This window comes from Pteronotus mesoamericanus, unplaced genomic scaffold, assembly GCF_021234165.1.
Source record: "Pteronotus mesoamericanus isolate MK-2021 breed Mesoamerican mustached bat unplaced genomic scaffold, CSHL_Meso_final scaffold_1186, whole genome shotgun sequence".
Lineage (NCBI taxonomy): Eukaryota > Metazoa > Chordata > Mammalia > Chiroptera > Mormoopidae > Pteronotus > Pteronotus mesoamericanus.
In genome coordinates this window covers 16,173,793-16,295,688 of record NW_026555302.1, presented here as the reverse complement: position 1 = coordinate 16,295,688, position 121,896 = coordinate 16,173,793, and the positions used below count along the sequence as shown (strand labels likewise).

Here is a 121,896-nt window from a genome sequence, read left to right as displayed (position 1 = left end):
GGGTCTGGACTCGTGCGTCTCCGCACAGGCGAGGCTGCACGTGAGGACAGGAAGGAACGGGTCTCGGGCGGCCGACGGCGCCGTCTGACCCCGCGGGGCGGGGCGGGGAGCAGACCGACAGGTGCTGGGGAAGAGTCAGGCCCAGGTGTCGGTGCCGCGTGCGCATCAAAACGAGAAACGTACACTGGAGGCGTTTGAGCCAGCGGCGACACCCTGGAAAATTCTAGTTGTCAGTTGAGGGGGTCGGGGCGGAGACCCCAACTCAACACCACATCAACGTGTAACCCCGACACCTCCCGGCTGGAGCGGCTCGCGACCTTTTGTAGCGGTCCGCGCGGTCACAGGACCGAGGCCCCGCCCACCGCCAGGGCGGCCCGATGTGACGTCACTTCCGTTCAGGCCGGAACCCAAGATGGCTGCGCTGTTGTTGAGGTGACTTTCGTGTGGGGCAGGGAGTAGGTGCCGGCGGCCCCCAGGAGACCTGCCGCGGCCGCCGGCGTCTCGCGGACGGCCGTTCACCCCGTGCCCCGGGACGGGAGGGGCCCGCGGCCGTGGAGCCCGCGCAAGGCCCAGCCACCCCTCCCGGCTCCCGCCGCTCCGCGCGGCGTAGGGGCACCGGCCCGCTAGGTCTCCTCTCGTGGGCGCGGAGGGCGTGGGCTCCCGCCCGACCTGCCGCCCCCGCCGCCCTCACCGCCGAATGTGTCCCCAGGCCCCTCTGCGGTGCACCGGGAGCCAGGCTCCGAGGAAATAAATGCGGGTTTACGTCGGAGATGTGGCGTGTTCTGTTCACACCGCGCAGTAAAGCGAGACTTGGGGGTCGCAGTAAAGCCAGCAGTAGCCTTTTTGCTGGGGGGTTGGGGGGGGGGTCTCTGCTTAAATTTCTTAAAAGCAGGCAAACAAAAAACACCACCTGTGAGGCGCATGTGCCTGTGGCTCCAAGAGGTCAGCGAACTGTGGGTTCTGCCATATCGATATCTTAGGACTCGGGCCTGGCGGGGGCAGGGCTCGATGTACTTTGCCTTTGCTTCTGCTTCCGTTGCCTGCAAACGCAGCTGCTGCAGGGAGCGGGCCTCCTCCCGGCCGCACGAGCGCCCAGTGGGTTCAGTTTTAGGCTCTCTTCTTATTGGGGGGGGCGGGAGGGAAGTCCCAGTTTTTCCTCTACAATGTGAACTCCTGTCCAGAGAAGCACCCTCCGCTTTCTCTCCGCCGAACTGCCCACTCCGCAGGCCTCGTTCCCTGCGCGGAGCCTTTCGGCCGCAGCGCTTGTAGTGACTTCCACTCCTGGTACGAGTCCCAGAGTAGGTTTGTGCCAGCCCTATTTCTGGAAGCTATTTGTTGTGGAAAGTTAGCTTTGATGCTGTTGAGATTTAATTCCTGATTTACCCAAATGTCTCCTTGTTTCTCTTTCCACTTAAGTCACCCAGTATAAAAATAGCGGGAGTTTATTTAGTTTGTTGACAACATGATTCCTTTGGGAGTTGAGATCAGGAATGGGTCATCTTATGTTTTTCTCCTTGCCGCTCGCTTCCAAATGAATCTCTTTTTTCTAACATGTGCTTTTCCCAGTCTTGCCAGAACTGCCTCCCTTATTCTAGTTTGACCACGGTCAAATGCTTTTGGATTCTTTGATAATGTCATATTTTGGTAGTGGCCAAAGGCTTCTGGTGGAGGTAATGTCTAGCTTGGAATGATCGTATTGGTTGTGAACCGCTCATTTTAGGAGTTTCGGGATGAAGTTTAGAGCCTGGGGATCGTTCTGCTGGTGAATTGTGTGGGGACAGTGTCTGCTCGGTGCTGTGGGGCTGTCACCGGCGGCATCCAGTGCCAGGACGCAGACGTTTCCGCCAGCGGCCGTCTGAGGCTCTGGTCTTTCCTCGTGAGGGGTTCTGTAGGAGGGCTTTTTAGATTAAAAAGTCCTGATGAAGTTTCAGTTCTCACTTCACTAGAGGGATTTGGGACTGTTTGTATTGTGCTGGTTGAACCTCAAAGGAAAATACCTTCTAAGAAATTGGGAGCTGGTTTCTGATTCCATTTATTTTGAACAAGTCAAGGTCATTGATTCCACGATTGTGGATTCCTCATTTGTAAATGAAAATATGAATAACTTGGTCTCCCTTAAGAGAAATATTAGCCGGACATTTTTAATACTTGGGTAAGTAGTAGTAGTTGCCAGAACGCCGTGTGTCGTGGCGTTTGTCTGTTCCCTGAACGGTTCGTGGATTAGCAGAGCCAGGCCCAGCCCACTGCGCTCAGTCAAGGGAGGACCTGCGAGGGAGAGGCCGGGGCCGAGGCCGGGGCCGGGGCCGGGGCTGGCGGGGCTTCTGCCTGACTGTTCGTACCGGCTAAGCACCAACCACCAAGAGCCATGAGCCTTCTGGGCATTGCTTGTCATATTAAATTCTGCATGTGAAACATATCCAAACATACGTTTTAACTCTGCATTTGTAAGACTGCTTTTTAACATAAGCATCCTCATCCACAGACCATTTTCTGGAGCCTCTTCTATGTGTCAGACATTATTGCAGGTGCTATACATGCAGAGTATTCCTGACCTGTCCTTGAGGACCTCAAAGTCTAGCAGAGCAGATAAATAAACAGATTCAGTATTAAGCAACGTGATAGATGTTGCTATAGAGATATGAACAGTGGGGCGGTGGCATTGCCATGCGGGGGGCTGGTGTTGAAGGATGAGAGTATCAGGCTGTGAGCGACGCTCCAGTCAGAGAAGGGTGTGAGCAAAGGCCTGTGCGCTACGAGGGCTTGGCTGTGTGGGCGTGGTGTGGCGTGCAGGGTGGCAGGGTGGTGTGGCGTGCAGGGTGGTGTGGCGTGCAGGGTGGTGTGGCGCGTGCAGGGTGGTGTCGCGTGCAGGGTGGTGTGGCGTGCAGGGTGGTGTCGCGTGCAGGGTGGTGTCGCATGCAGGGTGGTGTCGCGTGCAGGGTGGTGGAAGTGTAGCGGCTGAAGGGAATTTGTTGAAGAATAGGTCCAGAGTTGGACTGGGCCGTATGGAGAAGGGCCTTGTTTGTTTCCAGTAGGAACCTAACACTATACGCAATGGGAAATGGTTAGACTTCTAGGCAGAAGAGCAGTGGAATCAGCTTTATTTTTAAAGTGAGCTCTGCTCATAGGAACAGCAGGGAGGAGATCGGTGCTCGGGAGGTCGTTCAGGAGCTCGGCGATGGTGCTCCTGGCGAGCCATGAGGAGCACGCCGACGGAAGCAGTGAGCTGAAGTCCCCAGGTCGCGTGGGTGGGCGTGGGTGAGGCCTTGCACATGCGTGTGTGGGGGGCGCTCAGTGAGAGGAAGGAAGAGATGATTTTCGTTGCAGCTCAGGAGTTAGTTGCGGGCTAATAACCATTGATCAGAACTTTTGTACATAAATGATTACTCTTCCCCGTGTCTTTTAAGGCTGTACATCTCTTTAGTGTTGCTGTTGTCAGACATTGATGAAGCTTTTTGGCGTGCCGTCATATTAAGCTTAGAGGTCATAAGAGAAACTCATTGTATTATAGTCACATTTTATTTTGGACCAAAAATGGTTTTATTCCATTTGATCACATAGCTCCAAACTCTTCTTGATCCAAAATTCAAATTCATTTTCAGCAGATGAGTATTTTTATCACCACTAAGGGTTTTAAATGGAATGTGACGCGAATTCTAAAAACCTTGGGGAGACCAATGGATTAGCAATATCTGTCATAGGTGGTACATTGTAGTTCAGAGAATGCTTTCCTGTGTGTTTTCTTACGTAACCTCAGCAAAAGTAAGGCAGGTAGTAACAATTCCATTTTATGAATGGAGGACCGAAGCTCAGTGACTCACTGAAGGTCTACAACTTAGGCAGGTCTGGAGCTCGAGTCCGGCTTTTTACTTTGGTGGTGTTTCTACGCCACTGTTCTTGCCGGGTCCAGAGAACAGTTCCCAGTGACAGCCTGAGCAACGATCCCATTTTGGGGAAACGTATGTAATGCATTTAGAAGGGAGCAGCATAACAAGAAATTGTAAGTCCTGGGCTTGTTAATTTCAAATAAAACAAAGTAATGTTACTTTCTAGCAATATGGTCCTGGGAGGGAAGAGAGATCTCGGCAGAGCTCCTGGTTTCCCATGGTGACGAAGGTAGGTGAATGCTTCTGTCACCTCAAGGCCAGGTTCTGCCGTTTGTGCAGCCAGGTTCTGTTAGGGCCTTGGGAAAGTGGACGCTGGTATTCGTCTGGGAAACAATAGCACTAGACAGACAGGCTGTAGATTCCAGCCCACGTGTGCAAGCGCTCACTGGGAGCCACGGGGCTGGGGCTCGCGGGGCGCAAGGAATGTGAGCCCCCAGCGTCCGAGCCACAATCCCTCCCATTGATGTGAAGAGGTCTGTTCCCACTGCTTGCCCTCGGACACACAATGTCCGCATTCACCTCATGCCTCCAAAGCTGGAAAGGGAAGAGCTGAAGGAAGTGCTGGTTGGATTACTGGCCCTTCAAGCGTGGGCCCTTCTAGTGTCCTGGTGTAGAGCACGAGGCTCCCGAGATGCTGAAGCATCTGCTGTCCGTGGGGGGAGGAGCGGGGGGATGGGGGACAGGCCACTGCCAGGGTCCCAGAGAGACCTGTGTCCCTGAGGGCTGGGCTGGGCCAGACTGGAGCGCCGGGAACAACTACTGTCGAGTGGGAATGGGGGCGCAGCAGCAAGGCTGTCCCAGCCCGAGCTCGGGACCCGTGTGGCGCTCTGCCGAAGGGGCGCCTGCGCGCATTCCAGTGTCAGACCTGGGAAGCAGCGGCTTCCCAGTTGAAAGTGCGTGTCCTCAAGGGCTGCTCCCTGGGCGCAGCAAAGAAGCCTTTGTGTTCCCGTGTTTTTTGCATTGTTGCGTGAGACACTTTTGACTTGGAGTTCTCCCAGGTTGTCTGAAACTTGATGGAGTTCCTCACACGAGAGCTTAGTATTTGTGGCCGTCTGTCCGCGGGCCCCTGTTCCCCCACCTGCAGGAGGCGGCTGTGTGCTTGGACCTGCCCGCGGCTCACCCTGGTCTTTTATTTAACGTGTGCCTCTTAACCATCGCCTCCTCGAGACCCGACTTAGAAGGTCACTTCTGTATCTCCCTGGTACACATTCCCACCTCTGATCATGTTTTACCCTGCACTGTGTTCGGCCAAAACCCTGTTCTCCATTTCTGGGTAAGACTTGCGATTATCCCCAAGTTATTTAAAGTTGCAACTTTCCTGCTGGAAAATACTCTCAAGGACCCTGATGCTGTCACTCTTCCCCCCGCAAGTCTGATGCAGGACCGAGGTCTCCCGAAGTCTCCCAAGGCCGACCCCTGCGTGCGCATTGACTCGGGTTCTCTTGTCTTGCAGACATGTTGGCCGCCACTGCCTCCGAGCCCAGCTCAGTCCTCGGCTCTGTGTCAGAAAGTAAGTTTCTGAATCTGTGAGTATTGTTGCTTAGTTGTTGTCCCCCTTTGGGGAAAAGCCGTAGATGGGGGGTGGGGAGGCCTGAAAATACAGAGATGGTGGTCGCTCTTACCCATCATGCAGTACAAGGAAGGACAAGAATATTTCTTTGGTCTTTTGTTGACTTTCCTCACTTCTAGCTTTTCTGCTGTGTTTAACTTCATTGATTTAATCCAATTATTGATTCCTTCTTTGATATCTAATTTTCTTTCCTTTCTCTTTAGTCTTTCTTCCTTTAATGCTTTATTTCCTTGTAACCTTTAATTTTGGGCAGGAATTAGTCCTTAAATATACTTTCCTGCTACATTCATTTCTAGTCTGTTGATTTCAACAGTTGACTCTTTGTAATTTTTTTTAACTTTTAATTTTGGAAATAGACATTCAGAGAAGTTGGAAAAATAATGCAGTGAAGTTCTGTATACCGTTCACCTAGATTCGTCGGTTGTTAAAATTTTGCTATGTTTACTTACCACTACATATTTTAGTTTGTGCCATACGAAATTGGTATTTTCGTAAATCTAAACTGGCCTAATATTGACCGTTTAATGTAGTTCATTATATATTTAATTGTTATTATTTTCTCTGGATTCTTTGCAGTTGCACTGCAGGAATCATGACGTTTTACTTTGTTTCTCTGAGGAGGGCGGAATCTGGTTAGTGTAGGCATGGAATAGATCAAATTGTCGGACATAGCGGTTTAATAATTGGCTTCAGTCTGGCCCCGTGACAAGGGAAGCTAAGGGGGCATCCCGAGAAGCTGAGCCGAGTGCTGCTCTTGATTTTCACGAGCCCGAGAGGGGGAATTGAGGAGCCAGGCGGGAGCAGGCGGGAGTGCGTGAGGTGGCACAGGAGGCTGGGAAAGGGTAACCCACTTACGGAAGTGGTTTTGAAATGCTGCATCCGCCTTAATGCACAGCCGGCACGCGCTCCTCTCGGTGGCGCCAGCACTGGGGGGAACGGAGGGGGCCTGATAGGACCGTACTGGGCAGTGGCGGTCAAAAACCGAGTCAGACTTGGCAGAACGGTGAGGGGGGTGGACGAACCTGTTTTCCTCATGCAGTGGTTCATCCAGCCTAGCGTACCTTTTTTATTTTAACTTTTTGTTACATAAAACATTTAAACCAACTCTACTTGTAATCATGTGAAAACCTTCTGGTTTCATTTTAGTGCTGTTCCTTTGGGAACCACAGCCAAGGAAGAGATGGAGAGGTTCTGGAATAAGAACCTGGGATCAAACCGTCCTCTGTCCCCTCACATCACGATCTACAGGTAAGGGCCCTGTGCCTAGGAGAGCCCGCAGGAGTGGGCGAGGGTCCTGGCCCGGCCAGAGCCCCCGCTTACTGCCCTCAGGCCTGTTGTAAGAAAACAACTGAATTCTGTCTTCTGGCCTTAGAAGGGTAAACTGTGTACAAAGCTGCCTTTTGGAAAAGCCTGGTGAGTCAAAATGCTGTCAGTTTAAAATGTTACTTTGAAACAGTTTTGGATCGTGTGACTGTTGCAGAAACAGCGGGCCCAGCCCAGGCCGCGGGGATGTCAGCCCCGCGCCCGGGTCAGGTTCCTGTCGCGTCTCCATCGAGTCAGCCCAGCCTCTGTGGCTCAAAGCAGCGCCGTGGGTGCCCCAGCAGTTGGGGGTCAGAGGTCGACAGCGCCTCCCCGGGCAGAGCCAGGCTGCGGGCGAGGCTGGTCCCTTCCCGAGGCTCCGGGGAGGACTGGCCTCCTGGTCTTCCGGCTCCCGAAGGCTGCTCTGAACTCCGTGGCTCGTGGCCCCTTTCTGCATCTTCAGAACCGTCAGCGAGGGGTCAAGGTCACCTCCGGTCATCACTTGACCAGCTTCCGTTGTCACATTTCTTCTCCGACTGTCCTCTTCTGCCAGCCTCTTCCACGTTCACGGACCCTGTGATTGTGTGGGGCCCACCCAGGCCCGCCAGGGCGGTCTCCTTGTCTTAAGGTGGGCTTTTGAGTGGCCTTCCCTTCCTCTGCGGTCTCACGCGCTCACAGGCTCCGCGGCCAGCATGTCGGGGGAGGCCGTTGCTCTGGCTGCCGCGGCCCCTTGGTGCTTTGGCGCGCGCTCCCTGAGCTCACGGGCTCTCCGCGGTCCAGCCACCCCACTCGGGGGACGAGCGCTGGCCCAGGTCGTGTCTGACCCGCGGCCCCTCGCCGCGTTTGCCGCCTGTCCCAGTGGTGTCCTTTCTGGGCCTGGCGTCCCGCGGAGGCCCAATGGCGGTAACTCTTTCAGTGGCCTCTTGGACCTCCTTTAGGGTGGGACAGCTCTTTAGTCTTTCGTTACCTTCTATGGCCTGGTGCTCGGCGTGGGCCTTGCGCCTTTGGGCAGGAGCCCCAGAGGCGCTGCGCTCGGGTGCCTGTGTCTGAGGAGGCGCCCACTGGCCCGTGGCCCCGTTCCAGGCGATGGCCGGGGTGTGTCTGCTAGGTTTCTGCTACTAATTAGTGCCGATTTTGTGTGGACACACCCTGCCACCGAGCGCTCTGTTTCTCGTCGGACTTTTACCCGCCTGAATCAGTCGCCGCTGTGACAGGTTCCAGATGGCGATGTCCCTAATTCCATCACACCTTTTTGATTTACTTATTACCAGGGTAAAGCCCGCGTTCTTTACTGGTACAGACGGAAGGATCCCTAAAAGGAGAAGCATTCCTTTTCCCTCTACTCTCATGAAACCAACTGAAGGAGAAACACCAGATTCTTCTCTGCTCAGCATTCCTGCCGCCAAACGTGTGGGGGCTGTTCCCACACCAACCTGTTTGCCAACCGCAGGCACCAGTGGGCACCCTAGACGTGGCCATGGCGCGGACTCCCTGGAGTTCACGTGGGCCCCACAGGAGAGGCGCACACGCGGTCCCAGGGCCTGGGTCGTGACCTGTGCCTCACTGGCCAGCTGTCAGCGGGGCCTTCCCGACCCCTCCGTGGGGTCGGTGGTTTGGGCTCACAGAACTTGGCGGCATTCACTGACGTGACCTAGTTTAGCATAAAGACATTACAGATGAACAGCCAGTGCCCTGGTGGGCACTTCTTGGGAAGGGTCCTGATCCCAGGAGCTCTGTCCGCGGGGAGTTGGGGTGCCCCGCCCTCCTGAAAACTCTGAACCCCGTACATTTGGGGTTTTTATGGCGGCTTCAGCACATGGAGGCGATCAGTCATTAACTCGGCCTCGGGCCCTGCTCCCCTTCCTGGATGGAAGGGGGGTTGGGTTGGGGCCGAACGGCCCAGGCTTCCAGTCCTGGTCTGGTCTTTCTGGTGACCAGCCCACCCACATTCAGAGTCACCACATTTGAACAAAGGACGCTCTCCCCACCCAGGAAATGCCAGGGGATTGGGGAACTGTGTCAGGAACCAGGGTCAGAGACTGAAGACTGGAACGGAAGGTGCTCCGAGCGCCCCCTTACTCGGGCAGCGCAAGGGTTTCAGGAGCCAGAAGCAGAAAGGCGGACGGGGCTAGACTGCCCGCTGTTCCGGCCACAGGGCTCCACTGTTCGTCTCGTCCATTTTGATGTTCGGGCCGCCCCGGGCTCGGCCTGCGCTGCTCCTGTGCAGTCACGACCTGGTGACTGCGTGTGCTGTGGCCCCGGGGGTCAGGGGGTCCAGGCCCGTTCGGCGAGGAGAGCGGAGGCCCTGTGTGCACACGTCCGTGTGTGTCTGTTGGGTCCTGTCCTCAGAAGTGGCACGGGCGGCCGTCGCGCCAGCGCCCTCCCCGAGAGCTGCCTTGCAGCTAACCCAGCATCGCGTTCTGGCCGCCTCCTCAAATACCACAGCGTCAGACGGTTTCCAAGCCGGATTCCAGAAATACTTCTGATGGCAGAAATTGGACGAATGTCCAGTTTCTGAACAGAAGGGCACTGACGAGTGATCTCAGTCCTCGCTACTTGATGGTGAAGCTCTTTTTAGGATAAAAGGTTTGGGGAGGACTCTAAGGGCGACGGCCTCTCCGATTATTCGGAATGTGAGTTTCAAGCCCTGGCCTCTTGTCACAGGCCACGTCACACGTCGTAGCAGGCAGGCCGGCGCGGCCGTCCGGGTTGGAGACCTTAGACACAGGTGTGGGAAAGGAAACAGCAGGGGACGTGGGGCTGCTTCCAAGGTGACGTGTCCAGGAAAGGTTCTGCGATACTGGGAATCACACGCCCTGTCATTAAGGGGGTGTTTGCAGCAGGCGTGGACGTGAAAGGCTGGGCTGGTTTCTGAAGTGCTCCTCTCCTCCCAACGTATTGAGTCAGGTTACTAAAGCAGAAGTGTATACAGGGATTAAGTTATCAGGAGAAAGTGAGTCCTTCAAAAGGATGTTAGGAAAAGCTTTTTAACACTTACGTTGGACAGGTTCTCAAGGTTTAAACAGACCATCAGCCTTGTTGCTGTAGGGTGCCCCTGGGCTTTGGGCCCCCACTGAGCCTGGGTCACCCAAGCAACTTGACACTACATGTATTATCTGTTTATGTATTGGGCTTTTGCATTTGAAGAAAGGGTGCTGCTTAAAAAAAAAAAAAAAGTTTAAAAGCCACCATTGTACCTAACGAGTGGATACGCCCTGCAGTATTTGCACACCTGGTTGCCTGCCTGTGCTTGCACACCTGCAGTGACAAGGAGCTCACTATCCGTACCTCAACAGCCTCTCTCCAGTGGCCCTACTTCTCCCGGGAACTGTACGGAACAGATCCGAGCCTGTTCTTTCCCTGACCACCCTTTGTGGATGTTGCACATCTTTGCTGTGCTTATTGGCCATTTGCATATCTTTGGAGACATACATGTACAAGGGCTATGCTTCTTTTTAAATTGGGTTGTCTTTTTAGTTTCTAAAAAAGTTTTATTTGCTCAGTTACACAGGAAGAGCCTGTAGGGTTCTTGCTGGGGGACACACAGACGCGCCGCGAGGGAGACCAGGTTTGCAGCTGACCCCATATCCCTCCTCGGACGGTTCTGAGGGGACGGCACCATCGCCCCGACCCGGAGGGCTCCCGGCCGGGCGGCTGCCCTGGATGCGGCCTTTCTGTGGCCGAGGCTGCGGGAGGGGCTGTGCTGTGGTGGCGACGTAGACGCCGCATGAAACCGAGTGTCAGCCGCCTGTGTGCGTGCGGGCAGAGCCGTCCGGCTCGCGCGCAGCGGTGCGTCCCCGTCACCGCCGCTTGTCTCCAAGCCGGAACTCGCCCCGAGGACGGCGCCTCCCAGGCCCTCCGCCCTGGCCGCCGGCAGGCCCCGGTCAGCTGGCCGTCTCGCGCGTCGGGCCGCCCTGGGCCCCCCGAAGGGGAACGGCGCCGTGTCCGTCCCTCGTGGCCGGCTTGTGTCACTCAGCTTCACGTCTCCAGGGCTCGTCCACGTGGTTACGGTGTCAGACTCTCCTCCTCTTTAAAGCTGAGCGGTGTTCCGTCCGTGCTGCCTGTAGACCGCATTTTGCATGATTCATCCGTCCACGGACGTTGGGGCTGTTCTGCCTTGTGGCCACTGTGCTGTGGGTGTGCACGTCTCTGCTCTCTGCTCTCGTTTCTCTCGGGTGTGTCTCAGAGCAGAATTGCTGGGTCGCACGGTTAATTCTAGGGTTAGTGTTTGTGGGACCGGCACAGGTCCTGGGCGGTTTTGTGTTCCCACCAGCCGTGTGCGAAGGCTCAGCTTCTCCGCAGCACCCCCAGACTTGCTGTTTTGTTAACAGCCATCCTCAGGGGCCTGGGGAGGTGCCTCGCTGCGGTTCTGACTTGCATCGCCCTCGTGACCAGGGGTGGTGAGCAGCTTTTCATGCACACATCAGGCATGTGCGTGTCTCCTCTGGAGAAAAGCTTCTTACTTTCTTGACAGGATTGATTGTAGCACAGTTGTTAGATCCGTTGCCGAAATTCACATAGCCTGTCTTTAGTTTTTTGTCTCCTCTTTTAAAGAGATTTTTATTTATTCATTTTTAGAGAGAGGGAAAGGGAAGGAGAAAGAGAAACATTGATGTGAGAAAGAAACAATTGGTTGCCTCTCATAACGCCCCAGTCTGGGCCTGAACTCTCACCCCAGGCATATGCCTTGACCTGGAATTGAACCAGTGACCCTTCGCTTTGCAGGGTGATACCCACCCCGCTGAGCTGCACTGGTCAGGGCTCTGGTTTTCTTTGATTAACATTTTACTTACAATGAAAGAAGGAAATAAAATGAATACACTGCGAATCAGTAGATATGTGTTGATTGGTCATAGTGAACACTATTTGCTGTTGGGAGTTGGAAATGGAAGGATGAGTAAGATATAATCTGTGTTCAAAAGGATGTCACTATTTCCTGAAAAAATTTTCATCAGGAAAATCATACAGGCTGCTAGTGATCATCTTTTGTGCAAGTGAATTGAAACAGCCCTGGTTTTGTGCGCTAGGCTTCCGAGCTGAACAGGAAAGAGCGGGGACGGCTTCGCTCCGTGGCACCTGAGGCCTCAGCTGGAGCCCACAGAGGCCAGACGAATACGGAGCCCCGCTCCCTCACTTGTCTTGGGTGGTTGATTCTGGCTGTTGGGTGGCCCTCAGTTTGGGTCCACATGATGCCCTTCCCAAGCTGCGTGGGCTTCTCCGTGGACGGAGGACGGGCGGACGGGCGGGCGGTGATTTGGGGCGCAGGCGGTGTCGCTTCTGCCGCGTTCCGTTCCCCGAGGCTGAACCGGGCCTGCCGTCCTGTGTGCCTGAGGGGCAGCGCCAGGCCCGGATCCAGCACCCCTGTGGGGCTGGAGGAGTGTCGGGCTCGCGTGGAAAACAGACTCTTCTTACCTGCTCCTGGCCGGCCGGCCAGACTGCGGCTAATCACGCCTCTAGAGCGGACGGCCAGGGCGGCCGCATGCCTCCCCCGCCTGGCCGGGAGCCCCTGTGCGCTGCGGGTGCCACGCTGTGTCTCACATTCCCCACCTCTTGTGCCTTCGCCAGTTCTCTGCAGTCGGTGTGTGTTCGGTCTCTTCCTGTCTGGCAGTCCTGCTCTTTGACGGGAGAGTTGAGCGGTCTGCGCGGCCCCTCCCTGTCAGGAGCCTTTCTGTCCTGGAGGGCGGCTTTCAAAGCCCCGTTGTGTTGTCCCTGACGGTTTTGCAAGCCTCAGCTCATTCTGGGTTTTAGCCTGATTTTTCTGACCGAAGTATGCCGTTGTTCTCTGTTGTCCTTTGTTTGGGGGCTCTTCTCCGGCCTTTTGTGTTTGTCCCCTGAAGTCTGCGGAGCACTGCCTGGCCGGCTTTCGTGTGTCCTTGGGCATCGCTCCTTTCTTGCTGTGATCACTTTCGTTACGAATTCATACTCTCTTTCGAGATCTTTTTGACCTGCTGCGTGGTGGCGGGGCGGCCGGGTGTGCCCCGCCTTCTCCCTGAGCTGAGCCTGCAGGACGGAGGCGCCGCCCCGCCCCCCCCACCTGGGCCCAAAGGCCGGTCCCGGGCGGCAGGGTGGTCGTCCTTCTGCGGACACGCCGGGTGCGCTGGCAGCTCAGGACGCGACTTAAAGGGCGGTTCAGTGTCGGAGCAGCTTTGAAGCTGCTGTGGGTGGGGAAGCGTGCTGAGTCCAGCACAGCTGGGTTCAAACGTTCGGCAGAGGTGGTTTATTAAGGAGCAGATGGGATGCTCAGTGGGGGCGCTGTGGGGTGCGTGTTTTCATAGATACAGAGAACAAAACGGTGGTTGCCAGGTGCAGGGGTTTTGCAGGGCTGGTTGGAAAAGGTGCAGCGATGAAGGAATACGAATCGCTAGTTACAAAGCGCCGTGGGGACGAACAGTCGGTGGTATGGTGAGGACTGTGTGCGGTGCCAGGGTTCCAGACTTACCAGGGTCACCTCGTGAGTTACGTAAACGTCCACTCGTGACGCTGCTCACCTCCAACTAGTACAACGTTGTGTGCCACCGGTAACTGAAAAATAAATGAAGGAAACAAGGGTTCAAGGATGAGGGGATATTATATGAGACAGTGGACAAATAAAACTCGCCTAGGTTTGCTTCTGCCTCAGTCTTATGACTGGAGAAACGGAAGGACCCTGTCTTCTAGTGACTGTCTTACGGCTACAGGCAACTTGAGCAGGTGTCTCTGACCCAGGCGGTCTCTGTCGGGAAAGGAGGAGCCTGAGTTGTCACTGATTTTTCCTTTGAGCTCCGTCAGTGGCACGGTCTGGTCAAGGGGGAGGATGCTGCTTCAGGAAAGCAGTTTTCGCATTTTCAGACCCGAAAGTGGGCACACAGGACTCTGAAAGCTGTCCGTTTGTTGTGCTTCCATACTGGCTCTTTCTCCAGGGGTCGGTATTCTCTCTGCCGGGGTGGGCTCTCTGGTATGGCGTCCCCTTCCCCTTTCTCAGGTGCCTTTGTGTGTTTCTTTGCAGGTGGTCTCTTCCCATGGCGATGTCCATTTGCCACCGCGGCACCGGCATAGCCCTGAGTGCAGGTATGTATGCGTCTGCACGCGCTCACGCACGCCCTTCTGTCGCGTCTTCCCACAGGACAGGAGGGTCGGCTCTGTTCTGAGCTTTTCTCTGGCTCATACAGAGACACGCGCGCCCTGGTTTTCGTAGTAGCCTCCAGGCCCTTGCTGGGCTCTGGCATCTGCTTTCCCGAAGTGGCCGCCTGCACGGCCGGAGGCTCAGCTGCAGCGCCCGTGGGAGGGAGCGCACGGGGACCGCGGCAGGAGTTACCGAAAGCGAATCCTCTGCTGTTCGCAGTCGGGGCAGTTTTGCTGGTGACCAAGTGAGGGCAGGGACTCCCCGCTAGGGTTGGCGGCACTTCCCTTTGGCTGATCAAGGGCCGGTGGGACCCCGCTGTAGGGTGATTGGTGTGGCCTGGGAGTCCGTGAACGGCTTCTGGGTTTTAACCTGCTTGCACTGCCAGAGCAGGGTGCGTTCCGAGGTGCGGCCGTTGGGACCGCGCGTTCATAGCTGAGTCTGCTCTGCCTGCTGCCTCCAGCCGTGGCCAGGCTGGCACCCGCGGCTCGGCGGGTGGCGCTGGTGAGCGGGCGAGACGCGGGTCCGTGTGAGGCTGGGTTCCCACTGTTGCCAAGCGCAGGCGTCACCCGACGGACGATAGTCTAGCCAGGGGTGCCCCGACACAAAAGTATCTGCTAAACGCGGCTAAAATGGAATGGGCTTTTTTTGGATTTTAATTTTTTGTTTTTATAATGTTTTATTTTTTAAATTGTATCGATTATGCTATGACAGTTGTCCTGCTTTTCCCCCTTGGCCCCCTCCACCCAGCACCCCCACTCCCTCAGGCCGTCCCCCCACCATGGCTCATGCCCATGGGTCACGGGTGTAAATTTCTTGGCTGCTCCCTTTCCTATACTGTACTTCACATCCCCATGGCTATTCTGTAACTACCTATTTGTACTTATTTTTTATAAGATTTTATTTATTTATTTGATGGGAAGGGAGGGAGAAAGAGAAGGAGAGAAGCATCCCCCTAACTGGGGCCTGGCCTGCAGCCCAGGCCTGTGTCCTGACTGGGAATCAAACTGGCGACCCTTCAGCTTTCAGGCCGGCGCTCAGCCCACTGAGCACACCTGCCAGGGCCCTGTTTATACTTCTTAATCCCCTCACCTCCTCGCCCATCCACTGCCTCCCACGCCCCTCCCATCTGACACCCATCAAAGCGCCCTCCATGCCCACGGTTCTGGCTCTGGTCTTGTTTGCTTAGTTTGTTAGATGCAGTCGATAGGCATGTGTAGGTTGCCATTTTATTGTTCATAGTTTTGATCTTTTTCTTAAATAAGTCCCTTTAACATCTCATACAGTCATGGTTTGGTGGCGATGAGCTCCTTTAACTTCACCTTGTCTGGGAAGCTCTCTATCTGCCCTTCCAGTCGGCATGACAGCTTTGCTGGGTGGAGCCATCTTGGCTGTAGGTTCCTGCTTTTTATGGCTTTGAGTATTTCTTGCCGGTCCCTTCTTGGCTGCAAAGTTCCTTTTGAGAGATGAGCTGACAGTCTTACGGGAACTCCTCCGTAGGTAACTGACTCCTCTTCTGCTGCTGCTTTAAGAGCCTCTTTGTCTGTAACCTGTCGGCATTTTCATTGTGGCGTGTCTTGGCCTGGGCTTCTTTGCATCCATCGTGTTTGGGACTCTCTGAGCTTCTTGGAATTGCATGTCTATTTCCTTCACCAAATTCGGGAAGTTTTCTTTCATTACTTTTTCAAATGGATTTCCAACATCTTGCCCTTGCTCCCGTCCTTCCGGCACCCCGATGATGCAAGTGTTGGAACGCGTGAAGTCTCAGAGGCTGCATATACTCGCCTCATTTTTGGGGATTCTTTTTTCATCTTCTTGTTCTGACTGGTTGTTTTTTGCTTCCTTATGTTCCAAGTCATTGATTTGATTCTCAGCTTCATCCACTCAACTGTTGTTTCCCTGTAAGTTGTTCTTTATTTCAATTAGTGTATCTTTTGTTTCTTACTGGATCTTTTTTAGGCCGTAGAAGTATTACTAAGTTCCTTGAGCATTCTTATCACCAGTGTTTTGAACTCAACGTCTGATACGGTGCTTATCTCCTTTTCATTTAGCTCTTTTTGGGGAGTTTTGAGCTGTTCTCTCAGTTGGGCCATGTTTCTTTCGCTCCTCATTTTGGCAGCCTCCCCGCGTTTGTTTCTATGTGTTGGGTAGAGCTGCTGTGACTCCCTGTCTTGGTCGTGTGGCCTACGGTAGTAGGTGTCCTGTCGGGTCCAGCGGCACAGCCTCCCCATCACCCACGCTGCGCACTCGAGGTGCGTCCTTCGTGTGGGCTGAGTACACCCTCCTCTTGGAGTGGAGCCTTGGTGGCAGTTGGCAGGTCAATGGGAGGGATTTACCCAGGCCGGTCCAAATACGTTTTTATCACAACCGTAGTTAATAATTATTTGTGGTTCTGTTGTTTTTATCCCTTTGAATGGCTGTGTATTTGTCCACATAGGTCCTGGTCTTCCCAAACCTCCGGCTGGCTCTGTGGCCCCTGTACCCCTCCAGTCTGACTTAGGGAAATGGGGCGAGCAGTACAATAAGTAGGGGCAACAGCAACGGTCTCGGAGCGGCGGCGTGCCGGGCCAGACAGCGACCGGCGTCCCATCTTTAGGCCCGGAACGAGCCAGTGGAGCAGCTGTGATCTGTGCGTCCTGGGCGCACACAACAGCCAGAAAGATGGGAAATCTTCTGAATACGTCGAATCGTGTCACGCTTAGAATCTTCCTGTTCCCGTTATATATTACTCTTACTTGCCTTTCTTCTTAGATTGCAATTCAGGTTTCCCCCACGGCCTAAAATGCCCGGCCTGGCCAGGCCCTCGGCTGACTCCTCGCTGCCGTCCTCCCTCTGCCCTCTGCCCCCCGGCCCCTTGGGTCCGGGCACAGAGCTGGTGTGCGCTGTCTTCCCTGATCTGAGTGAACACCCCTTCCCTTGCCCTGCGTGGTTGTTCCCTGACAGAGTTGTCAGTTCAGAAGTCAACCCAACTTCTGTTTCTAATTCTTATTACACTTACGTTTCTTTTATAGTTTCTATTTCATAATTTGTAATTGTTTTGTTTGCTTAATTTTTATAAACTGGTCTATCTTTACCATGCATACCCTCCAGCACTCAATAGGTGCTTAGGAAATCTTTATTCACCAATCAGATATGCCCACGGGGATGTCCCGGGGGCGGGGGGGCTGGGAGTGAGGCTTCGGAAGCCGTGTGGTGGCGTTTTAGCAGAGATGAGGTCCCCGGTGAGACCAGCCGAAGGGGCTGGGGGCTTGGGGAAGGGTGGTTGGGAGTCCAAGAGGAGCAGGGGAGGAGGGCGCTGCGGTGGGGGGAAGCCGCGGCGCTGGGGCACAGGCGTGGGCGCCCGGTCGGCCACGAGGGGCCCAGTGCGGGGCGTGGGGGCGGGGACAGACGGCCACGCCGAGGAGCAGAACGTGACCCCGTCAACCGCGGGCATGACCAACGTGCGTGTCCTTGTCTGTTCCAGCAACAGGACCGTGGGCCGAGACCAGCCCGTGGTGAGACCAACTGAGACATAGATATTTGGCGGCGAGCATAGAAATTCTGAAAAGCATGTTGAACTTAAAACACGATGGTGCTAGTTTGACTTTAGAATAGAATTTGTTCAAAAAGAACTTTACAGACAATCCTTTGAAAGATGGAGAGATGGCTGGTAACACCCTTCCCTTGCTTAGGTCCTGTAGGGGTTAAATACTCAGCTTTTTCATAGTAATGGGCGGCATAGAAATCTGGGGGGCCAGGTAAGTTCCTTGAGAACGTGGGTGAGAACTGAGCAGGAATGGGACCGGGTGAATCAGTAAGATGGACAGACAGCAATACAAAGAACGGTTAGAAAAAGCTCCCTTGGGGGTGCGTTAGAGGAAAGTAACTAGGAACGAGTTGTGCTTGGCTCGAATGGCCCTGCGTGTTCTGGGTTGTCGTGGAGCGAGCCGTGAGCCACAGCGGTTGGAGCTGGCGGGCGGCTGCGATGGGCCAACTCGGCTGTCTCCTCAGGGGTCTGTCTGTTTGGCCTGTCGGCCCTGGTGCTGCCTGGGAACTTCGAGTCTCACCTGGAACTGGTGAAGTCGCTGGGTCTGGGGCCTGCGCTGACCCACACAGCCAAGTTTGCTCTCGCCTTCCCTCTCGCCTACCACACCTGGAACGGGGTCCGGCACCTGGTGAGTTCGCGGAGGTGGGCATGTTTCCCGGGTGAAGGGACTGGCGGGGCTGCGAGGACCCTCTCTTCGCTGTCTGGGTTCAGCGCTGCCCTGAAAGTCGCTGCGGCGGGGCCTGCGGGGAAGCCGGCCGGGCCCCGTGGTCCTGGGCGGCCCTGCTGGGCTGGCGCTGAGCGCGGCTGGGCCTGGCAGATGCGCTTCCCGTTTTAAGAAGGTTGTTAAGAAAGAGGCCCCTGAAGCCAGGGCCTGCGTGTTGTGGCACAGACGGCACGTGGGCCCCCCACACACTTGGCACCTGCTGTGCCGGGTGCTGGGATGCGGCTCTGAGCAGGTAAAAAGGACTGAGCTGCTTCAGTCCACCATTCCTGTCGCCGGGGAGCTCGGAGGGCTCGCAGCTTTTGGGCTTTGTTTTGAGCTGTTGCAGAAGGTGGAGCCAACTTTCACAGACACTGGGACTGGGTGCCTAGGACCCCAGAGTGTACCATTGGGCTTGGTATCTTTTGGTGGCCAGAGGACTGCCCTCTGTGACCTTGGGGCCTGTTCAGACAGGCATCTCCTCTCAGGAAGGAGATCTCTAGCCCCGGCCCGGCTGTACGCCCTCCCCCGCCCCCCCCCTCCAGATCCTGTGCTCTGCCTGCCCTTGGTCTTGTTTCCTTCCCCAGGGAGACACACCCATCCGTTCTTCCTGGTTTTCCATTGCTTCTCCACCCGAGCCCTCTGCCTTACGGAGGCTTTTGCCTTCATTCGACCTTTTACAGCCCCCACCTTAGAGCCTAGAGACAAGCACTCTCTGGATTTCAATCTGGTCCCACAGCGAGTGCAGTGAAATAGGAAAGTGAGTCACGAACGGCCTGGTCCATTCAGCGAGCCTGTCAGCTGGTCCCTGGGGCCCGTTCAGTGGGTCCAGGATGACTTGGCTTCCCTGAAGGGGAGGGTCCAGAGGAAGGGGATTTCCTGCCTGGACTGCTTGTTCCCTGCTGAGATCGGTGACCCACTTCCTCGGTCCCGTCTTGGCCCTGGCAGGGGCCGGGGAGGGATGGGAACGGGGCTTTGCAGGCTCTCGGAGGCAAGGTGAGGCTTTTCTTAGGCCCAGTCCCTGCTCTCCCTGTTTCTCCTGCGTGTGGAGCGGAGCGGGGCTCTGCCTGTTGTCTGGCATGGTCCGCAGTCCCGCGAGCTTGGCGGCCGCCTTGCAGAAGAGTGACCGGGTCGCTGGCATTCCAGAGGCCCACCCCGCCCTGTCTGCCCTGTCCCCGTGCCCTGGGGGCACTCTGTTGAGAAGGCTTGCAGTCAGGTGTTTGCCCGATGGATGTGCGTGACCGCAGAGCTTTCCCCCATGTGACCTGTTCGGCATTCTGAGGACCCGGGGTCAGAGGGACACACTTGGGGAAACACGGGTTTTGTCGTCGTGGGGAAAGCTTTACGGGTTCCATCTGGAAGCTTTGTGCACGCGCTGAGGGCGCCTCTCTGTCCTTGGGGCGCACGGTGGTGGAACCAGGCTGTGGGTGCGGGGGAGGTGACCGCGGGCAGGCGTGGGGAGGAGGCCTTTCTCCGGACTCCAGCCGAGAGAGAGGGGACCTTCCCTCTGAGAAAGGAGCCGTGTCAGTGACCGGGGTCCCGATTGCCGACACTTTGTTTTTCTTCCTGCAGATGTGGGACCTTGGGAAAGGCCTGAAGACCCCGCAGCTGTACCAGTCGGGCGTGGTGGTCCTGGCTCTCACGGTGCTGTCCGCCCTGGGGCTGGCGGCCCTGTGAGCAGCCGCGTCCCCGCTCCGCCCTCCCACAGACGATTAGTGGGCCTGATTTGCTTTGGTCGCCCTCCCTGCAGCCCAGGCAGCGTCTCCCGCCGTGTCCGACCCCTTTGTGCTTGCAGTTGCCCTTGGAGCTCGGCCGCAGAGTCCCCTAGAGAAGCGCAGCCGTGGAGCGGGGCCCAGTGTCCCTTGTTTCTAAAGATGGAATCTCACAGAGACTCCCTTCTGCCGCCCCCGCGGACAGCCCGCCCGGGGCCCGGGGACCCTCATTCCCTCTGCCCTGGGCCGTGGTTTGTGCTGAGGGTCAGCTCTTGGCTCCTTCCTCCTGAGACAGTGGCAACAAAGCCAGCTCTGTGGCCCTGTCTGGGGGGCTGGGGGTGGGGCTCCGGGTGCCGCTGCCTGTGGGCTGCTGGCGCGCAGGACAGTTCTGCCCACGGCCGAGCCCAGGGTCCCCCGCACTCATGCGGTGCGGGCTGAGGGGTGACCTGTCGCGGCTGGAGGGGGGGAAGGAGGGTGAGTTGGCTCTTGGAGGAGGTGCTTTGGGGAGAAGATGCATAGTTTTTGATGCAAGAGAAAGATCCAGAAAATTATTTTGAACCTTTTAAGGATTATTTTTTTTCCTCGCAATTTCAGAAAAACAAGCCTCTTATTGTCATGTTTTCTAATCCGAATTCATGTGATAATCTTTTTCTGAAATTATTAAAATACTCATTTCATCTGTGACTCTCCCTGAAGTTGAGAGAACCCAGGGAGTGGCGGCTGAGGAGGAGCCAGGCCCCTCCCGCAGGTCACGGGCTTTCTCAGGGGCTCAGGTGCCTCGGGGAGGGGACAGAAGGAGCGGGGGGGGGGGGGGGGGGGGGGGGAGGGAAGTCGCGGACGTGGAGAGCCGGGCTGCGCCAGCTCCAGCCCCGCGCTGAGCAGGGTTGGCGCTGCGCGGGGAGCGCGCGGGGGCGGGGAGCGGAAGCCGAAGCCGAGGGGCGCTGAGCCACGGTGCCGGTGCCGACCTGCCCGACCTGCGGGGGAGCAGGAGTTGTCGCCCCCTCGTGGGGAACCAGCCGCTTTCAGGGTCCAGAGGCCAGGTTTTGGGTCCCACCTCCGGGGCAGGGTGCTGCGCTGGCGCTGTTGGCCCCGCGGTGAGCGCAGTGGGGGGGAGGGGACGGGTGGGGCCTGACGGTGTCACCGGAGAGGAAGGCCTTGCTCGGGTATGGTGGTGGGCACTGCCGTCCCCGAAGTGGCCTTGGCTCTATGTGGTGATCCGTCTGCCTTCCCGCGAGGCTGGCCCTGGGGGTTGCTGTTGGCCCCCCCACCTCCAGTCCTCGGTCCTCAGTGCCTGTCCTGCGCGTGAGGGTCGGCGTTCCTGGGCGGTCACTTGGCAGTGGAGGGGGAGGCCTGGCAAGGGCCTGGATTGAGCAGTGGTGGCAGGAAGAGGAGCCCGGGGCAGCTCCAGGCAAGTTGGAGGCTGCGAGGTGGGCAGGGGAGACGGGGGCTGGGCCTCAAGGGCGGCCGTCGTGTTGGCATTCTGTCCTCGGCTTTCTTCCCCGTCTCCTGACCACTGAACGTCTTTGGTTTTCAGGCCACGTTTGTGCTTGTGCTGCAGTTTGGCGTTTGTAACTCAGTTGGCCTTCGGAGCTCCACCGCCTGCCGTGGAGTCTCGGACAAGGCTCCCCCGTGGCCTGGCATACCTGTCCCACCTTGTCCAAACGCAGGCATACGCTGCTGCGGGGTGGTCCCGCTGACCCCGGCGTTGACCCCGGGCCCGCGGGAGGACAGACCAGGGTGGGTGGGGTGCTGTGACTCAGACCAGCTTCCCCTTGGCCGCTCCTGGAATGTGGCCGACTGGATCCGAGCACAGAGGGTCCCCCCAGGCCTCGGCGCATGCCCCCCCCCACCCCGCCCTCCTCCCCGGGGATGAGAGGCAGCCGGAGTGGGAGGAAAAGTCCAAATCCCTGAGTCAAATGATGTTTATTTTCCAAATTTGCCTTTATCCCCGTGTTCTCCCTGGCTGGGGTCTCGCGCATGACTTCACTCTGTAGAAAGGTTTCCTCAGTGGGTCCCCCCAGGGGTCCCAGGTGGGCACCTCTGGGCCCCCGCTGGATAGCACCTGCCCAGGTCCGAGGCACAGGGGCTCCCAGCGGGGCTCCCAGGAGAGGGGGCTGGGCTTCCGGGACCCGGAGTGTGACCTGCAGAGGGGTGTGGGCTCTGGGGCGCGTCCGGGCAGCAAGGACTCGTGGCTGGACTTGCTGCTTGTTGTCCGGGGTTCCGGGGCGCGCCGTCCGGGTCCCGGGGCTGCCGGCGGTGAGAGGGAGGGCAGCCTGGTCAGGCCTCGCTCGTGCCCAGCCCGCTCAGACTCCTACGTCCCTCTCCCCTCGAGAGGTAGACGAGCTGGCGCCTCTGCCTCCCCTGGAGCTCAGGTCAGCATCGCTTTGTGCTGTGGGGCAGGAGGTCCCCCTGCCGGGAGGCGGGGGCGCAACGGGCGGGGGCGAAGTCGGAGTGGAGACGGAGCGGTTGGAGGGGCGGCGTGGGGAACGGGCACCTTGCCGAGGATTTCCGGACGCAGCCCGTCCGAGGCCTTGAGGAAGTCGGGGTTTTTCCGCATCCACGCGGTGAGGGAGGCAGCGCCGGCAGCCGTTCGGGACGTGAGCGTCACGCGCGCGGGGGGGATCTTGAGCGGCATCTGCCAGGTGCCCAGGAAGGAGCCCCAGGGGCTCGCCTGGAAGGGGGACGGCAGCGCCCCTCAGCGGCGCTCCTCGCTCTCAGAGGCCGACCCGAGGGCGGGGCCCGAGTCTGCCTTCTTTCCTGCCTTTACCCTGGGGCGGGAGGGAAGGAAACCAGGCCGAAGGCACCGCCCACCACCCCTCGGGTTACCCTGGTGCTGCGCCCTCGGCCGGCAGCAGGGAGGGCGCTCTGGTCGCCTGCTCCACCAGCCCTGCCGGGGGCGGCCGGAGGCGGCCGGAGGTCCGGGGCACTCGTGTCCCAGCGTGGGTTACGTGGAGCTCCGGCGGCAGGAGATTGCACGCTCCCCGTCATGCCCCAGTCGGTGCGGATGGAGCAGCGTCTTACCTTGGAACGCGGCACGGAAGGCAGCAGGTGACCGCGGTCGTTAGCGATAATCTGAGTGTAGCCTTCGTGGGACGGGATGCTCTGGGCGGAGAGGGGGGAGAGGTGCTGGGGAGCCGGGAGAGGGGCGGGGGGCGGGGCGGGCCACCCAGGGTCCGAGGAGGGGGCGGGGCCGGGGCGGAGGGGTGGGGTGGGGTGGGGTGGGGGAGGGGCGGGGCAAACAAGAGCACCCACGGAGCTTGCGGGGAGAGGAGAGCGGAGCCGGCCGGGGCGGGGCCGGCAGGTACCTGCTTCGTGGGCCTGGGGGGAGCCCAGTTCCGCAGGTGCTTCGGGGAGAAGGCCTCTTCGTACTGCAGGGAGAGGGGCGGGCACCCCGTGAGGCCGCCAGACCCCAAGCCCGGGAGCCCATGCGGCCCGCTCTTCAGATCAGAGGACACAGGCCTGAACGGCCGTGCGGGCTTCAGCGAGCACGCAGCCTGTCGGGTCTAAGTGCGCGTCGCGCCGCGGAGGCCTGCGCCGCAGGCGGCCGCTGTCGAGCATGGGAAGCGCTACACCCGCAGCGAGGCGCTTTGTCCACATCAGACACATGGGATTTTAAAGACAGTACGCAGAAGGGAACGTAAAACATCCGATTACAACTTTTAAAAGGTCGATTAAGTATTGACGTATTTTAGATTTATTGGGCTAAATGAAATACTTAACTCATTAGAGAACTTTATGTCGCTACCAGAAAATTAGAGATGCGCTTGTCGCTTGCAACGCGTTTGATGAAAGGGGACGCTCACTTTGTATCTCAGTTAAGCAAAGTGTTTCTTCCGAAGGAATTTAAATCTTTGCGTTAGTGCTGCGTAAGAATCGCTCTCAGTGGTTACATTTTGGGAATGTTGGGTTTTCTGCCATTAACCCAAGAGCCTGCACGACAACTCTGATGTTGTCGCTTGGCCAAGAAAACCTCCAAGGGTTGGTCCCGGGCCCCGGCCGCCGGCTGAGACCCTGCAGGCCGGCCCCGCCGGGGGGCTGAGAAGTGCAGGCTCCCCGCTGTCGGCCGCCCGCCCTCTGCCCGCCACCGGATCCTGGGGGCGCCGGCCCCGAGGCCAGGCCGACCCCAGGGGGCAAGACCGCGCCTGCGAGGGACGCGGGCAGAGCGCTCACCTGGTTCGCGCTGTAGTTGGTGGCCATGGTCCGCGAGTCTGCTGTTTACCCTGGTTGCCTGGCAACCGCGGAGGCCCGGTCCGGCTCCTCCCCCGCTTCCTCGCCGGTACCGCCCCCACCATTTCCCGGAAGCTGGGAGGAAGCCCTCGAGGAAATCCGCTGAACTGCGGCCCTGTCTTCTTTTCCAGCGTAACTGGCCTGCTCGGAACAGCTCGCAGGGAGCTTTGGATGAGGTCCCTGCCACGGTGACAGGTGACAAGCCGTGGTTCCAGGGCTGCCGGCCAGCGAGTAGAGAGAGACCTGTTCTAGGGTACCCTGCTGCCCCTTCCCCTCACGGCAACAAGAGGAAATGTTTCCAAAGCTTTCGACTCAAGAGCTGGGCCCGTAAGAAGAGCATGTCTTGTCCCTGGACCTTGTCCTCATCCTTCCCTGGAGTCGCAGGTGCGTTGTTGGCTGGACGAGGCAGGTGGGCAGCTGCGCTCCGGGCACCGTGAGCATGGGGTTTTCCTCACACCAAGCGACCCTGTGACACCGTTTAGCTCAACCCTGACACCCGGAGGGAGCATCAGGTCAGGGGCTCAGTCCTGCAACCTCAGATGCCATTGAAGTCCCGCTGTCACTTGTGCCTCTGACCAGTTCCCATGACCCCCTCCCCGGGTCCAACTGATTTGCTAGGGCAGCTCACAGAACTCAAGAAAACATTAATGTAACCGGCACAGGTGACCATCCAACTGGGAGACATGCGGAGGGCGGGGCCTCCCCAATCCCCACACCTGCACGTGTTCAGCCCCCTGGAAGCTCTCAGAATCCTATGCTCTCAGCTTCCTCGCATAGGCGTAGGGTCCTTAACTCCATTTCCAGCTTCTGTGCCCACTCTGGAGAATGCAGGCGGGGCTGAAAAATTCGAAGCTTCTAATCATGGCCTGGCCTTTCAGGTGACCAGCCCCCATGTGGGAGCCATCCAGAGTCACCTCATTGGAACAAAGACTCATCTATCCCTGGGAAATTGCAACAGTTTTAGGAGCTCTCTGCCAAAAAGCATTGGGGCAGAGACCGATATGTATTCACGTTTATTCTATTGTCACATACGCTCACGTAGACGATAGCGCAAAAGAGAGGACGTATGTATTGTATAAAAGTATTCGCATAAAGGTAACCATTAGAACGAAATACACACTCTTCCTAAATCCAGGAAGTATGTTTAAAAGGGGGAAGTGGGGATGAAGAAGCAAATGAAATGGGTCACTGGTGAAACCCCCTGCATAGATGAATAGGTCGCAGAACGGGCAGATCTGAGGCCGCACGTACGGGCCACATCAATGCATTTATAAGTGGGCTCGCACCACCTGTTAAAATTATTTTTACATCGACGAACAAAACAAAATCCAACGCTCTGCTGCATAAAAGAAACACACATGAAATAAAGAGATGCAGGAAAGCTAAAAATAAGCAACTAAAAAAATGTAGCAGATTTTCTTTTTTTTTTAAGTCAAGGAGGGGTTGTAATTGTAATTATTCAAGAATCCTAAGAAGTTTTAAAAGAGATCAAGAAATTTTTTTTTTTACCACAATTAGAAAGACAAAGAATCACATTTACTATGGGAGAGGGACGCACCAGCAACCCCAGGTGGAGGAAGATAGTGAGGAAGAAACTAGGAAGGGTACAAAAGACCTAAACATAGTAAATAAGGTGAATTTAATACATATTAAACTCTGAACCTTCATAACAACTTACTTTTTAAAAAATTCATATAAGATGAAAACAATCACAAAAATGTGGCATAATCACATCTTAGGCCATGAAGAAAATCTCAGTAAAGTCCAAAGGGAAGAAATAATATAAATAGTGTTTTTTGGCCACAAAGTAATATAATTAGATATTAACAATCACTAACCAGAAAAGGCTCTCATGAGGAGAAATTTAAAAACATGCTTTTACTTTTGGGTGAAAGGGAAAATTCAAACAATTTTTTGAAAATAGTAATAATGAAAACCAGAATTTATGGGAAATAGTTTAAATCACTGTTATATAAGGATTTATAATATTAAATACCTACATGAATGAAAGTAAAAATATGTGAATAAACATACTAAAAAAACTAAGGGCATAAAAGTAAACCCAATAACAGAAGAAAAAAGAAATTCGCAGAAAGAATAACAGAGATTAGTGGGGTTTGAAAACAACAACAAAAATAGCACTAATAGTTTCTTTGAAAAAAATTGATAACAACTAAATTACTCAGGGAAAGGGCGGCCGCACAATACATGAAATTAGAAATAAAGAGACACAATAGTAAAAATATTCTATGCAGATATATTTGAAAATCTACATTAAACGGATAATTTTGGAGAAAGACAATTTAACAAAATTGACCCCTGGGGTGAAAGAAAGTCTAAACAGACCACTTCACATAAAAGAACTGAGGTTCTCCCATAAAACAAGACAGGCCCAGAGAGTTACACTAGAGGATTCTATCAAACTTAAAAAAGAAAAATTTAACTTATTAAAGTATTCTAGATCAGACAAAAAGAAAACTCCCAAATTCATGTTATGAAAAGTGTAATATTGAGTCCCAAATCTGCATTTTGGAACCCTGACAAAGACTGTAACAAAAAGGAACACTGTAGATTAATTTCATTTATTAATGCTGATGCAAAAATGTATAAAACATTTGGAAGTAGAACGAAACAGCATGTTTAAAAAAATTATGGGAACACCCTTCTATCGCTCAGTGGGATGCTGCCCAGTTCACGAATTGCTTAATACAGGCAATTAGATCTTCGAGTTAAAAAAAAAAAAAAAAAAAAAATTCCTGACCGAGTGATGAATGCAAGGCCGGGCAGTCAAGTTAGGGCGTCCATGAGCGTAACCCATCGTATGAATGGGCCGAAGGTGAAAGAAATACGATGATATCCACAAAAGCAGATTAATGAGTTTTAATACGAAAAAAGCAAAAAGGCAACTGAGAAAAAAAATTCTGTTGCAAAGTGTTGATATCTCTGGTTTTTAAAAAGCTTTTAAAAATACAGAAGAAAGAGACTAATAACCCTACAGAAAACTGGGCTAGATATATAACCGGGCATATCAGAGAGCAAGACAAACTGCTGGTCACCTACGAAAAGATGTTCACCATTGATTGCCCGTAACTTTTTAAAAGTGCAAACGGAAACCCACGCGACTGGCGCGGCTGCCAGGCCTCCCTGGGGAGACAGGAAACGTGGGGGAAGCCACAGGACGCGAACGCGGCAGTGGCGGTGGCCGTTCGTGAAGCGGCCCCACTTGCAGAAAATGGTCCCCAAGACGGTCTGGCAACGCAGCGTTACCGTAACAGCTGCGGACGGGAAAGGGCCCGCAGGCCAGTGACGACCACGGAGCCCCGCCCCCGCCCGGCGGAGCGTAAGGCAACTTGAGGAACAATGGGTCCTACGCTGCGCTGGGGCCCTGCTCAGGGCGCACTTTCATGTGAATGAAGCGAGGCGTAGGGCGCACGCACAGTGTGCTATTGCTCATCAGAGAGGGAGGTGGAAGGGTCTGTATTTCTGATACAAAGCTGATGGAAAATTAAATGGCGTAATTCAACAGCGATCACCTTCAGGGGGGAAAAAGGGATAAGAGGGGAAGGGCGCGTAGAAGATAAACTTCTTCGAATGTGCCCCGTTTTGCAGAGTCGATTTTGGAACCATGTAAATAATTTACATAATTATAAAATGAAAGCAAAGCCTCACATTAACAAATGAATTCTCTTTTTCACAACTGTTTTGGAAGAGGCAGTCGGCTGCACTACGCGAGCCACGTAAACAGGCCACCGGCGCACGTTCCCGGTGCTTTCCTCCTCGGGACCAGCCTCCTGCTCGCGGGGGACGAGCCCCAGCCCCGCCGCGCAGGCGGATCCGAGCCCGCGGCCCGCCGCGGCCACAGCCTGCGGTCCCTCGGGGTCGGCGTCGGGCGTGGGGACGCCGAGCGGAGCCGGCGCCGGCCAAGGGTCAGAGGGCAGCGGGGAAAAGAGGCGCGCGCGGCCCCGGGAGCCGAGAGGGTCTGGGTGACTCAGCTTGGCGTCGGGAAGAAACCTCAGCTTCCGCTCGGCGGGCGGTTCCCACGACCTGCGGCCGGAAGGAGGCGCGAGCGCGCCGTCCGGCGCGCGGGGAGGGGCCCCCGCGGCGTCGGCGCGGGGCGGGGCCCGGGGGAGGTGTCGTGCCGGGCGGGGAGGGTCTGGCGCCCCCAGCGCCGTGGGGCCCGTGGAGGGGCGAGCCCGGCCTCCTCCGTAACCGCTGACGTGAGGCGGCGGCGAGCGCAGGTGCCGGCGGCAGCGGCCAGAGCGCGGCCCTCGTCCCAGGCGGCCTCCGGGGCGCGAGGGGAGAGGCCGTGTGCCGGGCCACCCTCGGCCCGTCCGGCCTCCGCGGTGGACAGCGCCCTCTGTGGGGAACGGACCGCCCTGCAGAGGCCGAGGGAGAGTTGCCACCTCTGCCTGCGTCTCCGACCTTCCTCACAGTTTGCAACGGGAATACAAAAAGCAGCGGTCGCGGAACACAGTCTAGTTTCCTAAGTTCATGCTCTGATCCTATGGAATCTAACTTCTTATGCAGTGGGATCGGGTGGTGTTTGTCTTTCTCTGACTTCTTTTCACTTAGCGCAGTGCCCTCAAGGCCCACGCGTGTGTGCAGAAGTGGCAAGACTGTGTCCTTGTCATGGCTGGATCGTCGTCCACTGAGTGTGCGCCGCCTCCTGCCTCCATCCGTCTGTCGATGGACGCTCAGGTGGTTTCTGCGTCTTGGCTCTGGGAAAGAACGCTTCGACGAACACGGGGTGCATCTCTCTTTTTGAATCGGTGCTTTTCTTTGGATGACTACCCAAATGTAGGATTTGCTGGGCCATATGGTAGTCCTACTTCCCATTTTTTGAGGAGCCTCCACATTGTTTTCTACAGAGGCCGCCCCAATTCACGTTCCCACGAACAGCACCCTTTCTCCACATCCTCCCCAATTCTTATTATTTCCTGCCTCTTCGGCAGTAGCCATTCTGACACCTGTGAGGTGGTCTCTCACGGGGGTTCCGATTTTCATTCCCCTGATGATTAATGATGCTGAGCATCTTTTCACGTTGGCCACCTACAGATGTCTCCTTTGGAAAAATGTCTACTCAGATCCCTGGTTCATTTTTTAATCAATTAGTAGTAGTAGTATTAGCAGCAGCAGTAGCAGTTTTGAGTTGTTTGAGCTTTTTATATGAGTATTTTGGATGGTAACCGTTTATCAGATACATGACTTGCAAACGTTTTCTCCCATTCACTAGGCTGCCTTTTCATTTTGCTGACGGTTTGCTGCGCACGGAGCTTTTTAGGGCTGACGCGGTCTCTATTTTTGCTCTAGTCTGTCTTCCTTTGGAACTAGGTGGGAATTACACGTGTGCAGGACCCGTCTCCTCTCCATCCCACGCCCCCCACGCCCAGCGCGGCTGCCTCGGACCGAGGAAGTTCTCGCCTCCCAGCCACGGAGCGTCCTCTGTCCACTCCCTCGGGGCGGGCGGCTCGGCTCCCTCCGCGCACGGCCCCGCTCGGGGGTCCACTGCAGGATCCGAGGGCGTCCTGCAGGGGGCGCCAGGAAGGCCGCCGTGTACGCGTGAGGGCGACTCGCCGCGGGCGCTGCCCCCGCCCAGCTGCCCCGGGGCGTCGCCCTTCCCGACTCTCTGCCCAGGCGGGCGGGGCTCGCGCCCCCGCACTAGCCTCGCCTTTCGCAGCTGCTGCTCCCGGGCGCCGAGGCTACGTGCGTTCTGCGCGGCGCTGGGCTCGCGCTGCGCTGCGATGGGAAGGGGCTGCGGACCGTCAGGTCGGCCGGGGAGTGGGTCAGGCCGCGTCCCCGCCCGGTGGCCTCGGGCTCGTGCGCGGTCGGCCGGGCGTTCGTGACGTCTGCGCCCTGGGTACCCGCGGGGTCGCCGAAGTGACGCAACGACAGAGCGCCAGGCCCGATGCCGAGCGACCGGGCGGCACCTGCCGGGAAGCGCGCGTCACCCGGCGAACCGGCGTCCCCAGGGGCGCCCCAGGCCTCCGCGGGGCCGAAGCCTTTCACGCCAACGGGCCGGAGACGAGGGGGGCAGACTCGCGGGATCTGGCAGCCACGGGCCCCGGCGGGGGCTGTGGGCGTGGCCTGAGGTCCGCGGGCGGGGCCGGGTGTGGCCGGGCGGGGCCGGTGGGCGGGGCCGAGGCTGGGCCGCGGGTGCGGCTTCGGCGGAAGCGCGGTCGCCCCAGCGCCGCGGGGGAGGTGAAGGGGAAATCCTCGTGACGAAGGACTTGGGGAAAATGCGCACTGCCGTGCCCATAGTTTGTCTTTGTAATCAAAGTTTACTCGAATTTACGTAAGCGGACTGCCCTTCTCCCGGTACCTCTTGGTTTTTACCAGTGTGTGTGCTGCACTGAGTCAGGTCACGTACGCCTCCTTTTCCATGTGCTCTTAAGGGTTGTTTTATTAATCATAAAAACTTTTGATACTTTTTGGAAGGGCACTATCGCGACGTAGTAAAAACACCCACACGCTAGGAAAGGACGTGCGTGGAAAAGGAGCGCCTTCCGGGCCGCCCCACCGGCCCCCACCCGCGGTGCCGGAAGCTGCCGCCGCGGATTCTCGGGGGCTCCGGGCCCCTCCGCGCCGCCGCTGCGCGGTCCTGCGTCGCAGGAGAACGCGCTCCCCAGGCTCCCACCCCGCGCACAGGGCAGGCCGGGTCCCGCCCGTGTGCTGCAAGGCCCTCCGCGTCCCGGGCTCGTTCTCGTCCACATCGGCGCGGCTGTTTTGCTGCCCCCGGGACCCAGCGGCTACCTCCTGCCGCGAACCCGCGGGCGCGCTGCCCCTCATCCAGGGCGCGCACCCGCGAGGTCGCTCCACGGCCGAGGCCCTGCTCCCTCCTTCCAGCTTTTAGCTCAGAAGTTAACGTGCGACCTCCGCTTTCCCCTCCTTGGCCGTCCGCTCCCCCAGACATTTCCTGTCCTTCCGCCTTCGCTCTCCCCTTCGGTCCTTAACATCCTTGGAAAAAGCGCAGTATGTCTTTTATCTTGTTATTCTCTGCTGCAGGCCCTAGAATGGAAAGTCCAGACAGGGTTTTATTTTTACTCTCCTGTAGCTACGGAACCACTAGAGGCTAGAACAGTACCTGGCACACAGCAGGCATTTCGTAAATATTTGTTTAATAGGGAGTAGGCGGTGGCATTGCCTGTCATAGAAGGGAGCGGCTGACAAGCTGGCATCCATCTTGGGGCAAAGCAAAGTAAAATGGGAGGGCGCGCTGTGGAATTAGTTACAATGGAGACGACGGACTAAAGGCGCGCCGTGCAAGACCACGAGGCAGACCGCAGAGTCCCCGCGCGGCGTGGAGGGGGACAGGCAGGTGAAGGAACAGTCGCACACAGTCACTGCACGTTTTACAAAGATCCATGCAGACTCGAGGTACAGCTCAAACCCCTTAGAGAGGGGGTGGGAGCAGAGGACAGGGATGAAGTAAAAACATCAACTGAGACCAAGTTGAAGCAAGAGAAGAGCCTCGTACCCTCCATGCAGGTAGAGAGCAGAGAATTGAGATTAACACTGTACCTGAGGTTCACCCCAAAATCATTACAGTGAGTATATATTTGTTATTTAAGAAACTTAAAGTTATGTATGTATATGGGTATCCAGAACAGGCTTCACAGAGGGTTAATTTTTTTCCTGAGAAATACTAAGTTTTCCAAAGCTATCGTGAGGCATCACTGGCAGGTGGTAAGTTGGACATATTTAAAATATGCAAGCACTGGCTTGTGGCTCGGTGCATCCCAGGGCACCGAGGTCGGGGGTTCCACCTGGTCAGGGCGCGTGCAGGAGTCTGCTGCCGAGCGCAGCAGTGAGGGGAACGGCAAACTGACGCCTCTCCCTAAAATCAATCCATAAAAATGGTTCAAGAATAAGACGGACACGTTGCTCAGTTTTGATACATGGCGAGACCTGTGGAGCCATCCCCACAATCGAGGGCTGAGCGTCAACTCCTGTGAAATGTTTGAGTTTGTTTTAAATTCGCAGTGCTTTAATTTTTTAAAAATTCTTTTACATTCAAAGAAAATAGTAACAGTTCATATCAAAGAAGACATTTCTACGTATTCATATTTACACCGAGGCAGCTGTCAGCGATTTTGTCTGGGCTCGACTCCTCCGGCTGGGCCTCTTCCACTCCGTACCCGCGCTCTGGGAGGCGCGCGCATCGCCACTTTGTTTCTTCCTTCCCGGTGCAGGTTCCGCGGGCGGACCGGCCGCGTCGGTCTCCGCCTGTTGGCTCGTGCTTGGCTGGTTTCCAGCTTTGGGGGTTGGAAACGGAGCCGCTCAGCACGCACAGGGCGCGGCACGGCCGGCGCCTTCCCGCCCGCGGGAGCTCACCCGGGAGGAGCGGAGCCGCCCGCGAGGCTGCCGCGCGCGCGGGCACGGAAACCTCCGTTTCTGATGTGCCTTCCCCGAGGACCCCCGGCGCCCAGCGTCTCTCCGACGGACCGTCTGCTGTCCCTCTGTCGTCTTTGCTGAGGCATCTGTTCACAGTGTTGCGGGGATGGGTTGGGTTGCGAGAAAAACTTTTTGACTGAAAGAAAGTACCACCCGGTGAGGACTGGAGGCTTCGGGATTCCCTGCGGGGCGGGCCGCGAGGGCGGAGGGAAGCCCGAGTGGCGGGTCCCAGCGGAGGGGCGTGACGCCGAAGCTACCCGCCTTCCAGGACGCGGACCCGACCCAGACCTTGGCCCTGAGGGGCCCGGCAGAACCGCGGACCGTTCACTAGTGGCCGACCGGCCGAGGGCGCTTTCCATTCCCGGGTCGGGAAAGGGCCCCAGGCGCCCGCCAAAAAAAATAAATAAATAAATAAATAAATCGAAAAGACCAATTGACTGTTTCCGCCCGGTTTCGAACCGGGGACCTTTCGCGTGTGAGGCGAACGTGATAACCACTACACTACGGAAACCGCCGGCTGGAGTGGCCGCGGAGGGCGCCCTAGCCGCATACGGCGGCGCGTCCCCGCGCACGGCACCCGCCAGGCCGGCCCCTGCACCCTCGTCTGCGGCGCCCCCGCCCAGGGCGGAGGAGCGGAAGACCCGCGCGAAGCAGCATCAGGCCTGGGGGATCGGCAGACGCAGGACCGCCGGGTCCCATTTGAAAGAACAGCAACACGCCTCACGCCAACAGGCGCGTAATTTAGGAGACGCGCGTGGAGGAAAACCTCGCTTTCCTCCCTCCTGTGTCTTTCTCTCCGGGCGTCTCCCCGGAGGCACTAACCCCCGTCCCACGCCCTCCGCCAACCGCGGGACACCCAGCGCGGCCGCGGAGCCGCCGGGGGAGCGGACGGCGCCCGCTCGCGGCGACCCGGTGACGCGCAGGGCGGAGGCGCGCGCGGGGCGGGGCAGGGCTTCTCGGTGCGCGGGCCGAGCAGAGCCCGGCTGCTCTTCCCCGCGCCTCCGCCGTCTCCCTCGCTTCGTTACTTTTCCTAACACCGCAGGGGGGGAGTGTTAAAGGTGGTTTAAAATGTGTAAAGACAAAAACATACTACTACTACTACTACTACATGTGTAAAGACGAAGAGACTGAGCCGAGCACCGCTGACTTAAACGTGACCGCCGGTTCGCGGCAGGTTCCCGGTCTTGGTGGTGCCGCGCCGTCCGAGGAAACGGGGGGGACGGGCGCTCCCGACCGCGGAGGCCGCAGCGCGGGCGGGCAAGCGCCGAGGGAGCTGTGCCACACCTCGGCGGGTGGCGTGCTGGACCCCAACCCCTCGTGGGAAAGGACAGCCGAGGCCGTGACCCCGGTTCCTCAATGCCGCGGCGTGAGGTTTTCGGGCGGCAGGCAGTGGAGCCAGTCTGGGGACGGGGCAGGTGAGAAAGGCACAGGCGGGATGAGGGTGTCGCCGCAACAAGCTGCGGGACTCGAACGGCGTCGGGGGCTGGCAGGGGCCGGAGGAGAGTGTGGGTGCGGGGTGAGCGAGCCCCGGAGAGGGAGTGGGGTCACCGGCGAGGGCGCCAGGGTCGAGGTGACACGAGCCGAGCCCGCAGAGGACTCGGGAGACATCAGAGATGCCCGTGGACTTTCTCAGCCGCTCTAATAGAAGGTCCGCAAGTTGGCTTAATAACAAGGGGAAACGTGGGGTAACCACATTCCTAGGTAAACGCGGGATCCAGGCAAGCTTTGATACAGACCCCCCAAATAGTCTCCTTTCTCCGGGTCTTTCCCCCCTGCGGACTCCATTTCCGAGCAGGCGGCCCACTCGTGTTTTCGAAATGCCAGCAGCGAATCGGGCTGCGGGCTCGCCGGTTCCTCTCCTGCAGGGAGACGTGCTTCTTTCTCCCCGAGCTCGTCACCGAACGGGCACGGGAGGCAGGGTGTGCGGTTCAGTGCTCCGGGTCAGGGTCAGCCCTGAGGTCCGCGGAGGGGGTCACTACCGCTCCAAACCTAAGGCCCACAAGTTCAGGGCGTCCCTGAGAAGAAGGAAGAAGGTGGTAATGCCGGGCGGGTGCCCCCCTAACGCTCTGCACAGAAGGGAAGACCCACGTAGGACAGAACGGTAAAGCGGCCGCTCCTCCGTAGTGCGCGGCTTGCGCGGCAGGAGGGCGCTGTCGATTCAGAAGCCCACCGGCGCACGGCCCGGGCTGCGGGTCGGCAGCCCCGGTTCGAAGAGGCTCCGAGGTGGCACGGGGCTGCGGCGGACGTGGGTGGGCCAGACACGCGGTTTTGCGGGTGGAGACAAAAAAATGGAGGCGCTGTCAGGAGTGGGATTCGAACCCACGCCTCCAGGGGAGACTGCGACCCGAACGCAGCGCCTTGGACCGCTCCGCCATCAGGACACGGGAAGCACCCGTGATGCCGCTCGCCTGGCTCTCGCCAACCTCGCCGCCGCCGGACGGCTGACCACGACCAGGCGCGCGCGGCGGGGGTGAACGCGGCCGGGCCGAGCCTCCCACGGCCTCTCGGCCACGCGGCGCCCACCTGCCTCTCCTTGCGCCTCACTTGCCCTGTCGGGCCTCTTCGTCCCGCTCGGCCCCGCGTGAAGGCGCCATCCCGACCAGGTCGGGGCGGGCGCAGGCGCAGGCGGTGCCCGTCGCCACAGACGTGTTGGGGAGAGGGTTTCCGCGCCGTCCTCGTTAGTATAGTGGTGAGTATCCCCGCCTGTCACGCGGGAGACCGGGGTTCGATTCCCCGACGGGGAGGCCATCTGACTTTTTGGTTGCTGTCTCCGCCCTCTGTCCAGCGGCTTCACCAGATGGGCTTTTATTCCTGCCGCGCTCCCTGAGTCGGCGGCGTCGTGGAGCCCAGGGGCCAGGACCGGCTGGGCCCGCGGAGGCGGTGGCTGCGCTGGGCGCCGTCGGAGGCTTCCGTGACGGCGCAGAGCTGCGCGCGGGCGAAGCGCCCGGCGGGGCTGGGAGGCGGTGTGGGCAGAGTGCCCTACGGTCGGGCCGTGGAGCCCAGCGACTCACGCAGACCCCGCCCACGTGCCGTGGGAGGTGCCGTGGTGGGCATGGCTGCCCTCCAAGCGGGTAACTCGGAATAAGGTGAAATTCCCGGCCCACGCTGAGGGCTGTTCTGCGGGGCTCCAGGGCCCTCGCGTCGCGTGCGCGTGCGGGCGCCGCCGGACCCGGGCCCTGCAAACCCCGGGAGTACTGCGCCCAAGACGCCAGGCGCGCGGCCATGGGACAGGTTGGCGCCTGCCGCTGGGAGGTTGTCGCGGGCCAGGGCGCGCGGGCAGGACTCCGGGGGGCGGAGGCTGCGCAGAGAAGCGCCAGCCCACCACCCGGAGGCGGCGGGCAGGAAGTGTAGCGAGCCGGGCTCATACTTGTCGCTCCCTGGTGGTCTAGTGGTTAGGATTCGGCGCTCTCACCGCCGCGGCCCGGGTTCGATTCCCGGTCAGGGAAGCTTTCTTTTTTGTGTGTCCGCTGGCCCCCACCTCCTCCCGAGCTACCTAACTCGCCCGCACCTTGTTTTGAGTCCGCGCGCGCTGTCTTTCTTCGCGAAGGCTGCCCGGATCCCTCCCTGTCCCGGCCCAACCCGACCTAGCAGCCGCCTCCTATCCAAACCTGGAGCTGCTCTCGTCAGCGGGAAACCCCGGGCGCTCTGCTCCCCATTGCGTTGTGCAAACCCGGGGGCCCGCGCGTCTTGTGCCCCTGGCTTGGCCAGGGCGCCTGCCCCGACATTTCAGCGGCTCGGGGACAAGCCCCCGCTTCAAGGGCTGGGTCCCGGAAAGGGGCGGCGAGGGCGGCGCTGTTGGAAAGGACACCACACCTGCAAGTCGGGCCACCGCCGGAGCCCCAGTGCCTCCCCTGGGGGCGCTTGCTGCCAGCCCTGCGGTGGCTTTTCTGACCGAGCTGGGTCCGGACGAGTGCGTCCCCGTGGGCTGGTGATGGGGGGTCCCCACGGTGACGTGTGCTCTCGCATGGGGATGGGAGTGGCGGGAGGACCATGGCGCCCCTCAGGTGGACGTGTGGGAAGGAATCTGGACACGGCGTCGGGTGAGAGGGACCAGCAGCCGCTGGTCCTGGTTGTGGCAACACGTTTTCATTTTGGGGGCGTGGGGATGCAAGGAGCCAGGGAGCTGGGAAAAGCTGTAGAGGTGGAGAGGCGGTGTGTGGAGTCTCCGGCGCCGTTTCGTTCCCTCTGGGGAAAGGAGGGACTCAGACGGTGTCAGGGACCGGAGAGGTGTGGGAGCGACTGGGCGTGGCTCTCCAGTCCAGTGTTGGGACCAAAATGTCACAGTGGGAATGCATGGGCCGGGAATCGAACCCGGGCCTCCCGCGTGGCAGGCGAGAATTCTACCACTGAACCACCCATGCACCAACAAAGGTTCCCTCTCCGGTTGGGTCCCTGGTTATCGCCCTCCGCAAGGGCCCCCGCTCCCGACCCCCCACCCCTCCATTTGTGCAGGAGGCGGACACGAGCTCTAATACGGAGGCCCCTGGTACGTCAGAGGCTCTGGGGCGGCGGGAGACTGGAAGGGAGAGGACTCGCCCGCCGCCCCACCCAGCCCCTTCTCGCCCGCCAGGGCCGCCGTCAGTCCGTCAGTGTCGCCAGGCAAGGCCCGGGCCGGACTAGGCCTGGCCCGCGCCCCGATCCCAAGCAGGTCAAACGGCGTGCGGCGAAAGCAGCTGAGGGCCCACGTTCCTTTCGCGACCCCAAGGCGTGACCCGAAGTCCCTTGGGCGCCTGGCGGAGAACGGAGAGTGGAAGGTGGAGGCGGGAGGTGGCAGTGGCGCCAAGGGTGCTCGTGGGCCTGGAAGGAGCAAAAAGTCAGGCGGTTGTCAGGAGTGGGATTCGAACCCACGCCTCCAGGGGAGACTGCGACCTGAACGCAGCGCCTTAGACCGCTCGGCCATCCTGACCGCAGGCTGCGGAAGTCCCCGCTCGCCTGCTGGGACCCGACGCGACACTCCTGTTCTCACTCGGCCTCGCCCTGGGCTGGCGGCTGTGCGGGCCCCACGGACGGGACGCATGCGTGGGCCGACGGCACTGAGGTCAGCCCACTGCCCGGTCCCATAGCCCACGGCCTCCCGCCCACCTTGCGCCGCGGACCGACGAGCGCCCACCCGCGCCTCCTGGCGACCCCAGTCGCCGTCTCCGGCCTCTGCGTCTTGGCGCGGCCCCGCGTTGCGGGCGACAGGCAGCGCGCACTCGCGGTTCCAGCGCCACCCGAGCCGCGGTGGGGGCGGGAACGGGCTGGGGTCGAGGTCCGGCTCGCCGTTGCCGCCTGCATCACTGGAGGACGCGGTCGGCTCGGTGTTGGGTCGAGCACGTTCTGGGCGACTTCACGGCGCAGGGCGACGAGTCGCAGTTACCAGAGTGCCATCCTCGTTAGTATAGTGGTGAGTATCCCCGCCTGTCACGCGGGAGACCGGGGTTCGATTCCCCGACGGGGAGGCAGCGTCACCTTTTGGTCGCAGGTCCCCGGCGCCTTGTCCGCTCAGGGCCCTCTTTTCGCCCTTCCGCCCCGCGTTGGAGCCCTGGCTCCAACCTGTGCCCGACGCTGCCCAGTAAACCCTTCCCGCGCCCTTCCTGCTTCCCGGCGCTGACCGTCACCGCCCAGCGAAGCCCTAACGCGCCGCTGCAGCGCCCGTCGCCCGCCCGCCCACCCGCCCACAGCGACTGGCGGAACGGGCGCCTGGCGACGCGACACCCGGCCGCCCCGGCCGGTGGGAGGCGGATGAGGCTGGGTCGCTGCGGGCCGCGGCGCGCAGGGGACGGAGCCTATGGCAACGCGGGGCGGGGGGGATGCTGGAGACCCGCGACCCAGGGGCGGCTCCAGCGTGGAGCCGGGGCCAGGAGCAGCCGGGCGGCGAGAGCGCCCCCGAGAGGCGAGAGCGCCGGCGGAGGAGGGCACATGCGTGGGCCCTGCGCGAGTGAGGCGCGGGGACGTACCTCCGTGGCGCCTGGGGCGCCACACAGCGGCCGGCAAGCGAGGGAAACATCAGAGAGGGTCGGGGCGTGACGGCGGTGACGGCGGTGATGGCGGTGACGGCGGCAGTACAGGCCGGCGTCCCACGAGTGAACGTTCCGTGCGCGTTGGTGGTATAGTGGTGAGCATAGCTGCCTTCCAAGCAGTTGACCCGGGTTCGATTCCCGGCCAACGCAAATGGCTACCTTTTTGCGGGGCTCCGGGGACCCTGTACGAGTGCGGGCGCTGCTGGGCCCGGGGCTCCGATGCCCGGCCGCGGCTGCGTCGAGTAGGGGACAAGGAAGCGCGTAGCGTTTTGAGGGCGCCGCGGGCGGGAAGAGGCCGAGGCCGCCGGAGTGGGAACGGGCGGTGGGTACCTGTGCTTGGAAAGGCTCGTGGCGCTGGTGCCGAGGCCAAGCCAACGGGGTGGCCCTGGAGGCCCAGTTCACAGGAAGAGGAGCAACCCGAAGTCACTACCAGGCAGTCCCTGGTGGTCTAGTGGTTAGGATTCGGCGCTCTCACCGCCGCGGCCCGGGTTCGATTCCCGGTCAGGGAAGCTCTTTTCCTTCTCCCGCTTTCACAGGCGCCGCTAAGTATGCGCGCTTTCCTTTTAACCGATGTTCGGAACCTTCTCCCGGCCCTCGGACCTGCCAGGCGGCCGCCGCCCTCCCACCTCTGTCCTTGCACCTCACAGCTTGCTGCGCCCGAGGGCCCCTGTGCGGTCTCTCTCCCACCGCGGCCTGCGCGCGCGCCCGGGCTCCCCAGCAGGTCAGAGCCGGCGGGGACAAACCTCGCACAGGCCAGGCAGCCCCTTCGGGAGTCCGGGGAGGCAGGCTGGTAATGGGAACGACACCGACCCCTGTACGTCGGGACGCCCGCCGGAGCCCGCGGGCCGCCCCCCCGCCCCCGAGAGTCCCGCCATCAGCCATGGCTCCCGTGGCTTTCCCGCAGCGTGCCGCGTCCGGACCAGCTGCTTCTCCCGTGGGCGGGTGATGGTGCCCCAGGGACGTCGAGTGTTTTCGGGTGGGGATGGGAGTGGAGCGCGGGATGTGGTGTCCCCGCGGCGGAATCTGGACACGGCGTCGCGGGAGCGGGACCCCTGGACAGCAGCCGCCGTCAGACAGTGGCGGGATAGGAGAGGCCGGTCGGGCACACCCGGCAGCCAGGCGGGAGCGCGTGGAGGCACGTGGGCCACCGTGGACTCCTGGACAACACCGTGTTCGACTTGCGTCCCCAGCGCTGTCCGTCCTACCCTGGAGCGGCGCGAATGTGATGAGAGCCCCTCGCTGGGTCCCCGCCCACCCGTGCCCCACTCACGCGTCGCGGGGACCTGACTCCTACCCGGTCCCTTCCGCACCCGCGTGCCACACCTGCGCGCCCGGCCCGGCCTGCGTCCCCCTGCCCACCCGTGTATCCACCGCCTTCCGCTGGGGCTCCCAGGGGCCTCCCCCGCCTCCACCTCCTTCCCACCCGAACTCCCTCGTCCGGCCGCCAAAAGGGTCTGACGTCTGTCCACGCACTGCGTTCCTGGGAAGCCGAGGGCCCGGCTGGCCAGTGGCAGCCACTTGCCAGCGTTACACTCGCCCTGTTTCGGTTGGACACAGCGGTGTCCACAGTGCCAAGGAGCCCTGTCGTGGGCACAGGAGGTGCGCGTCTGTCTCCGCAGGCAACTCCCTCCCGGCCTTGCCCACGTGTTGGGGGTGAGGGTGAGAGATGAGGGGGCAGGGCCAAATGACCCCGTAAACAGGGGTCGGCCTAGGGCTGCGGGATCAGGGAGGTTTGAGAAGGAGGCAGGGTGTCCCGGTGGAACTTGGTGGGGTGGGGACGAGGGAAGGGAGGTGGCGGCTGGCGATGCCAGTGGAGGCGGTGATGCTGCAGGTGGTGCTGAGGGGGCTGGGCCGGGCCTGCCGGGGTTGGTGGAAGAGACACCGGTGGTGGTCCCGGCAGCCTCGCGGCTGGTGGTAGCTCTGGGCTGAGGGTGGAGGTTTTCCTGGCGGAGCAGAGGGCCGGTGTTTGAAAAGTTTCGCTGCTGAGCGGGGTGAAGGGCACGTGGGGTGCGTGTTGATAGGAATTCTTTTGCCACCAAGTCCTGCCCCTATTTTGCCATGAGACCTGTGACCCATCAGGAGGATGGGACGCCTGTACCTGGTAAGAGTGACCACATTGCTGGTCCTGGGTGTGGCACAACGGTGCCATTTCGGGGACGTGCGGTGGCAGGGAGCTAGGGAGACAGGGAGCTGGGAAAGGCGGTAAAAGGAAGAGAGGCTGGTGTCAGTCCAGCCGCTGCACGGTCAAAATGGTGATGAGCGTTGCATGGGCCGGGAATCGAACCCGGGCCTCCCGCGTGGCAGGCGAGAATTCTACCACTGAACCACCCATGCTCCCACAATGTTTACTCGGACGCCCCATCCGTTGGTAACAGCCCACCGCGCACCTGTTCGATTTGTGCAGGAGGTGGACTGGCGACCAACCCTCAAGGCTGCGAGCATTCAGGGCCCTTGCGCGCAGCTCCGGACCCACAGAAGGACCGAGCGACCGAGGCGGACTCACCCGGCCCGTCCAGGGTTTTCTTGGCCGGCGGGAGACTGGCGGCGTCGCCAGAGGAGGCCAGGAGCCCGACCAAGCCTGACCCATGCCGGGATCCCTAGCCGGGCAGGCGACCTGAGGCGGAGGAGTTCGGTCTCTCCAGCGACTCCCAGGCGCGACCCAAAGTCCCCTGGGTGCCTGGGTTTCCTGAGCGTCTGGTCTGCAGGAGGGACGGCGCGGTGGGCAGTGAACGGAGGACAGAAGGCGGAGCGGGCCCCGAAGGGTGGCCGGCCAGGGGCCGACTGGAAGGCAAGAAAAGGATGCGACGTGTGTGGCCCTGGCTGGCACCTGAGCAAAAGGTTAGACCCTTGTCAGGAGTGGGATTCGAACCCACGCCTCCAGGGGAGACTGCGACCTGAACGCAGCGCCTTAGACCGCTCGGCCATCCTGACCACAGGCTCCGGCTGTTCCCTCTCACCGGGCTGGGACCCCGATGCGACACCCCTGCTCTCACCCGGCCTTGCCCTGGGCCGGCGGCTGTGCGGGGTCCCACGGACGAGACGCGTGCGCGCGCGGGCCGAGGCACTGAGGACAGCCGGCTGCCCGGGCCCCGGCTCCCACGGCCTCAGCCCATCCCGCGCCGCGGCCGGACGCGCGCTCACCTGCTCCTCCTGGCGGCCCCGCTCGCCGGCTCCGGCCTCTGCGTCCTGGCGCGGCCCCGCGTTGGGGGCGACAGGCAGCGCGCACTCGCGGTTCCAGCGCCTCCCGAGCCGGGGTTGGGGGTGGGCTCGCCGCTGCCGGCTGCGTCGCTGGAAGGCGGGTCGGTTCGGTGTTGTGTCGGGCACGTGCCGCGAACCTGCACCGGCCAGGGCGTCCAGGGCAGGCGCCAGCGGCGACGGTCGCCACAGGTGGGTCGGCGTCCGGGGACGCCGTCGCCGTCCGAAGATGCCGTCGCCGTCCTCGTTAGTATAGTGGTGAGTATCCCCGCCTGTCACGCGGGAGACCGGGGTTCGATTCCCCGACGGGGAGGCCAAGGTTCATTTTGGTCACCGGCTCCCCTCTCTGTACCTGTCCAGCCACTTGACCGTATGGGCCGCTTTTCTTGCCACGCCTTGCGGGTCCGACGCGGCGTGGAGCCGACAGGCCGTAGCTGCCGGGCAGCGGGAACCCTCGGGAAAAGCCTGTCGCCCGTGGCGCTCGCGGCACCACCGCTCGGCGAGGCAAAGGGGCCCATCAGCCCTGCAGGGCCGTAGCGCTGGGCGCTCCCCGCGCTTGCCCAGCGGGTCCGCGGGCTCAGGCGAATGGGCCCCGCAGCGCCGGGGGCACCTGGGCGAGCGAGATTGCTTTGCCCGCCGTGGCTTGGACTCCAGCCAACGCGGTGGCTCTTGGGTTGGGGGCTTCAGGGCTCTCGTGCCTCGTGCGCATGCGGGCGCTGGGCCCTAGGCACTGGGGTCTCCTTTGCGTGCGAGTGTGGGAGAATGGGACACACTTTACAAGTTAAATTAATAGGGGTGACCCTAGTGAATACGATCACATAAGTTGCAAGCGCACAATTAATTCTATGACACCTCATCTGTGTGCTGCGCTGTGTGCCCACCGCCCACAGTCAAGTCACCTTCCGTCCCCTCCGTTCAACTCCCTCTCCTCTCTCTCACCCGCCCCCCTCCCCTTTCCGGTAACCACCACGCGGCTGTCTGTCCGTAAGTCTGTGTGTGTTTGTCTTACTTGTTCATTTGCCGCTTTCCGTTTTAAATCCCACATATGAATGATACCGTTTGGTTCTTAACTTTGTCTGCCTGGCTTATTTTGCTCAGCATGATATTCTTAAGACCCATCCCTGGTGCAGTTGGCGGTGTTTCATCTTCTGTTATAGCTGAGCCGCGCCCCATTGCGTGTGCAGGCACCACGTCCTCTTTGGCCGAGCATCTATGGAAGGGCCCTTCTGCGGCGTCCATGTCTCGGCCACCGCGAGGGACGCTGCCGTGAACAGAGGGCTGCCTATTTTTGTGAATGAATGATTTCAAAAGCTTTGGGTACCTGCCCAGAAGAAGCGTTGCTGGATCATGTGGTAACTCTATTCTTAATTTTGGAGGAGCCTCCCTACTGTTTTTCACAGTGGCCTTTCCCGTTTAGATTCCTATCAGCACTGAATGAGGGTGTTTGTGTTTTGTTTTTTGTTTTTCTCCACCTCTCCAACACGCGCTATTACTTGTCTTGTTGCTAATAACCATTCTAACAGGTGTGCGGTGGCATCTCAGTGTAATTTTGCTTGGCATTTCCCTAAAAGCTAGTAAAGCTGAACCTAGTAAACCTTTTCATATATCTGTTGGCCATTTAAATGTCTTCTTGAGAGAAGCGTCTGTTCAGGTCCCTGGCCTTTTTTTTTTTTTTTTTTTTTTTTTTTTTTAGTGGACTGCTTGTTTGCTGTCGAGTTGTGTGAGTTCTTTATATATTTTGAATATTAATCCCATGTCGGAACTGTTGGTTGCAAATATCGATTCGGTTGGCTGCCTTTTTGTTTGGTTGGTGGCTTCTTTTGCTGTGCAGAAGCTTTTCAGTTTCATGTAGTGCTATTTGGTGATTGTTGCCTTTACTTCCCTGTCCCTGGGGGTCAAATTAACAAAATTCTCGCTAAAACCAAGGTCCATCCATTTAGCACCTATGTTTTCTTCTACGTAATTTATTGCTTCAGGTCTCGTATTTAGGTCTGATCCATTTTGAGCTAATTTTTTATATGGGGACAAACAGTAGTCTAGTTTTGTTCTTTTGACTGTGGTTTTCCAGTTTTCCCGGCACCATTTATTGAAGAGGCTTTCTTTTCTCCATTGTATATTTTTGGCTCCTTTGTTGAAAATTATTTGCCCATGAACACTAGGGTTTATTTCCCGGCTCACAATTTCGTCCCATTGGGCTGTGTGTCTGTTTTGCCGCAGGCAGTGTATTGAGCGCTGCAGGCGGGAGGGGGCCGAGGGCTCCTGGGTGGACAGGGGCCACGTGCGGCTGAACTTGGAAAGACACGCAGCTGGCCCGGCGGAAGCGCGGAGTGGGCGGCCTAGGGGCGCTGCGTGCAGAGGCCGCGCGCTGGGAGAACCAGCCACCGCTCCCTGGTGGTCTAGTGGTTAGGATTCGGCGCTCTCACCGCCGCGGCCCGGGTTCGATTCCCGGTCAGGGAAGCTTTTCTTCCTTCTGCTTCCTACACTCGCGAGCGTTGCCGCATCTCCATTTTAGCCCGCGCCCCAGCCACGCGGCCCCAGCTCAGCCGGTCAGCCTCCTCCCGTCCGAACCCTCGGGCCGCGCTGGGCCACCGGAGGCCTGCGGGGCCCCCTTTCCGACCGCTCGCGAGCTCCTCTCGCTCCCTCCTCCCGCAGCTGCGGAGTCGACGGCCCAGCGCGGCCTGCCTCTCCGCGGTGGCCACTACGAGCACGCGCCCCGCGGCCGGCCGCCGCACCCGCCCAGACTCTCCAGCCGCAGGGACTCGGGCAGGAGCGTCCGGGAAGGACGGGGAGGCCGCTGGCGCCGCGGGCGGAGGCGGTGATGCCGCAGGTGGTGCTGAGGGGGCTGGGCTGGGCCTGCCGGGGCGGGTGGAAGAGACACCGGTGGTGGTCCCGGCAGCCTCGGGGCTGGTGGTCGCCCTGCCTCGCGGTGGAGGTTTTCCTGGCGGAGCAGAAGGCCGGTGTTTGAAAAGTTTCGCTGGTGAGCGGGGTGAAGGGCACGTGGGGTGAGCGCTGATAGGAGAGCCTGGAGTTATTTTGCACCCACTTGTGCGCCCCGTTGACCTTGTGACCCACGTAGCAGATGCGCCGTCTGTTCCCCCTGAGAGTGGCTATATTGCTGGTCCTGGTTGTGGCAACATGGTGCCCCTTTGGAGGTGTGGGGCTGGAGGTAAAAGGTGGCGGGGGGTGGGGTCCCCCGCGGTGTGTTGTTCCCTTCAGTGAAAGGAGGGACTCAGACGGCGTCCGGATGATCAAGAGGGACCGCAGAGGTGTGAGAGCGTCGGGAGTGGCTCTTGAATTCAGTATCAGGACTAAAACAGTGGCGTGCGTTGCATGGGCCGGGAATCGAACCCGGGCCTCCCGCGTGGCAGGCGAGAATTCTACCACTGAACCACCCATGCTCCTCCGACGCCCCATCCTGGCGCGTCGGAGAAGCGGACCGCCGCCGTCGGGCCTGTCCCGTTCGAGCAGGAGGCCATGAAGTCTCGGCGAGTCCGCAGACGCGTCAGGGGCTCTGGGGGCCGCGCGGAGACGCCGGACGGTGGGAAGGAGGAGAGAGGAGGGAGGGACAGGGGACGAAGAAGGACTCGCCGGCCCTCCTGTGCTCCCCCCCCCCCCCCCCCCCGTTCAGGGCCACCGCGGCTGTCGGCGTCCACAGCCGGGCAGGCGACGTGTGGCTGTAGCAGCTGGGCGCCCACGGTCCCTTCAGCGACCCCCAGGCGCGACCCAAAGTCCCTCGGGCGCCTGGGTTTCCTACCCGTTTAGGGTGCAGGAAGGGGGCGGGGAGGGGGCTCCGGACGAGATCCGAGGGTGAAGGTAGAAGCGGGGCCACGCGGGGTCCCTGGTCCGTAGGGACCGCGAGTCAGGCCGAGGGTGCGAAAAAGAGAGCGGCCGACGCCTCTTTTTTGGGGTCCCGCTGTCGTGGGCGGGTTGGGAGGCGGGAGCACCCGGTTGGCCCAGGGCAGCCCTTCGGCCGAGGGGATAGCGCTCCCGATTGGGCTCCTCCTAACACTCGCCAGGGTGCGGAAGCCGGAGTCCGCAGGCCCCAGGCCGGGAGGGGCTGCGAGGCGTGCGGTCCGGCCTGGGGCGCGCGCAGTTTGGGCTCTTGTGCGGAGAGGGATTCGAACCTGAACGCAGCACCTGGACCGGCGCGAGCGCCCCTCACTCTCCACGGGCCACCGCGCTCCTTCCCGCGCGCCCTCCGCTGCGGGCCGCAGGCAGCGCGCACCGTGCGGGGTGTGGGCGGGGTTAGGGTTCGGGCCGGGCCGGTCCGGCCCTTGCCGCCCGCTCCGTCGGAGGACGGGTTGGCTCTTTGCGGAGCCGCGGAGTGGGGGGTCGGGGAGGGGGTCGCGGGGGGGTAGGGCACGTATTCGGGCGTCCAGAACAAGTGCCTTGGCGACGGTCGCCACAGACGCTCGGCGTCAGATGCTACCACGCCGTCCTCGTTAGTATAGTGGTGAGTATCCCCGCCTGTCACGCGGGAGACCGGGGTTCGATTCCCCGACGGGGAGGCAGCGTTTCATTTTTGGGCGTGCGCCTCGTCCCTTTGGGTCCTTCCCCTGGCCCCTCCGCCCTGCTTGGAGGCCGCAGGTCGCGACTGGGGTCGGCTCTCCCCCTCCATTACCACCTGCCCCACCCTGCTCCACCGCCCCAACTTTCCCTTGTTCGCCGCAGGGCCCTCTGTCGTCGCAGCCGAGGGAAGTAGTCCCGCCACCGCCGCAGCGCCTCCCGCCGGCCCGCCCAAAGCGGCTGGCGGAACGGCGCGCAAGGGAGGCAGCCTGAGGCCTCCCGGGCGCGGGAGACGCGCAAGCTTGAGGTGGCCCAGGCGTGGACCCCGGGGGGCCGGGAGCAGCCGCGCAGCCAGCGCGCCCCTGAAAGGCGGTCGGGCCGGCGGAGGAGGGCACCTGCGTGGGTCCGGCGCGCGTGGGTCGCGGGGACGACCGGGGGAGGGCGGAGCTCCGGCGCGCGCGGACGCAGGCGGCGCCGGGACGGCTCGGCGGGCGGGGGCAGCCACGGCACGCGTGGAGGCCCGTGTTTGGGAGCTGGTTGGCCATGCGCGTTGGTGGTATAGTGGTGAGCATAGCTGCCTTCCAAGCAGTTGACCCGGGTTCGATTCCCGGCCAACGCAAACGGCTATCCTTTTTGCGGGGTTCCGGGGACTCTGTGCGAGTGCGGGCGCTGCTGCGACCTGCGACCTGCGACCTGGGCCGGAACGACCCTCTCGGTGTCTTTTCAAGAATGAAGGTGCGAACTGTGGCGACTCGGGCAGATTTCAGATCCAGCCGTTGTATCCTGCCTCCCTTGACCCACCCCTAAGTCAAGTCCTTGAAAACCAGCCCAGCACAGAAACTTTGCGGTGGCAGGGACCCTCGCAGGTCGCACAGGCCGGCGGTTTCTGTCCCGGACCCGCGGGCCGGACGGCCGCCGCTGCGTGCTGCCTCCCTCGTCCGCTCTGTGCGACTCCTCGGAGCGCCTTTCACGCCCCAGTTCCGTGCGCGGCGGGGCCGCGGGGCGCCGGCTGCTCCCGGGGTGTCGAACGCGGGGCGCGCGGGCAGGAGGCGCGGCGGGCAAGGCTGCTGTCTGCCGCTCCCTGGTGGTCTAGTGGTTAGGATTCGGCGCTCTCACCGCCGCGGCCCGGGTTCGATTCCCGGTCAGGGAAGCTTCTTTTTGTGTGTGGGTTTTTTTTTGTTGTTTTTCGGTGTTTTTTTTTTTTTACTTCCTCACCCCCGCCCCGCCAGGGCCTCCTGCGCTCCCCAGCGCGTCAGCGCCTCGCCGCTGGCCCGCGCTCGCTGTCTCGCTTCCCCCGGTCCTGGGCCTGCCGCCGCCACCTGGCTCCCTTCACGTTCGGGCCCCACGCTGCTCGACCTTGCGGCCGCGCTGTTCTCTGTGGAAGGAAGACAGGACCCGCGGGGATGCACAGGGAAGCCGCCAAGGAGGGCGCAGCGGGCGGCGGAGACGCGCGGGGACGCGGAGGGCGCCGCGGGTGCTGCGCTCTGACGCTGGCCGCCGAAACGACAACGCACGTCTGCTGCTCAGGCCACTGAGTCTGTGGGGCCTGGTTGTGGCGACCTAAGAAAACTAGTGCATTCAGCTAAATGCGCTATACTATTAACTTGCTTTTATTATTATTATTATATTTTTACTACTTCATCCTGAAGAGGCCCTTGCTCTTCCCTCTTTACTACCCTTCGTGACAGGGGCCTGGGTTTCCCAAAAGCTGTGCAATCCCGTTCTAAACAGAACAAGCCTGTTCTGATCGCGTGGCCTGGTGGCCAAGGAGGCGTGGCCCCGGGGACCCTGCCGCGTCCACGGGGGGCCAAGCGCCCGCAGGGAGGCGCTCGCGGGGCGGGGGACAGCGGCACCGACATTTGGCGAAGTGAGTCACTCACTTGTCTGTCCCTCCGCAGTCTTACTTGTTTGAAGAGGAAACCGGCTTACGTAACCCTGTTTTGTTTCGGGAAATATCACACGGCGGTGGCCGTGCCGGGGACCTTTGCCTCGCCGCGCCCGCCGGGCTGTTCTGTCTCGGGGGGAAGTGACCGTCCCCAACGAGGAACAGCGTTGATTGCAAGAACGCAAAGCGCGCTCATCTAGTCAGGCGGCCCGGCTGCGAGCCCCGGTGCGGAGGCGTCAAGGCCGCCCGGGCGGGGGCCGCGGGCCGAGCTGGGATTGAAACCGCGAGCGGCGGGGGAAGCGGGACGCGGGACGCGGAGACCGGACCATGCGCGCCGGCCCCTCGCTCCGCCGCCCTCCGCGTCCGCCGTCGCCGCCCCAGCGCGCAGGTGGCCGCCAACCCCCGGGGCCAGCGCCGGCTCCTCGCGCGGCGACGGAGCCCGTCGGACGGAGTGGGGGCCGCGCAGAACAGAGCTCCCCCGGCGCCGCGCGGGGCTGGCGGGGGGCGGGGGTCTGCTCGGGCTCGCGGCCTCTGCGAGCTGTGGACGGCGCACTCCCCGCCCTTCTCCTGCGTTGCACCTGGATGGATCTGAAGATTAATGTAAAATGCATATGTTTGCAATTTCATGAATGCCAGAGGACCATCCCCTTCGGGCATGGGGCAACTTGTTGCTTTATTTTTTACGTTTCAAAATGTGGCTGCTAGAAAAGTGGCGTTTGTGTGCGTGGCCCCTGCTACCTTCCCGTCGGGCAGCGTCGCTCTGGAGACGGACTTGGTCCGCAGCCGCTCCTGTCGCGGTCCCCGGGCCGCGCCTCCTCCGCGGGGCTCTCTGCCTGCGGGCCTATCGACTCCACATGCCCCGTTCATGCGCGGGGTCGGCCTCCAGGCAGCAGGCCGCGCGTGACTTTGTCACTCGCCCGAAAAGCCCCCCTTCATCCACAATCCAGCCCGCAGACTCGCAGGCGCTCTTGAGGGCCTGTCCGGAAGAAGTCCCTGAACGCGCGCTCGGCGCTCTTTCCTGCAGAGTTTTAAATTTGTCCTGTCAATCCATGGACCTCCAGCTGTAGCTGTTTTTGCTGCCAACACACCAGCACCCTTTCAGCCGTCCTGCTTACTGTTGCTAGGACGGGAAAAGCAACGAACAGACGCTCTCGTAGAAATCAGTCAATCAGTGGAACATTGGACATTGTTACGCGAGGTATAGGGAGCCTCTTAGTACGAACGACATCGAGGGTTTTCTACCTAAACGTCATCTTCTCTTAACTGTCCTCAATGGCGGTAGCCGTCAGGGACTGCAGTTTTGGTTTGTTTGCAAACTGGTGCAGAGGCAGCTCACAAGGACTTCCTCATCCCGCCTTCTACTGAAAGAAAAGAGAAAACACCCACACAACTTTAGGGAAATATTTCCCTGCAGTGTATCGTTTTAGAGAAGCGGACACTGATTCTTTTTTCTGACAATGACTTCATAAGAGAACCAGTAACTGAGGCCACTCAGATCAGACGCCCTTGTCTTCCTGTGCCCTTTTGTGCAGTTCAGCAAAAATAAGTGCCGTGCGTCTGTTAGGATCTCTGTCCTTGAGAAACTTTCAGTCTGGCGATCTCACTCTAGAACCGTGGAAAGACAAATAACTGAGATTAGATGATTAGGCTGGTCTACACGAAAGCCTGTAGGTCCTGAGTAGAAAGCGCAGGTGACAGAGTGGAGGTCATGGGGACCCAGACCTCAGCACCTAAGAGATGGGTGACCGAGGCCAACTCACGGCCCTGTTCTGGGCCATCGTTTCCTTGTTTATAAACACAAAGGGTTTGGGTGTCAGCATTCTGTCCCTATGATTCCGTAAATGAATCTCCTGCCCTTAGATTCTGGTGTTAGTAGCTGGAATCAGCTGTCACCAGATGTCCCACTCGACTTGTTTCTTTGTTACAAAGCAGGAATCTACCACACCGTTTACCCTAAGTTCAGATTCTGAGGTAGGATGCAGATACTGTCCCCGGCTTCCAGAGCGACCGGGAGTGGCTGGCGATTACTTGGGCGCTGCTGACCTGAACTCCCCACGTCCACTGGTGACACGTTCGCCACAGTAAGCAACGCACGCGGTGGTTAGGAGCGGTTGCGATAATACGAAACCCGAAACGTTCTGGTCATGCCCATGGGCCAGCCCGAAGGGACCCGGGAAAGAAAGCTGGGATGAGGGGCGCCTGAGAACTGGAGCGCCCAGCTGTGCATGTGAAGGAGGCCCGGCCGTGCCCGAGCAAGGGAACTTTGTGCCCCAGCTCCCCCCAGCAAAGAGGCCTGGAGAGGGGGAAGGGCCGTCAGGAGGGGGACTGGCAGGTTCTTGAAATTCTGGGAAGGGCCCGACTCTCACAGGGGGAAGGATGACCGCACAGCTCTGACTCAGGCGGCGAAGGGGGGTCACGCTTCTGGGGAAACAGGCAGCGGTGGAAACCCTCAGCAGCGAAGCAAAAGCTACGTGCGATGCAACATTCAGCAGGCACCAGGCAGTGTCCATGAGACAGATGTAAACTGTGAAAAAAATGTAAACTGTGGTTTAAAAAACACACACACAACATATAATTCACCATCATCCCCTCTTAAACGCGCACTCAGTAGTGTTAAGTCTTCACAGTGCTGTGCAGTGGGCCTCCACAACTTCATCTGGAGAAACTGGAACTCTGTACCCACGCCCCTGCTCCCCGAGGCAAAACAGCTCTCCACCCGGCCCCCGGCCCCAGGCCCCCACCATTCTGCCCTGTTTCTGTGAGTTTGACTGCTTTCCGTGCTTCGTAGACAGCACTTGCTTTCTGTGGCTGGCTGATTTCATGTAGCGTAATGTGCTCGAGGTTCGCCCGTGTTGGAGCACGTGGCAGGATTTTCTTTTTCTCAGGCTGAATAATTCTCCGTTCATTGTACTGACCACGTCTTGTTTCTCTGTTTATCGGTCCACAGACGTTTGAATTACTTCCAGCTGTTGGTTGTTGTGAGAAATGTTTCAGTACACACGAAGGTGCAAGTGTCTCTTGGAGATCTTGCTTCGAATCCTTTTGGATCACACCCAGAAGCAGGAATGCTGGATCGCGCGGTGGTTCTGCTTCTGTCTGAAGCGCCTGCACACTGATTTCCGTAGCAGCCGCACCATTTTACATGAGCAGGGCATAAGCTCATCTTCACCAACGATTGTTATTTCCTGTGTTGCTTTGTTCTGTGGCCATTCCACTGTTCTGTTTTGTGGGTGTGAGGTGGTATCTTGTGGTTTTGATTTGCGTGGTTCTAACAATTAGTGATGTGGAGCGTCTTTTCATGTGCTTGTTGGCTATTTAGATATCTTATTTGGAGAAATGTCTATTCAAGTCTTTTACTCATGTTTTTTTTTTTTTTTTTGAGAGAACGTTTATTAAAGCTGGGGATAGTGAAACACGGAAGGACCTAGAAGAGAGGAAGCAACAGCAGGGAGAGCCCAGGTGCAGCTGTGTTGTCTCTAGAAACACTGTGGGAAAGAGGGGACCGCAGGCAGGGTCGCTGCCGGCCCCCGGGACATCAGAGACGCGGGGCCTTGGGGGCGTGTCGGGGGTGAGCCGCGGACTGGCTGCCGCTGCTGCCCTGGTTGCAGGTCTCGTGGGGCCCCTTCGAGTTTAGGAGGTGCCTGCCCGCCGGGGAGGAAAAGGGGGAAGGGAAAGACGTGGCGTGCCATTTTAAAATGAGGTTGTTTTTGTTGTTGTTGATTTGTAGGAATTCTTGACATATTCTGGATATTAAGCTCTTATCAGAGACCAATTGGCAAAGGTTCTCTCCCGGCCATGGGTTATCTTTGTCCCCTGTGGACGGATGTGCAGGAGTTTTAAGTTTGATGTAGCCCCACATGTCTATTTTTGCTACTCTTGCCCCTCTTGCCTGGCTTTTACCTCTATTCCACGTTGCTCAACCACGTCACGCTACACGGCACCTGGAGCTGAACCCCCAGCCCTGGGAATGATGGCTTTCTGAACAAAATTATTTCTTGAACCTGAAAACCTTCAGGGTTGGGAGGAATCGGGCGCGAGGGGCAGGTGAAGGGAGAGCGGCGGTATCTTCTGAGGTCTCCTTGGGCTGGGTGTCCCCACAGCTGGCTGCTCCAGGGTGTTGTGCCTGGTGAACGTGCTAGGTTCTTAACGGTTGCAGATGTAAATGGGTTTCTTTATCTCATTTGCGTCAGGCTCCTTGGGAGCCTCCTGTGGCCGCCCAGAGCCCGCACCTGGGCCCTGTGGCTGTGCTCCCCGGCCTTCCCGGCCCCTCACCAGCCCACGGGGGCCTTCACAGGCACAAAGCAAGCGGCGCGCAAGGGAGCGGAACCTGCGAAGCAGCAGACTCAGCTCCTCGTCCCATTGGTTCCTGCTGATCAGCGAGCAGAGAGAGTCCAGTGACTGATGAAAAGTGTGAGGGGTGAAACGGCTTCCTTCCTCTTCCCCCAGTTCCCTCCAGAATGCTGCTGGACGCAGGCCCGGCCCTGGGTAGACGTGGGAGGCCCAATGCTCGGGAGAGTGTACCCCGGCCGCCTGTGGCGGCTTCGCCTGCGGACAGCGTGGGCTCTGCTGCTGCTGGGTGAGTGGCTGCCGCTCTGGGGCAGGGCAGTTCCAGCCACTGGGACCCGCGTGCTGGGGAGCCGGGCCCTGGGAGCTGGCCACGGGCGGAAAGCAGGGAGAGGACCCTGGGTTCCTACCCACGCACGGGCCCTTACCACACACCCAGCTCGCTTTGCAGGGAGATGAGGGCACCGGCAGTGAGCGCCTGGGACGAGATCAAGGGAAACAGGCTCTTGAGATGGTCCCAGGGGAAGGAGTTGGAACTCACTCCATCCACCCCCCAGCCACACACAACAGCATCTTGTCTCCATGACTGCCCGGCCCACACCGACTGGCCCTCTTCTCTTTCGCAGCTTCTGTAGGCGGGGAAGCTGGTGAGTCTGCCCGACGCCTCCTTGGATTTGCGGTGCTGTGGCCTCTCCCACCAAGGCCCAGGCTTGGGTTGGGCCCAGGTGGTCCCTCCGTGTTCCCGGGGCCCGGGGTTTGAACCATGGTAACGTTCTACTGGATCAAGTAAAGGCCCAAAGACACAAAGGGAAGGAGGCGGCTGGAAGCCCCCGGGTCCGTGGTTGGGTCTGCAGTGGACTCGGGCCCCGGGGTGCCCCGAGAGCTCCTCTGGAGTCCGTGGTCCTTCCGAGGTCATTTGCCCCATCCCCTTCTGCTCTCCGCCCCTCGGCAGGTCCCCCGAAGGCCGTGGTGCGCCTGGAGCCCCCCTGGTTCAACGTGTTCCAGGGGGACAGCGTGACTCTGCACTGCCAGGGGGCCCACGGCCCCGGGAACGCCCCCACCCAGTGGTTCCACGACGGGATCCCCGTCCCGACCCAGGTCCAGCCCCACTACAGCTTTAAGGCCAGCAGCAACGACAGCGGAGATTACCGGTGCCAGACGGGCCAGACCACCCTCAGCGACCCCGTGCACCTGAACGTGACTTCCGGTCAGTGGAGGAGGCCCGGCAGGGCCCGGGGGGCGAGGACGGGGCTGCGGGGTGTCGGGGGGGGGGCCGGGCCCTGGGGGGCAGGGCTGCGAGCAGCTGGAGTCTTTCTGCCCAGTCACTTCCCTCCCCGTCCCTGCCCTTCGCTTCCGTGTGGGGTGCCGCAGAACGAGGAAGTTGTTTGGCCTCCGGGGTTGGGGGGGGGAAGCAAAAGGGAGCCCTGACTCCAGAGACTCCACTGCTCTCCTGGCTCTCCTGGGGTCGGGGTCCACAGGTGGGCGCGCCCGGCGTGTGCGAGGGAGCCTTTCCGCGGAGGCTGTCGGAGCCCAGGGGTCCATGGGACCCGGAGGATGAGGTCGGAAGGAGGGGTAGGCTTGCGGTGCGTCGCAAGGATGCCATCTTTTATGCCTGAGTGAGATGAGAATTTGTTAGATGGTTTTAATGAAGGGAGTCACATGATCTGACTTAGGCCGATTGAGCGTTCGGCTTAATAGATCCGCAGAGAAATCCTTGTGAACACGAATCAGGCACCGCCCAGTGTCTGAGATGTGAGCGCATTTGTGCCGCGGGCCCGGCCGGGGCGCCCGGACCCTGGGGATGGCTGAGTGGCAACACGCGGTGTTAAAATTCTGCTTAGGGCTGCTTTCTGGGTCTTTTAAGGTTCTGGTCTCGGAGAGATCCCAGTGGTGGAGTCCCCTCTCGTTGACGGTGCTCCATTGAAAAGGGAGTGAGCGTGGAGCTAGGGATTCTGAACAGCTCTCCCCAAGGTGCCCTGCTTTGGCACGTGGGTTATTTTGAGCCGAAGGCAATAATTGAGACCGTCAGGGCCATGAGAAACTGTTCCTCCTCCCTTACAGAATTTAAATTAAGAGTTAGCACCAGAAGTACCTTTTTAAAAAAGGTTTTATTTACTTATGTTTAGAGAGAGGGGATAGGAGAGAGAAAGAGAGAGAAAGAAACATCGGCCTGTGCCCTGGCAGGGAATTGAACCCAAGGCCTTTCCGTCCGCAGGCCTGCGCTCAGTCCACCGAGCCCCACCAGCCAGAGCCAGAAATAACTTTTTATGGGGCGGGGAGGGGGGGAGGACAGGAAAACTACCAATTACTGGATAGCTGCCCTTCCCGCCACCCTGCAACGAGCCTCCCCCCCCCCCCCCCCGAAGCCCCAGGTGTCTCGCTGCGCCTTCGCTCCCGATGTCGTCTTGCCCTCATTATTCCTTCCCGGCTCCGAACCTCTCCTGTCTGCAGCGTTTCCAGACACAAGTATGTCATGATATTTGCTCATCTTCTCTTGTTCATCTGTCTCACGCATATTTGATTGTTAACCCAGCAAAAGAACATAGAAAGGCAGAGGAAATTTCTTCCTTCCCCACAGACTCGACCTCAAAACCTACCCAGCGGCATCGCAGCTGCCTGTCTGGTCTCTGTGTCTCTTGCTGGCCCCTCAACAGCTGGTGGCACTTTTGACTTTTTTTCCTACAAAAATATAAAAATTGAGATTTTATTTATTTTCTTCCCATTTTTAACCCATTTTTACTTTTCAATTACAATCGACGTACATTATGATGTTAGTTTCAGGGGCACACCCAAGCGATTAGACATTATATAACTTACTGCGCGACCCTCCCGATGAATCCCGTACCCTCTGACCGCACACCCACAGTTGTCAGCGTTCCGCTGACGGCATTCCCGCTGCTGTGCTCACCACGCCCGGGACGGCTCTGTGACAGCCCACCCACACTTCTCGGTCCCCTTGCCTGTCTCGCCAGCCCCCCACTCCTCTCTCCTCTGGCAACTGTCAAAGTGTTCTCTGTACCTATGAGTCTGTTTCTGTTCTGCTTGTTTGTATATATTTTTTAGATTTAATTGCTGATAGATATGTATTTATTGCCATTTTATTGTTCATATTTTTGATCGTTTCCTTGCCTTGTCTCAGAGAAGATCCTTTTACATATCATACAATACCGATGTGGTGGTGATCAACTCTGTTAGCGTTTTCTTGCTTGGGAAGCTCTTTGTCCTTGGAGTCTAAGTAATAGCTTTGCTGGGTAGAGTAATCTAGGTTGTAGGTCTGTGCTTTTCATCACTTTAAATATTTCTTGCCAGTCCCTTCTGACCTGCAATGTTTCAGTTGAGAAATCAGCTGACAGTCTCCCGGGAGCTCCCTTGTAGGTAACAAACTGCTTTCTTCTTGCTGCTTTTAAGATTCTCTCTTTGTCTTTTACCTTTTACATTTTAATTATGATGTGTTTTGGTGTGGGCCTCTTTGGGTCCATCTTGTTTGGGACCCTCTGTCCTTCCTGGACTTGTTTGTCTGTCTCCTTCACCAGGTTAGGGGAGTTTTCTGTCATCATTTTTTCAAATAGGTTCACAATGTCTTGCTCTCTCTCTTCTCCTTCCAGCACCTCCATGATGCAGATGTTGGTGCGCTTGAAGTTTTCCCAGAGGTTCCTTATACTCTCTTCATTTTTTAGAATTCTTTTTTCTTTTTGCTGTTCGGATGGGGCATTTTTTGCTTCCTTATATTTCAAATCACTGATTTGATTCTCAGCTTCATCTGCTCCCCTGTTGATTCCCTGTCAATTATTCTGTATTTCAGTTAGCGTCTCTTTCATTTTTGACTGTGGTTTTTTTTTTTAATAATTTCCACGTCCGTCTTCACGCTATTGAAGTTCTCTCTAGGTTCGTCTCCTCCTCCCCTACGTTTACTGAGCATCCTCAGAACGGTTTTGAACTCCTGGTAGCCTCTTTGTCTTCATTTTGTTTAGTTCTCTTTCTGAGCTTCCATTCTGTTCTTTCATCTGGGGCCATGTTTCTTTGCCTCCTCATTGTGGCAGCCTCCCTGTGTTTGTTTCGATGTAGTAGGTGGTGCTGCCACATCTCTTGGGCTTGGTAGTGTGGCCTGATGTAGTAGGTGTCCTGCAGGGTCCCGTGGCACAGCCTCCTCAAACACCCAGCCTGGGCACGGCAGGTGTGTGCCCTCCCCGCAACGTGCCCCGCGCGCTGTGGGCTTGGTGCCCGAGGGCCGCCTGTGGGGCCCCTGCTGCCTGTCTCCGCCGGGCCAGAAACCAGAGCCGGGGATCGGGTTATAATTGCGCTTTCATTACTGTCAGAGGCCAGCGGCCCGAGAAGGTGCCGGAACAAACCCTCACGTCCTGCTCTCCTTGAGCTTTAGGGAGGGCATTTATGTAGCGGGAACACGGGCGTTTGGGAGGGGACACTCCCCGCGGGGCGTGGCCGGCGCGCTGTTTCTCTGGCGCAGGGGCTGCGCGGCTTCTTTCCGCGCCGGCTCCTTTGTCGCGCCGTCCTCCCGCCACCTGCGCTGGGATTTCTGTCTCCCCGGCGGGGGCGGGGGGAGCCTGCAGTTCGCAGCCCGGAGGTTGTGTGCTCTCGGCTGGGGAAGTGAAGGTCTTGTGATTCGGCAGCTCGCTGTAAACTACTCAAACTGTTTGGCCCCCCTTAATTTTCTTGCCTTGGCTTCCCCATTCCGCGTGCCCAGGAGTTCTCCCCGCTCCGCACTGCCCTGTTGCAGGCACACAGGGGCGCGCAGCACCCTCCTGTTGTGACCGAGACTTGGGCGCTGCTGGTACAGCACTGGGAGGGATTTAGCCCCAGGCCAACGAGCTGTACGCACTGGCTGCGCCCCTGACCGCTGCTGGGGACCGGCTGTGCGGGGGGGGGGGGGCCACGGGGCAGGACGCACTTCAGCCGGGCTCTGGCACCCGCTGCGCCCGCCCTGTGAGTGTGCCCCTTGGGGAGGCGGTTGGGGCCTGAAACGGCCCACTGGGTGCGCTGGCTCCGGGGCCTCCTGGGAGGCGCAGGCCAAGGTCAGCCACCGCCCACGGTCCATCCAGGGCTGCTGGGCAGGAGCTGCAAAGCCACCCTCAGGCGGCTGGTCCTTGTGCTGGGCTTGCGGGTGCCCAGGTGAGGCGCAGCTGGGACCCACGGCCGGCTCTGCTGGTGCTGGGCCTGGGGCCACTTAGGAGGAGGTGCAGGGCACGCCCAGGCCAGATGTTGCTTGTCTGAGAGGCTTTAGCAAAATCTGAACTATGATCCAGGACAGGCCATTTGTATGGAAAAGTCACTGGGAACAGCGTGGGTGGGGCGGGGCCTCGGGGAATCCGCAGGGCGAGGGGAGCAGTGTGATCCGGGCTGAGCGAGACTCGGTCGCAGGCTCGGTGCCCGGCGGAGCGGGGGCGGGGCGGGCTCGTCGGAGGAGCGCCGGCCTCCGCCAGAGCCGCTGTCTGGGAGGGGGCTCTCCCTCAGCTGTCACCCGGCTGCTGACACTTCTGCTCCTCCCCTCGTGTCCGGCTGCCTTGCAAGCTGCTACCCCAGCGCTGGAGTTCAGAGGGAGTGAGTCCACGTGAGTCCATGTGTGGGCCCTTTAGGAGGAGCTGCCTGGGACTCCAGAAGCCTCAGCCTCACCCGCAATCCCCCGTGGTTTTTACAGCCAGAAGTTATGGGGACCTGTTTTCCTGGCACTGGAATCTTGGGCTGGGGGACCAGTGTGGGGCAGGGACCCCGCCCTCCTCTGGGGGGCCCTTGCAGCCAGGACGTCCCTCCTGATTTTCACCTGCCACACATGGGCGTGGGGCCAGCTGGTCCCGTGTCTCCAGCCCTCTGGCCAGTCTCAGTGTAGTTTCTCCTTTAATCCCCTGGATGCACAAGTTCCATTCAGCTTAATTTTCGGTGGTTATGGATGATGGTTGTTCTGTAGCTTAGTTGCAATTTTAATGTGGTTGTGGGAGGAGGCAGACCACATTTACCTATGCTGCCATCTTGCCCAGAAGTCCACAAAAATTGGGATTTTAAGAAACTGGGGCCCCGCCTGCTTGGCTCAGTGGTTTGAGCACCAGCCTGCGAACTAAAGGGTCGTCGGTTCAATTCCTGATCAGGACACAGGCCTGGGTTGCAGGCCAGGTCCCCAGTAGGGGGCGCACGAGAGGCAACCATGCATTGATCTTTCTCTCCCACTCTTCCTCCCCCTCCCCCTCTCTAAAAATGAATAAATAAAATATTTTTTAAAAACCACGTGGATCTGAAGGGTTGTTAGAGCAAAACTGCCTTGTCCCATCCCTTCATTGTACAAAGAAATTAAGCCCATGAGATCTCAGAGCCCAGAAGTTAGTGGTAAAAGCCAAAATCAGAAGCCTGACTTCAGATTTCAGTTTCATGCTGTTTTATCAACTATTCCTTGTTTTGGGCCTGGCCGGTAGCCCCGCTGGTTAGAGCATCATCCCAATGCACCAAGGTTGTGGGTTTGATCTCTGGCCAGGGCACCTGCAAGGAGCAATCCATGAATACAGAATGTGATGTTTCTCTCCCTCCCTCTCTCTCTAAAATCATTAAAAAATGAAAAACAAAACTACACCTTCTCTTTCATTTTCAGAATATAGTTTTCTTAGAAGTTTTAATTTAAATAAGGAATAATAAATTAGAGTACTTATTTCCGTAGTAATGAGAGCAATTGGATTTTCCTCTAGAAGGGTTTTTTTTGTTTTTGTTTTTGTTTTTTGAACTATCCCTTATAGACTTGTCCTCCAAAGGCCCCGGGTATGACTGCTGTCCGTGAAGGCTGGGGCTTGGGAGCGGGCGTGTTTGCTGGCTGGGTGGCAAAGGCGGTTTTACGTGTAGAAGCCTGTTTTAACTCTCCTCTTCTTCGGAGCCACAACTGAATCTGACTTCAAAAGGCCGCAGGTCGTCCCTGCTCCTGCAGGTGGAAGGTCCCACTCAGCGGGGCAAGGCCTTCCTGGGGCTCCTCTGGTCCCTTCCTCACTTCCCAAAACCTTTTCAGCAGTTGCCGCTGAGTCGGCCATGCCCGGGCCATAAATGCTGTGTCTGCACAAACGGAAGGTTTCAGGTCCTGTTCTGGAGCTTCCGCAGTGGCTGGGCCGCGCTCGTTTGCCAGCTCCCGAGCGGCGCGTTTCATTCCTGCCTGCCTCGCCCCGGCTCCCCCGGGCGGTGGGTTCCTACGCTTTACATTTGAAACCTCTCAAGACTTCTGTCCTTCAGGGGTCCTGCAGACTCACAGGCAACCCCCGGGTCCAGTGTTGTCTCTAGGAGAACGCGCGCATCTGCCGGGAAGCATGTTTTGTGGTTTTTTTTTTTTAAAGATTTTTATTTATTTTTAGAGAGAGGGGAAGGAAGGGAGAAAAAGAGGGAGAGAAACATCCCTGTGTGGTTGTCTCTTGGGAATCGGACCTGTGACCCTTGGTTCACAGGCTGGCGCTTGGCCCACAGAACCGCGCCAGGCAGGGCCAGTGGCTTTCATTCCCCGTCGGAAACCTCTCACCTCTGAGAGTCATGCAGCCCCAGGCACGAGGCTGCAAGGGCCCCGGGGTCGAGCCTCCGCCCCTTCCCCTCCCTTCCCCCTTGTGTCTTCCAGGCTGGCTGCTGCTCCAGGCGCCGCGCCTGCTGTTCCAGGAGGGCGAGCCCATCACGCTGAGGTGCCACAGCTGGAAGAACTGGCGCCTGTACAAGATCGTGTTCTTCCAGGACGGCAAAGCCATCCATTTTTCCCCCATGAATTCCAGCTTCTCCATCCCACAAGCGAACGGCACTCACAGTGGCGTGTACCACTGCACAGGGTTCATGGGGCAGACGAAACACTCGTCCCAGGCTCTCAGCGTCGCTGTCCAAGGTGGGAGCCAAGGCTGTTCAGGAGCTTCAGGCCTGGACAGATGAGTCGGGTGGGCATCACCGGGAACCCTCGGGCGTCAGCGACCTGAGTGCTGGGCGGCCTCGCGGCCTGGTCCCAGCCCACTCCTCAGGGACATAGAAATGGCGTCATTCACTTGCAGTTTGAGCTCTCAAGGGACAAAAGCCACCCATCTAGCAGGACGTCACCACCCTCTCTTTCCCCCGATCCACCGCCGCATGTCCCTCGGTCTGTAGGCCGCAGAGGCTCGCGAGCGTCTCCCCACAGACCCTCTCAGCTGAGGCCCAGCGCACGCTCAGGGCAGCCACGGGCATGGCGGTCTCTCCGCCCAGGGAGAACCAGGCGGCCGTCCGTCCGTCCTTGAGCCGTGGCGCGCTGTGGCGTCGCGATCGTGCCCTTCAGGAGGCACTGACGCTATTGCCGCCCGGTTAGTGCAGGTCGTGCGCCCCGCCCAGGCCTGGGTGCGGGCGGTGGTGCGCGAGGTGCTGCTGATGGGGTCTGTGGGTTCCCTCGTGCACTGTTCCCCAAAGCCCGCGCCCGCCACGGAGCTCCTTGCAAGGCTTTCGTAGTGACGGTGGACGCAACAGCCCCGAGAGGCCGTTTTATGCAGAAGACGTTCAAGCTCAGTTTCTCGAGGCATTTGCCAAGCCTGCGTGGCCACAGAAGCCTTTCCTCTATGACTTTGTGGGGGAGGAAGAAAAATGTCCTCTACCCTTTCATCTGGCCCGATAATTAAATTGACACGAGACAGGTTAGCAAGAGAAATCGAGCAAATTTAATTACATACGTCCCTACGGGAAGCCCAGAGAGGGACATACGTCCCTACGGGAAGCCCAGAGAGGAGGTTCGCAGGCGGAAGGGGACAGGAGGGGTGGAGGCCACTGAGAGCTGAGGGTGAGGCGTGACACCCTGGGGCTCGAGGGAGGAGGAAGGCCACTGCAGGGTGACAAGAAGAGCAGCTATTTGGTGACCGGTAGTTTTCCTGCCCCCTGATAGGCCATAAAACGTTATTTTTGGTGATACCTCCTGTCAGAGGCAAGGCCCCTCATTTAAATTCTTTAAGGGATGAGCCTCTTGTGACCTGCAGAGTCTTGACCGCCTCCAGCTGCAAACAATCCCCGTGCCAAAGTAGCACACGTTGGGGGGCTGTTCTGAACCCCTTCGACTTCCCCTACGGTCCCCCCCACATCTGTGCACAACGTTAGGCATCGGGAAGTGCTCCCTGCGCTTCCTTTAGGAGCCTCAGAGGCCAGAGGCGCCCGCAGACTTGGGTCTGTGTCTGCCTGGACCTCAGCCCCTCCTTGGAGGACTTCCCGAAGGGAGCTCTGGGGCCCGACGGTGAACCCCAAGTTTCTGCCCTAACCACTGTCGTTTGCCCATCCCTCTGCCTCTTGCGGTAGGTCCGGTGGTTCCATCCATCTTGCCGCTGTTGCTCCCGTGGGCCCAGATTGCGTTCTGCCTGATGATGGGACTCCTGTTTGCAGTGGACACGAGGCTGTATTTCCTCGTGCGGAAAGAACTCCGAGGCTCGATGGAGCACCCGAGGAATGGCCAAGTCACGTGGAGCAAGAGCCTCGCGGACACATGACCCCTCCTCCCACCGCGTTAGCGCTGCGGCGCCTCTTCGGGCCAGACCTGTCGCCGGGCGGGGCCCCTCCCAGACAGTGGCCTGGGTGGAGGGGCCCCACAGCACGGGAAGGGCCTGTGAACTGCAGGGCTAAACGCACCGGGCGCGCCCTGCCAACTTCCTGCGGGTCCAGGCAGGGCCACAGCCACCCAGCTCGGTGAGAACCGGCGACGCCTGTGCTTTCCCACGTCCCAGACCGAGGCTCCTCCCGTCTGCAAAAGCTCACCGAACCCTGCTTCTGTTTTCCAAGTCAATCCACGGGGCCGACCACTTCTTTGTACTCTAGCACCACTAGCCCCTCGGCTGCCACTGTCTCTCCCTTTTGTGGCCACGACAGGCCCCCCCCCCCCCGCCCCCCGCCCCCCGCACAGTCTGTCCTCACAGCCAACCCTGACCTTTTAGAAGGGTGTGTTTATCTGGCACTTCTTTGCTCAAAACCACGCAGTAACTTCCCCTTGCCCTGAAAACGCTAAAGCCTTTGCCGTGTTCTTAGGCGCCCCCGCCCTCCCCTTCCTCCCCTCTGCCCCGCGCCCCCCACCCCACCCCGCGGCTCCCTGCCCCCTTTTTTCAACACGCCAGTTGCGCTTCTGCCCCGGCCTTCGCCCCTGTCCCTGGAGGGTCCTTTCCTACACACACCTCCTCCGCGAGGTCTCCGCGCTCACTCAGTATGATCCCACCCTCCACCATCCTCTTCCCGGCTCCTGCTTTGTTTGTCCTCGTTGTATTTATCACCCACGGCCGGACTGTGTGGGCTCCTGCGTAAGAGGTCGTCGTCTAGCCCTCCTGCGGCCAGAGTGGGGGCTCCAGGCGAGCGGGGCCTCTGTCTGTTCTGTCCACTCCTGTATGCACTTCGGGCCAGGCTCAGCGTCTGGCACATGATAAAGAGCTCAATAAATATTTGTGCAGTAATTTCTTTAGTACATGGGGAGAACTTTAAACCCACCAAGTCCTTCGACATGATGTCGTCTAATCTCCTCGTTTTAAAGTCGAGGGAGCTGGGCCCGATGCTCCCAACGACTTGTTCGAGGGTATCCCGGTACCTGTGGCACAGACCTTCGCGCACACAGCCTGGGATCCTGCCGCACAGCTGGCTCTACCCTGCCTCTTGCGTCCAGCCCTGGGGGCCCCGCGCCCACTGCGCCATGGCTGTTTAAGTCATCACTCCGATGTCTGGTCCGTTTCTCAAGATGCTCCAGCTAAGTCCCTGAACGTGAATAGGTATGTTGATATGTGGCCTCCGAATGAGCAGGTAGGGCAGGGAGTGACACCGGAACAGTGTGCTGCGCAGTCCGTGTCCGGGTTCACAGGGGCTGGCTTCTGGGCTCTACCTGGAGGGGGAGGGGGGGGGGCTGGGTGGGTAGGTGGGTTTTTGAGGCCGCCGAGGGCTCGGGTGGGGGCGGGGAAGGTCGGGGAGATGGGACGGGCTGTCCCTGGACAGGCCGGGTCCTGGACCCCAGGCCAGGCCACCTTTCCTCTTCCGAGTTGGGGCCCTCCTCTCGCACGCCCTTGGCCAAAATGTCCCGACGGTGCCACCCAGGCCCGTGGACCCTGAGAGTGAAGGAAGTTAAAGCTGGCAGCTTAAAAAAAAAAAAAAAAGTGCGGGATGCGGGTTGGAGACTTCGGCGGGGCGGCTGCGCCCCTGTCCTCCGCCTCCACCCTGGGGTCCCCGAAGCGTCCCTTCGGCCTCCCAGCGGACGGTGACGCCAGGCAGGACCCCCGCGTTCAAGCGGGACGTCCGGGCTCCGGAGAGAGAGCTCGGGGCCGCAGGCCTGCAGGGTCCCCCCACAGGGGTCTTGGCGCCAGAGGGACCAGGTCCCCGAGCCCCGCGGGCTGCTCTGTTCTCACGCTGCCACCTCTCCTCGAGAGCCGCGGGGCGGCGCAAGGTCCCCGCTTCCCTGAAAGCGCCCCAGGAACGGAGAGGCGAACCGGTTCCGTGTATCTCGGTGTCGAAGTTACACTGAAAAGGGGAAGGAATTTAAAAAAACCCAAAAACAAGGAACTGCCTGTTTGCATTGGCCGGGAATCGAACCCGGGCCTCCCGCGTGGCAGGCGAGAATTCTACCACTGAACCACCAATGCCCACGTCACACAGCGTCTGCAGGCTCGGTCTGCTCCGCATTCCTGTGCCCAGCGTCACCCGCGGAGAGGGCCGGGCCGCCCCGCCCAGCCCCAGTTTGCAAAACGGCCAGTCCGTTTTCCCGCCCAGCGGCGCCCAGACTTGAACAGGAAGCAGCTACATCCGGTGGGATTCGCAACAGGCTCCCGAGCTGCGCGGCGCCCCCTTGCGCGCTCGCCCGGCTTCCTTCCCGCTCGGATGGGCGTGTCGGGGGCACGGCCCGGGCGCGTGCCCGCTCACCGCGTCCCGTCTGCGGGCTTGCGGAGTCCGCGGGGCTCACCGCCGGGGACGGCACCTCGACCCCGTGGCCCAGGTCCCACTGCACTCGCTGTTTTCGCGTCTCCTGCGAGCGCGCCGCCGCCGTTCGCAGCCCGCGTTTAGCAGTTTAACATTGTAGGTGCTTGTCCTCACCCTTTGGGACGGTGTGAGCCCGGGGTCGAGGGAGCCTGGTGGGAAACAGGGGCCTGACGGCCCCAGGTCATCGCCAGGCCGCGCGGGGACGGAGGGGGTGGCCCCGCGCTGGTCACCCTCGCATGCACCCGAGACACCCGGGAATCTCCGACGCGGGCGCCGAGGCCTGAGGTCTGCATCATGAACAAGCCCCGGGGTTCTGCCACTGACACAGCGGGCCTGCTTCCGTCTCACTGAGAGCGAAGGCGGGCGCAGGAGCGCCCGGGCGCATCCCCAAGTTGCACCTCGTCATCGGCAGCGCAGGCAGCGCGGCAGCCTTCCACTAACCAAGTAAAGGTCCGCCCATCCTCCCTCTTGGGGGCCTCACGCATCCAGTCCATTTGGCTCTGCGGTCCGCCCTCTTCCCAAAGGACGAGGCCCCTCCGTAGCCAGCGGCTCCCAAGGCAGAGGCCGGCCGAATCACGACTCTCCCCGCTTTCGGAGCTGCGGCGAAGCACCCGAGCGCGATATGGCGGTGGGAGCGGGAAGGTGGGGTGGGGAGCCTGGGGCTCCGAAGCCGCGGCCGAAGCGCGGGGCGTCCGGCCCGCCTCTGCGGACCGCGGGCCCGCGCTGAGGCCTTTTCTCTTGGCCCAATGGGTCGCCGGCCTGCTCTGGTGCGCCTGGCACAGAGACGAGGCTCCGCGCATCGCTGTCGAATAAAGAAGTGGATAAATTGGCTCTGAGAAGCCGGAATCTAAAGGGGAAAAAATATATTTTTTAGAGTTTCGGATAAATGTTAATCTCAAGTGATCCCTGATTTCATTACCTAGTCTCCTGCCTACAAAAAACAAGCACTCAGTCCTACTGAATATTCACAGTGCAGCGACGCGGAACGAACAGACGCGGAACGAACAGGTGGCGATCGATTCATCCAGAGTCCTTCCACTTCCCACACTGTGATTGGAAGAAAAAAGGAATCAATAAGAAAAGCTACCTTGTCAGGAGTGGGATTCGAACCCACGCCTCCAGGGGAGACTGCGACCTGAACGCAGCGCCTTAGACCGCTCGGCCATCCTGACACGCTGAAAACTGCTTTTCTTATTTAATTTTAAAATTGTTTTACAGAGCTGTGTCATGACGTCAGGTTACTTCAATGCCGAGGTTACTTATGCTTTCACATAAAATAGAGTCGTCCCTGAACTCCTTCGCCAAGCAGGGCAGATAAAACTGCCTCCAGCCCGACTTTCCTATTTCCCTCTGCGTCACCGCACCGTAAACGGTGGGATCCCTTTACCCTGGCGCCCCTTCTCGGGGTGGAGGATCGAGCCATGCCTGGTGGGTCCCCCGCCGGCGGCCTCCCTCGGCCCCGCCCCCCACACCAAACTGTCGTTGGCGTCCGACGCCCGTGGGGCTCGGTGCTGGGGCGCCACGCAGCGGAGACGGCAGGGGGCGCACGGGCGGGATGCGTCCCCCTGCGAGGGCGCCGAGGGGTCACAGACAGGGCACCAGGCAGCGAGTGTGGAGAATGAGCGGCCGGCGCTCCGCTCAAGAGCGAGAGCTCGGAAGTTGTCGCCGAGCGGCGTTGGTGGTATAGTGGTGAGCATAGCTGCCTTCCAAGCAGTTGACCCGGGTTCGATTCCCGGCCAACGCAACCGTTTTTCTTCTCCCGCCGCCTCACGTTCTCTTCCCTCTGTGTCGTTTTTTAGACGCTGAGCGGGGACGCTGTCTGTCCGCAAGGCTCGCGCGGCCACCTGCTCGGGCACCGCAATCGCCTAGCGTCCCAGTAAGGGCAGTGTGTTCATTGGCTTAAGTAAGTGGGAAATTTTAAGCGTACCCTCAGTTCTTCTCCTGGGGATTTTTAAGCGCGTTAGGAGCAGCTTGGGCGTATGGAGCCCATTCCTTCCATCTTCCAGTTTAGGACATGAGTCCGCACCAAGTTTCTCCCATGAAAAATTAACATCCGAGCTCAACTGTGTTGTGCGCAAGTGTAGCATGCCCACCGGTGCGAAGACTGCGCACGAACAACTCTCCTTAACGAGTCTGCTATTTCACATGCAGTGGGTTGGGCAAGATCGATTGTGGACATGGTCAGCCGCCTCCGCTGGCTCTTTAATGCGGCTGCTAGGAGTGCACGTTGCCACCCGCTCCCAGGCCCTTTCAGCGGCCGCCGGGTCTAGACGCCAAGAAAGCGCCTTCACCGGCAGCGCGCGCAGCAGAGCGAACGTCTGCAGACGCGCGGACGGCCTCGTAGGCGGCGAGCGCGCGCCCACTTCCCGCCGTCCTCGTTAGTATAGTGGTGAGTATCCCCGCCTGTCACGCGGGAGACCGGGGTTCGATTCCCCGACGGGGAGGCAGCTGGTCCTTTTTCTTTCCCCCTCCTTCCTCTCCCATCTCCAGAACTTTGTCTAAGCCTCCCTCTTTTGAAACAAACATTACTCTTCTCCCTTAACTCCAGGTTTTCTCTAAGGTCCGTCTTTCCCCGGAGAGTTTGGCGTAAGATGGGCGACAGACCTGGTGGGCGCGGCTTTGGCCCCGGCACCGCGGGAAACGCGTGCCGCCGCCGGCGGGCCTTTTCGTGCCCAGCCCCGCAGCACACCGGAGGGGAGCCCCGGGCGCCGTCCCCACCCTGGGCCCCGGACTCCAAGCCCCCGGGCCTTTCCTTGTCGTCTGTCTCGCGCGCCGGCGACCCGCGCGCTCCGGGGCGCGGGAACCGGCGTCAGGGCTTCCCCTGACTCGCTCGGGGGAAAGAGAGAGCCTTGAAGTCCGCGCCGGCGGCGCAGAGAAAAGTGGGCTCGCCGGCGGCAGGTGCCTGCTTTTACCGCCGGCGCGCGGCGTGCTCTCCGCTTCCCTGGGTTCGGCCTCCCGCCTGCCGCGCGGCTGGGCCGTCGCCCTGGACCGGCTCGGGCCCCGCAGCTGAGGCTCGTCTTCAAAGAGACGCTTTTCCTGGACGTCCTGGTGATTGATGCACGGTCCCCGCGCACAACACGGGGAGCCACCGACTCGCAGAGAAAGCGAAGGCCGCCCTGTGTTTAACCATCCTGGAAATCCTGATTCAGAGTTTGCTGTAACCTTCCCTCTGGCGTTTTAAAACGCAAAATTGGAATCGTGCTGTGCCTATGTTTCTTTTAAACCCACTTCAGTGTTTATTTAAAATGTGGAGATGTCTATACTCATTAGCTATGAGTCTGAAACATTATTTAACTGATCGCGGTGTGTCGCACCTTCCAGCTGCCTCCGCGAACGGTTGTGTCGTTTCCAGGGCTTTCGTCCCCTTCGGGGAGGCAGCTCCTGAACCCTCTGCTGGATTCACGCAGCCTGCAGCCTCTGGCTACTGTGTCCTCCCGGCCTCCTGGAGTCTCTGCCCGGTGGGCCCCAGGTCAAGGGTCCGCCAAGGACACCAGAGACTTATTTGCAGGTTTGGTTTCCCCGAACGAGGCATTTTCACTTCGCTGGACAGGGCCGAAGGCCTTGGCCTGCGCTGGGACCAGATGGCGGTGCGGGAGGGAGACGGAGGTTCCTGTGGAGGCTTCGCAGGGGTCTGGACGGGACCACCGAGAAGACGCGGCTGGTGCGCCCGGTGCAGCGAAGAACCGATGCGGCGAGCGGCTGGAGACGCCCCCGTGGGGGAGGGGACGTGGTTCGGGAAGCCTGTGGCCGTGAAATGTCCCAGCAACAAAGACAGAAGCGCCTCTCCGTTCTCTCGCAGCCCTCGGTCATCGGGGACACAGGCAGCGAGCGCGCGGGGATGATGTCGGAAAGGGGGGCTCTGCCCTCCGGGATCTGGATCCTCTGTGACCTGTGACCGTGGGGACGTGTTGAAGCCACAGGGATATCTACGGAGTGTGGGCGCCTCACGCACCGGCGGGACCCTTTCAGAACAGCCGGGGTAGACGAATAATTTGTGATATCACACTCCCTTACTTAGATTTTATATTTTGCTGGACGCCACTGGTATTTAAAAATGTTCACAATAAAAATAGTATGCGTTAATTCTCGCACGTGTACACAGGAATTCATAAATGGTCTAAATCGGCAAGAACTCTGAGCAGAACCCACAGCGGGGCGCTCGCCTGGGTCTCACCAAAGACCCCCGGTGCATCCACCCCTGCCGCCCCGTTTCTGGTCCTCCGGATCCCCGCAGGTGGCGGCGCGGGAGGAGGCCCGCTGGGCGCGCTGCAGCCGCGCGCCTGGCGGGGACCGCCCCCTGCAGCTCCCAAACCTTCGCAGCCGCCGCGGTTCCGGGACGTGACGCTACGCCCTGATTCTTCACTCAAGTGGCTCGGCGGCGGCAAAGACACTCGCCCGTCTCTGTGGCGCAATCGGTTAGCGCGTTCGGCTGTTAACCGAAAGGTTGGTGGTTCGAGCCCACCCAGGGACGCGGGCCTCCGTTTTGAGCCCCGGGGTCTCCACCCCGACACCCGCGGCCTCTTTTGGGAGACGCACCCCAGGAAGCCGCCGGCCCAGACGCTTTGCGGGGACCTGACCGACCGGTGAAGTGAGTGCCCATAACCGAAATCTGCGCCCCGGTAGCCATTCCGACCTTGCTTCCCCTCCACCGGCGTCTTCAAACCCGCGGCCCGGGCGGGGCGCGCAGGGGAGCACCCAGCGCCCGGGGCAGGTCTGCCCCCACGCGCACCGGAGCAGCGCGCACCGTCGCTCGCCTGGCCGCCCCCGTGCTCGGCCCTCCGCTCCTCCCGCCCCGTAAGCAGCGGCGGAGAGGCCTCCGAGACGCCGGCCGGTCCCTCCTGCAGCCCTCGGGGCCGCTCCTCCCTCTGGCGACCCTTTCTGGCGGCCTCCCTCCCCTCTGCCTTCACCGCCGCGCGCTCCCCCGGCAGGAGCTCTTCTAGCGGCGGGAGCCTCTCCCCGAGGAGGGGTCCTGGGTTGTCCCTTCGGGTGTCTCGGCGCCTAAACTCAAGCTTGGCGCCGCGTGGGTGCCCGGTAAGCGTGAACTGAGTGTCCAGGACTTCCAAGTGCACGGGCCGCGGCCCGAGCAGCGCCTCGGTCCCCACAGCAAGCCCCAGGCGTCCCGGTGCACGGCGCCCCCAGGCCGAGGCGGCCGGCCCCGCGCCTCTGCTCGGGCCGGCCTCCTTCCCCCTGTGCCTTCTGCCTCCTGCCGCGCCCCGAACCGCCTCTGCTGCCCCCCCCCCCGCCCGCCCCACACCTGCAGCCACCGCCCCCTCCGCCCCCTCCGCCCCGCGCACAGGTGGGGAGTCGGCCCGCTGAGCCGTTCCCAGCAGCTGTGGCCAGACGGCCGCTGGTGGAGAGCGGTGTTCGTCGGCCTGGCGGGCAGGAGGCGAGCAGGAGGCGAGCAGGACTTTGCCGTTCAGGTTTTAGGACCATGGGTTTTCCACCCTCTATCGGAGAAGAGCGAGCCATATGTGGTAAAATGCTTTACTGGAGTCAAAAAACGTCCTGTTGGGAACTTGGAAAGCAGGAAGGCAGCGCTCCAGCTTTCCTGCACAGAGGAGGCGGATCCCCGCGCCCGCGCCCCAGGAGGAGCAGAGGGACCCAGAAGGTCACAGCTGACCTCCCTCCGGTTCAGTCCATCCAGTCTGCTTGTCCAACATTTGTCATCCGAGCGAGGTCAGCAAAGCTGGACCTGCGTCAGTGAAGCGGAGGACCCGGTTCCCGGTCCCTGCCCCTCTGCTTTCTGGTTCTTTCCGTCCGGGCCGACAGAGGGTCCTCGCCGCCCTTCCCTCCCGGGGCTGACTCTTCCTTGCCGCGCTGTCTCGCCGGCCCGAGGCCTCCGCGCCGCCCTCGGTCTGGGACAGCATGCGGCTCTCCGCCCAGGCCAAGGCGGTTCTGCGCTACTCTCCCCCGTCCCCCACGCCGTTCTTTCCCGGGCCCAGTCCTCCGGCTGTGAAGGGCCGTCCGCATCGCGCAGGTGCAGACCATCCCCGCCCGGACCACGGGTACAGCCTCGCTCTTACACCGCCCCCCCTTCACCAGGAGGGCAGCCGGCGGGGTGCCCCCCAGCCTGCCCAGGGCCCCCGGCAGGCAGTTCGCACAGGCGGCCCGAGGAGTTCCGGGGTGGCCCGGCCCTGCCGCAGGCCGCAGGCCCCGAGGCTGCTGGCTCTTGGCCGTGAAGCGTTCTCTCATCCCCGCCTCTGGTTATTGAAGAACAGCGTTCACGCGCGAAGGGTCGCTGTCCAGGGGCTGGGCTGTCGCTGGGCTGGGACGGGTGGCTGGACAGCTGCGAGACCTCCCAGCCCCCAGGGGTCCGCGCTTGGCCCTCTGACCGCTTTGTAAAGCACGCTCCGCGCTGAATCACGGTGTTGTCTACCTAACACTAACCGAACGGTGTCTGTCAACAATAATTAGAAGCAAAAGTTAGAAACCAGATTGAGCACTAAAAACGACAGTAATGTTTTTAAAAAACCAAGCCTTCTCTTTTCATTGGAGACCAAGAGAAAGCAGAGCTGGTAAAAGCCCCCCGGGCCCAGACTCTGGCGGGGGGCGGGGGTGTCCTGCTGTTCCCAGAGGTGGGGGGTGGAGACCATGGACGCAGCGAGGGGGTCGGAGGCTCTGCGGTGGTTGCTGCTGCGTGTCCTCAGGGCTCCTACTTCATGTGACCGCCTTCCTCCCTTTTTTTCAATAAGCTTTGAAGGTCTTTCCACACAGAGAAATACAGCCCCGTGTCCAAGACAAACAGGAGCCCCACTGCCAGGGAGATGGTGACCAGTCTCCCGAAGGGGGCAGGGACGGAGGTGAGCGGGCGGAGGCCTACGAGGAGAGGCAGAGGGGCAGGAGGGCGGCAGCTGTCAGGGCAGACACTTGGCATCAAGGGAAGGCCACTGGCGGAGCGGCAACCAAGCCGACGGGGTCGGGTTGGCAGGAAGCCTCCGCTTCCTCCCAGAGCTCCCCACCGGGGAGCTGCGCCCGCCCAGCCCTCCCAACCGCAGCAGAAGCAGCTTCCCGCCGAGGGGAGTTGTTCCCCGGAGGTCTGGTGTGAATCTATGAAAGTCGTTGACATTTACGTTGGTGTGAGAACACTATTTCTTAATTCAGTGACTTTATCTTGGGTCTCAAAATCATACTCATTGTTCTCACCCCTTCCGGTTCATTGTCACTAAAGGAAATCTGAAAAGCGAAGTGAACCATCGAAATGTGCTACTTAGTGGCAGAATATGGACACTAGTTCTTCTCTAGGCCCAGGAACTCATCACCCCAAAGGGAACAAGGTGGGGCTTGTCGGTTCTTCCCCTCTTGGCCCGGGATACTGTTCCTGAAAACTCATTCCTTGCTGTTGTCTACAAACTGGTAATATTAGACTGGATTTTCAATTTCAGTTATTTTTTTAACTCTTAACTTCGATTTAATTTTAAACTGACAAAAAGTTCCCAGAGCAATTCAACGAGCTCTCATATATATATATATTACCTACATTTACTAATTGTTGGCTGACGCGTTTGCTTCACCGTTTGTGCCTTCTTTCCCTCACCAGTTGAGAGTGTTGACTTCTACACATGTAAGTTGCAATGAAATTACTGTCACACAAAGTATGGCTTTGTTTTGTTAAAGTCTCGGAAGCTGTGTGTCTGTCTGCCGTGTGGCCTCAGTCTGGTTACAGGGCACGCCTGCGGCATCCGGGAGTCCGGGAGCAGCGTGTGGCCGCACGCGCGTGTGGCAAGGGCTCTGACCCTGGGGTGCGCCACAGAACCTGGACAGACCTCTGCCAGACGGCACGGGTGCCCGTCTGATTCTTTCCTTTTATTGCGTGTGACCTGAGGGGCTGGTCCGCGACCCACTTTTTCCCACCTCGGCTTCTTTGTCGGTGCCAGGGAGTTGGGGGTGCCTGTCCCGTCACGTTGTCAGGGGCGGGGGTCCCAGGTCAGGGGGCACTCAGCACAGCGCGCAGCCCACGGACGGAGCCCAGCACGTGCCTGCTGTCTTAGTTACAGGGACCGGGGTTCCAAGAGGCCTGTGGCTTCCCCAGTGCCCCGGGCCCGGGCCAGGGGGCCCACAGCCTCCTCACCTTGCACGGTGACATACACGGCCTCCGAAGACTCGTTCCGACGATTGTCGATCAGGCCCCTGCAGAAGTAGGAGCCATTGTGCGCGGCTGTTGCCTTTTCAATGTAGAAGTCAGAATACTGGTAGGTGTACTGCTTGCCTACGCCGTCCTGGAAGTACTGGACCTTGTAGATGGGAAAGTTCTTCCAGGTGTGGCACCTCAGCCGGATGGAGTCCCCCACCTGGACCACCCAGTGGCGGGCCTGGAGCAGCAGCCAGACTGGAAGACACAGAGCACAGGCCCGGCGGCCGCGGCGGTTGGCACAGCGCTGGCCGCCAGATCCCCAGGTGGACGGCAGATGGGGAGCCCTTCCCACCAGCGCCCCCCACCCCCGGGCCTGTGCGAGAGCTCAAGCCACACCAAGACCTTCTGTCTAACGGGGCACAGGGGCACACACGTGATTAGGGATTTGGCCAGGGCGGAGGGATCCGTGGCCCGGCAGGCGAGAAGCCACCTGCCCGAGGGGGCCGGCCCTGCTTTGCGCAGGCCGCCAGCGAGGAGCGCGCAGCGTGTTCTAGATCAAAGAGGCAACACTGCGTTTGAAAACGGAGATCAGCCTCCTTAAAGGAAAGGGTAGCCTTCAGAAGGAACAGAAAGTTTGCAGGGATGTTGAAAGACTGTTGCAGCAGCCAGGAACGAGGCCTCCGGGGCCGCGGCGGATGCGGTTGTGGGGAGCTCAGGATAGAGGTCAAAGAGGGGAGAGATGAACTCAGAAATGATCGCGACAGGAAGCAGCCCTGGCAACGCAACCTAAGATCAAAGGACTGTGGGGCCAGGGAGAGCTGCCCCCAGAGACTCAAGGAGAGGGAGGAGCCTCAGCGCAGAGAGGCGGACTGAGTGCCGCGACCGGCCTGGCCGGGGGACGCCGGCCGCAGCGGTCGCAGTTTACCACAGGCCTCCCTGGCCGGACCTGGGAGGCCAGCCCACGGAGCCGAGTTCCAGGCCAACCAACAACTCCCCGGGCTGAATTTTTCTCCTGCTGCCTGTTGGCAACGCCCTACATACTCGGTCAGGGGGCCGTCTCTCTCCTGGCCGGACCGCAGACGCCCCTCCTGCAACTGGTGTGTAAGGACACGCCAGCTCGGCGGAGAGCCGGCCACTACGGGGCCACAAAACCAGCTGCAGGGGCCCAGCTCCCCGGGCGGCTGCGTGTGGCCCATGCGAGGCCCTCCTCCCCCCGGGCGCCGCCCTGTCCCTTGCCTCCGTGGGGGGGCCGTGCAGGGGTCAGGGGGGCACAACGGCAGGTTCCCCTCCAGGCCCCCACCCTCCCGCCACCCAGGCAGGGACTCCGCAGAGATCTGCCCGCATCCCCCTGGCCTGCTCGGTGCCTGGGAGCTGCGCACAGCACACAGCCTTTCATGCCGCAGCTGAGGCGCCGGCGAACGAGCCTCCGGGCACCAGGAGGCCCGCAGTGGTCCCAGCAACGCTGTAAGTCTGCGTGTGGCATTGATGGGACAGAGGTGGAACCCTGGGCCATCAGGGCTGGGGTGGGGGCAGCTGGGGCTCGACGGTCTGAGAGTGAGGACGAAGCGGAGGTCTGAGACCAGACTCGTGAACAGGCGCAAAAGTGCACTCGTGAGCCTCAGAGTCTCACTCGGTGGCCGCGGGTGGCGGGGCTGCGACGCTGAGGTAGCTCAGAGGGACCACGGGTCACCTCCTCCGGGCTCTGACCCCCAGAGCAGCCCCTTCCGGCCCCTCGCCAGCCGCCCCGCCCCGCGCTGTCGCCGGCTCCTGGCGACGCTGCCCCTCCCCGCAGCCGCTCACCGGCGTGGACCTGGAGCCGCACGGGGTCGCTGCGCTGCGTGCCCGGAGACTGGCAGCTGTACTCCCCACTGTCGTTGACTTTGGCCGACTCGATGGAGTAGCTGGGGGCCTGGCTCGGCAGGAGGTGCTCCTTGTGCCACCACTGTGTGGGGCCGTCCTCTGTGTGGCTCCCCTGGCACTTCAGCGTCACTTTGTCGTCCCGAAGCACCCTGTCCCACTCAGGGTCCAGGGTCACCACGGCCTTCGGGTGGTCCTCTGAGGAGACAAGGGCAGGCGGGCAAGGGCGGAGGTGAGCCGGCCCCACCCTGCATTCCTGGGGGCGCGCGTGGGGTCGGTCGGCCTGCGGACCCGCGCTCCTCTGGGACCGGGCCTTGGGGCGCCCTGTTTGGAGGCACCTGGCCCCCTTGGGCCACTCTTTCCCTCGGGGAAGACCGGCAGGGGAAGCGCCCTGCGGCGGCAGCCGCCCTGCCCGCCCCGTGCCAGCTGTGGCCGCAGCCTGTGGCGTCTCTGTCTGGGGCCTCCCGCCCTCCGTCCGACGCCCTGAAAGCCCACTCACCAGCTCGTGTGCCCACCGCAGCTGCAGGAGAGAAGAGGGAGATGACCGTGGCGCACAGGCGGGCACCTGGGACCGCCCGCCTGCCCGCGCTCCCAGGGCGGGCGGTCTCCAATGCCCGTGCCTCCTGCCCCCCAGCCGTCCGGTCCACCCAGACCCCTGCTTTCAGCACCGCCCCCTCCCTCCTCGGCCCCTGTTCCAACCCCAGATTAAGGGTACGGATTGACGTTCCTGGAAAGAAATCCCCAGACAACGGCGCCCCAAGCCCTCAGGAAAGAGTGGAGACCGAAAGTCTCAGGGAGGACACTGGACGGCCCCGCGGGAGAGACAGGCCTCAGGGACCACCTGGTCCCTGCCCTCCCACCGACGGGTGGGACGCGCCAGAGACGTCCCAGGCCCCTTCGCGGCCGGAGGGCGCTGGAACCGGCCTTCTCTGCTCTCTAGTGCTCAGGCCTGGGAGCTCAGCTCAGGGCTGCAGACGCGGGAGGGGCCGCCCCTGGCCCGGTCCCTGGGCACCCTCCGCCGGCAGCGTGGACTCACCCAGAAGCAGCAGAGCCGTGAGCAGCCGCAGCGGCCACATGCTGTCCCTGAGAGCGGGCGAGTGAGCCGCGGCAGCCGGAGCCCTGCGGCACTCGCCGACTGCAGAGAGGAAGTGACACAGCCTCCCCGGAGCCCTGTTACTCAACAGGCTCCTGTTCTGGGAACATCATTGATTTTTGGTCTGACCTTGGGCACGTGAGCCTTGGGTGGCAGGAGGGTGGGGGCCTGGAGAGGAAGCTGAGGCGGGGTGAGTCCTTGTCCCGTGTGGGCCCTGGTGACAGTCTGAGGGGCTCCCTGAGAAATCTCAGGGCGCTTGCCCCTCCCGGCACCAAGGCAGGGTGAGCCTGACCCCGTGGGCGAGGCCAGGGCAAGGAGGGTGGTCCCCGGGGGTCTCCCGTCTCCCTCTCAGACCTTCTGCTCCCTGCTGGGCCCAGACTCCTAGGCAGCCGGGCTGCTTACAAACGGGGGGTGGGGGGCAGGCGTCCCTCACCGCACTGTTATCTCCACCAACATTTTCTTTCAAAGTTAAAAATGCCCACGCCCTCTCCTAGCCTCTTGGTGCGAATTTGAGCCCACGACTCCCAACGTCTGTGGAAAGAAACCTTGGCCGTGGGGGAGAGGCGGGCCCTGGGAAAAGCAGGAAGCACAGGAGAGGTGGAGGGCGGGGGTCAGCCGCGAGGCTGGGCCAGGCCGGGAGCTCTGCGTACCCTCGCGGCGCGCCCTGGGCATCTCCTTCCGCCGGCACCTCCGCCGCGCCCAGTGGCAGCGGAGCCGCAGGTGACCGCAGCTGCCACTCGCCGGCCCTGAGGGCCCGCTCCGGGCTCCTGGTGGAGGAGGTGGAGGCGCGGGGAGGCCGGGTCGTGGTGCGCGCGTTGGCGTCCACTCTGTTCTCCAGATGCCGGGGAGCACACGCGCGCACCCTCCAGGTCTCAGACAGAAAACCAAACGGCCCCGCGGCTGAGCCGCAGGCGGGTGTGGCCTGGGGGCTCCTGGCGCTGCGTCGTCGGACGTCCCTTCCCGGCCAGAAGCCACAGACCTGCTGCGACCCGCGCGGAGTGGGGGTCCCGGCGTGAGAGCGACAAGAGGTTGAGAAAGGACAACACAACCCAACACAAGACGATTTAGAGAAAAGCGTGGCCCAGGTGGGACCTTGTCCCCTGATGGAGAGACAATGACAGTGACCACCGTCTCCGCGTTTACTTTGTGGGGGTCGGTTAGATGAAGCGCAAGCGAGTTCTGCAGACTGAGGGGAACGCTGTGGGCACGGATTGTTCTGTTCCCAGGCTTTCTACATGATAAAGCTCTCTTGTGCAAAGGCTGCAGTCATCTTCAGCGGAAGCTTGTGGGTATCTCTCCCTTCTCCACACCCCACCCCGGGCTCAGGCTTGCTCTGCTTTGCAGATAAGAAGCGGTCGAGCGTGGCTTTGCCAAGTGCTTAACCTGGCTTTTGACGTCAGCCTTCACTGTCCTCGACCCATAACCGCTCCTTGGGTTTCAGTTTTTGTTTTGCTTTTGAGGAGAGTCCCTTGTCCGGGAATTCCCCGCGCTGAGCCACCCGCGCCCGCCGGCTGGGGGCTGAGCGGAGCGCCCGCGGGGAGAGCCGGCAGCCCTTCCTGAGCAGCCCCTCAAGGGCTTCCTTTCCGTCTTGCAAAATGCAGGCGCGTGTCCAAAGTCTCTGCCGCCCACCTGGAACCCGGAAGCCGAGAGCAACTCCAGGCTGCCCCCCCACGCCCCTCCCCCCGCTCGTCTGCGTGGCTCTCTGCCCTGGGAGCCTTCGGTCTGGCTTTCCTTCTCAGAGCTTTCATGGTCTCCGGGCTCACCTTCTGTGTGGGTCCTTCGGTGTAGGGGGCACGCTGGCCGGGCGGGGACAGGCCGGCTGGCTGCCGAGTGCGGGCGGGGCCCTCGGTCTCCACGAAGGGCGGCCCGCACGCCGAGAGTTGCTGGGAGGTGGCCGGGTGACCATCCAGGATGGGCAAAGGCAAGTAGGCGAGGCACGGGGCGCTCTTGGAGGGCCGGTCCCCGGCGCCCTGCCCTCCCTTTCCCGGGACAGCGGAGCGAGGGGCACGGCACAGCGTCTTCCCCCACCAAGGTCACCGTCCTTGTCCCCAGGCCCCCCAGCCGCCCCGGGGAGACCTCCAGGTGAGCGTCTCTGAGAGTGTTTATGAAATTCCCCGATTCCGTCTGGGGCAGAGTCCACACAGAACACAAGGCGCTTCGCGGGGTCACAAAAGCATGACAGGGGCCGTCGCGTCTGCAGAGCTGGGCGCGGTATCCGAGACCAGCGGGTGCCACGCGGCCCCCAGCGGGTTAGGCGGGTGGGATGGATGCTCACCTTCCCCACCCGGCCCCTCTGGGTCTCAGTCTCCCCGTCTGTGAAACGGGGCAGCGCCACCCCCCGGGCTGCCGAGACAATGTGCCGTCTGCTCCCTGTCTGGGCCCAAGCCCTCTGGCCGCAGCTGCGAGTGCCAAATACGAGGCAGGGCTCCGGCTTCCCGAGCTGGGCGGTGGCACCTGAGCCCTCTGTTGCATCTGTGGGCTGAGGTCTTCGCGGGCAGGAATCAGTTCCCCTGGCAGCCGCTGTGGCCCCACAGGGCCTGGAACATTCCAGGCTCTGCATGCGCGGGCCCTGGGTGGTCCCGAAGGACTGTGTAGGCCGCGGAGAAGAGCACGAGCTTCCCCGGCCTGCTCTCAGAGGCCGTGTTATGAAACGGGGAACCGACCATCGAGATTTTAGGCTGTCGAATAACCTGACCAGTTTCACATGTTATTAAAGCGACTCCGCGGGCCGGGAACCAGGCTGGAGGGGAGAGGCTGCAGGCGGAGGGGAGTGCGGGCCGGGCGCTGCCACAGCCCCGGTGAGAGACGGGGTCCTGTCAAAGCGGAGGGGCTGCACGGGCGGGGGGGGGGCGGGGGGCGTGGAGGAGGCAGAGAGGGCAGGACGCAGGCGGGCGTGGGGCCGTGGGGGCGGGCGGGAGGGTCTGGCGGAGCCGGGCCTCGGCTGCAGGCAGCCAGGAGGCGGGGGGGGGGGGGCCCAGGATGTGCGGCCGGAGCGCCGGGTGCAGGCCAGGGTCGGTGTCGGGGCGGGGGATGGTGGTGATTTCAGGGGAGGTGTCCCTCAGGCGAGGGGCACGGGGCTCGGAGCCCCGAAGGCAGGTCTGGACCAAACACACGTTTTGGAGTCCCCGACACCGTGGGCGTTTTCAGCCCCTGATGGAAGCTGTGGGCGCATCTCCCAGGGGAAAAGCAGGCGCAGGTGCCCGCCCTCTGGAAGCGCCCCCGCCTCTCTGCCCCCGCCCCCTTCTTGCCCGGCTTTACCTTCGCCTCGGCCTCCCCTCCCCTCCAGGGCCCTCGGCGGCCTCTGTGCCTGGTTCCCTGAGCCCACGCAGCCCAGCTGGCTCACGTATCACCGCCTCTGCCACTTTCTCAATACACTTTCTCAGATAATTTGAAATAAGAGCGCCAATGCACACAGCCTCCTCCCTGTGATTCCAGATGCCCTGGTGAAGCCCCCCCGAGGGCCCAGGTCCAGATGGAGGGCAGGGGAGCTCCCGCTACCGGAGGCTGAGAAAGAGGAAGGGGGAGCGGAAGGGGCGGCCGGTGGGAGGGCAGGGACGGAGGCTTGGCACGCCGCCACTTTCGCTGTGTGTACAAAAACAGAGCTGCTGACAGAGCAGGCTGGGGAGGAGGGGGTGAGAGGGAACCCGGCGCCCGAGCCCCTCTTCGTGGAGCAGGTGTCCCAGTGCAGATGCTGTGGGAAGCCTGGTGTGGCCCTCGGGAAGTGTCGCGGTCGTTGCCTGAGTAATTTCAGGGGCTGGGGCTGGGGACAGAAGCCTGGTCGCTTCTGGTAGAAATAAGAAAAGTCTTCTTGAATCACTAGTCCTCTTAAGAATCCCTGTTGTGCAGGTGCAGTGAGCGGTGGTCCCGGCTGCCCGGAGCCCCTCCCCCTCTTACCAGCACCCCATTCTCCCCGGGGGGCCCCACTGAGAGCGGTCGTCATGGAACACGGCAATGGCTTTCGCTACAGAAACCAAAGGGGCCCGACCCCCCTTCTCCCACCTTGGGCCAGTGTGACGGGCTAAACTGTGTCTCCCCCAAATTTATACGTTGAAGTCCTCAGCCCCAGGTCCTTTGAATGGGGCTGTACGGGGCGCAGGGCCGTGCAAGGGGTGACTAAGTTGAAGGGGGACCTTGAGGTAGACCCTAATCTGATACAAGTGGCATCCTCGTAGGGAGAGACGGGGACACAGACACACGCAGAGGGACGAGCCCGTGAGGGTGGGGGGGAAGACGGCCGTGTGGGTGCCCGGGAGAGAGGCCTGGGGGGAGGTGCCCAGCCCCCACGTGGATCGTGGGCTCCAGCCACCAAGGCCGCGAGGGAGAAATGTCTGGTGTCCAGACTGCGCCAGCCGAGGCTCTCTGTCGGGGGGCCAGAGAGCAGCCCCACCTGTCTCTTCTGGGGTGCCGGCCCCAGGGAGGGGACACAGGAGGGAGGTGGCCGGATCTCGTCGTCACCGCAGAGGGCTAGGCTGACGCGCCTCCCGCTTCCACCCAGAAGTCCCTTCCCTTTCCTAGTACGTGAGGCTCCGGAAACAGCTGCTCACGATCGAGGGTCCCAAGTGGCACCGTCGGAGAGGAGGCTCAGGGGGCCCACCTCCTGGAGGGACCGGGGGGAAGGGAGAGTTTGTTTTGCTTGACATGAGGCTTGAGCTTGTCGACAGGCCCTGGTGACGATGGCTCCCCTCCCCCGTGCACCGTGCTGGTCGGCACAGTGAGGGGCCCGCCGGACCCGAGGGTGGGGGGTGTGGGTCTCGTCTCGGGATGGAGAGCGCGAAGGGTGACCACCGAGAAGACTGCAGTGTCCTTCCAGAACTTTCCCTACAGATTTGCATTCATGGGAACACGCTCCTGCCTGCCCCTGGGTATTTGGTCCCTTTTTCGTTGTTTACGTTCACACATGACGTGATTGTCTGCCACTTGACTTTTTTCAATAATCCCACATGCATGCAGGCAGACGAATGCACACGCCACGCAACATTTTTCACTTTTTAAAAAATTTTAAAAAAAATTGAGGGTTGCTCCGTCACAGCCGTCCCTCATGTTGGCCGTGGCTCAGCCCGCTCACGCCCACGGTCAGTCCCCTGTTGTCCGTGCCCACGAGTCCGGTGTTCCTGTTGCCTCGTGTGCGCCTTCCCCTTGTTTCCCCCGTGACCGCCCTCCACCCCTGTCTGTTTTCTGTATCCGCCTCTGGGTCTTTTTCGCTCGCTTGTTTGTGTTGCTGATTGGCTTCCGCTTACACGTGAGACCGTCGGGGCCGCTGTGTTGAGGAACGTGTGGGCGGCGGGAGCCGAGCCTCCTGGGCTTGCTTAGATCGTAGACGGCCCTTCGCCAAGCCCCTCCCGCCGCCCGCTGCTCCCCCGGTTCTGTCTCGATGAGCGTCAACCAGGGCGAAGACGACGCCCTCCCTAGTTCTCGATGAGGGTCACTCGTCCACAAAGACATGAACGACAAAGGCCCGCAGAGGGGCCCCAGGAGATTTAATTGCCTTCTAAGGAAATATTCTTGTTCATTTTAACAACAAAGTATAGGAACCGCTAAACTACAAACGCAACAGACATCCAAATCACTTAATAGAAGGGTTCACCGTTATGTTTCCAGTAAAACGAGGGGAAGAGCTAGGAAAGGAAACTCCCAGAAAATGCAAAGGGGCTGGAAGGCTGAGTGCGGCGCGGAGACACGAGGGGGCCGGGGGCGGGAAGGCGCGCCGGGAGGAGCCGCAGCGGCCGAGGCCCTGGGGTGGGGGGCAAGGCTGCGGACGTTGCCGGAGCCGGGCACAGAGGTGGGCGCGCGCGCCCGGGGGTCTGGAACCGGGCCCCACACAGGAAGGAGGCTGTGGGGCAGGCGAGAGAGACTCCAGAAACAGGAACAGAGTCACGGACGCGAAAGGGTCGAAAACCACAGAGAACTGAAATCGGCCGTGTGGAGCCTGCGGTCGCAGCTTGTTTGCCGGGGCTGCGGTCACTAAAACAACACAGGCTGTTAACACGGAAGAGCTTTCCAGAAGTTTGGTGCTCCCTGCAAGGCTGAGAGGCCTTGTTACCTCGCAGCAGACACACCAGGCCCCTCCCCCCCCCAAACACACAGCATCTTCAGGTTTTGAGGGAAGAGGGTTCGTGTTGTGCTATGAGAGAGGCACGGCCGGGGGAGGAAGTGAGCGCGGCTCCGGTTTCGCTCTGACAGCGGTAGGTGTCCAGCCGCGTCCTCGCTCCCCCGGGCCTGTGTTTCCTCATCTGTGAATGAGGTCACTGGCCCGCATGGGTCCGTTTCTTCCTCCAGTGTCCTCTTGTTCCAAATGCTGGCTTTTCTCGGAAGTTTCTAGACATCGCAGAAGGCGGCAGCGGCTGTCATCTGCAAACCTTAGTGAAAGCCACCGGTCGACTTTGGGGATTTTCCAGAGGAACAAGCAAACTGCTACCTCTGGGGTGTCGAGTTAATAAGCCATGGAAGCTCTGCTTTTACTTGCATGCAAACGAGACAGACTCCCTAGGAAGATCAGAGGTGACACTGGAGACCTGGGTTTTGAGCAGGAAAGGGAAGCGCTGGTTTGTGTTGCGTTATCACCCGTCACATACCCCTGCCGATGGGGCGGGAGGGCATCCCGAGGCTTTGCTGCAGGTCTGGCTGAGACCGTTTTGTTTCAAAACACACACAGGATCCGCAATAGAGCCCCGCTGTTCAAAAAGTGAAGCCGTTCAGAAATAAATGAAAGAAAAGTGGAAGCGACCTCGGTCCCCCAGCGCTACCCCCTCCCTGGGATGACCGCAGAGAGCACGGCTGTGTCCTTCCAGAACTTCCCCGAACACTCATCCTCACGTAAACACACATGTACCTGCACGCAGGTGCATCTTCTCCATGCTTTGCTGTTTATGTTTACACATTTCATGACGTGATTTTCTGCGACTTGATTTTTTAAAAAAGATTTTATGTGTTTATGTGTAGAGAGAGGGGAAAGGAGGGAGAGAAGGAAACACCCTTGTGTGGTTGCCTCTCGCGCACCCCCCTGCTGGGGGCCTGGGCCCTGGCTGGGCATCGAATCGGTGGCCCTTGGTTCACAGGCCGGCGCTCAACCCACTGAGCCACGCCAGCCAGGGCTGCAATTTGATTTTTAAAAACAATGCCACACGAATGCGCACACCACTCCATGTTTTTCACATTTTTTTTTTAATTGGAGAAAAAATGTTAAAAATGCTTTTGAGGGATGTGTGGAGAGCAAGAGCGGTGTCCGTCCTCTGACGTTGGCGCCTCAGAAGACTCGGGTCGTCAGCACCGGGACCGGAGCGTCCCCTCCTTGGGGGGCGGCTGCCCCGTGGCCGTTTCCCGCTCCTTCCCCGCTCCTTCGGTGGGGACTCTGCTGTGTCCGGGGTCCCCTGGCAGGTTTGGGACGTGACGTTTAAGGATGTGATGCTCAGAGCTCTCCTTTTCCCGAGGGGCGTGGTTGACCTGCTAAAGATAACAAGGTAAAGACGGGAAAGAATCTGGGCTACTAACGGCATTGGCGAGATACAGGTTAACCAGGCCCGGCCGCCCTGTCTTCAGACACTTTGGCATGTGAGCTAATGAAATATTTCTTCTTGTTGAAGCCACGTGAGGGCAATTTTCTGGAACCTGCTGCAGGAAGTCCTCCAGCTGATTGCCGCGCCTGCCCGGGTGCTCCAGCTGACCGCCCGCGGAGCAGTTTACCTCGACCCAGATGTCGGGCGTTTCTTCAGTTGTCTCTGATTTTCATTGTTTCCAACAGTGCTGCACAGAGCTACGGTACGTTGTAAAAATATATATACATATATTTAGGCCGATTTCCAGAGGCCAATTTTCCCAGAAGTGAAACGACAATGTAAAAGGTACACCTATACATCCCTAAGATTTTGCCAGTATTTTCTCGTTTCTTTCCAAAAGAATTGTTTGAATTTACTGTTCACTAGGAAGCCTACCTGAATGCACGGGTTGCGTGCTCTTCCTGAACCTTAGCGACGCCGTAGAAGAGAGAGGTCGTATTTCGGTTTGCATTTCTCTGCTGGAGAGTGCGCGCGCGCGTCCCCGGGTATTTGATTGCTGGCCGCGTTTTCTCCGCGACGCGGGAGCGTCTGCGCGCTTCGCTGCGCTCGCCGCCGAACCAGAGGTGTTTGCATGTCTCTGCATCGTGGCCTTTGCCTATTTATCAGGCTCTGTGTTTTTCTCATTAATTTCTTTTATAATAAAAGTACCTCTGGGGGGGGGTGTGTGTGTGATTAAATTTTTTTTCTTTTTTCCAGTTTATAGTTTATTTGGGTTTGAGTTTAGTTTTGCGTTATTCAGAAACTTAACAGTTTTATCACGTTCTTTAACTGTGCAGCGCATCTCGAGAGCTTTCCCACGTTGCAAAACTGACACTCTGCCCCCCCCTCCTCTAAGCCCTTGGCAAGCAGCTTCGTGCTTCCGTTTCTATGATGTGCACACCTCGGAGGCGGCCTCTGCGTACTTCCTACGGGTCCGTCCTGCTGCGAGCCGCTTACTTTACTAGCGCCACGTCCTTGAGGCTCACGATGCTGCAACCTGCGAGGGCGCCTCCCTCTCTGGCCAGGCTGCGCAGCGCCCCCCTGTGGGCGCGCGTCCCGTTTCCTTTACTTCCTCCTCTGTTGATGGGCATTTGGATGGTCTCCCTATCGTGGCTATTGGGAACGACGCTGCGATGAATCTCTTCGCATGCAGGTTATCTCTTCGAGGCGCTTCTGTGGCTTCTTTTGCTCAGGCAGGGGTGGCGGGGGGCTGAGACCGTGAGCGAGGAGAACGCACATTGGGTGCGGGCTGTGGAGAGAGGAGGGCGACGCGATGACGTGCAGGCATTCGCTGAACAGGCGCCGCTCCCCGAGGCGGGAAACGCGACGGGGAGAAGCGCCGCTGGGAGGCTCTGGGGGCGTAGGCTTGGGCGGGGATGCTCTGCCTGGGGGCGCCCGTGGCGCACGGAAGGGCCTGCTGGGACCAAGGGGGCCTGGGGGTAGAGGCTGGGCGAGGACCTGAGCGCAGAACTGTGCTTAGAAAGCCAGCCGAAGCCATCGAAGGGGTCCCGCCACTGCTGGGGACTCGGAGCGGGGTGTGGGGGGGCTGTTTCCAGGAAGGCCGTTTTGAATCCCTTGCAACCCCCCTTCCCGCCCTCCGCGCGCCCGTGAGACGCGAGCTGCCGCCAGCAGGGGGAGCGGCGCGCGGCGCCGGCCCCGGCCTCGAGGGCTCCCCCTCCCGGCCCGCCCTCAGGTCACGGGCGAGGCAGGCGGAGGGGCACCGACCCTAAATATTGGGACCTAACTGCTCGTTTTCTCCCGCGCCTTCAAACAGCACGCTCACCGCCGAAGGGCAAATGACGCGGGTCCGCTGCCGGCTGCCGCCGCCCGAGGCCCCGGGTCGCCGAGGCAGCGAGCGGAGCAAGAGACGTGAAGCAAGGGCGCCCGGCGCCGTCCCGCTCCAGGCGCACCGCACACCCTTCTGCTGTTAGAACACTCGGACCTTGAGTTTCCTTCCCTCTGTCTTTTAAGAAAGAGATTGCGTTTAGTTTTCTCGGTAACTGGGTGCCTTGCCCTCTTCGCTCCAGCAGAGGGCAGCAGAGGGCAGCAAACGGCGCTCGTTTCTCAGCGCGCGGGGGGCGGGGGAGGGTCCGTTTGTTGCAACAGTCGCCCACGCCGAGGTGCCCAGGTGCGGCCCGGCCGGCGCCTCCCGGGCGCGCGGGCGGGAGCGGTGTCTGCGGGGCGGGGCAGCCCCGGTCGACCCGCGTGCGGCCGTGAAAAATTCCAGGGACAGGGGCTGCAGCTCGCACAGCGAAGACAATGGCGACAGGGCTGTGTTCCCAGGCTGCAGCCTGGGCGGCGACCCGGCAACGCTGGGCAACGGCTGGAGGCGCGAGAGGTGCGGGGACACACGCCCTGCGGAGCCCGGGACGCCCTAGGGCTTAGCCGTCCTCGTGGGGGGCGGCGCGTCCTCGAGCAGCCGGCGTCACCAAAGGCTCCCGGGCAGGACGGCCACGCGGTGGTGGCCGCTTTGTCTTCTGGTTCCATCTGAGGCTCGTGCTGGCGCTGTCGGCCTCTTTCATTCCGGCTCATCGGGTGGGCGTGGGAGCGGAGGAAAAACTGTCCCTTCGTCCTAGGCGCCGCGGCTGGTCGAATTACTAAACGGACGTGGACAGATTAACAGGAGAAAAGCACATTTCACTCTGCACGTGCCTACCAAGACGCAGCCCCGCAGAGACGGGGATTTGGAGAAGCGCCCAGGCCTCGGGGCCTTTAACCGGTGAAACGACGGGCTTCAGAGGACCTGAGCGGCAGAGGCCAGGGCTGAGGGGGGGTTCGTGGAGAAGAGCAAACAAGGCTGGTTCCCGCGTCTCCGGGGCCCCGAGTCCCCTCCGTGTCCGCAGGCCGCCTTGCTCCCCCTGGCGTCGGGCGGCGCCCTTCACTTGGGAGATTGACCTGCTTCCCCGGAGAGGCGCCAAGTGCGCGAGGTCAGAGGGGCTTTTCTGCTTCTCCCCCTTTTTTAAAACTCCTTCAGCTTAAAATATTCAGCATCCCGAGGCGCCCTATTTGGGGGCAACGGGCTCTGAACCTCTTCAGCGCACGCCGACAGCTCACTGTGTTTTTAATGTGCGTCGTCTTGATAGACGGTGGTGCTGAGTGCCTTTGGGTGTGCTTATGTGGCCACTGAGAGTCTTTTATGAAGGGTCCGGTTAAATTTTAAGATTACTTTTAAAAAAAAAAATCTATTTCCTTTTCGGAGAGAAGGGAATGAAGGGAGAAAGAGAGGAGAGAAACATCCATGTGCAAGAGACTACACCTGCTGGCTGCCTCTCACACGCCCCCTCCCCACCCCCCACAGGGGACCTGGCCGGAAACCCAGGCCTGTGCCCTGACTGGGAATCAAACCTACGGCTTTTTGGTTCACGGGCCGGCGCTCAACCCACTGAGCCGCGCCGGCCGGGGTGGGTGGTCCCCTCTTTGATCTGCGGGAGTTCCTCACGGACCCCGGATATGAACACTTGGCAGGCTTTGTTTTGTGTGACCCCCCCCGCCCCCGCCCCGGATTGCGTCGGTCATTTGGCTACTTGTTCTTTTTCAAGTTCCTTGAGGTGTAAAGTTAGGATGGCTATTTGAGGTGCTGCTAGTTTTTTAAATATGTTTGTTTATTGCTATACACTTTTCTCTCATAACAGCCTTGGCTGCCTCCCGGGGGTTTCTTGATACAATGTATTTCCATTTTCAATCATTCCAAGGTAGATCATTTATGTTCCTTCTGATTTCTCCGTTGACCCGTTGGTTGTTCACAATGTGTTGTTTAGGCTTCCCAAATTTGTAGGTTTTCCCCGCTTTCCTCAGTGGGCTCCTAGTTTCCCAGCATTGTGGTTGGGGAAGAGGGTTGGCACGACTCCAAACTCCTAAAGGCTTCTAAGGCTTGTTCGGGGCCCGCCCCCCCGGCCCCCCAGGGAGGACGTCCCGGGGGCCCCGGAGGAGAGCGTGTGTCTGCCCCCGCTGCCTGGGACGCCCTGGGTGTGTTTCTTAGTCCGTTTGCTCTCGAGCGCGGTTCAGGTCCCAGGCTCTGGTGCCGACTCCCTCCCTGGGTGACAGTGGGCGTCCCAGCGCCCGCCGGATGCTGTGCGGTTGTCTTGTCCTCCCTGTTGGTCCGCTCGTATCTGCTCGGTTCCTCCGCTCGTATCTGCTCGGTTCCTCCGCTCGTATCTGCTCGGTTCCTCCGCTCGTATCTGCTCGGTTCCTCCGCTCGTATCTGCTCGGTTCCTTTCGGTGCGCTGATAGCGAGTGTGCGTATAATTACGGTTGGTGTATTTTCTTGGCGCGTCGACCATGTGTTCCCTGTACATTGGCTTTCTTTCTGTCTTGTTACCATGTTTGGCTTGAAGCCTGTTTTTTCTGATCGGGGGTGGCCACGCCCGCTCTCCTGCGGTCGCGTCCCTTCCCTTCGCTCGGGGCCCACGTGTGACTGTGTTGCTAAACGGTCTCCCGCAAGCAGCGCAAAGCTGGGCCTTGTTTTTTGTTTTGTTTCTTAAATCCACCCAGCCACCCTGCGCCTTTTGACAGGCATGTTCAATCCCTTTACATGTAGGGCGATTATTGGCCTGTAAGCGCTTCCTGGGCTCTTAAGATGGTTCGCCTCTGGTTGCTGTGTATCTTTGTTGTTTCCTGAGGTGTGAAGTTAGGGTGTTTCTGTCTGGAAATGGGGTGTTTTGAACGTCCTCCTCAAAACGGCCGCGGAGCTGGGCCCGGCCGTGACCTGCGGACGGGACGCCGGCGCCCGGCCTTGGCGACGGGCTCTTCCGAGGGTCTCGCCCCCGTTCCCCTGACGTCCCCGGGAGCCCTGCTGTCCCGCCTCGGGCGGTGCTGGTATTTGTTTCCTCAAGGCCGTGCTGCTTGAAACACAGACCTGGTTTTAATCCTGCGGCCATCCTAACCGTTTACGGTGCGGGCCTGCCGCTCTCAGTCTCTGTGTTCTTGCATGCTTTGTCACGCGTGTGTTCTTAGTGCTTGATGTGGGGACCGGCCTCGCAGCGAACCTGCGCGTGTGTCTGAAATGACAGCCCTTTGGATGCAATGCTTGGCTCTACACCCACGTTCACTTTTCGTAGCGCTCACACTTTCCTCACGTTTTAATTCCAGTCTGTTCCGCTGGCACAGGGGAAGGAGGCGGCTTCGTGCTGGTTTCGGGTCTGACGCCTGCCGGCACCCGCCCGCCTGGCCCTTGCCCAGGTTCTGCAGGGCAGACACCCTTCCCCTTCTCAGTTCCTCTCTCCTGCGCCCCCACCCCTCTCACTGGCACAGAAGCCACGTGGCGGTGCCGCCGGAGTCACTGCCTCTGGGTGGCCCCTGCCCCTTAGGTGCCTTGTCCCGGGTTCAGAGTCTGCCGACGAGGCCAGCCTCAGTGTCACCTCCCTGCGGGGTTCAGGGACCCTTGGCTTCGCTCCTGCCGCTCTGCCGGGGGCCCGCACCTGCACCAGCCTCCCGCCTTGCGCTGCGCCTAGGCAGAGTGACCCCCTGAGACGCGGCAGGGACACAGGAAGGACCCGCCGCTGAGCTGGGCCTCCCACTGTCTTGCACAGAATTCCTTCTCCCAGCTCCTAGGCCGCTGCGCTGGGCCCCGCCGAGCCCCCTGGCCCCCGCCAGCCCCAGCCCCGCCTTCGGGGTCTGCACCGTGGCTCGGCTGCGGCGGCAGAGCTGCCCCCACTCACGCCCCTGCCCTTTCGGCTTCTGTTCCTTCCCAGCAACCTGCTGCCAGTGCAGACAGGGGTTCGCGGTGGAGCTTGGTGTTGACGAGTTTTGCTCCAGGCGGGGCCTCGGTTCGGGTCCACACGGTTGCCGGGCTCTGACCCTGCACCCCCGGGGCTTCCGCCCTGAGGGTCTGCCTCCCGACTCTTGCGCTCCCTCCAGGGGCTGGCATGGCTCTCCCCTCCCGGCACGGCACCCGTCTCGGGGAGCACTTACGGTGACCCATCTCCTTGTCCCCGCGGGCTGCGGGCTGCCCCGGGAGCAGCGCCCCGGCTCTGGCTGCGGCCCCCAGCTGTCGTGCTCCTGACAGGGGTGGGGGCGCTGCACCCTCGTTGTTAGGCTTGAAGAGACGGTAGGGTCTGGAGCCTGACCTGGGTGGAACTGGCCACGAGTCAAGGCTCATCTTCATCGCAATGTGGGCTGATGCTGCTACACGTCTGGTTATTGGCGAAAGAGCAAGGGAGTGAACGGAACAGAACAGAGAGCCCAGAAGTCGACCCTCATAAGTACTGTCCCCTGATCTTTGACAAAGGAGCAAACGCAACACAATGGAGAAAAGATAGTCTTTTTAACAAATGGCTGAAACAACTGGACAACCATGTGCAAAAAAAACAAAACAGTGAATCTAGACACTGACCTCACATTCTTCACCAAAATTGTCTCCAAACAGATCATGGACTCATATGTAAAATACAAATTCATGAAACTCCTGAAGAATAATAAAGGGGGAAAACCTAGGTGACCTTGGATATGACTGTGAGTCCTAGATACGGTACCGGAAATGCGACCCGTGGAAGAAATAACTGATACACTGAATTTTATTAAAATTAAAAACTTCTGCTCTGTGCAAGGCACGGTCAAGGGAATGAGACGGCAAGCCACAGGCAGGGAGAAAATATTTTAAAAAGTCGTGTCTGATAAGGAACGAGCTTTTCAAATCCGTCACCGCGACCCGGAGAAGCAGAGTGCCTGGCCCAGGCCCCACGGCGGCGGAGCTGGTCGCACATCTGGCCTCGCGGGTCCGTCCACAAACGAGGAGCACAGAAGCGTGCGCCCAATGGAACGTTGCGCAGCAATAAAAAGAATGAAATTCTGCTGTTCACGACCTCGTGGACGGACTTGTGGGTATTAAGGCCAGTGAAATAAGTCAGAGAAAGGCAGGAAGCAAACCAAGCGAAGCGAAGCAAACCGAACAAAAAGGTCCATAGAAACAGACACCAAAGGGACGGCCGCCGGAGGGGAGGGCAGTGGGGGCTGACCGTCGGGCACACGCGCCCGGTCCGCCTGCTGACAGGCGGGTGCCAGACCTCGCCGGGCGATGGCAACGGAACGTATAAAGCTGTCGAATCCCTGTGTCGTGCACCTGAAACATGTAACTAAAATAACCTGGTACACCAACTGTACTTCCATAAAAAAAAATTTTGAAAACCAATAAATCCACTCAGGTCTCGTGGCTCCCGTCCTCACGTAGGGCCTCAGCCTTTGTCACGGGCTTTGGCCTCCTGCAAGAGGCCCTCCTCAGGGGCGCGTCTCCCCTCGCGGCTGAGCTCGCCCGCTCTGAACGGCGGTGGACTCCGCAGGCGCTGGCCCCCGGGCCTGGAGCACCTGTGCCGCTGGGAGGCTGTTAAAGGCGAGGACGCTTTCACCCCGAGACGCCAGCTCCCAGGGGACGTTGCCAGGCTGGGCCGGCGATGCTGGTGGCTGACCTGCCGGAAACCGTCAGGTGCCATCCTGACTCAGCTGCTCGTCTGGCTGCTTCTCCTTCTGTGGTTGCCTTCCCGCCCGCACATCCTGCCTCGGTGGGGTCAGCCGCTGATTGAAGGGTTGCCCGGGGCGGCTCGGTTCTGAGGAAGTGGCAGGAAGGAGGAAATCGTCGAGCGGACGGGGCCAGCAATCATGGGGAGGGGCTGGAAGGTGGTCAGGGTGTCGGGGGAAGAGAAACAGCACCCAGCCAAGCAGAAGAGAGAGAAGGCAGCGCCTGCCGGTCCCGGCGGCTGGGCGTGCGGCGTCCAGCGCGGGAGCCGCTGGGGCTGATGGCCGGTACCTGCCCTCCTCCAAGCAGGCCCATCGGTAGCAGCCCCCGTGGGAACGTGGGCCGGATTCTCCTCGTCTTTAATGATGATAAAGACGAAACGTGTATGCCAGCAGCTGCATTAAGTGTTGAAAACAAGACAACAAGCCTAAAATGGAGCCACTTATGCTAAGCCTCCGGCCGTCGAACGCAGGGAAACCGAGTCAGACTGCCAAGTGGCCCAAGCCAGCACCTTAAATACTATTTCAGTGGAAGTAAAAGGTTGTTTTGTTTTGTTTTTTTGTGGGTGGGGGGAAATGGAGTTTTGGGAGGTTGTCAGGAGAAAACAGAGCAAAGGCTGCCTTGTTATGCCGATTCCAGGCTGTGCCCCCGCAGCGAGAAGAGTTTCCTGTGACCAGGGGCATCCGGACACCGGGGGCAGGTGTCTTCCCACCTGGAGGCTTCTGTCCAGCCCCCCGCCGCTTCCCCGGGGGGTGTTCTAATGCCTGTGGCATGACTGTTAACGTGGGTGTCTTAGTGTGCTCATTGCTCAACGCGGTCGTTTCATCATAGAACACAACAGCTCAGGGACGACGTCAATGCCCTCTTTTCAGGAGAAAGCCCTCCGTGGACGGGGAGCCCTCCCCCCTCGGGGCTGGCGCGGCCATGCGTGTGAGAGGGGGCCGGGAGGGGGGTCGCGGACGCGAGGCATGAGCGAGGGGCCCCAGGTCCTGCTTTCCAGGGTGGGGCGAGGCGGCTCGCCTGGTTGGGGACCGAGGCTGGTTTACAGGAGGGGCTGGGCAGCGCCTTCCTGTGGGTGCGGGAGGATGTGCCGTAGGTCTGTGCTGTGGGCGCTGCCTCCCTTCTGTGGGTGCTGGTTTACGGCGCGAATGCGCATGATAGGGAGGCCCTGAGGGGGTCTCTGACGCCACCCACAGGCTCGGAAGCCGAGCCTCGGCCCGCCGCCGGCTGTGCTCTTCCTCCTGCTGCCGGCCCGGCCACCAGCGGCTGCACGGTTGCACTGAGAGCTTTGAGGGCAGGCGGCAGGCCAGGGAGAGCACTGCCGTGACCCGGAGGAGAAGAGCAGCCAGCGCAGGGAGCCGAGGCGCCGCCCCCGCAGAGATCAAAGGCCTCGTGGAAAAGTTCCTTTCTCAGGTCAAGAGGCCTCTTCGAAGGCCTGCGTCTCGGCTTCCCCAGAAGCGCGAATCCAGGGCGCGGAGGGGTGTTTTCCGCAGCCTCCCTGCTCAGCTAGAAGACAGCTGAGGGCTTTCCTTTCCCAAGGATGACTTTGGCTGGAGAGTCTAGGGATTTTTGGGGGGCTGCAGTGCTGCCCTACTTACTGCGAGCCAGAGGGGTAGGGACCCGCCCAGCAGCGTGTGACCTCCGACGCGCCCTGGTAATTCCCGTGTGGCCCACACCGTTGGCTGAGAGGTGTAGCCCACGCCACACGCTGGCCTGGTTGTGGGCAGTCGGCTCAGACCACAGCGGCAGGCACCTCCGTCTGTGTGACGCCAGCTCCCTGGGCCTGGAGGGGCGCGGGCCCTGCCCGGGCGGCGTCGGCACCCCGAGCAGGAGCGCGGGGCCACCTCCAGGCACGGCCGCACAGCCTCGCGGCTCCCGACGGCCGCTCCCCGCGGGCAGGGAGCCCGGCTGCATGTCAGGGTCCGGGAGCCCCTTGGGCCAGAGAGACTGAGGCGCGAGGACCAGGGAGATGTTTGCAACCGGCAGGGCGACAAGTCCCAGTGTCGCAGACCCAGCAGGGTCCTTGGTGGCAAAACCAGCGATCAGATGCGTTCCCCTCCGGGAGGGCCTCGGAAACCTCTCCCCTGAGGCTCACGTGGGCAGAAGTCACAGTAAAACCACGACAATCCTTCGGCGGCAGGACTTGAAAACGCCCGAGGATGAAGATCTGAGTTTTTCACTAGAGCTCAGTTAAAAGCCAGACTGGGGGCAGGGAGGGAAGGGGCCGCGGCCACGCCTGTGGCCGAGGGCAGGGGCTGTCGAGGCCTCCGAGGCCCGGGGTCACGGCCTTGAGCCTTGGCTGCAGTGCTTCCCGAGAGGGGGTCTGGGAGACGGCCCGCCCGCGGGGACACCGGAGCGAGGCGGGCGCCGGGGCGAGGAGGACAAGGACAGAAAGCAAGAGAAGGAAGCACGCACCAGACACGGGGCACCTCGCTGAGTATCCAAACCCTCTGCAGTTCCCAAAGTCACCTCTCAGCTGAGAGGACCGTTCTGTGTTCACGCCAGGGCGGGGGGGGGGGGCAGGCAGCGGTGCTGCCAAACACCCCACAAGGTACCGGTGGGTCCTCGCTACAGGGGTCATTTGGCCCCAAATGTCAGCGGTACAGAAGCGGAGAAATCCTGCCTGGAGGGTCTTCAGTGCCGGCAGGTGAGGAACTGGAGGCCCCCAGGGGCTGCCCGGGGTCAGGGGCCTGCCCTCTCTGGGCTCGCGGGCCTTCCGTGGAGATGTGAACGGGCTGGCGGACCGACCGGCTGGGCGCAGGGGCGTTTGGCGAGTGCGGGAGTGAGTAGCCGGGCGAAGCAGGGAGGGGACAGTGTGGATGAGGGCCATCGGCCCTGGGGCCGGCGCTCCGCCCCCTCCTAGTCCCACACCTGAAAAGGGAGTCGGGATTACGACAAGGGAGGCTGCCTGGTGACAGTGGGGTGTCCGGCCGTCACTAATGCCAGAGGGGCCTGTGTGGTGCCCGGGCCCCGGGTGTGACTGGGGGCCTGACAAGGCTGCCACGCCCTCCGGAGTCCTCTCTCCTGCAGAGACAGAGACAGATCGCAGGTCCCCAGCCCAGTCCCGTGACTGTCCTCTCTTTCTCCATGAGACCAAGCCCAGGGGGGCTCCAGAGGAAGGGGAGAAAGTTGTTCCCAGTTTCTAAAATTTCGGTGAATTTGGAGCTGGGCTGAGCCAGCTTCTGGGAAGCCCTGCGCCTTCAGGGAGGGAGCAGTTCGGGGGGGAAAGAGGGAGGGAGGGGCCTGTGATAAAGCTCTGCAGCTCACTTCCGCTTTTGGACTTCAGGCTTCAGAGCCGGTCTGTCCCTGGGGTGCCAGCGGTGAAGCCGCCTGCCTGCGGAGTCTGCTGGTGCCTTCAGGCCTCCGCTCTAGGGGTGATGGGGGTCCCCTCGGCCCTGCGCCTCCCTGCCGCAGAGCGTGCCCGGGCTGGCTGCCCGCGCTGCCGCCCTGGGGGCCACCTGCTACTGTGGGCAGCTCTGCTAGTCCTGGGTGAGTCGGGGTCCCCGGAGGCACAGAGGCGGAGCGGCGCGGCCGGCGGCCCCTCGGGCGGGGCGGAGCCCCGCGAGCACACGGGGCGGCGGTCAGCAGGCCGGCAACAACAGGCTGCTGGGGCGCCTGCTCGCCCTACCTGCCGGCTCGGCAGGGTGCGACGGTGGCAGAGTTGGTGGGGTCGTTTTAAAGCGTCTTTTGCCAGCTCCCCCTGGGATGCCCGGGTCTCTGACGCTCTGCCACCCCCACCTCCGAACAGCCTGCTTCGAGGAAAGCCCAGCGGGCCGCGCTTGAATGCCTTGGGGGGGCCGGCTTCCCGTCCCCGTGAGGTGGGGAGGCCCGCAGCTCTCAGACGGGGGCGGGGAGGAAGCTGGAGACACTTGGGGAGCAGTGGCTAACCTCTGCGCCTCCAACCCCACATCAGGCAGCAAGAGCCTCTTCCTGTCCCCGCGGCTCAGGGACATGCCACCTGGGTGACTCTGGAGACACCCTATCCTGCCTGCCCACACCACACATGTGGGTGCCCAGCCCCCCGCTCGGGCAGAAAGCCAGGGTCTCAGGCTGAGAGGGAGGCTGACCCTGCTCGGCCGGGGCCAGGGGTCGGGGCGGAGGCTGCTGGGCGGGAGGGAGAGCCCAGGGCAGGCCACCGAGGGGACCTGCTTCCAGGACCGTCCCCGAGCTCAGTTCCTGGAGCTGCCCGCTCACCCGCCTCCGGAGGCCCCGGGGGAGACACAGCGCCTCTCCCCAGGCTCTGAGCGTGCTGGCGCCTCACACGTGACACTCAGGAGACCTGCCTTGGTGCCTCCACGTCCCCGCCACCTGGGCGGACGGCAGGGGACAGGTGCCATTTCCTTTCATTTGTCCCTTTGCTATGTCACCAAAGATCTGGCCCTCTTTTCTGTTCTTTTTTTTAATCCTCCACTGAGGACATGGTCACTGATTTGAGAGGGAGAGAGCGAGCGAGCGAGGGAGGGAAACACCGGTCAGCTGCCTCCCGTACGCGCCCCGACCAGGAACTGAACCTGCAGCTTTTTGGTGCACGGACGACGCTCCTCCCGATGGACCCACGGGCCAGGGCCCCCTGTTCGGTTCTTCTCAGGGGCAGCTTTTACCGCCTTGGCGGCCCCTGCCTCCCCCACACCGCCCGGTCCACGCCGCACACAGAGGTCACGGCCTCGTCAGGCCGTGGCCGCGCCGCTGGTTTGCAGGGCCTGCTGGACGGAGCGGGAGGTCCCGCTGCAGCCAGGCCCGGGGGCCTGCCCTTCCCGCTCCTCTGGGGCCGCAGGTGGCCTGGTTTAAAGATTTGAGAAATGCCGGTGCAGGCGCTGGTCCAGGGACCCCCTCGCAGCGACCCCGCTGGGTGGGCGCCCAGCGTCCGTGGCTGTTTGTGGGGGGCTGAGGGGCGGGGGCTTCTCCCTGCTTCGCAGCTCTCCCCCCGGCCGCCGCCTCCGCCTCCGTGTCTTCGGCCCCCAGCCCGGCCTGCGCGCCCCGGCTTCCGGCCGTCCCTTCTCGGGCGGCCTCCCGTCCCGCCGCCCTGGCTCGTGTCCGGCGCAGTGGCGCCGCCTCGCTGACTTGGCGGCTCAGAACACGCCGCGTTCGGCACCCCACTGCCCCCTTCCCGCACGCCCGTTCTCTGCCCGCGGCCGTGTCCGAGCCGCCGCGTCCCCGACCCCCCGTCAGGCGCCGGCTTCCTGCTCTTCTGCCTGTCCAGCGTCTCCCTGTCCGAGTCCTTGCTCGCTCCTCGCGGCGCCGCGCCTCCCGCCTAGAGCCGCTGGGGGTGGCCACCGCCCCGCTGAGCGCGCGTCCTGCCGAGGGTGTGAGCCGGCGGCCGGGCGCGGGGGCACCCACACGGCTCGGGAAGGGCTGCGGGGTGTCGGCCGGGGGGAGGGCGGCCTCCAGGAACGCGAGGGCGGGGAGCGTCCTGAGGGGCCACACGGAAGCGTGGGGGCGGTTTCGTCCCTTGGAGAGACTAAGGGGCCGTTCGGAGCGGGGGGCCCGCAAAGACAAAGGCCCGAGTCGGTGGCTGGCGCTGCTGGAGCCCAGGGAGCAGGGAAGGGGGCCGACAGGGCCGCTGGGGCCTTGGGAACAGGGACGCGTCTGGCGCCGGGAGAAAGGGAAGCCCGCGAAGGTGGGAAGGGAGCGAGGCGACCTGTTTAAAGTAACTCCCGCTTCTCGGCGGGAAGTGGGCCGCAGCGGGGGGGGGGGGGGGGTGCCCCGAGATCCGAGGGGGAGGCAGGCTCAGCAAGACCAACGGCGTGAGGGGGCGGGGCGCGGGGGCTACGGGGCGCTGGGGAGGCGGCGGCACCCGGGCCGGGGCGGCCGCGTCCCTCCCATGACGTTGAGTGGACAGGCAGGGCAGACCCCACGACCAGGGGCAACATGGGACGGCTTACACCCGGGGAAGCGGGACCCTCCGGCTGTGAGGGCAGCAGGGACGTGAGTGTGGACTCCCACGTGGGGTCCAGCGAGAGGTTCCTCCGCTTACGGAAGGTGCCGGAATGCACTTCTGTCCCTGGGGACAGGCAGCTGAGGAGGAGACCGGGGGCGGGGGGCGGGGGCGGCAGAGGGCCGTGTCGCCGGGCCGCTCAGGGTCCTCGGCACACGGCGACCGTAAGTTTGCAGTCGCCGGCCTGCCCGCCCCTGCTAAGGACTGCCTGTGTGCAGTGACGCGGGGCCGGACGCGGGCAGGCGCGGGCAAGGCGGGCGGGCTTCGTGGACACCGGGGAGGGCAGGGTGTCACCGCAAGGGCGGATTCGCAAGGAGGCGACGTCCGTGGCCGCCGACCGTGCTCTCTCCCCCACAGCTCCCGCGGCGGCCGCCGAGGCTCCTGGCACGCCTGGTGAGTCCGCCCCGGCCCCGGCGGCCCTGCCCCTCTGCCCCCAGCACCCGCCTGCCCGCCTGCAGGCCCCTGCGCCCTCACCCCCTCGCCTTCCTCAGCCCCCTGTGCCCGGGGCCAGGGGCCCCAGCTTCTGGTTCTGTGCTGGGGACAGGCCGGTGCGGACCCTGCCGCCAGAATGACCCCGCCCCCTCAGCTGCCTTCCCCCAGCGGCGGCCACCAGTTCGGCCGTGAGGGGCCTGGGCCGTCTCCCTGCCCGCCCAGAGCTGACGCAGCCTCCGCTTCACGCGTGCCTGAGGGCCTGGGCCGGGGTGGGCACCCTGGGGAGCCGCGCAGGCGTCCCCAGGACGGGGTGGGGAGGCTCTCCCAGGGCCTGAGCCCGGTCCTGGCACCCCCGCCCCCCTTCCTCCCTCTTTCCCTGCCTTTCCGCGCTTGGGGGTGGTGAGGACAGGTCAGCCCTGAGTTAGGGTGAAGGGGGCCTTGTGGTCGGAACGGAGGCCACACCTGCACCTCTGCCTTCATCCAGCTGTGGGGAGGGTGCACCCACGGAGTCCGGATGCCGCAGTTTGCAGGGGAGGAGACCGAATCCCCACGGGAAGGCATGGGAGGGGGAGAGAGAGCGGGTTGGGGTGCCCCGGTGAGCTGCGCCCCTCTTTCTAGAGTGCGGCCCTGCCCCGGCCCTTTTGTTCTTGCTCTTGCCTCTCCCGAGGAGCGGCCCGGCTCCTGCGAGGCCCGGGCCCCGTTGGGGGCCGCGTCGAGGGCTCTGCCTTCAGCCGCACACAGCTCTGTGCTGGTTCCGCTCTTGGGGTCCCCAGCAGGACCGCAGGGGCTCCCTGCCTGAGATTCGAGGCCGCCCGGGTCCTGTTGCCTCAGGCTTCGCTCTCCCCTCGGCAGGTCCCCCGAAGGCCGTGGTGCACCTGGAGCCCCCCTGGTTCAACGTGCTCCACGGGGACAACGTGACTCTGCACTGCCAGGGGGCCCACGGCCCCGGGAACGCCCCCACCCAGTGGTTCCACGACGGGATCCCCGTCCCGACCCAGGTCCAGCCCCACTACAGCTTTAAGGCCAGCAGCAACGACAGCGGAGACTACCAGTGCCAGACGGGCCAGACCACCCTCAGCGACCCCGTGCACCTGAACGTGACTTCCGGTCAGTGGAGGAGGCCCGGCAGGGCCCGGGGGGCGAGGACGGGGCTGCGGGGTGTCAGGGAGGGGGGCCGGGCCCTGGGGGGCAGGGCTGCGAGCAGCTGGAGTCTTTCTGCCCAGTCACTTCCCTCCCCGTCCCTGCCCTTCGCTCCCGTGTGGGGTGCCGCAGAACGAGATTGTTTGGCCACAGTCCTGATTAAGCAAGAAGGCAACAAGGCCACCAGCAGGCCATGGGGGTGGGGGGGAGAAGCAGAGGGGAGCCCTGACTCCAGAGACCCCGCTTTCCCGGGAGAGTCAGGGGCGCCGCGGGGCTCGGCCCTGCGCGTCCGCCGTCTCGTGCCCCGAGTCCGCCCCCCGTGCTCTGGGCGGGCGCCGACGCCGGTCGGGCTCACTTCCCAGCACCCGCCCTCTGTGCACATCCGGCCCAGCGCAGGGCAGCTCCGTCCGTGTCTGCGGGCCAGGTGGCTGCTCTCACGCGGCTGCGGGCAGCAGGCAGCGCTCCGGGAGGGGAAGCTGCAGTGCCCTGGCGACACGCTGGCAAGGGCGTCGCCACTGGTCCCCAGTCCTCAGCTCATGCCCACGTCTCCCTCACAAGTGCAGAGCAAGGCAGCAGGGGGCTCTCCCCCGGCCCAGCAGCGGGGGACAGGCCCCCAGGGAAGGTCGGGCAGCCCTGCCCCTCCAGGAAGGGGAGGAGGCAGGGGACACACCGAGACAGGCAAGTCCCCACCAATGGCTGCCCCAGGCAACGGGACCAGCAATGAGGTGGCTGCCCCCGGGAGGACTTGGTGACTGGCCGCCAGGAGCTCAGGTCCCGCGGGGCCTCCCGGGGGCAGCTCCGCGAGACGGTGGGCACAGCGGGCAGGGCGGGCGGCAGGGCCCAGGGCGCAGGGCCCCGCAGCAGCAGACCAGCTCCCGGCCGCAGGCATCCGCCCGCCCCGCCCTTGCCCGCCTCCCCGCCAGCCCCTGGGCAGCAGCTCCGGGCACGGCCACCGCCGACCGGGCTGCAGGTGGCCGGGTCCTGGGAGGCACCGCTGCGAGCTGCTGGGAGTCGCTCCTGCCCAGTCATTTCCTTCCTGCCCCACCTGTTGCTCTGGGCAGGCGCTGCTGGGCCCAGCCCATCCCTGAGTTCCCGTGCTCCGGGCCCACACACATCCAGGGCCCCAGCTGCGGAACTGGTGGCAGGTAAACCGGACCCCGGGCCTCCCAGCTCCCCCAAGGCCTCAGGCGCTGCTGGGTGTCAGACTCCTGCGTCCGCGCAGGTGCAGCGCCAGGTGCGGGCCAGGGCAGTGAGGAGCCCGCAGGCCGCTGCCCTTCGGTGCCGTCTGCCCCTGCCCCCCAGGCCTCTCGCCAGGCCCTTGCTGCGGCCCTGGCTCCCTCCGGGGCCTCAGGCCCGTCCCCCAGCCACAGCCACGCTGAGGCCGGCGGTGGGAACAGCACCCCAGGGTGGGCGAGTCCGGCGGCGGCGGCACCCGGGCGCTCGGCTCCACCGCGTTCCCTGGGAGCAGGTGGTGGCGGCGGCTGCCCCAGGGATGGCCCAGGACAGCTGGGCCCTGGCCAGCAGCCCACATGGTGCCCGTGGGCCAGGGCCTCCCCTGACACAGCTGCACCCCGTTCCCCGGCCTTGGGAGAACAGGTGGGGGCCGGCAGCAGGTGCGTGGACGACGTCGGGTGTCCCTCGGCCACCACCGCCGGGTCCTGCTGCCTCCTGCACCTGCACCTGCACCTGCCAGGCAGCCCGGGGGGCCGGCCGGCAGCTGCCTGGGCCTGAGCAGGAGGCACGGCGCCGCCGAGCACCTTGGGGGCAGCAGAGAACTGGGCCAGCGCCGCGGGGAGGCTGATTCCCCTGCAGGGACCCGGCAGCGGTCGCCTGCCCGTGAGCACCGCCCCCTGCATTGGCCACGGTGTCCAGACAAATGGGTGGTGACTCACACCCCACAGGTCACTGGGGAGCCCCGGCTGTCACCCACGTCACTGGAAGCTTTTGTATCCAACGAGGAGCAGAACCGGAGTGAGAAGCACTGCAGACGGGGCTGGGACGGGGCTTGCGGGGGGGGGGATGGCCCGTCGGCCGGGCAGACAAGCGGCGAGAGTCCCAGGTGTCAAGCCGCCTGTGCCTTCGAGGTTCTGCTCCGGGAGCTGCCGCCACCAGTTCTGGCCGAAGACAGGAAAAAATGAGCGCGTTTCAGGAAGCCAACTGTGCTGGTCCAGCAGGGACGCCGCCGCAGCGGATGTGCCGGGACCCAGGGCCAGCATCACGGCCGAGGGGGCCCAGCTGCGCGGTCACCCTCTCCCCCGGGACACGGAGGGCTGGGCGTGGGGGCCGTGCCCCGGGGGCCTTGCACGCGGCTGCACCGCCCCACCCCGGGTCCCCTCCGGTCGTCCGGCCGTGGGAAGGCTGAGGAGGCATGTGCGGTTCTGGCCCCTCCACCGACGAGGCTTCCAGAGGCCTGCAGAGGCGTTTCCCAGGAAACCGATGGAAAGACCCTTTTGCTGCTCAGAGAAGAACGGCGCCTCCCGAGCGAGCGGGGCCCCACCCCGAGAGCCGCACCAAGATGTGCCCATCGGCGCGTCGGGGCTGTGCGCAGCCCGGCCCGAGGAAGGCCCTCCCCACCGTCCCCTCACGACCCGGAGCAGCAGGCACTGCAGGGACGGAAGAGCTGCTCCAGCAGCGGCTCTGACCCTCCTCAGCCTCCCCACCCGCCCCGCCTGGGGGGCCAGGACCGCGCGGCCTTGCCTGGCATGGCGTCCACGGGCCACTCGTTCCCCGGGAGGCGGGGTGTGCTGACGCCCGAGAAGGGGGGACGCAGGCGTCTCCCCCGCAGGGGGGCAGCGGCAGGGGTCCTCGCGTGGGTGACGCGCTGTCCCCCGACATTGTCCCGCTGTGGCGGTGGCCCTGAGCTTTCTCTCGGCTGTCAGCCCGCCCTGCACGCTGGCAGGCTCGCCCGCGGCGGCAGCCTGGGGGGGCCTCGTTCCGATTCGCGGCAGGGACCGAGGGCTCGCCTGGCACGCGCCCGGCCCCCTGCCACCTCCCTTGCTGCCTCCTGCCCAACATCCCTTCCCAGCCCCGGCCTGGCAGCTCCAGGGAGAAGGAGCACGTGGGCTGAGCCCGGGGGTCCGAGCGCCCCCCTTGGCTGCTGTTGCCGTCACAACAAAACACTATCTTTTCCTCCTCAGTGAAAGGCGGGGGGAACCACACAGCAGACTCGTAAGAGCCCACTTGTGACACGGAGGTCGTCCAGCAAAGACCCCCGTAGGAGGTGCCACCCTCCCCGACATTCACCTACTGTCCCCAAAGGCACGGGTCTCCCACGTCGGGCCGGGCCCGCCCACCTCCACCCGGGTCTTCCCTCCCCCAGAGGCCTGTGGGGCAGGTGGGGCTGTGCCACCTCCTCCCAGGACCGCAAAGAGAAGACAGCGCCCCCCGAGCACCCACGGCGTGTGGGTCATTGGTCCATCCTCACGCACGAGGAGACCAGGGCCCGGCAGTTCGAGGACTTGCCCGCAGCGGCAGGGCTCCCTCAGGGACAGAGACCGGGCGCCTGCCCCGCAGCCCGGCCTGCGGTCGGCGTCGGGGGTCTGGGAGCTGAGTTGCGACCCCCGGGCCGGGGCCCTCCCCGTGTCTTCCAGGCTGGCTGCTGCTCCAGGCGCCGCGCCTGCTGTTCCAGGAGGGCGAGCCCATCACGCTGAGGTGCCACAGCTGGAAGAGCTGGCGCCTGTACAAGATCACGTTCTTCCAGGACGGCAAAGCCAAGCAGTTTTCCTCCACGAATTCCAACTTCTCCATCCCGCAAGCGAACGGCACTCACAGTGGCGCGTACCACTGCACAGGGTTCCTGGGGCACATGAAATACTCGTCCCAGGCTCTCAGCGTCGCTGTCCAAGGTGGGAGCGCGGCCCAGGTAGCAGGGGGCGAGGCGAGGGGGCGGCGGGGAGGACTGAGGTCGCAGGGGCCTCCGCGGAGGTCCGGGAGGTGCCCCAGCAGCACAGCTGGCCCCTGAGGCGCAGGGGCACTGGCCCAGGGGCAGGAGGACGGGCCAGAGCTCAGAGCCCGCCCCCTCCAGGGAAAGAGGCTCCACGCCTCGGACAGTGGCGGAGCGGGCCTCCCCCCTGAGTGCGCGGCGCCCCCGAGCCCCGGGACGTCCCTGAGAACCGAGGCCTTCACGTCTGCCTGTCACACTCGAGGGCCTGGGCCCGACAGCTCGCGGCTGTGCCGGAGGCAGGGGCGGTGTCTGCACCGTGGGGGCTTCAGGGCCCCTCCCCGCAACCCCTGAACTCTAAGAGGGACCCCTCCACCTGCAAGGCGCCTTAGATTAGTGGCCCGCCCGCAGCAGCGCAGGGAACGGGCGCTGGCGCGGGGACGGGGGCGGGCGAGGGCGTGGCGGCCCGTCCTGAGATCTGTCTTCCCCAGTGTCCAGCGGGAGCGACAGCGCCTTCCTGGTGACAGTGGTTGTGGCCGCGGTCGTGGGCGTCGCTGCCTTAGCCGCCGTGGCTGCCGTGGTGGCCTGGGTCCGCCTCAGGCGGCACAAGACCTCAGGTTGGTGGCTTTTCTTGGTTTCTCTTGTTGGGGGCCCCCTATGTGGCCGAGGCCCAGTGCTTTTGGCCCAGACTGCGCAGTGTTCAGGCGCAGCCCCGCGTGTCGCCTGTTTGTCCACTTATCAACTCGCGCGCTCCGCAAGGCCCGCGCCCACTCGCCCACGAGGCGAGGCCGCGCCCGGCGCTGCGGCTGATGCGCAGGCGCAGGCGTGCGTCGCAGGGAGACGGACGCACAGACGCCGCTCTGCCGACGCGGCAGGAGGAGAACCGCGGCCGCCTTCGGCGCAGGCCGCGGTGGGGACGAAAGGGGGCCGAGTGCGCGCGGGGGCGGGGGCGGGGGCGGGGGCGGGGGCGGGGGCGGGGGGCGGCTCCCCCTCCCCGGGGGGCAGGCCATCCACATCCAGACTCAGCGTCACGGCCTCTGCGCCTCGTCTCCCGGGCGAGAGGCCACCAGCCGAAGCGCCGTCCTGGGGAGGTGCGACGGGGACGAGGCCGCAGGCTTCGCCACAGCGGCCGCTGCGCAGGAGGTGATGCTGAGGGTGCAGTGAGCGGGGGCCACAGGGGCGAGGGCCGGCGCGGCTGGGACGGGCGTGGAGGCGCCCAGCGCTGTGCTTGCGGCCCGCCGGGCGCCCCCCACGCGTTTGTTCGCAAACGGATCGGCGGAAGAACTTCTTTAAGGTCATTAGTCCTCATTAGTGCCGGGAGCTGAGGGGGAAGGGAAAGCGCCTAGAAAGCTAACGAGCAGACCGGCAGGAGTCGTTGCACCGAAAAGCCAGGAGAGACCCCGCGGGAACCCCACGCCAGGCACCGCGCGGTCCTGGCCGGGACCTCAGTTACCCACCGAGTGAGGGCAGACACCGGGAGGGAGGGTGGCGCTTTTTATGGGGCAGAGCGAGCGCGGGAGTCCCCAGGGTGGGCCGAGCGACTGAGGCCTCCATGGATCGGCCCCTTTGCAGCCTGGGATGGTCCCTGGGCAGGAGGCGCGACAGCGAGGAGGGGAGGGGATGGCGTGCGGAGCGCCGAGGGGCCTGCGCTGGTCCTGGCCGCGGTCCGCCTGGGTCCGGAGGACTCGGCCCCGCCGCTCACCCACTGACCTCCTGTGTGCCCTCCCCACCCTCCCAGGAGCCCCTGAGAACAGGGAAGTGGGAAAGACCCCACCCGAGGAACCAGGTGAGTGCGGCCCCACCTGGGGCTGCAGGTGCACGGGAGCAGGACGCAGCTTGTGTGAGGTCAGCGTGCCCAGGACAGGGAGGGGGCGGGGGCGGGGCTCGAATCACTTGGTCCGCTCTGAGACTAACCCCGGCGCCTGAAGAGGACCTCAGGCAGCGGAGGACAAGACACCTGCGCCAGGTAGAGAGGTGGGACCCCGCCAGTGTCGCAGTTCCTGGGACTGGGGAAGCTGGGAAATTTCCAAGCAGGAACAGAGGGTCACGAGGTCTTTCTGGGGCTTGGACAAAGTTGCCACAGGACAGGGGGGCACATGCGAGACCGAGGCAGGTGGGAGAGGGGACAGGGTTCTCGGAGGGAACAGGAGGCTGAGGGAAGACCCCGGACTTGTCGGGGAGGGGTGGGCTACGGTCCCACAAAGTCCTGGGGCCCCAGCGGCATTCGAGGACTTTATGGGCCACGCCCGGCTCTAAGCTCATTGGCTGTGGGCTGGCCCCAGTCCTGTGTCCATCGGGCAGTGGGACGCGTAACGAGTCACCCACCTTGTGGGTTCTGTCCCCTGCGGAAGCCACGAGTCTCTTCAGGTCTGCCAGCTGGTGGCTGCCCCCTCCCCGGCCCCGTGCAGGGTGGGGGCTGTGAGGGGGGGGTTCCGGGTGGCTTCCCGCCCATCCTCGGAGCCCGAGCACCAAGGAACTCAGCGGAGTCAGGCAGGAAGCGAGGCCCTCGCGGGCCGGCCTCAGGGCCCGGTGTGTGACTCAGGGCAGAGCAACCGATTGGAGGGCCTGAGCCGGGGGTGCTGTCCAGCCGCGCTTCGGGCAGGGCAGGGCGGGCCGGGCCGGGAGGGGCGCGGGCCGGGAGGGGCCGCCGCGGCGTGCGCTGCGCACCCTGGCACGAGCGCGTCTCTCGGGGCGCTGGCTCCGCAGCCAGGACGGGGCCGGGGATGTTGTGGGGCCCTGGGAAGGAGCGTTCAGGACGGGGCCTGTTCCAGGATTCAGAGCCGGGCGGGCGGGGACGTGGAGCCCAGGCACAGGGCGGACACTGCCCGCGTGGCCCCGGTCACCTCCCCGCCCTGCGGCCGGGGCAGCTTCCGCGGGCGAAGGGGCCGCGCACGCAGAAGCAGGAGGGAGCTGGCTGTGCTTCCCTGCAGGGGGCCGTGTGCTTGCTCAACTCCCTGCCCCCCTCCTCGCTCTCGCTCGCTCCTTTCACGCCACGGAGTCACCAGACTCCAAGTCCCAACAAGGGCGCACCTCCTCAGCCCAGCATGGCCCCGAGTCTTCTCTCCTTCAAGTCTGTGGCTGCAAAAGTCCAGACTTGACCTCCCTGGGGCGCTGAGCCCCCTGCTTGTGCCCAGGACCTCAGACCCCGGAAGCCGCCGGCTTCGCCTCTGGAAAAAGGCAGCGACTCTGAAAAGCAGCAGCCCCGTGGCCACCTACCGGCCGAGGGTGCACGGGGGCGAAGCCGTGTGGGCTCGGGCGTGCTCCGGCCTGGCGTGCTCCGGCCTGGCGTGCTTTGGCCTTGGGCAGCAGCGCAGCACCCAGCAGCCCCCGCCCGCAGCGCCGCCCTGGCTGACCTGTTCCTTTTGCCCGCAGCCAACCTTGCCAACACTGAAGAGGCTGCCAATGCGGAGGTGAGCGCCCGGCCCCTGCCTGCCCCTCCGCCCCACCCCTGCCTCCCGTGGCTTCTCCCTGGGTCCCACAGCTCCTCTGCTTTCTCTAGGCGGAGAATACAATCACCTACTCGCTGCTCATGCACCCAGAGGAAGACACGACACTCGCGGATTATCAGAACGCGTAGCCGTGGGGACAAGAGCCAGGGCCGGGACCGGCCTTGAGGCCGACGAGAGACCCCTGCTGTGTCCCAAAGGAGCGGCCCTCGTCGAGGTTCCCTGCGTGAGCGCCCAGGCTCTGTCCCGGAGGCCGCGGACGGCGTGGTGCCAGCGACAGGCTGCGCAGACCCCGGCCGAGGCGCCGGGGTGTTCTCTGCGTCCATGCAGCCAGCAAAACCGACTTCTATTACGGGAGTGTAGCGGCACGGGAAGTGCTGTGTAACAGGTTGCACGGGAAAAGTTACACGAATAGATGGTCTCCGGGCTGACGAACAGAGTGACAGCGGCCAGCGTGCTCAAGAGGCTGTTTCGGGGTGATGGGATTTGGGGCTTTTCCTTTCTTTTTTTCTCTCGACGCACCATGTATTACTTTGATAATAAAGCACAGTGAAACAACAGTCCCGTTCCCTTTCAAAGGCTGTGCGCATTCGAAGGGGGCGTGCGCGGCTCTGGGCCAGTTTCTCCTCGCTGATTATCTTGGGGAGGCGGCCGCAGGTAGGAGGTGGGGGGGCGCCCTGTTCCTCCCAGGAACTGGTCCTCTTGTTTCTACGTCTCCTTCCTCTTTCTCCCCGGCCAATCCATCACTTTGTCTTGTGACACCAGTCACAGGAAGCCACACTTCAGCCGATCCCCAGTGGGGACTGCTGACTCTTCCTGTCCGGGTGTCCCCACTCCCAGCTGCCCAGAGGACATGACCTCGGAGACGCCCTCCCAGCAGGCCGGGGACGTGACCGGCAGCTTCCGTGGGGGTTCGTGGGTGCCCGGGAGAGGCCGCGCCGTGCGGGGCCCCGGCGCGCTTCCCTCCGCGGCGCCTTCGCCTTCAGGGCGCAGCAGCCTCCCTCGCCCCACCGTGGGGGGTCACGCTCAGCCGCTGTAATTGCCGCGGCCGCGGCCGAGGGGCTGCTGGGGCTCCATCGCACCTTTCCGGGCTTTGGAATCAGGGAGTTGAGTATCAACCGTTCCCAGGTCTTGTGATTTTTCCGTTAACGTACTCCTCCCTGTTTTTATAGGAATGGTGCATGTCTGTAAATGACAGGGCGGTGACCCATTTTATTTATATGTACGTTTTTTACTATACTAACTTAAACACTAAAATTAGAAGCCAGCGAAGCAAAAAAAAGATCATTAAGGTCACCTGCAAACCCACAAGCCAGACAGAATCAACGTGGCATTTAAAGAGTGTGTGTGTGTGGCTATTTCACCTTGTATTTTTACACGCGCCTACGTGCACGCAGGCAAAAATTCATGCTCCGCGTGAGCATGTCACCTCACACGGTACAGGGACATAAAGAGTAGAAAGGGACGTTTCCTGTGTCCTCACCCGCGCCCCCGGCCCTGTAGCTCTTTCTATGGGGGACCAGGGTGGGGCACTGGGTGTGTATTTCTGGGTTTGGGGTATGCCTCTCTACATTCTAGTAGTTTTTAAGCACCGCACACAGGCTCACACCCCGCGCAGGCCTCTGCGGTCAGCTGGTTTTGATGAGCCACAGCAGATGTCGCTTTGTGAGGCTCTGTAACACTCCTCGGTGTGAGGGGCTGTCTGTCCCGACGCCCGGGTCCACGCTGGGCCCTCTCCGTTTTTGCCAGTCCGAGTACAGTGGACGATGTAGCTGCTCCCTGCCCAGCGCCCCCCTCCCCAGGCTGGTTTTGCAAAACAGCCCCGCCCCGCCTCAGCCTGCGTGGGTGGGTGGGCTGACTCCCCCCTGGTTCCAGAGGACACTGGCCGGAGCGGGCGTGGGCGCCGTCTCCCTGGAGCCTACGAGCCCAGAGGCGCTGCCCGGGTGGGCCCAGCGTCCCCCTCCCTGAACCCACCCGGTTTCCTGCAGCCTCCAAGGTCGGCCGACCTCCCCCGCAGCGGTCGGCTTAGGTTTGGTCGGTGGTCCTGTGATAACACAGGCTTGACACCTTCCTTAAACGAGGCCTTCGACAGACTCCTTTTTCCTGTCGCTATGGGCCCGCTCAGGCTTCTCCCTCTCTTTTGGAGTCAGTTCTGAACCCCTCGCCTCGCCGAGGAAATCGCCCCTCGGTGGGCGTGCTGCCGAGGGCTGTCCCCGCTTCCACTTTGGGCAACCGCTCCGGGTCTGCGCTCACTCTCCCCTCTCACACCGATCCGAGCGCCGCGGGGATCTTATCAGCTGCAGTGGCCTCGGCTGGAAATAACAGGAAGCCTTGCCTCAAATGGGCCTGAACGATAAGGAAATGTACTATCTGGCAAGGGCCTGAGGTCCTCTGGATGTGGCCCTTGGGTGGTGGCAAGACGGTGACAGAGGGGCTATGCGTCGTGGCCCGAGGGCCAGGGAATATGGGAATAGAGGCCTCTTCTGCGTGAGAAATCCTCTCTCCTGCGACCTTCCCCTCACGGCGGAGCGCGCTGGGCCACACGCCTGTCCCTAAGTCAGTTGTACTCCTTCCTAGCGGAACAGCTGGAGCGCCGGGCACCGTGGCCGCTGCCTCCTGCTTCCCTTAGACCTGCCGAAGGTTGCTCTGTTTTACTGGTCTTCTGACTCGATGATCAAGCCTTTGCCTTCCCTTTGTTTCCTAACATATATTCTTTCTCCTACTTTACGTGGATTTACTGTACTGCTCATTCATTGCTAAACTGTTTTTAAACGAATTCCCTAAAGGCTATAGCTTTTCCTCTTAATGCTGTTTTGGCAACATCCATTGGATTTTTTGATACGGACTCTTGTCATTGTTTGCTTCTAAATAGTCCATAACTTTAGTTTTATTTTCTTCTGAACTCCAGGTTTATTTAGAAGGTGATTTACTTTGTCTATTTCTGATTTTTATTTTTTGTTATTTCCCACTGTTGTTGCACACTGGTGTGGCTGTATGATCTGTCTGCATGATGATGTCTCCAAATGTATATGTGAAGACAATGCTTTCTTTCGTTTTTAAATAAAATTTTACGTTCTATTGAAGTAACACACACCGTTTGAATTGTGTAACAGGACCCAAGACGGTAACAAGAAGTAGCTGCTCATTGCCCACCCCTCGCACGCCCTGAGTCCTGTTCTCAGAGACAGCTTCTTCAGCAATGTTGACGATGCCTTCTGTTAATTTACCTCCGCGTTTGGACCTCTCGATACGAGACGCCGTCCTCCTGCTTCCTGCCGTGGAGTCCAGGGACAGGTGGCGTTTCCGCATGTTCCCCTTCCCCTTCCTCGCCCGGTGCTCCCGCGGAGTTTTATCTCTGTCTTCTGACCACGGCTCACCATGGAGACGGTGTTCGCTGAGGGCGCTTCCTTTCCCCAACGAGCTATTTTCCTTCTAGAGATAAAAACCGGCTTCATTTTTGTCCCTTGTTTAGTTTTCTATGTGCCTATTTTTAGCTTTTACTAGAGTTTTCCAAAACATTCTGAAGCAGCTTTATACTGTTTTCCACGTAGTCTAATGACCAAGTAGTTTTCCATTTTTCTCCCTCTTTCCTTCTCTCTCTCTCTCTCTCTCTCTTTCTCTCTCTCGTCCGCAAGAAGCCCCTCCTCGGGTCTGTGCCCTCTGACGCCGCCTTGGGCGGTCCGCGCTCTCGGCTCCCGCAGGCGGCTGCCGGGGCCTCCCTTCGCCTGCCTTTCGTATGCGCCCCCTCCCCCCGAATCGCACGCCTTCCCGCCTCTTGGTTCGCTCCCCGGCTTGGCTGGCGCGCCCGTGCCAGGCGTCCTGAGAGGGGGCACGCGGTGACAGGGTGCAGGTGCCCTTGGTGCCCAGCTCGTATTCATGCGCCTCGCCTCGGCTCACCTGCGCCTGCTGCCTGGTTCAGTTTCCCCTGAGAATCAAACCTGGAAGGGGGCAGGGCGGGCGGAGCAGTCACCTGGAAACACCTGTGCAACGCCTCCGCCTCCGCCTGCGGGGGGGCAGAAAGGCCCCGAGGGCTGTCTCTCCAGCGGCGCCCTTATTTTCAAAGCCATTCCCGACCCACCTGGGCGCTGCACCTGATTCCTCTCGCCCCTGCACCTCCCGTGGGATCCTCCGGGGGAGCATCTTGCTTCTCCTCAGCAGCCCCTCTTTAGGGGAATAAACTCAGTTCCCTATAACTTAACTTTCTATAGCAACATGACCCATGTTTCTGTGCAGACTCTAAAGGCAACGTTGTTGTTCAGTGACTGGATACCAAAGGCACCTTCATCTCTTGTGCTGTTTGTCCTACTCCGACCTGCCCAACGTCTTATTGCCCTTTTCACAAAACTATCTTTGGTTTTCTGATCAAGCCTCCTCTTTTATTTGCGTTCTGGTTTGTATAGTGTACTCTCTTCTATATTTGTAATAATTGTTAATCTTAACTAATACCCTTTTTTTATTTATGATATTTTTGTATTTTTTAAGGATTTTATTTACTTATTTTTTAGAGAGAGGGGATGGGAGGGAAAAAAGAGAGGGAGGGAAACATCGATATGTAAGAGATACATTGATGGGTTGCCCCTCACGTGCCCCCCACTGGGCACCTGGCCCGCTACCCCGGCCTGTGTCCTGCCCGGAAGTCGGACCGGCGATCTTTCCGTTTGTGGGCCAGCGCTTGGTCCACTGAGCCGCACCAGCCGGGGTCTTTTGTGTTTTTTAACACAAACACGTACAGGTTTGAAGTCACCTGGGAAGTCTTCCTCAGTGGTCTCCTTGTTTTCTGGGCTCCTGTGTCCGCTGGAGTGAACTATTCCTTATTTTCTGGGAAAAGCACAATTCCATCAGAGTCCTTACGTTATGCAGGAACTTGCATCAACAAGACAACTTCTCATGCAGCACCTTGTAACGCACATTTCTACGCCGCCCATGGATGCTTTTCACACCTCCAGGGAAACCGCTGGCTTCCGGGGCCACATCTCGCCCTGGAGGCCGGAGACAGCCCCCCTGTATTTTTCTGGAAGATGCATAGCTCTGCACTTCAGGCTGAAGCCCACAGCCCGTTTGAATGTGTTTCTATGGGCTGTGCGGCGTGGGTTGGCCTGGGGCTGCTGGGTCACCGCAGGGCTCGCTGCCCACCCCCACTCCGCCTCCTGGGGCTCCGTGGGGCCACCTGCACAGGCCTCTCGATAATGGAAACTTTAGGGTAAATGCTTATTTTAGGGTGAGAATATCCGCTCTCTGGCCATGTTGCTCACACGTCTGCTCTGACCTGCGGTTTTACAGCTGAAGGGTCAGGCCGGCCCCCCTGCCTTCACACAGGACCACCCTCCCCACTTCCGAGGGCTCAGGTCTCATACCCTGCAGCCCCTGAGGGCCGGGTAGGGGCAACAGGGCTGGGAGCTTCGGGCATCCCCGTGGGCGGGGCCCCAAGCACAGGGCAGTCAGGGGCAGCCGGTGGTCCCACGAGGCCTCTGGAGCTGGAGCGCCCGCTGGAGCCTCCACGTCGCCCCCATTCCTGGGTCCCCTTGGGTTTCTCACGCTACCGGTGCCTCCTGCCCCCAGCGTCCTCGGGGTCAGGGTGGGGGGCTGAGCCTGAGCCCGGGCCCCTCTTCGCCTTCCCAGGGGGCCCTCTCTGTGTCACGCTCAGATGCTGCGGCCGCCGCCTCGCGCGCCGCAGACGGAGCTGAGACGCAGGTTGGGGAGCCTGTGGACAGATCTGTGGGGGCTGTGGACCGGGGGGGACCGCTGGTGTCTGACTGGGTGCCAATCCATCCTCTTGCCTCCGTGCACTGCTGCGGTTCGGTCACGGCCACTGGAAACGCGGAAGGCGTGGCGCCGGGCACAGAGGGGAGGGAACGGTCGTCCGGCCCCGCACTGGTCTCTGTGCGGCCTCTGGGCAACGTCCCGCCCCTTTCCTCTGCGGTCTCACCGGCGAAGGGCAGCGCTGTCTCCCCCGCTCCCCGGCATGTGCGGTGGACGGGGCTCGGTAGCGGCGGGCCTGGGAGCTCTGTGGGCCCCGGGGGGGCTCTGGAACCGCGGGGAGCACAGCCCTTGGGACGCGGGGGGCTTGGAACCGCCACAGCCCCCCATCTGAAGGCTGGGAGCCAATCAGGGTTGAAAATGGGCTGCAGATGCGAGGCGAGGAGACAGTTAGAGTCACTTCCTCTTTTCTAATTTGAGAGGTTTCATGTTGATGAAAATCGGGGTGTCAGCTGCGGGGTAGACCCCCGCTCAGCGGCCATGGCACTGGGCAGCCATCGCACGGCCGGAGCCCGCTCGCCGCCTCCCGCACTCTGGGCGCTGCTGGGTGAGTAGCGGAGCGGCCGGCGCCGCTGGGCGCGCGGCGCTGGTCGGGGGAGGGCCCCCCGGGGGGACGGGGACGCCGTGGGCCTCCACCGACGCAGGGTGCGGGGGCCTGCACAGGGCACACACAAAGGAGTTCTGCGTTTCTGTAAATTCTTTTATCGAGTCTAGAGAGAGGGGAAGGGAGGGAGAAAGAGGGAGAGAACCATCGCTGTGGCCGAGACGCGGATCGGCTGCCTCGCGCACACAGCCCGGTGGGGCGCCCGAGGCCCAGCCGGGCTCGGCCCGAGCAGCACTTGAGCTGGGCCCCTTCGCTCTGCGGGATGACGCCCGAGCCACCGGGCCGCAGCGGCCAGGGCGCAGCAAGGAAGTCGGCCTGCGGGGCTGGAGGCTCTTTCTGAACATCGACGCCCCTCCGCCGGGCCGTCCCCGGCCCCTCGACGGGGCCGCCCTCTGTGGTGAAATCGCAGGCGTCTTCCCTTTTTGCAGACCAGTGTCGCCTGCCCTTGCTCTCCCCGCGTCCTCCTTGTCACTCCGGGCTCCCAGTCTGGCTGCGCCGGGTCCCTTTTGCCCAGGTGGCGACGTCCGTGTTGATGGTTCCTGCGCCGCTGGGCTTGGCTGCTGCTCACCTCGTCCCCCCTGCCCCCCCCCGTCCCCCGGTCTTGGCTCCGGGCCCCACGCACCTCGCCCCCCATCTGCCGCTCCACCCCTTTGGGCGGCTCCTCCGCGCCTCCCTGGAAGCCTGTCTTTCCCACGTGGCTTCCTTGCCTCCCTACGGCTCTCTCTCCCCTCGGTCTCCCCAGGGAGCGGATTTGTCGGCATCATTTTTACGGCCCCACCTGGGCCGCTGCGTCCTGACCCCCCGCTGCGCCCCACTCCCGCGTTCGAGCTTTGCGTGCAGATACCCAGCTTTGCACAAGACACGCCCACCTGCACATCCCCCAGGGGGCAGCGCCGGCTGGCTCTCCCTGTTCCATCCCGCACGTAGCCACCCGGCCCCCCAGGGCCTTGGGGACAAGCTGACTTCCCCCTGCTTGTGCCCTGGAGTCGGGCAGGTATCAGGTTGGGCGGCGTTTGCCTCCCGCACGGTCCCAGGCCGGCCCAGCGGCTTCCCAGCCGACCGCCCCATCTCAGTCCTGTGTCCTTGACACACGCTCTCGGGCCAGCGCCTGCCACGCTCCTCCTAATGACGCCAGGGTCCCCAGCCAGCCCGGCCGGGGGACCCCCGAAGCCTCGGCCGTCCCTCAGCCGGCAGCTGGTGCTCCAGGACACCCTGGCCGCCTGGCTCAGTGCCCTGATGCCAGACTCTCACCTGCCTCCCAGCTCTGCTCCCGCAGCCCCGTCCCCCTCTCGCCCCCAAACGTGCGGCGTCCCCGAGCCCTCAGCCTTGGTGGCACCTTCACCAGGACGCTGCCCGTGAACCCGCCTCTGCTCGCGTGGCCGCCTGACCCTCTTTCCCGCCCCCTCCTGCACAGTGTGCTCTCGGGCCGGCGCTCCACCCCGCTCCGGTTATCTGCAGGCGGGACAGGGGCTTTGGTGTCGTCTTTTAACCGCGTCTTACGCGGGTTCGAATTCTCTGCACCTGCGCTGTCCCCACACGGTAATGGTGCCGCATCCTTTCACTGAACGCAGAGACAGGACCAGGTGACTCGTGTGCGGCCAGACCCCAGACCGTCTGGCTTCCACCCTGTCTTCTAAGGACGGTGCCACTTTGGAAAAGCCACTCTTCATATCTCTGGGTGTGGTTTTCTTATTCACAAAGCGGCCGGCAGATGTGATGTTGAAAAAGGAGAAGGGGCTGAGTCCCTCAGAGCGGCAGCAGAGGAACCGAGAAGGGGCGGCGCGGGGGCCGGAGCTGCGAGGGGCGGCGGCACCTGGGCCTGATGTGGCGAGAACCAGGAACTAGAGAGAGGCCCCGTGAGGGGAAGTGACAAGGTCAAAGGAGCCCGTGCAGCCCGTGGGAGGGGAGAGGACGAGGGGAAGGGCGCCGGGAAGGGCGCAGTGAGGATGGGCACATGGCACGGGGGGCGGGGGCCCGAAGCGTCCTGCAGGCGCGAGACGCGGGGTCGCCGTGCCGGTCAGCCGCGGAGCCCAGAGGCAGGCGAGGAGATCCGGCGAGGAATCCGTAGCCCTGACTCTCAAACTGGGAGCCAAGGGGGCATCGCCCCCCAGCTACCGGGCCGGGAGTAGAGGGTTCGGGCAGAGAAGGGCTTGGGAAGGGACAGTGCAAGGGACAAGGACATCAGGGCCGAGGTGGCTGGAAAAGGAAGACCTGAAGGTGGGAGCGGGGGAGGAGGCGGCGCGGCCAGGAGCGGAGGGCTGTCGCGGGCACCGCGGCCGGAGGCCAAGAGCCAAGCGAACGCTGGGGCGGCGGGATCACGGGAGGGCGTCCCCGAGGAAGGCCTGGGGGCTGGAGTCGGCCAGGTCTGAGCGGCGTGGCAGAAAGAGCGCTGGTTCGGGTCTCAGACGTGCCTGACCTTCTCACTCCCTTCCCCACCCCTTTGAAACTCTGGGGAACTCAACCGCGTTCCCCAAGCCCGTCCCTTAAAGATTTGTAAACGGGGGGTGAACCCCACGCTGGGAAATCTTGGGACGATGAAGGGAGCAGGCGTGCGGAGGAGCCCGGCCTGTCAGGGTTAGAGCCGACCCCCGCCCCGCCCCGCGCCCGCCAGCTCTGGGGCCACCTGGCTGCCTGTGTCCGCGGCAGCCAGGAGTGATGTCGGCCAGCCGCCCCCCCCCCCCCCCCCCCCCCGCCGCCAGCCCCGCCCCGCCTCTTCCCGGGACCACCACGCCCTCCCTGAGCTCCCGGCACCCGGGGGTCACGTCAAAGGCCCTCTGAGGGGTCCACGGGGGCTGTTGACGAAATGGCGTCAGGGTCTCCCTGTTCTCACTCTAAACGGGGGGACCCCCAGAGGCAGGAGGAACCCCTTTTCTGTCCTCTTTCCCCAAGTCGCAGCGTCATTTTCTCGGCCGGCGCCTTCCTCGGCGGCCGGCTTCGAGGCCCCACAGTGCGAAGGGCCGGCCAGCACCCGGGACAGCGGCTGCCACGCCCACTGGACGGGCTCCAAGGAGGTGGACTTCCAGGCCCTGAGCTATGTCTTCAGCCGGCCGTTCCACCTGATTGTGTCCTACGGTGAGGTCCCGGGAGGGCTGACGGGTGCAGGCCCGCTCGGCGGCCTCCCCGCCCGCCCCCCCTGCCCGACCCCTTGCCCGCCGCCCCCTCGGGAAGGGGCCCCTGGGAAACTGGCATTGGCCGCGCCCCTCCTTCCGCATCCTCAGGCCAGGGTGCCACCAGGCCTAGACCCGGGAGCCGTAGCGGGGGCGGGGATCCCTGGGCCCTCAGAGGACGTCCCGGGGTCTGGCAGGCGCAGCTGGCGGAGGGAGACACTCAGCTCCTGCTTTGGGTCCCAGATTGGCTGATCCTGCAAGGCCCAGCCACCCCGATATTCGAGGGGGACCCGCTGGCTCTGCGCTGCCAGGCCTGGCAAGACTGGCCACTGACGCAGGTGACCTTCTACCGCGACGGCTCGGCTCTGGGCCCGCCGGGGCCGCGCCGGGAGCTCTCCATCGCCGCGGCGCGCGGGACAGACAGCGGGCACTACCACTGCAGCGCCATCCTCCGCGGCCCCGGGCCCGGGCGCCCGGAGACGGCCACCGCCATGGCGATCACAGTGCGGGGTGAGCGCGCGGGCGTGTGACTGGGTGGGGGGCAGACCGAGGGACCGGGCGCGCCTGTCACAGGAGGGGCAGGGCCGCCCCAGCTTTCCACTCGCCCCGGGTTGGAGCGTTCCGGCCCCTCTGTCCCACGCAGCCACGGTCCGCCAACGGGGCGCCTGGACTAGCGTCAGACTCGCCCGTCGCTGGGTCTGTGCGGTCCTGTGCGCGGGCAGAGGGAGGGCGCACAAGGTTCCCACGGAACCTTCCGGAGGCGGCTCGTTTGGAGGGAGAGCGTGACCGTCGGAGGCCTGAGCCCGGCCCCCTCCCCCACCCGTGTCCCCCCAGAACTGTTTCCAGCCCCAGCGCTCCGAGCCACGCCCTCGGCCCAGCCCCGGGAGGGAGGCCCGCTGACCCTGAGCTGCCAGACCAAGCTGGCCCCGCAGAGGTCGGCCGCCCGCCTCCTCTTCTCCTTCTACAAGGACGGCCGGGCCGTGCGTGGCCGGGGCCCGTCCCCGGAGCTGCAGCTGCCGGCGGCGTCCGAGGCCCAGGCCGGGGCCTACTGGTGCGAGGCCGCCACCGAGGACGGCCAGGTGTGGAAGCAGAGCCCCAGGCTGGAGGTCAGGGTGCAGGGTGAGTAGGCGTGTCTGTCCCTGTGTGCGAGGGGGGCCTGGACGGCCAGCCCCGGGCCGGGCGGGCGGGAGCAGGTTCGCAGAGGATGCAGAGGAGGCAGGGACCAGGAGCCCGGGTTCGAGGGGCTTCTCCCTCGGACACCGTGACGCTGCACCGGCCGGGGACCGAGCGGTCCCCAACCGGTGCCCTGGGCCTGATGCTCCCTCATGGGAAAGCCATGTCTACGTGGGGACGAGGTGTCTGCACCCCGACTCCCCCGGGAGCCCCACCGAGGAGGCCGCTCCTGACCCGAAATGCCCCCGGCGGGGGTGGGGGTGGACCGGGAGCCGTGTCGTGAGAAAAACAACGGAAAGGACGGGCGGGGCTCATCCTGAAGGGGAGGTGACCCGGGGCCTCCAGAGCATCCCCAAGTGCACAGCACGAGGAGTCGCATGAACGTCACGCCCGGCGGGGAGGCGGGGACGCCAGCCTGGGCCGGGGCCGGGGCCCCCACGCGGGGAGGACGCTCCTGTGCGGCCGAGGGGCCGAGCCTCAGGGTCGGGTTTGGGCCAGGGGTCCTGAGGGCTCGGCGGCCTGGGCCCCACAGCTGCGGTCGAGGGCGGGATGGGGAGCCACTGGGGCCGGGGCGAGGCTTCTGCGCTCACAGGTGTGTGTGTCTCTGCCCTGCCGCCCAGGTCCTGCGAGCTCTGTGGTGCCGCCCGCCTTGAACCTGCCTCCTCCAAAATCCTCAGCCCCAGGGACACCCGCTGTGAAGCCCCCCGGGCCCCCGCCTCCGCCGCCCAGCGCCTCCTCCGAGGGCCCCGGCCTCCCCTCTCCCCTGCAGGCGCCAGACCCCCACCTGCACCACCAGGTGGGCCTCCTCCTCAAGCAAATGCAGGATGTGAGAGCTCTCCTCGGCCACCTGGTCTTGGAGCTGAGGGACTTGTCCAGCCACCTGAAGTCGGGGGCCAGGAAGGGTCCTGCCAAACGCGCATGAGCCATTCCCTGCTGTGTTGCTCAGCCCCCAATAAACCGAGCTCTTGGCTCCCCCATTCTGTCTTGTCCTCGTGCACGGAGACGCCCCTCGGTTGTCCCGAGCCCTGCGAGAGCGCGGGGGCTGGACGCGCGCAGACAGGCTTGTGCCACGCGGCGTGCTCTCTCCCGGCGCGACCGCGCGGTCCTCCCCAGACCGGGGAGGGCCCTCGTCCCCAGAGTCTGGCGCCTGAAGAGGGGTTTAGCAAGACGTTGGGTGCGGCAGTCTCGACTGGCGACCCCCGCCCGCGCCGGGGACGCTTGGGTGCGTCCGCAGACCCCTGGGGTGTCAGTTCAGGGCGGGGGGTGCCACTCTCGTCTGGCGAGTAGAACACAGGGGCTGCTGACATCCGGTGAGACACGGAGCAGCCCCCACGGCGAAGGGTTCGCTGGCCCCAAACGTCCAGAGTGCCTAGCGGCAGCCTGGTGCCCAAGCAGGGTGAGGGGGGAGCTCTGCCTCTTCGACTCCCTCCCTCCATTCCAGCCTCGCCCAGCAAATCTCAGTTCATGCCACGCTGGCGTTTCGTGGCCTCTACTCCTGCCCGAGGCTGCGACCTGTCAGGTATATGCACAGGTCAGTGTCTCTGCCTAGAAAACAGTTGAGCACCCCTCCCCACAAGACGCAGCGGCAGCCGGAGCTCCCCGCGGGCTCCTCTGGACGCGGAGGCCCAAGGGCGCGGCAACAGTGCGGAGCTGCGGGGACTTAACGACTTTGTCTCCGAACTGTTTTTCTCTAAAAACACACATGAGTCTATCCGGGACCGAAGTAACGCTTTCCCCGTGCTCGGCCGACTCTGTCCGCTCTCAGGCGGTGGGAGGCAGCCGGCCAGGCCCCACGTGGCCTCTGCTCCGGGCCTCTGCACGCGGCCCCGGGCGGCCCCCGCGCACGAGCCCCGAACCCTGCTGTCATGTTTCCCACTTCCCCTTTCTTTGTGCTCATCGCTCTGGGCAGAGTTTTGACCCACAGAAATTTACAGAAGACGCGTCGGTGACGCTTCCACACAAGCCACCAAGAAACACGGGCATGGGCCCCGGCCAGGGGGCTCCGCAGGGAGGAGCGTCGTCCCGCACGCCAAGGCTGCGGGTTCCATCCCGTCAGGCAGGACACATGCAGGACCCATGCAGGACCAACCCGTGAGCGCGTCGCTACGTGGAACGATGGTCCACATTTCTCCCTCTTCCTCTCTCCCTTCCTCTCTCTCTCTCTCCAATCAGTTTTAAACAAAACAAGGGAATGGGCTCACTCTGGATGTCCAAGAGCCCTGTCAGGGGCTTGGAGGTTTTTTTTTTGGGGGGGGGGGCCTGTGTGCTTTGTGACGTTGGGGCACAGCCAGATCTCCCGGGGGATCTGGGGGAGGGGCTGAGCTCCGTGCTGAGCGGTGAGAAGCCAGGGAGAGGCAGCTGGTGCGGGCGAGGGCCGCGCAGTGTGGCTGTCACATTCTCGTCACAGAGGAGGCGCCTGGCCAGGGCCGGGCTAGGCCGGTGGGGAGAGCTGCGGGGAGCCCACGCTGGCCCGGGGGCGGGGGCCAGGCAGGATCGGGGTGCAGCCCCGGCCGGCAGGTCGCGGTCTCCGCTCCCCGCTGCCGCCCCGCCCCCGGCCCCCGGTCCCACCACGCCCTGCTCTGCAGATCCCGTGGCACCGTCTCTCATCAAAAGCCGCCCTCCAACAGGGTCAGAAGTGGCTCCCAGGATCGAAACGACCAATCACATTTTCTTAAGAGGCCTTTGCGTTTGGAACGAGGAATGGCCCCCTTGAGAGACACTCGGAGGGGGTTCTCAGAGTGGAGCCTTGGACGTCCCCAAGCAAGAGGGGAGGGGACGGTTTTCAACAGAGTGGGCGTGGTCTGGTAGCCCCCCTCCTGCCAGGGTTCCCAGGGACGGAGGTGCCCCGTTCTGATGGCCGCAGGTGGGGACAGGACACTGTCCAAGGAGACATACTATCAGGCTGGAAAATTCATTAAGTATTTACCCGAGAACGCAGGCTCCCCATTGCTCAGGCCAGGACCACGTGGCTTGGGGAGAAGTGGGAGCCGGAGCCGAAGCGTCTCTCAGGGGCTGGTGTGGGGACTTCTGCGCCGTGGGTAAGGGGCGCCGGCCGGCGTGGCCGGGGTGGCGGTGCAGGGGCGGGCGTGTGGAGGGGCCACCGGGCGAGGTGGCTGCGGTGGGGGGGAAAGAAGAGGCTTCGGCAAGGGAGAGACAAGGGGAAGCTCACTGGGTCACGTCTTCCCGTCGGCCGCTCCAAGGGAGGTGTGAGCCCTGGGCGCAGGGGACCCGGCGGCCCCCTCGCGAGGCCGCACACCGGTGCCTGTCCTCAGGGGGTGAGCCCTGGGCCAGCCCGCGGGCCGGGGCGCTGTGTCTTCCTCAGCGGAGGCTCTCGGGGCCCGCGGGGGGGTGGGGGCAGGGCCATGGGCAGGGCCTGGGGCTGGCCTGAGACGTGAGCCCCGGGGCGGGGGCGGCGGAGCGCCTGGGGGTTGGCGCCTAGCAGACTGTCTCCTGCTCCCCACAGCCCACCGGCAGCAGGGAGGCTGCGGGTGCTCAGGGGTCAGCGCCTGCCCCTTCTCTGCCCCCCCGTCCCCAGGCAGCCTCTCTATTGCTGCGCAGCGGCTGCAGGCAGCTCTGCCATGTGGGCGCTGGCGGCCCTCCTGCTTCTGGGTGAGTCCGCAAGGAGGCAGCGGGCGTGGGGCGTGGGCAGCGCCCGTGTGTGCCCGCCGGTGGGGGGGGGGGTTCGCGGCCCTCGACTCCAGACAGCTCATTTTCCTGGAGGGAGAAGGAGGAGGGGCTTTCCAGAGCTGGGGAAACTGAGGCAGAAGGAAAGCAGGACTGGGCTCCTGGTGAGTCCCCGCTGTGGTCAGGCCAGCCCTTTGCCGTGCGCCTCCCGCATCCTCCTCCTCCTCCTCTAATTCTCTTTCGCAGCTCCGGGCAGTGGACAAGCTGGTGAGCCCCACACCCCCTTCGCCCCAGTTCCGACACCTTTCCCGTCAACCCCAGAGTGACCTGCTTGGGCCCCACCCCTCGGCGGCGCGGGGAGCGTGGCTTTCCCCACAGGGCCACCGCGCCCGTGACTCAGCTCGCCCGCAGGCGCGCACGCCCGGGGCGACAGGGGGCGGCCCCACGTGGCCTCGCTCCTGGGGGGAGGGGTCAGCGACGCGGGCCAGCTCCCGCACGCCGGGGCGTCCCGAGGTCTCCCGAGCTCACCGCACGCCTCTGGGAGCCTCACCGCGCCGTCTTCCCCGCGTGGCCCCTCCCCCACGCTCCCAGCGGCCCTGGAGAAGCCCACGCTGTCCCTGCAGCCGCCCTGGACCACCATCTTCAAGGGAGAGCGGGTGACCCTGCGCTGTGACGGGCACCACCCTCTGGTGATGGAGATCCGGCCGGTCAGCACCCTCTGGTACCTGGGCCACCTGCTGCTGCCCTCGCATGGGAGGAGCATCGAGGTGCAGACCCCCGGGGCCTACCGGTGCCAGACCCGCGGGGCGCCCGTCAGCGACCCCGTCCACCTCTCTGTGTCCAATGGTGAGCGTCTGCGCGGGGTGGGCGCGGGGAGCCGCACATGGCTCCTCTGGTGGCCCTGGCTGTCCTGGGAGAGGGGACGCTGGCCCATGCCCACGGGGGCGGGAAAGGGGGGCCTTCCTTGAGTCTCCGCGATGGCAGGGCGGCGTGTGACACCGCGTGAGAGACGCAGGGAAGCTTGCCCGTCCCCGCGGTCCTCTCGCCCTCCTGCCACAGTGGGGGGCCCACAAACGCCGCTGTTAGTTTGTGAGACTAACTCCGAAGAGCAGAGGCGCTAAGGAGCCGGGACACTGGTCAGGGAGCCGGGGGAGGGGCCGGGGGGGGCGGGCAGAGCAAGGCGGCCTGGGCCCCGGCAGGCCCTGCTGCTGCGGGACCACTCGAGGCTGCCGCTCCTCCGTGCCTGCCATCGCAAGCAGGACAGTGACCTCCCCCGGTGGCTGTGACGGCCAAAAAGGAATCCCAAGTTGTTGAAGCAAAAAGGCAGCAGCTGGAGAGAGAAGCCGGCCCCGGGGATGTTACGGGATGAGAGAAAGAGCAAAAATGCGTTCACCAGGGCCCAGGGCTGGCTACTGGCAGGGAGCAGCTGGTCAGCGGGCCCCGTGGGCCCCGGGTGCGCTCAGGACTTAGGGACCGTCACGCAGACCGGCACCGACACACATGTCACACCCGCGCTCTGCGCTCCTTGGTCGGAAGCGCAGTAAGTGCGGGTTAGGCACTGGCCTCGATCCACTGCGGCTGCTGCCTGCAGACCCAAGAGCACGACCGAGCCGCGGCAGGTGCTGGCAGAGTGTGTCTCTGTGCACAAACCCGTCCGTTATGGGGCTCCGTCCGCGCTGGTAACGGGGCGCTGTGGGAGGGGCCCCGGGCATCGGGGGTCAGGGGGCCTCCTGCAGGAGACAGGGTCTTGGCCCAGACCTGCAGGAGGAATGGGCCTCGACTGGGCGGGAGGGGGGAGCAGCAGGCACCAGGCTCCGGGCTCCGAGGGCCCAGCTTCCCCGGGCTTGCCTGCACCCCAGCGGCCGCAGGGAGGTCAAGCAGCCAGGGCGGGGGAAGGGAAGCAGAGGACAGGCGGGCAGGCCCTGCGCGTCCTGGGACGGTCGACCCGGACTCTGGGGGGCATTCCTCTTTGAGGCTGGAACCAAGTCATAAGCATCTTGGTCCCCACGCCTCCCCTGCTACCTGCCTGCTGCTTGGCACATGGCCTCAGAGGGGAAGGAGAGCAGCCGGGGGCGCAACCTGGAGGCGGGCAGAGCGGGACCCCAGGGCCCTCTGTGGTGGCTGTTGTAGACTGGCTGATCCTGCAAGTGCCCTATGAGGTGGTGTTCGAGGGCGAGCCGCTGGTCCTGCGCTGCCGCGGCTGGTACGACAAGGTAGTGTACAAGCTGCACTACTACCGCGATGGCCAGGCCGTGCGCTACTTCCAATCCAGCGCCAACTACACGGTGCCGCAGGCGCGCGCCAGCGACAGCGGCCGCTACCAGTGCTCCGGCACCATGCGCATCCCCGTGGAGAGCGCGCCCATGTTTTCTGCCAAGGTGGCCGTGACCGTGCAAGGTGCGGAGGCGGGGGTCCGGGGGCGGGGCGAGCGAGCCCGGGGTGTGGTGGAGGACGGGGGTGGGGGGGGGAGGGGAAGGATTCCGGGTCAGGGACCAGGCCGAGAAAGGAGGGGCTGCAGAGGGTCAGGTAGCTGCTGTGGGGCCGTCTCTCTGGTAGACCAGGTGCACTTTCCTCGCCTGTCCCGCAGGGAAGGCGCACTTGACCTGCACCCTGGGTG

At 62.0% G+C, this 121,896-nt stretch overlaps 6 protein-coding genes and 22 non-coding genes across 32 annotated transcripts in view; 17 read left to right on the top strand and 11 right to left on the bottom strand.

The window, feature by feature from the left end:
• The first annotated feature begins 382 nt into the window (after window positions 1–382).
• Window positions 383–20,467, top strand: SDHC (succinate dehydrogenase complex subunit C). Its single transcript, XM_054587856.1, has 6 exons — window positions 383–432; window positions 5,338–5,394; window positions 6,601–6,702; window positions 13,739–13,800; window positions 17,843–18,006; window positions 19,651–20,467. Exons 1-6 carry the CDS (start codon window positions 413–415, stop codon window positions 19,753–19,755), a joined length of 510 nt encoding a protein of 169 aa, XP_054443831.1. The 5' UTR covers window positions 383–412; the 3' UTR covers window positions 19,756–20,467.
• A 1,290-nt stretch (window positions 20,468–21,757) lies between these two features.
• CFAP126 (cilia and flagella associated protein 126) lies at window positions 21,758–23,987 on the bottom strand. The gene is made up of 5 exons (XM_054587855.1): window positions 23,961–23,987; window positions 23,096–23,158; window positions 22,812–22,892; window positions 22,285–22,461; window positions 21,758–22,037 (listed from the first exon to the last, which is right to left on the bottom strand). Exons 1-5 carry the CDS (start codon window positions 23,985–23,987, stop codon window positions 21,795–21,797), a joined length of 591 nt encoding a protein of 196 aa, XP_054443830.1. The 3' UTR covers window positions 21,758–21,794.
• An 8,859-nt stretch (window positions 23,988–32,846) lies between these two features.
• On the bottom strand, window positions 32,847–32,919 carry TRNAV-CAC (transfer RNA valine (anticodon CAC)). Its single transcript has one exon. It is a non-coding gene; the product is annotated as a tRNA-Val (tRNA).
• Window positions 32,920–34,706: 1,787 nt separating this feature from the next.
• On the bottom strand, window positions 34,707–34,789 carry TRNAP-CGG (transfer RNA proline (anticodon CGG)). The gene has a single exon. It is a non-coding gene; the product is annotated as a tRNA-Pro (tRNA).
• Window positions 34,790–35,080: 291 nt separating this feature from the next.
• Window positions 35,081–35,152, top strand: TRNAD-GUC (transfer RNA aspartic acid (anticodon GUC)). Its single transcript has one exon. It is a non-coding gene; the product is annotated as a tRNA-Asp (tRNA).
• Window positions 35,153–35,782: 630 nt separating this feature from the next.
• Window positions 35,783–35,854, top strand: TRNAE-CUC (transfer RNA glutamic acid (anticodon CUC)). Its single transcript has one exon. It is a non-coding gene; the product is annotated as a tRNA-Glu (tRNA).
• An 844-nt stretch (window positions 35,855–36,698) lies between these two features.
• TRNAG-GCC (transfer RNA glycine (anticodon GCC)) lies at window positions 36,699–36,769 on the bottom strand. Its single transcript has one exon. It is a non-coding gene; the product is annotated as a tRNA-Gly (tRNA).
• A 462-nt stretch (window positions 36,770–37,231) lies between these two features.
• TRNAL-CAG (transfer RNA leucine (anticodon CAG)) lies at window positions 37,232–37,314 on the bottom strand. Its single transcript has one exon. It is a non-coding gene; the product is annotated as a tRNA-Leu (tRNA).
• A 463-nt stretch (window positions 37,315–37,777) lies between these two features.
• TRNAD-GUC (transfer RNA aspartic acid (anticodon GUC)) lies at window positions 37,778–37,849 on the top strand. Its single transcript has one exon. It is a non-coding gene; the product is annotated as a tRNA-Asp (tRNA).
• A 639-nt stretch (window positions 37,850–38,488) lies between these two features.
• On the top strand, window positions 38,489–38,560 carry TRNAG-UCC (transfer RNA glycine (anticodon UCC)). Its single transcript has one exon. It is a non-coding gene; the product is annotated as a tRNA-Gly (tRNA).
• A 287-nt stretch (window positions 38,561–38,847) lies between these two features.
• TRNAE-CUC (transfer RNA glutamic acid (anticodon CUC)) lies at window positions 38,848–38,919 on the top strand. The gene has a single exon. It is a non-coding gene; the product is annotated as a tRNA-Glu (tRNA).
• Window positions 38,920–40,673: 1,754 nt separating this feature from the next.
• TRNAG-GCC (transfer RNA glycine (anticodon GCC)) lies at window positions 40,674–40,744 on the bottom strand. Its single transcript has one exon. It is a non-coding gene; the product is annotated as a tRNA-Gly (tRNA).
• Window positions 40,745–41,258: 514 nt separating this feature from the next.
• TRNAL-CAG (transfer RNA leucine (anticodon CAG)) lies at window positions 41,259–41,341 on the bottom strand. Its single transcript has one exon. It is a non-coding gene; the product is annotated as a tRNA-Leu (tRNA).
• A 505-nt stretch (window positions 41,342–41,846) lies between these two features.
• Window positions 41,847–41,918, top strand: TRNAD-GUC (transfer RNA aspartic acid (anticodon GUC)). The gene has a single exon. It is a non-coding gene; the product is annotated as a tRNA-Asp (tRNA).
• Window positions 41,919–43,990: 2,072 nt separating this feature from the next.
• On the top strand, window positions 43,991–44,062 carry TRNAE-CUC (transfer RNA glutamic acid (anticodon CUC)). The gene has a single exon. It is a non-coding gene; the product is annotated as a tRNA-Glu (tRNA).
• Window positions 44,063–44,932: 870 nt separating this feature from the next.
• Window positions 44,933–45,003, bottom strand: TRNAG-GCC (transfer RNA glycine (anticodon GCC)). The gene has a single exon. It is a non-coding gene; the product is annotated as a tRNA-Gly (tRNA).
• Window positions 45,004–46,041: 1,038 nt separating this feature from the next.
• Window positions 46,042–46,113, top strand: TRNAD-GUC (transfer RNA aspartic acid (anticodon GUC)). Its single transcript has one exon. It is a non-coding gene; the product is annotated as a tRNA-Asp (tRNA).
• A 545-nt stretch (window positions 46,114–46,658) lies between these two features.
• On the top strand, window positions 46,659–46,730 carry TRNAG-UCC (transfer RNA glycine (anticodon UCC)). The gene has a single exon. It is a non-coding gene; the product is annotated as a tRNA-Gly (tRNA).
• A 459-nt stretch (window positions 46,731–47,189) lies between these two features.
• Window positions 47,190–47,261, top strand: TRNAE-CUC (transfer RNA glutamic acid (anticodon CUC)). The gene has a single exon. It is a non-coding gene; the product is annotated as a tRNA-Glu (tRNA).
• Window positions 47,262–52,446: 5,185 nt separating this feature from the next.
• On the top strand, window positions 52,447–105,568 carry LOC129082081 (low affinity immunoglobulin gamma Fc region receptor II-like). Of its 4 annotated transcripts, none has more exons than XM_054587849.1 (8): window positions 52,447–52,572; window positions 52,907–52,927; window positions 53,233–53,487; window positions 59,869–60,123; window positions 102,060–102,185; window positions 103,307–103,354; window positions 104,941–104,978; window positions 105,068–105,568. In XM_054587849.1, exons 1-8 carry the CDS (start codon window positions 52,500–52,502, stop codon window positions 105,143–105,145), a joined length of 894 nt encoding a protein of 297 aa, XP_054443824.1. In that variant the 5' UTR covers window positions 52,447–52,499; the 3' UTR covers window positions 105,146–105,568. The 4 variants fall into 4 exon arrangements, with proteins under 4 accessions (XP_054443824.1, XP_054443825.1, XP_054443822.1 ...); XM_054587847.1 differs by lacking the exons at window positions 52,447–52,572; window positions 52,907–52,927; window positions 53,233–53,487; window positions 59,869–60,123 and adding exons at window positions 93,465–93,670; window positions 96,474–96,509; window positions 97,401–97,655; window positions 101,279–101,533; XM_054587848.1 differs by lacking the exons at window positions 52,447–52,572; window positions 52,907–52,927; window positions 53,233–53,487; window positions 59,869–60,123; window positions 103,307–103,354 and adding exons at window positions 93,465–93,670; window positions 96,474–96,509; window positions 97,401–97,655; window positions 101,279–101,533.
• Window positions 63,777–63,847, bottom strand: TRNAG-GCC (transfer RNA glycine (anticodon GCC)). Its single transcript has one exon. It is a non-coding gene; the product is annotated as a tRNA-Gly (tRNA).
• Window positions 65,271–65,353, bottom strand: TRNAL-CAG (transfer RNA leucine (anticodon CAG)). Its single transcript has one exon. It is a non-coding gene; the product is annotated as a tRNA-Leu (tRNA).
• Window positions 65,854–65,925, top strand: TRNAG-UCC (transfer RNA glycine (anticodon UCC)). The gene has a single exon. It is a non-coding gene; the product is annotated as a tRNA-Gly (tRNA).
• On the top strand, window positions 66,554–66,625 carry TRNAD-GUC (transfer RNA aspartic acid (anticodon GUC)). Its single transcript has one exon. It is a non-coding gene; the product is annotated as a tRNA-Asp (tRNA).
• On the top strand, window positions 68,579–68,652 carry TRNAN-GUU (transfer RNA asparagine (anticodon GUU)). The gene has a single exon. It is a non-coding gene; the product is annotated as a tRNA-Asn (tRNA).
• LOC129082082 (low affinity immunoglobulin gamma Fc region receptor III-A-like) lies at window positions 70,640–75,243 on the bottom strand. Of its 2 annotated transcripts, XM_054587851.1 has the most exons (5): window positions 75,146–75,232; window positions 74,609–74,629; window positions 74,053–74,307; window positions 72,250–72,507; window positions 70,640–70,997 (listed from the first exon to the last, which is right to left on the bottom strand). In XM_054587851.1, the coding sequence occupies exons 1-5, from the start codon at window positions 75,183–75,185 to the stop codon at window positions 70,834–70,836; spliced, it is 738 nt and encodes a 245-aa protein (XP_054443826.1). In that variant the 5' UTR covers window positions 75,186–75,232; the 3' UTR covers window positions 70,640–70,833. The 2 variants fall into 2 exon arrangements, with proteins under 2 accessions (XP_054443826.1, XP_054443827.1); XM_054587852.1 differs by lacking the exon at window positions 74,609–74,629 and having other exon boundaries at window positions 75,146–75,243.
• A 5,683-nt stretch (window positions 105,569–111,251) lies between the features above and the next one.
• Window positions 111,252–116,586, top strand: FCRLA (Fc receptor like A). The gene is made up of 5 exons (XM_054587846.1): window positions 111,252–111,318; window positions 114,265–114,447; window positions 114,726–114,992; window positions 115,317–115,601; window positions 116,276–116,586. Exons 1-5 carry the CDS (start codon window positions 111,252–111,254, stop codon window positions 116,575–116,577), a joined length of 1,104 nt encoding a protein of 367 aa, XP_054443821.1. The 3' UTR covers window positions 116,578–116,586.
• A 2,647-nt stretch (window positions 116,587–119,233) lies between these two features.
• The window catches only part of FCRLB (Fc receptor like B), a 6,257-nt gene continuing 3,594 nt past the window's right edge, over window positions 119,234–121,896 (top strand). Inside the window, 4 exon segments of the mRNA XM_054587607.1 lie at window positions 119,234–119,264; window positions 119,526–119,546; window positions 119,871–120,125; window positions 121,410–121,676. Of these exon segments, the coding sequence (XP_054443582.1) occupies window positions 119,234–119,264; window positions 119,526–119,546; window positions 119,871–120,125; window positions 121,410–121,676 (574 nt within the window).

What these genes read in the sequence shown, in the direction of transcription:
- LOC129082081 (XM_054587847.1), top strand. Translation starts at nt 93,559, where the DNA reads ATGGGGGTCCCCTCGGCCCTGCGCCTCCCTGCCGCAGAGCGTGCCCGG. An exon ending in TCTCAGCGTCGCTGTCCAAG is followed by an intron (nt 101,534 to 102,059) that starts GTGGGAGCGCGG and finishes TGTCTTCCCCAG; the next exon opens with TGTCCAGCGGGAGCGACAGC. An exon ending in GACCCCACCCGAGGAACCAG is followed by an intron (nt 103,355 to 104,940) that starts GTGAGTGCGGCC and finishes TTTTGCCCGCAG; the next exon opens with CCAACCTTGCCAACACTGAA.
- CFAP126 (XM_054587855.1), bottom strand. Translation starts at nt 23,987, where the DNA reads ATGGCCACCAACTACAGCGCGAACCAG. An exon ending in CCAACTACAGCGCGAACCAG is followed by an intron (nt 23,159 to 23,960) that starts GTGAGCGCTCTG and finishes CTCTCCCTGCAG; the next exon opens with TACGAAGAGGCCTTCTCCCC. An exon ending in CTTCCGTGCCGCGTTCCAAG is followed by an intron (nt 22,462 to 22,811) that starts GTAAGACGCTGC and finishes TCCCCCTTCCAG; the next exon opens with GCGAGCCCCTGGGGCTCCTT.
- LOC129082082 (XM_054587851.1), bottom strand. Translation starts at nt 75,185, where the DNA reads ATGTGGCCGCTGCGGCTGCTCACGGCTCTGCTGCTTCTGG. An exon ending in CACGGCTCTGCTGCTTCTGG is followed by an intron (nt 74,630 to 75,145) that starts GTGAGTCCACGC and finishes TCTCTCCTGCAG; the next exon opens with CTGCGGTGGGCACACGAGCT. An exon ending in TGCGGTGGGCACACGAGCTG is followed by an intron (nt 74,308 to 74,608) that starts GTGAGTGGGCTT and finishes TTGTCTCCTCAG; the next exon opens with AGGACCACCCGAAGGCCGTG.
- FCRLA (XM_054587846.1), top strand. Translation starts at nt 111,252, where the DNA reads ATGGCACTGGGCAGCCATCGCACGGCCGGAGCCCGCTCGCCGCCTCCC. An exon ending in CCACCTGATTGTGTCCTACG is followed by an intron (nt 114,448 to 114,725) that starts GTGAGGTCCCGG and finishes TTTGGGTCCCAG; the next exon opens with ATTGGCTGATCCTGCAAGGC. An exon ending in GCTGGAGGTCAGGGTGCAGG is followed by an intron (nt 115,602 to 116,275) that starts GTGAGTAGGCGT and finishes CCTGCCGCCCAG; the next exon opens with GTCCTGCGAGCTCTGTGGTG.
- SDHC (XM_054587856.1), top strand. Translation starts at nt 413, where the DNA reads ATGGCTGCGCTGTTGTTGAG. An exon ending in CCTCACATCACGATCTACAG is followed by an intron (nt 6,703 to 13,738) that starts GTAAGGGCCCTG and finishes GTTTCTTTGCAG; the next exon opens with GTGGTCTCTTCCCATGGCGA. An exon ending in CGGCATAGCCCTGAGTGCAG is followed by an intron (nt 13,801 to 17,842) that starts GTATGTATGCGT and finishes CTGTCTCCTCAG; the next exon opens with GGGTCTGTCTGTTTGGCCTG.